General features: G+C 42.4%; 3 protein-coding genes across 5 annotated transcripts; 1 reads left to right on the top strand and 2 right to left on the bottom strand.

The window, feature by feature from the left end:
- The first annotated feature begins 23,443 nt into the window (after positions 1–23,443).
- megf6b (multiple EGF-like-domains 6b) lies at positions 23,444–50,371 on the top strand. The gene is made up of 35 exons (XM_062397144.1): positions 23,444–23,462; positions 24,334–24,456; positions 31,433–31,555; positions 33,599–33,724; positions 34,438–34,560; positions 34,999–35,121; positions 35,214–35,351; positions 36,009–36,131; positions 36,320–36,442; positions 37,610–37,780; positions 38,444–38,575; positions 38,681–38,809; positions 38,911–39,039; positions 39,184–39,318; positions 39,603–39,737; positions 39,834–39,959; positions 40,055–40,186; positions 40,442–40,570; positions 40,718–40,849; positions 41,511–41,639; positions 41,743–41,871; positions 42,173–42,301; positions 42,404–42,532; positions 44,291–44,419; positions 44,524–44,652; positions 45,537–45,665; positions 45,774–45,905; positions 46,008–46,136; positions 46,229–46,357; positions 46,711–46,839; positions 46,984–47,112; positions 47,383–47,511; positions 47,600–47,728; positions 48,536–48,664; positions 48,987–50,371. Exons 1-35 carry the CDS (start codon positions 23,444–23,446, stop codon positions 49,049–49,051), a joined length of 4,374 nt encoding a protein of 1,457 aa, XP_062253128.1. The 3' UTR covers positions 49,052–50,371.
- A 3,025-nt stretch (positions 50,372–53,396) lies between these two features.
- On the bottom strand, positions 53,397–122,251 carry kcnab2a (potassium voltage-gated channel subfamily A regulatory beta subunit 2a). 3 transcript variants are annotated; one of them, XM_062404753.1, is made up of 16 exons: positions 122,014–122,251; positions 98,710–98,877; positions 97,270–97,311; positions 66,496–66,539; positions 66,187–66,224; positions 65,810–65,889; positions 62,273–62,317; positions 61,695–61,739; positions 61,394–61,437; positions 61,107–61,193; positions 59,574–59,659; positions 59,029–59,149; positions 58,513–58,607; positions 57,438–57,558; positions 55,162–55,250; positions 53,397–54,243 (listed from the first exon to the last, which is right to left on the bottom strand). In XM_062404753.1, exons 2-16 carry the CDS (start codon positions 98,784–98,786, stop codon positions 54,154–54,156), a joined length of 1,104 nt encoding a protein of 367 aa, XP_062260737.1. In that variant the 5' UTR covers positions 98,787–98,877; positions 122,014–122,251; the 3' UTR covers positions 53,397–54,153. The 3 variants fall into 3 exon arrangements, with proteins under 3 accessions (XP_062260737.1, XP_062260745.1, XP_062260729.1); XM_062404761.1 differs by lacking the exon at positions 97,270–97,311; XM_062404745.1 differs by lacking the exons at positions 97,270–97,311; positions 98,710–98,877; positions 122,014–122,251 and adding an exon at positions 92,714–93,084.
- Positions 122,252–122,338: 87 nt separating this feature from the next.
- park7 (parkinson protein 7) lies at positions 122,339–127,372 on the bottom strand. Its single transcript, XM_062397094.1, has 6 exons — positions 127,328–127,372; positions 127,162–127,263; positions 126,302–126,361; positions 125,867–125,936; positions 123,930–124,016; positions 122,339–123,463 (listed from the first exon to the last, which is right to left on the bottom strand). Exons 1-6 carry the CDS (start codon positions 127,370–127,372, stop codon positions 123,303–123,305), a joined length of 525 nt encoding a protein of 174 aa, XP_062253078.1. The 3' UTR covers positions 122,339–123,302.
- Positions 127,373–144,179: the final 16,807 nt, after the last annotated feature.

Below are 144,179 nucleotides of genomic sequence, written 5' to 3'. Positions count from 1 at the left end.
CACTGCTAGCCAGTTAGCCAGTTCGCGTTTCTTTCCTTCCACTGTTTGTTTTTAGTTTGTTTTGTTTTGCTGCCTAACGTAAACAAAACATTAATACTGGACCTCATCCGTGAACATTATGTGCACCTGAGGCACGGAAATGTTGGTGAAGACAACAGCTCCCATGATCCCTAGCTGCTTATCGACATCATCAAACTAGGTACTTTGTTTTTTGATTTTATTGATGTGCGTTTAAATGGCGTCAAGGAAGATGATTTGGGACAACAGATTTTATATATCTGTCAACTGGTCAATTAGGGGATGATTTAGTTTACCCCATACAAATAATCTTTAGTGCCATGACATTGTTTTTCAGTTTGAAACAGTGGGTGGAATAAATGAGGCTGCAGAAAACTGTCCAAATGTTACTGCATATACAGAGAGTTTCCTGTTTAGTCTGAGTGATATGCATGCCATCATTCTGACTAATTCACATCCCCGGACATTATAGAGAAAAAGAGAAAGAATGTATCAGGTATAACTGTGTGATATCAGGGTATCTTTTATTTGTGAACCGACAAAATGGATATGGGTCTGGCCCAATAAGACATTTTTGCTGAGCATTATTGTGCCTCCTTTGTCAAACCGACCTGGTGTCTTGCTCAAATGGTTTTCTAAATCTTTCAAAGAAACCTGTCAGAGATCATCTGACTGAGCTGGCCCTGGTTTTCACTGGAACTCTTTGAAATTACACATTCCTCTGCGAAGCAAAACATGATTTGTTGCCTCAAAATACAGTGGTTGGCTCCGCGGGTACCAATTACGGCACCAAACGGAGCCCTCGCGCACGGCCATTGTGACTGTGAATTGTCCTAAATGTGGTCTCCCTCTGGGTCGCACTCTGGGGGTTAAACGGATCGACGGAGCCTTGACAAACAAGGCCGCCTCTCTCCTTGGATGTGGTTGTTTCTTTTTCAGTTTCTCGCCGCGAGCCGCTGACCCCTGCTCCCTGGCTATCTCTGCCTTTTTGGGGAAGCTGCTAAATCTTCTCAGAGAAGGTGTCTTTGTTATAGAGTTGAGGCATTCATAGCCACAGAGGAGTTGGGTTTTTGTGCCACAGTGCATGCCACATTATGGAATTATTTCAGGGAAGATTAGGCGGGGGTTCAGGGCGGGGGTGGCTAAAAAATGCCCTGGTCAGCTGCCAGAAAATCCAGTGTCTCACATCTCAGAAGGTCAAGGGTATAGTTTCCCCATGTTGTCTTTAAAGATGTTCCCCCAAAGTGACTCAAAGGGACACCTGACCCCTTAACTTTGTTACTTGTGATTGAGTTCATCTCCAGCTTTTCTCAGGAATGTCCCTCACAGCTGGAGGTTTTTATATCATTGCCCCGAAGAATTTGGATCCAGTCGAAGCTGTGCAATTAAACCCGAGCACTGTGTGTTGCTTTCCTATTTTTTCTCCTGCACCACGTCTCTCATCTGTTGCTTTCACCACATCAAATCTCCCTCACATGAGATAATCACAGACGTGGGGATAGTTGTGTTACAGTATGCTGAAGCACTGCAGTGTATTGCAGAAACACTGTCCAGAGGGACTGGAAGTCATCACGGGCAGATTAGCGGTGGTGAGAGGGTCTTCCTGCTGGAGTACGATTTCAGGGGGCAAAATGTAGGTTGTATTAGTTATCGTGCACAACATGGTTTTCTCATGTTTGCAGGGTGTTCCGTGTTGACATACTTGTTTTGGCTTGTGTTTTGTACAGTGCAGTGTATGTTTATATATTGGTACTGTTGAGCAGGCGCCAGTCTTACTGGAATTCCGCTGAGAGACATGGGGTAATAACTTGGCTCATTTGTCATTAGTCCTCCTCTTTTGTCTGGATATGTAATTCTTATGTTATTCCTCGTGGCTGCCATCTGTAAATACAGCCTGTATTTAAACACCCTGAAGCACTTCCAAAAGGTACAATACCTTTGCCTCTGTTTTTTTATAACACTTTTCCTTGGGAAATCAATAAAATTGTCTCTTTCTTTTAATCTGCAGATGTCATATAATATGACATTTTTTTTAATATTTAAAAATGAATGGAAAGAATATGATGTCTTTATTTGATTTTTTAATACTAATTTACTATGGAAATTCAGAATCCTGAGATTATCAACTCGGTTATAATTTTCAGTTTTTGTTTGACACAACGATGAATGATCTAGTTGTTTCAGCACTCGCTGTCATAGCCATTTGCATTCTTCCTATTCAATTCATATCAATAGATTGCACAACAAGGGAATTGGAGGATTTGCGGCAACTCTAAACTCAGTACAGAAAATAATACGTTTCTATAAAATAGCAACAATAAGAACAAAGATTATTTAAAGTTTAAATTAGTAGATTAAGCGGTTGAGGCCACTCTGATACATCACGACCGTATAAGGCAGTAAATGGCGTCCGAGCGTGTATCACCTGGTGTGACGATGGGCTGAAGAATGTGTATCTGGCTCTGAGACGCTCAGTGAAACTGGCTCTCAGACGATTTCTTCACAATCTTACGAGGAAAGGACGGGCATTTAAATTCCTCCTGTGATTATACCTGGTCTGTGCTCCTTCACTCCTGCGTCCATGTGTTGCCAGTCAGGAGGAGCAATGACTGACATCAATCCTCGAGTCCTGTCATCACCAAGCACTGTACGCTGCCCAGCAGAGTGCAAACAACAGGCCTGGCTTAAACAGCTGTTTGACTTCCCAGGGGTATTAGCCTCAGAACCCATGAGATACAGTGAGTGTCCGGCACACTTGTACTGTACGTGCACACCCAGCTTTAGGTGAAGAACTGTCATAATTAATGTGTAAGGTGAGCGTATGGAATGTGATGGTGCACCTCTGTTTTTGTGACCTGGATTCTTCGAATTTCACGTCGTAATGAGCAGGAGCAGTTTGAGTCACAGGGATTTATGGACGAACGGCCGTCGGCTCTGGTGGAAAAGGACGAGACACCCTCACTCTGTGTCTCTTTGATTTAGCCCCCTGATTTACACAAGCACTTCTGTATAATCACCGCTTGGGACAGTGATCAAGAGCTCACAATTCATTCTCAGTAAACATTCTCCTACTGGGCGGGAAAGAAAACACTTTTCCTTGAAAGTCACAAATACCAATTCTGCCAGTCGTGTTAAACACTGTGTTTCTGTGAAGATGAAGATTCATTTGGCTTAAAGCCTGATTCTCTGCTCAGAAGGAACCAACTGATGGATTCCTCTTACATTGGAGAGTGTGAATGAAGGAGAATCAAGGCTCCACTTTAGGGAACAGGCGATGATGAGGCTTTGATAGAAAGAGGTCACTGTTTGAAAATGCAGATGTTGACATCTCATGGTAACAGCCAGGTGTCTGCTTTGCTTTGCTCACCTGTGTTTCTGTCCTGTCTCTCTTCCCTCTCACCTGTCTGTCCACGTGGACGCGTGCAGCTGTGTGCAGCTATGGTGTGTGCTTCAACGGGGGCCATTGCCGGGCGGGTTCCACCCAGCTCTGTGACTGTCCTGCAGGGTTCAATGGACCCAGCTGCCAGTATGGTGAGTACCAACATCCCCACTTTGTTTGTTAGGCTGTTTGCAGACATGAAATCTGGTAAATGATCTGGTGTTTACCCTTTAACACATGAAGAACGCAGCAGGAGTTTGTCTAAATCAGACGTGTTCACACCAATGGGAACATTCAGGTGAGGAACATTTCCGGAGGATTCATGTGAGGGGTGGCGTCTGAGTAGAGGATGCAGGAGGCAGAACGTGTAACGTACAAACTCTGCTGCAGAAATCAATTTGTTTCTGTTTACATCACATCAACATCGGCCCTCATTGTCAAAATCTCGCAAATCTCGTTGTCTTTCCATGTTGACGTCTGCGTCAGCGACTTCTTCCAGTTCTGTATCTGCCGTGTGTTAGAGACGCCATCAACAAGTCAACTTGCTCACTCTGACATTTTCCTGACATCTTACTTGGCTTGTGGCAGGAACATTTCTGGAAAATGTCTGGACCAACTGACTCAGACATTTGAGTTCTTAGATACAGCCCCTCTCACGAGTTCAGTGCATGTTTAAAAGCAGACGTTTGTTTTCGTTAAATCGGCCACAGTCAAGCTATTTTTGGGTTTTGAGTGTAGAAATAAAATGTTAAATTATTTTGTATGTGTTACAAGCATTCAACACATTTCATTTTCTCATCCCTTGTCAGGTGTGTGGTAGGAATTTTAGAAATATAGCTTCAGTAAAAACAGGAACCCTTAAAAAGTCCTGATTGATACTGATCGCATTTTACCATTTGAGTCATAAAAAACGTTTGGCTCTTAGCTGGAGCCTGTTTTTCTGATCCGTTTCACTCAGCTCTCCAGGCCTCCTCGCTGAGCTCCGTTTCAGAGATCGCCTTTCTCTTCGAGTGAATGAGAATCTCCTCACATAAGCATTTAGTTGTCTTTTTTTCTACCAGCAGTCCAACTATTTAATCAGCAACTCCATTGTTGAATTTGCTGTTGAAGTACAAAACAGTGGAGGATTCTGTTGTTTTTCTGATAGCACCACACGACAGGAAATTCCTCTGTGTGTAACCTATTTAGCAGAATCATCCATCTCCCTCCGGTTAGACCAGACAACACTGACTTCTGTTGCATAAGAGTAGAGACAACTGAAAATCCTGGTTCCTTTGTTTCACGATGGTCTGACCGGACCTTACACTCTCCGACCAGCATCTAATATCTCCCAGTTCACTCCTGCTTTTAGACATGCACTGAACTCCGGACAACCTTTTCAAGAACCATATCAATAATTTCTGAAGCGAAATGCGATTTATTTGATGGTTACAACTTCCTTAAAGTGATAATTTCCTTACGGGTTTGGACTATTGGTCCCAAAAAGATGATTGGTAAACTATCATCAAACTGCTTTTAGTTCAGAATCAGTTCGGACTGTCTGAGTGAGCCCATGTCAGAATAAAGCAGGAACATGTCAATGAAAAGGAAGAGCCATACATGTAGAAGATGTTGACAAAGATCTTGAGTTGAAAAGACAATGACATTTCCTACATTTTGACAATAATGGCCGTTTTGACAAAAACACATGATTTCCTCCGTGGAATTTATTCAACATGTCCTACCTCCTACATGCTCTACCCAGGTTTTGTCATGTCAGACTCCAACAGTCTCCTGCTTCGCTCTTCTGGACAAGTGTCCAGGCAAAATTTTCCTGAAATTTGACAGAGTTTGTTTGGCTTAGGACAAAACTCACCTCCATCAACAGACTGATTTCTGTGGAGTTCTGTTGCGTGACAGTGACTACCCCAAACATACAATACACTCACTTCCTGCTTGGATACTATAGGACTGATGATCGAGCCTTGGGAAATCGGGCACTTACAGTCCCTCCATATGATTAGCGCTCTCGCTAGGAGCTAAGCTGACCTAGCTTACTTCTGATTTCTTCATGCTTGAATAAAAGACTTAATCATAAGGACTGAGGATCCATGAACACACAGTGCGGTGCTGCCGAGCACAGCTTAAGGCCCCCCGGACGTGAACATGCTGGACCTGATGGGCCTAGTGGAGCTCTTTGAGAAGATTGGAACCATGTGTTGAACCTGATCAGTGCTACATTAAAGGAACACGTTTACCCAGAGTTATACCTGTAAACATAGATACAAGCAGTAGACTCAGCACAAATGCCCAGGATCGAGGTTATTGGGTTTGAATCCCGTGTTATATCGATGGATTGACACGTGTGGGTGCTTTCATTTATTGCATGTACTGTATGTTGTGTAGGATGCCAGCCCTCCTTGATCTCAGCACTAGCAGATCATCAGTCACTGCAGAACACTGGTGCATTTTTCCCTGACACATAATGATGTACAGTCGGGTAACAACTGTATCACTGGTTCAGTGCTGAAGATAGGGCTGGTGCACATGAGCGGGGGGGGGGGGGGGGGGGGGGGGGGGGTAATTCTCTTCATTCTTCACTCTTGACAGTGGGAGACAACGTTTATGTTCGTCTGCTGGATGCTGCTCCACCAAACTCATAAAAAGTGAATTGTTAATCTAACGTTCAACACTGACATGTTCAGGAAACCATAACTTCTCTGAGGAATGATATATTATTTAGAGCTCTTCTTGAATAGATATAAAATACACAATGCCATATATTTGCTGCATCAGTGTAATCGGAGTTTCCTCTATCTTCTGCTGTTGATGTGAGATTTATTGTGTAGGAGAGAGACATTAATGTGCAAGTCAGGGTTTTTGTGGAAAGAAACTCAACGGAACTACAATGGAACTTAGTATAGTGTATACCTGCCCAACAGTCCTCTTATGAAACCACTTTTAATTAAAATCTTGCTTTTAATCAAACAAACCAACCAACAAACGATGAGGGTTGAAAACCTCCTTGGTGGACGTAATGTATCAGAGAGGACAGAGAGTGGACATTATCAGGAATCCGCCAAAACATCGTCCCATCGGACAAATAATTAAGAAAAGGAAGTGAAAGAGAAATATCTTGTGTACGATTTTATTTATTGGTCTAATATCTGAACAAATCTTAAGATTCCTGTCTTATCAAATGAAAACATGTCTCTTCTCTGCTGTTTTGGCTTTCGAAAAACAAACAGTGCTGTTGAAACTCAAACAGTTTAGCTCCTGCTGTCGACACATTTCAGTGTGTTTTTTATTCGTGGTTCTTATTTTAAACTATGGAGCAGAACATAATTAAAGGAAATAAAAGTTTTGCTGTCCGTTACCAGTTGTTTCTCGAGTGGGAGAAGTACAGTAGGGATTCTGGCAAAACGTCACCCTCATGTATTGTGCATGAAACGTCAGCAACACTTGTAGTATTGAGAGCTTATCACACGACGGATGTGATTTGGCCTTTGGCCTTAATCAAGACCATTTTTCGAATTCCATCATCGCACACTGTCCTATATCAACTGCAGGAAACTAAAGCCAGACATCAACTTCAGACATGTCCAGACAACCGGGTCTGGACTTTCTCCGGTGTTAGCCTTTCACATGTGAAGGACAGCTGGAGACTGTGCGGGTCAGATGCCTGTTGAACAAATGAGTGTTCAAGTGATGTCCGAATAGAACGTGCATGAGGCAGGACATGACTCGGGGTACGATGAATTCTCCTGACAATATTCTGCCGTATTCTCACATGTGCTCGTGGAGAAAGTACGGAGCAACTGACTCAGGGATTTACATTCTCACGTCAAGCCCCTGCAGAAAGTTTCTAGACAATACCTGGAGTTCAGTGTTTGTCTGAAAGAAGCTCAAATCATCATTTTTACATTTTCACCACTTTCTCAGGAAATAATTCTTCTGATATCTTTGAGGGTCTAGATTTGGATTTAGATTAGGGAGTGTTGGGCCTTGGCGGAGGTTTTGTTTTATCTTTCGTCACGTTTGGGTACTTGTCGTTCTGCCAACATCTCTGATATTCACTCGACTATCTCTGCATCCCATCACAGTCTCCATCCCTTTCAGCTCTGCCTCTGGGTGACACTGTTTTATATCAGCGAAGACATCAGCTCTCCTCCTTCCCTGTCATTGCAATCCAGAAGCATTGTTCTGCATTGTGAATGATAGCTGTCGTGAATGGGCACCTAGGGGCCCCATGCTGGTGGAGATAGAGTTATGCAGCAGACCCCCACACCCCTGATCCTCCCCACCATTGTAGGCTATCAGTTCGTAAACAGTCTGGCAGTTATATTGCTCCGTGATTGGCACTGAATGGGCTGCAGGACGAAGGGGGTGGGGCCCCGAGTGACTCCGCCTGACCAGGGGCAACAACTTGGGATGATGGGATTGGGACACAGGCAGGAATAGTGCCGCAGCTGTCCCCTATTTTTTACCCTGCATGGGCCAAATACAGGTCACGTCAGAGTCAAGAGCCCTGAGGGTAATGGCAATAGCATGCGGGCTGAGTACAAAGTGGATCGTTGGTGAAAGAGCGATTCATAGAGTGATGGCTCTGATATATTGTTCCGACATAATGAAGAACACTCTGCGGCGGTCGGACACATAACATTTGCTTGTTGCGCTGTCACTTTTTGTGGGCCCTGGATAAATAACCTCTGTGGTTGTGCGGATGAGGCCACGGCTGCTCTCACATGCGGATGTTGTAATTCAGTTAAGGCTGCGGTCCACATGCTTCACACAGCTGTCAGTCACCGCTTGTTCTCTTGTCATGTCAACGAGGAAAAGCCGAAGCCAAAGGAGGAGATTGTGGTCGAGGACAGCCGCACTTCACTCCACGATTCCCTCATCGTTTAATCTCCACAGACCGTTCTCGGCAGCATTCCTCCGCATTCGCGTGTGACGATGTCCCCTCGATGTGCGTTTGATGTGGTTCCTTCATGTTTGTGTACAGCGATTGGTGTGTGTGTGTTTATGACGTACAAAGGGGCCAATTAGTGCCATGTTCGCAATACTTCTATGAGGCTGTCATCTGTTTTTCTTTTTAGTAGCGTTCTATCTCAGTGATGTACAAGACGGTAATTACTTTTTTGTGTCTTGACTCTGTGGTAAGACAACAGCTGGAGCCTGGAGGCTCCTCAGGTCAATTCAAACTCAATAAATCCCATTTGTCTGAGCAAATCAAACCATATCTGACATTACTATCAGACATTATGACAGATTCATTCATTTAAAGGTTCAGAAAATTGGACATGACTGATGGAAACTTGTGAGGAGAAGTCATAGCAGTTAGTTAAATAACTTTCTTGATGGGAACAGTTTTAACAGAGACGAGACACATGACTGATGGGATTTATTATTCGAGTTATTTTAAGGTCCTCGAAAAAAACTTCTTTCTGAGATTTTCAATGCAAAAGTGAAAAAACAAAGACAAAACAAGTTTCTCAGGATGAAAAAGAGGCGCCACACACATGTAGAAGATGCCCACAAAGACTTCAACTGGAAAGACTGGATAAGAACAATTATGAACACTGTGATTTTTGCAGCGGGACTCATACTTCACACACTTACCCAGACACCACAGCTCACCTGAATGGACATTATCCTGTTATTGTTAACACGTCTGACTCATTTAATCTCCTGCTGCATTCTTCATGTATAAAAGGCAAAGTCTGGACCCAACAAAAGCTCAGGAAAGATCAATTTCAGAACTTTAGTGTCTCTTCTGCTCTGGAGTCTCTTTTGTAAAAGCTCTCTGCCCTGTCTATGCCTGATGTATTCAGTATCCCGCCTGTCATCAGCAGACAAGTGGTATCCACTGGGATCAACAGCCTCCGAGGCTTTTAGACCTCTGGCGGGGCAGATGTCTTCATACCAGCTGACATCTGGGCTCAGCCTCAGACAGACAGACGGATGAACAGACACTCTTTGTTAACACAAAACTTTACTGCCTCAGCCCGAGAATCGTTAGATGTCTTAAAGCTGCCGCGTGTTTCCTGCTCTGAGATGAAGTCAATGTTATATCAAAAACACGAATGGATATTGTCATGAATTGGAGGGGTCAGTAATACCAAAATTAAAATACAGTTGTTCCCACAGGTTCAACAGGCTTATGTTTGTTGATAATATCAAGATCTCAATCTGTGACATATTTTACTGACAGAGCTGTTTCAGTATTTCCTTTCTGAACCACATAAGCTCATGTCTTGGCTGTGTTTGGAATCGTTGTGTTGCCAGGAGGACCAGCTTGTTCTCAGCATCACTCAAGACGCACCCTCTACTCTACTGATGGCTATCATTATCATTATTCCGTAATGTTTGCTTCAAAGAAAGCCTCCCAGTCTGTTGAACTTTAAGCCCCTTCTGTAAGTCATTGTCAAGGTTAGTAAATCATACGATCTGACAAGCTGCATTCATCCACCAAGATTTTTAATAAGTTGGAGGAAGCTTCTTCGTCTGATCTTACTTGTCCAGCAAAATAACTTAATTGAAACTCCCCTATTTCTAAGCAAATAGAACATGGTTTGAAAAGGGGAAAATACTAAGAACATAAATCCAAATCGTCTATTTTCTTGGCTGTGTCAAGGGTCGACCTTGGCCAGAGGCATTGGGTTTTCAGGTTGTCTATACGTCATATCGCAGGAACGCCATGAGCAGAATTTATCACGTGGACTGGATGATGAACCGATTAGATTTCGGTGGTCAAAGGTCAAGGTCACTGTGACCTTTCATTCTTCACATTCTTGTGGACATGATACATCACAAAACGCTTGGACAGAATTCCCCTACATTCCCTTAGTCTAAAGATGATCTCACGAGAATAAGTTGGTCAAAGGTCAAGGTTACTGTGACCATGACATAACTCAAGAATCCATGCGCTAATTCTGATCAAATAGATTGAATACCTGATTAAATTCCCCCCAAAGTCCTAATATCATGAAAGCAAGACAGGTCTTTTTCTGTGAAATTGTTTTTTTTTGTGACACATTTGCACCAACACAATTTTAAAGTCCCGACCACTGTGGTTTAGGGGCAGATATGGAAGCTATGGAGCCTTTTCCCAAGAAAGATTAACAGTCCAGAAGTTGAGGATGATATCTCCAGAGTTATATTCAAGCTTATAAACAGTTGACTGAAGCTCTGGATAATAAGGTCAGTCATGTCTTTGGAGCCTGTTGGAGCATGAAGTGAACCCTCCACAGTCTAGTGGTCGAGGGGCTGAGAAATGACACAGTGGGAACATGGTGATAAACCACAGTGAAAGAACTCCATCAGAGATCCTGTTTTATATCCACAGAAAATAAGAAGAAAATAACTTAATGACATAAACTGTATATTAAGCTTATAAATTAATGCAAATATCGAAGATTGACTTATCTACACCTATTTTAAACGGTAACGTGTTGCATTAGTAATAACACAGTAATAAATTACATCCTTTAAGTGCTATTTTACTTAAGTTTTTTGATATACCTAAAGTACTTTTTCATATACATGTGTAACTTTAATTTGGATATGTTTCCATCAGCTGCAGTTACCCCCACTACAAATCCATTTGTGTTTTCAAAGGAAGGAGAGGGAGACCGAACCGTTCAGGAAATTCTAGGCTGCATTTTGAGTTGGATGCTTGTTAGCACGGTTGCAAGGTCAGGACGGCAACCCTGGAGCTATTGTGAGAAGTGATTGTCTTGTTGAAGGACACTTGTTGAGCTCAACATGACCTTTGACATAGGGTCGTCTGGTTGTGCGACTAGATGTAAAAAAAAAAAGGTCTGAAGTACCTCCCTGAGATGTGACTAGAAAAATCATTATTTTGCAGTTTAAAAGGAGTTGAGACAGTTTATTTAATTTCATACGGGACTTCTCTCATGTGACTGATCCACGTCATATTCCTGGTTGCTTCCCTCACTGTGTTTCCTCTTCATTGTGTTGAAAGTTTCATGTGCTCTTCAGTTTATCTTGAGACAGAGATGAGTACAGTCCATGAGGTTGATTTCAGATGTTGCTCTCCTCTGCTCCTCCTCTAATAACTATCCTAGTCTGCAATTAAAGTTCAGCACTGGTCTTTCCTCACAGTAACAGCCCATCCGCCTGTTGTAACCTGCCTCTTTGTCTCCTGTGTTCTGTAACCGCTTCACGCTTGTTTCATTGTGATAAATCTCTTACATCTCTGCTCACAAACATGTTTCATTCATGCAGGGTTTACTCCTGGTTAGACTTGTAAACCACTGTATTAGGCTAAATGTGACCAACACGTTTGGATGCTTCTCACATCTCACAGATAGTTAACACATTAGTGACGTATGGGGGGGGAAAGTTTGTGTGTTTTTTAAAATTTAATTTCAATGGCTTGACATTTTCTTTCTAGCCCTTCAACTTGGAAGATTACCAATGATTACAGGAAGCTGCTATTAGTGTAATTCTGCTTAATTCATCTGATTTGTGATGTTTCTCCCTCTGGACTAAGATTGCACAGGGGCAGAAAGGTCAGAGGTCAACCAACATGTGGACCCAGTCAGTGGCTGGAACACCCACAGCTGGACTCGTTGGGTTATGAACAGCAGGGATGCAACACGACATCGCTGCTGCTCATCGTGGCCTGTACAGAGACTGACAGTGACAGGAGGGAGCAGCGGCGACACAGATGGTATCTCTCAGGTCCGCAAGGGTCACGTTGTTGAAAAGAACATCCCTTTACCAGATGGTGAAACCATTTCACACATGCCTCTCACACTGGCAAGAGGACACGTTGGACTGTCAGTTGATTAGTGAGGCTAAATACAGTATGTAGTGTGTCTGCTCCCTTCATGTCTGAGGAATGTAATTAGAGAGGTGCCTTCAGTGGACCGGCCTTGGAACCTCCCCATTGTAAAAAATAAAGCCTTCAACTCTCAGTCACATTTGAGGAACCTCGAAGCTGAGCTGGGCTGGGCACTTAGGACGTGAGGAAGCTCCTCAGAAATGAAAGACACGTGCATGCTTGTGGTCTTCATGGCTGGAAACAGGACGAGCTCTTTGCTCCAGCATTGATGTACAACATGACTCCCTTGTCATGATTCGTCAGTGTGGCTGATGCTTTTGTCAGTCCTTCTTTTACTAAGGATCAGTGAAAGAAGATGTGCTCTCAGGTGTGTTGTTATAAAGCCTGTCCTTCAGGAAGACAAGGAGGTGGAAGAGGTTCAAACAACAAGGAGAATGTGAGACTGTTTCACTCTGATCTTGTTTGGACCAGACCCTCGGACATTTCAGTTCAAGGTTCCTCAGACAATGCTCCAGAAAAAAACGGAACAATAGAGGTGGTCTCCTTCCAGATCAATTATTAACTATGGTTCAATTTGTTTGCAAAGTGAAATTTCTTGGGGGATTGATGGAGTTCGGACGAATTGCAGGAAATTGAAACAGCATTAAACAAGAAAGATGAAGAGGAGGATTGCTTGTAGTCTTAATCACCAGTGACAAAATATGTTTGAACGAAGAGCAATGAAATTAAGGAGGTGAACCGATTCATTCATTTTCTCCATTTTAAGTATAAAATATCCAAAAGTGAAACAGCAGCTCAGGTCAGACACACGCCCTTCTACAAACCGATCAATGTCAATTATAGGTGATGACGATAGGACTTATGTATGTCATACAAACCAAAACTAACTGGATTAAATGTAAACAATATCACAAAGACATGAATAGCTGCAATCAGTGCAAATCTACTTTGGCAGCTTTCGCTTAATCGTATAGATTCCAGGAAGATTTGTATTTTTCCTGTTTTCTCATGTTGTACATTAGACCTGGGAGGTGTCGGCGGGGGTTGAACGACTTTTAACATGCACTCATAATCCACCTCATTGCCTTCCTGCTCCATGTGAGGCATGGGAGACATGTAAAGCTGTGAGATCTTAAAGCTGAGTGATTGTAAAGCTGTGAGCTCTGCAGCTGCAGCAGTTTGTCACACACGATTGGCGAGTCCATCCTCCCCTGAGAGGTCAAAAGGTGTCGGACATCGGGACGAGAGGTTATATAATGATCACCACATTTGTTTTATCTGCTCTAAATCTGGTTGTTATACTTTTTAGGAGCATTTTTTCGAGGTTGGAGAGAAGAAGCTGTAAAAGTCAACTGGCTGATAATGTGATGGTAAATGTCTTAAAAGATCACAAGAAGTTTAAATCACTGCAGCTTTCCCCTTTCCCTGTGTGATGGGTTTAACAGACGGCTAGAAAGGCTGTGAACAGGTTGAAGTCTGCTTTTTTACTTTTATTTGAAGAGAATTACGACGTCTTAGGTGTTGACCTTTAAAAAACGCAAACTGAGCGTAAAGAAATTTGCGAAGAGCGCTGTGTCAGGAACAGGTGGTCAGGTGTTTTTTGACTTGCTTTTCATTGCTTTAGATTTTTAAAAACACTTTACAACACAATTCCTCCCATCGGCCGTAAATTGGAGTTTAAAAGGGTCCTTCAAGGAATCAAGTGTCAGGTTTTCTGGACATATGAGGGTTTAATGAGGTTCTTTGAGCGTTGTCAGCAGCCAGAGTAGGGTGACTTCCAGAGGCCATGGAGCTGTAAGACGCTGCAGGAGAACAAGAAGCTCCAAGCTAATGTGATCTCTGCTCTATTGTCCTAAAATCCTCGTTCATTCCTCCAACACTTCTTTTTCAAAATTTGTTTACATTTCTCTCGCTTTTTACTCCATGCTTTGCTCTTTGAAACTAAACAGTAGGGATCTCGTTAAAGACTGTAAATAACGATTGTTTGCCACATTCATTTATTTTTGATCATTTAGATCATCAGAATAATAGAATAAACATCAAAGCAACAAAAATCAAAGCAGTTAGAAATGCCCATCGTTTCTTTGAGCAGTAAAAACATGAAATAGTGTAACAATGAAAATGGAGAAAAGTTGCAAATTCTCACTTCAAATATTTGTGGATTTTTATCAACTTGTCTCTTGCTCTTGATTATATGATTTGTGAAAAATACAGTAATGTTGAGGGACAATCTAAATTCAAGGAAAATCGAAAAAAGTCATTGCCTGGTAACCTTCGAAGGATGAAGTCAGTCAGTCCTTCCTCTCCCTCTGTCGCCTCCTGGGAGCAGCTCTGTGTGTGTGTGAAGTCAGGAAAGGCATCTCTAATGAGAGGGAGTGCGTTGCAGTCGGAGCTGTGGTGTACATCCTCGCCCACCTACCTGCCAATGCATCCTGCACAGCACCCTAATCTCCTGTAATTGCGCTGAGACTGGGCTCCCACCCTGTCTCATTAGGCTCTTTACAGCATTCCTGATGAAAGGTCCCTCCTGGTCACACTGGGGGCGAGGGCATCAAGTTTGTGCAAATTGGCAGTGACAAGAGTTTGCAAAATACAATTAGAGGAATAATCAGTGTGGACTGATCTCTTGATTTGTCGCTGGGACCTTCCTTCTCCTTATCTCTGCTACCTTTCAGATCAGGGGAACTTTCACATCTCCCTCTAATTTGACCTAATCTGCCTTTGCTGCCTTTGTTCCTCCTTATCAGCTCCTTGTGTAATCCATGGAGCCAAACGCTTCACTTCTAATCTCTGTTTTTCCCTCCCTCTACGACATTATCTCCCCCGCGTATTATCTGTGGACTTTCTCTTCCAGTGCACAGCCGGAGTCTTACTGATGTCCTGTGAGGCGTGAAAAGCAGATGCTTATCGACACGTTAACGTTATGAGACGGGTTCAGTCGACTTTCTCGTGTCAAAGGTTGTTTTTCTGGAAATCCGACTGTAGTTCGAGTCTCACTGCTGTGGTTAATCCGGTGGTCATCTCACACTGCTGCGCTGGCTTTCTGCCTGTACACACATTGCTCTTGTATTTCAGTCAGAGATCCCAACGAATCTGAACAGCAACAAAGTTTCTGCTCAGAAAACCAATCTTAACCCAGCACATTATAAAAATATTTATACATGGATAATATCTATATATAATAAAAATAACATATTTGCCTCTTTATTGTGGAGAGTGGTAAAAACGTTTTATTTACTTTATTCAACATCATTTTATAGTTATATTATTAAAAAGTATATTAATGTGATCATACATAGTACAGCATTACATCAGCATATTAAAATAGTCGGGTTCTACCAAGGCTTATACTATCTCGCAATTTTAAGAAAATGAAACCAGAAGCTGAAGTCCCTTTAAACTAAAACAAACTCGGCAGCACAGGCCGCATTGTGTTCCTCAGCTACACATTGGTGCTAGCTTCTAGCTTTTTAACTTTGACCCGCCCCCTGATCAACACCAGAATTTAAATGGTTCTTCCCTGACCCATACCACATCCTTCCATCACGTTCCATGGAACATCGCACATTTAAACGTAGCCCCCTTGGTGGAGGTAAATATCAGGCTGGTGTCGCAGCCTGAGCGAGTGTATGCCCGTTGCCCTTGAAATTCACCGGGGGCAGTTTAGCGTTTGACTGCTGCACCTTTCAACTGTTTTTTGAACAACTGTTAAACCATGTAGTGTCACATTGGAGCATGTGAATCAGAGCCCCCCCCCCCCTCTGTAAACCACGAGTATGAGGATCTGTCAAGTCTCTGCCACCTTTTGGCCCCGTACGGAAATGGCTACCGGCAAGTTTCTGTCTGCTAAGGCCCTGCGCATACCACCGCGGCATATCTCACACGTGATTGAGAGGGAGACAGGCTAGAAACCACAACAAGTCATTTTTGGATTCCTGTTGGACTCCATGTGTTGTCCCAGGCATTCGGAGCTGCTGGGTCAAAGACAGGTCCAAACAGGTAGAGCAGAGATAGAGCACACGCTAAGGGTCAGAGGGCAGCCCCCGCGAGTTATGGAAGTCATAACATTTTATTCTGCAAACATGCATAGCTTCATACAGCTGGCCTCCTTTTTGGGGGCAAACAGCCTGTAATGAATACTGACAGTAAAAATGAGTGATGTCTTCCTAAACCTTCTGAAAGGACAAGACTTGTGTCTCCATCAGACGCAGATTTGCAGTTTGAGGTCGTTCCTGCCGGGCGCACGAGCTGCGTCTCCGGGGATGAAGGAGTTATGGTCGTCTTAGTGATTCTGTGGTGAGGAAAAAATGAAAGCATCCATGAATGAGAGGCAGCTGGCCCCTAAGAATGGGGTTTGCCACAGCATATCAACATACATGAGCAATGGCATGGTGCTCAGACAGTCACTCTGCACATGTATGTACACACACACACTCATCAAAACAGGGATTAGAGGTCTTTAGGGCTCAGAAGAGCAGAACGTTCACAAAACAAACTCACACAGTGGATTGTAGTGTCTTTGATGTCGCACACTCAACTCCCTTGTGGCCAAATATGCAGGAACAATATGAGTTAAGTGTCAGTTGTCAGGTTAATAAGCTGCGCAGCGACTACAGAGCAGCGTGATTGATATGTGTACCCCTCAGAGTCAGTGAGCTTTTCTCTCAGCACAACATTCTGCTGCTCGTCTGTGGCTTTTTGTCAGCACTCGCCTTGGGAAGACGAGTTGAACAACAACAAGATGCAACTGTATAAATAGGCAGATAAGCAGGAAACTGAGACTGTGTTTTCACATGAGAAATATAAAACAGAAGAAAGTAAATCACCACGGCTCAATTCAACTGTGTGACACACCTCTTTTCTACGGTTTTTCTCCCGCATTTTATCAATAATAATTGTAATGTTTTGGAACATTATCTTGAGTTTGTCTTCACGTATATGAAGAACGCAGCAGGAGAAAGTCTTGGTCAGAAACGTTCACGACAACTTGAAAATATCCAGAACATTCAGGTAGGGGGTGGGGGGGTGGCGTCTGGGCGGAGGATGAAGGAGGCAGAGCATGACGTTTAAATTGTACTTTTTATCAACACTGGCCCTCATCACCAAAAAGCTCTTGAATCATGTTTTCTCTCCATGATGATGTGTCTGCATCTTCTACATGAATGGCAGCTCTTTTTCATCCTGAGATATTTTCATTCTTCCAGTTTCCACAGTTTCCACTGTATTCTCACTTGGGCGCACTTGGACATTTCTCTCTGCCACTGGCAGGAAGAGTCTTCAGACAATTACTTTTGCATTCTCATGTACAGCCCCTCCAGAAAATTTCAGAAAAAATAACCAGAGTACAGTGCATGTCTGTAATCCGCTTAACAGTGAGGAATGCCTGCGCAATATATAAAATATAATTTTGAAACCAGCAATCCAAAACCCAGAAATAATCTCTTTGTCAAAACGAATTGGAAAATAAATAATCTCTTAAAAGTTGGAACCATCAAATGAATCACATTTAGGATCAGAAATTATTTAAATGTTTGTTTATTATCAAAAGTTGGTGCCTACTTTTCCTTCAGAGTGTTTTTTGTTAACTCTTCCAAAAGAGTTTCATTGGAGTGATAAGAGTGTGTTGGGTATTTCTGGCTCACCACTGATGTGCGGTTTCTGTGTAATTACAATATTTTAAAAAAGGGAAAAGGAAGCAGTGTTTTAATGCCTTTACTGTAACGCCCTGGAGGAGAAGATTGTTAATGACTTCATGGAAACATTGGAGGTTTGTAAATTGAGGTGCAGACGTCTGAAACCTCAGTGGGTACTCGTCCCAGAGGACGCAGTGTGGCTCGTCCTTTGTCATTAAAAGGTTGGTCTTTTTCTAAGCCTCTCTGGTTCCAGGAAGGAGCCACACCACGTCCGAATGATAGCACCACTTAACAACAACTCAGCTGCCACACTGGCCACAATAACAAGGCTCCAGGAAGTAACCCATGACCAAAACTGGCTCCATTAACGCACCAAGTGGGATGAAGGTGTGGGGGGGGGGGGGGGATTTCTGGACTCTTTATACAGTTTAATTAGCATTCTGATGTGAATCAAGCAAGTGAGGCTGTGTTACTATAAAGACCAATTTGACAAGTTAAGTGTGGTCTTTTTAACACTGTGAATTACGCTTTAATGGCAGCTGTGTTTTAGTTTCTTGATTAATGAGAGCACGTCAACTTCATAAACATACATGTGAACAGCTGGGCTGTTGTCAATGCAGCAGGGGGCACTGTTGAGCTTGAGCTGATAAATGATCATTTTATTTGTACAGGACCTTTCAAAACCGCCGCTACACAGTGCTTCACGAAGAGGACGAATAAAAACAAGTATACAAAGCATCAGAGACCACAAGCCAATCAATCAGTATATAGAACAAAGTCTGTTTCTGATGACACCTCAGAGAGCTTTACATTACAGTTATTACGTTTCATTCATACAGTCTATCTATTTGCAGCACGTTCTCTATCATACATCACTCATACATTACCAGCTCAGCCATCAGGGGCGATATGGGTTCACTATCTTGCCCAATGACACTGCGGCAGGCAGACTGGGTTGACTGGGCTTGCACTGCTGACATTCTGGTCAGTGTATGCCCCACACTCTCCTGAGACACAGCTGAAAAATAAGCACAAGTTAAAAAGTATAATACAATGAAATGTTAGGCCTTCACCTGCCTCCTTTGGTCCGAAGTTGGGAGCCTTATGAGAAACGGGAAAGAGAAGGAATGAAATGAAGTTTTAAAGATTTGTGTATCATTCTCGTCAGCCATGTTTGAAAATCCATACATTTGAGTAGCACACTTTTTATAAAAAAAGATTTCACTGATCTTGAATGAGTAATGACCTTGTCCTGACTTCACCTGGCACAAACCTGATGAGTCGTCCTGGTCTCTGCTCCTGTTTGCCTGCGGTCGAACCTGTAAGAGATCCGGCAGAGAGCAGCATTACTTGAGAAACTTGAGAACTGAAGCACTTTCACCGCATGAAGACACAGTGACCCAAACCTGCAGAGGTAACGCTGCGTAAAACACTTTAAATGTATCTTTGGGATTCGACTCGAGGAACTGAATATCCATCAAAACCCACGAGGAGTTAGAGAGCCCATAAAATAACATTTCTAAAAACCTTCATAAGCTCTTGAGAACATATTTCACTTCACGTTCTGGCAGAAAGTCTGGCAGCGCTGCCTGACACATAGAATAAAGCGAGCGTGTCCCCTACAATAAGCTGTTTCATGTTTTTTTTTTTAATGGAGGTCAAAGGTGATGATGAGCTTCCTCTGAAGGAGTTTGAAGTAAATTGTCAGTTCCAGTCCGTAGCTGGTGACTTTGTTAGTCAGACAAGATGTTGACTGTGTTTCAATAGTTCTCACATGTGGGGGACAGGTTCGAGAAATCCTCTCCTGAGTCATCATCTCAATGAAACCTCGGACTCGAGCGCTTCTCATGGCGCCTCCGGCCAATCCCCGTCTTTACAGCACCTGGTAAATGGAAGCAGCTGTGGGGACGGTAGGGAATGCGACCAGGAATGAGCAATGGCAAAGCACATTATTACACCAGCAGGCTCTTAGATCACGACACTAAAAGGAAACAGGTTAGCGCTATCTCCGCCGCCGACCCCCCTCCGACCTCCTCCTCCTGATTCCTCGCTGAATGCTGCAATTTTCCGGCCCATGACCCCCCTGAGATACAATCAGAGGTCTGGTGGTTTTCGTTGGCCCGGGTCTTAGCCCCTCGTAGTCTGCCGAAACATCAGCCCCGTCCTCCTCCTCCTCCTCCTCCTCCTCCTCCTCCTCCTCCTCCTCCTGCGGGAGCAGTGGCGGTCATCCTTATCGCAGGAAGTCACACAATACAGCAGAGGAATGTAAACCCAGAGCTTTGCAGCAGCTGAACTCGCAGAAACACCATCAAAACTTTCACTGGAGCTTTTTTAGTTTTCATTCTTCAACCTGATAACACTGCGTCCACTGCCGGGACATTGTTCCATTTTACAGACTTGTTTCTGTTTTGTAAATCTGTGAACGAGACGACATGACAGTGCAAAATAATCTGGCTCTTGCTCTTGATATCGAGGCTGAAAATTTGTTGACTCCCTGAACAATGTTTAGAAACTCCACCGTTCAGACAGTACAGGAGGCAAAGAAGTATTAGAAACTGGGAAAAAAAATTAAATGCGGGTCGGTTGATATGGATAATTATGATCTATTATTTCTTTTAAAGTTTAAAGACTAATTTTGGGTCATGAGTGAAGCTTGTGGTTTCAAATAAGCAGAAAATAACCAACACTTGATAAACAAGAAAACATTTAACAGATCTGAGGTAAGGTGTGTTTTAACCTCCTCACTGTGCTCACACAAGCATTGCATTGTATATATTGGACTTTTTTATGGCTAGAGATGAAAATTATATTGTAACAGTTATTGATATTGTTCTATTGCCCGGCCCTGATAGAAACACATCCAAGATTTCCCCCCAAAAAGAAACCAAAAGAAACCCGTACCCTAACTCTCTGTGATGTTTCGTTAGTTCGTGCTTGATGGCGTCTTCGTCCTCTTCATTCCCCCCCCCCGTTTGTTTTCATGAAAATATATTTTGAAAGCAGAGGTGCTATTGGCTTCAGGCAGTGTGGCCCACCCGTGCTTTAAAACTCTGCATGAAATCCTGAGTAAACGGCAATAAAACACAAAACCACTAACTGCTTCCTCCACAAAGGGATCCGGATGAATCGGCTTTTCTCTGGCAGTCAACAAAATCCACTTTATACTGTAAGTTTCTAGTGCTGAAACCGTTCAGTTAGTCACCAAACAGAAAGATAACGTACATATGATTGAAATACTGTTGATTTGAGTCATTTATGGAGCAAACATGACAGATATTTACTGCTGTCAGACTCCCAAATGTCAGAATCTGTGGTTTTTCTGTTTAACATCATTAAAAAGGAAATATCTTCCTGTTCGGGAGTGTTCAGCAAAAAACTGGTAAATTTAAGATGTCATCAGGAGCTCTGGGAAACATGGCTGCTTTTTCCTAATGTTTTATAAACAAAAAGACTGAAGGAGTTGCTCACCTCACTCTGTCTGAAAGCAATCAAATCCAGTTACCAGCACGTCTGGAGTTCACCAGTTTGAAGCAACCTGCGGCTGGCAGCTTCAGACTGATCAGACACGACAGTCGAATCAATCCTCTCAGCTCCTTCTTGGCTTTGAGGTGAATAAGTGGTTCACACACTGTCAAACTTATCCTTTAATCAATCCTTCAAAAGAAGAATGGACAGATGACATGAACTGATAATAGAAACAAGGTTTAGGATGCAGGGCTGTTGAGACAGTAGGAGTTCATTGAGGAATCATCTGATATCTGCACAGTGTTTATTCATCAGGAGGAAATTATGCTTTATTTACCACGAAGATTCTTCTGCCCAAATAGAGAATCTGAATGTCCGACACATGGTGATACGGTCCTGTGCGATTCTCCCTGCATGAGTTTGACCCTGGCCCTCGACCTTTGACTCTGACCTGGGGCATAAATTGGGCTGCAGACACACTACTTTGTTTCAGCCATCTGATCTCTTTCTGAAAAACAAGTGAAGCCCCTACCCCCACCCACCACCCACAGGCTCAGGTCAAGGAGAAGGAACCCTCTGTGATCTGATGTTGACGGATCGGGCCTGATCTCAAAAGACTCCATCTTTTAAGGAGACTCCGGTTCTTGTTTCTTGTCTCAGTTGGGTCTGATCCCTCCTCTGGAGGCTCAGCCTGCTGATGGACACCAGGATGGATGAGGCTGACGCATGGTAAACTGATCTCACCGTTGCCCCCTGCAGTCTGAAGAGGGTGTAACCTCCAACCTCCCCCCGAGGCTTCATCGTCCTCGGAGGTCATTGAGTTTAGCATCCACGGAGAATGAGTTTTATGGATGGGAATGTCTCTGTGTTTGCACTGGAGTGAAAAGCAGTTTAGCATAGAGATATGATGATAAGAATAAAGTCATCTTTCCATCTCCCAACCACAAATGATCAATAATCTGCTTCATCTCTTTTTTGGCAAAGTTTTGGAACTATTTTATTGATTTGATATATGGTCCTCATTGGAAAAGACAATATACTTTTAGGTACTGTTACGATACAGGCGTCATTCAAGGATCATTTCTTTTCACAGATGAGTTTCTTCTTCCCTCGGAACGTGATTCTTTAAACTGAGAAACTCTGCAATTCCAAGTCCATCAAATAAAAAAATATCAATCCAAAGTAGACATCAGATTCCACTGTCGTTTCATTTTCTCCACCTGACCCCTCGGCAGTTCAACATTCCTGCTCGATCATTGGGCAGAAAGAGTTGGAGAGTGATGAGCGTGACACTGACCCAGGTCAGACCCCTTCTCTGGCTGACACACAGGTGTGTGGCCTCAGGGGGGTGGGGGGGAGATAGACATCCTCTCCAAACACTCAACACAAACACACTCACGCTGCAGAGCCCACTACTGGATCCCTCTGGGTCTTTAACCCTGCCCTTGACTCCGGGACGCTCTCCCTTCACTGAGCATCACTCGTCTCCTTCAGTCTGGAGCTTTCTTGCGTTGCGGCTTTCAAATAAAAATCAGTGAGCGTCACAGGTTGGATCTTTAGCTGCAGTTCATTTAGTCACACTATTGGTGGGATAAATGTCAAAGTATAACTAGAACCAAACAGCCCCCTTAAGAAACTACATTTAAATTCACTTGATTCCACATTTGCATTTGGATCAGAAGTCATTAGTATTTGTCCCCTAAACATGTGTGACTTTTATCATCAAGATTCATGAATTACCTTCTGAGAAATGAACGAAAAGATTTGAAAAACACCCTATTTCATGATATAAAGGAAAGTGAAAAAAAAACTATACTTCATTTCAACATAAATTTCATTTTTTTGTAATCCTTCTAAAAATCAAACAACGTAGAATCAACGTAACCTCTCCCTTGTGGCGGTAATAACTTTTATTCTATGGTAGCTTTACTTCTTGTATCCAGGACTTAAATCTTGGCATTAGACACAGTGCAGTGTTTGTGGTGTGAACATTTCCAGATGTCGTAAACTGAGAGGGAAATCATTTAATTGGCTGGTTAAACGCTGGCATCGCAATACACCCAAATTTGCTGCGGGGGGAAGAAAACGTTGTATGAAGTGATTTTCTTTACATTGGTGCTCTTCCCCGTGTACAGTAACTTTCTTCTTTTTATGGACATGGAGAAGAAGCTAGTCGGTGCCAAGGGAATGCTCCCTCCTAAATTTCTCCATCAGTTTTCAGTCCAATATTCCTTCCACTGGCATCCCAAATGAAACAACCCCGGTGTCATCAAGTTTAAAAACTCCGCAGTGAGCGTAATCTCTCCTGACAATCTCCCACAGGAACCAGATCTCACGTTGACGGAGCCGATGTGCACCTGAAAACTCAACAACACATTGTTCCTTTCTTTCTCAATTTTAATTCCTTGAATTATGGTACAGACGCTGCACTGTCAGCATCTGTATCTGACCCGAGTCATTATGTGCAGTTTGTGGAACCGAGGGGAAAGATTTGATCTGGTTGGGCCGATGACAGATTTGGCAGCTTGTGTAGCCTGGTGGAAGTGAAGTGGAAAACACTGGGACCTGTTGTGGAAGCGTTTTCTCGGTCCTGCGTGACTGACAAACGCAGCGTTCATGTTGGAGGAGGTTTCAAGGCTGGAGGCAGCGAGGACAACACGTTACCGCTGCCTGCTTCCTTTCCACTTCAAATATATATTTTTATTCTGTTTGGATGTATTCTGTAATTTCCCCCCCCCCTCTCATCTTTACTGAAGTTGCGACTCAAGGAGACAGGTTTAAGGATGGAAACAGCACACACAGTTTCCTGAAGGGAATCTCATGAATTTCCAGGCACTCAAACATTTTCCCCACTTTCCAATGTCGGGCTTCAAAGATCCAGACTGACATGAAAAGGAAGATAAATTCTTTCTTCTTAAACGGTGCTGCTCAAAAACAAAGCCCGTTGCTGTTTTCCACCAAAACATCGAGCATTTTAAACACGTGTGACTTTTCCTTTTAGATCTGAACGACAGAGATACAAACGTCTCCTTGTTTCTGTCCCTCAGATGTGAACGAGTGTGAGGAGACCAATGGAGGCTGTGAGGCTCTGTGCTGTAACACCATAGGAAGCTTCTACTGCCGCTGTCCTTCTGGACAATTACTGAGCGAAGATGGTAAAACATGTAAAGGTGAGTAACTCCTCGTCACTTTAAAGGGACACTTCATTTACTTTGAATCTCTTTCATTTCAATCTAAATTAGTTTTTATATATCGTCTGAAGTTGCAACCTGCAGTTAAACTTTATTAGTTCAGGTGAGTTCATGTAAGTATTGCAAAATGCTTCAGAATTCCCAGGAAATTGGAGATTGGTGCTTGCTAGAAAGGAAAGGTGCATCAGGGGGATAAGCTGGCCAGTGGTTCGATCCCTGACTCCTCCGGGCTGCATCCCAAAGTTTCGTGGGAAAGATACTGAACCCCAAATTGCCCATGACAGCTGTGCTGACGGTGTATAAATGGTGTTTGATAGAAGAGCACACAGGCACTGTATGACTGTGTGTGAATGGGTCTCAGATCCTCAGGCTGTTCCAACGCCTCGGAGGAAAAATAATAAAAGTCCTGCTCTGTATAACAACCAAAAGACTCAGTGCCACTGCCAGCAAACCGGAGAGGATCATCCTGAAGCATAGAGTGGAAACATATCAGATGTGTCCGATATTCTTCAAGAATTTAAAAACTCTCAAACTGACAGGACAAACAACGTGAGGGCTTTCAGAGAAGTGTTAAGTGTTCTCTCCTTCTGGTGTAAGTTAGCACCCGGGGCTGCAGAGTTCTGATTCGATTGTAATGGACATGATGTGATTTTGGATGAGCCAGACTGGAGCGCATTACAATAGTCAAGCCTGCTGGATAAAACTGCATCAGTGCGTTAGTCTGTGCGTCAGTCAGAGAGAGGAACAGCTGCTCTGTGGCTGGATGTTTGAGACGATAACAAGCAGATTTGACATGAAAGAGCATATCAAGTTACTTTATGTGGAAATGTGGATTTTTAAAAACAATCCTTTTAAATACTTGTGAGGTTCCGAAATTAATCAAAGTACAAAACCAATGGAGATCACCTTTAAAATCAATAGCACCATACCAGATACATGTCCATTGGCTTTATGGGGTTATTAATGTTTCTGCTTTTCTTATGTTCATCAGCTGTGTCTCTCTTTCATTTGAATCATCCCATACACCTTGCTGATAATATGTTCTCAGAATCTTCCTTGAATGAAAGTCAAACTGGAATGACACTCAGCAGACTGCATTCCTCTGCAACACTTCCCTGAAATCAAGCCGCATCGAATGTCACGCATTCACAGACATCAGTCCTAAATATGTTTTTCATCAAGATGCATCAATTATTCCCTGAGAAAGCTGTGAAAGATACAAAATAGAGATTTGTGGATCCCTTTTTTCTGTCTAAAATGTATCTGGTTCTTTTTCGTCCACGTCTCATCTGCCCACCTGGTTTCGTGGAAGTCACTTCAGTAGTTTTTTACACAAACAGACAAACTAACAGACAAGGGCAAAGAAAAAGAGCAGAAATAATCCCATATTTATTTGCCCCTGTTTTACTTTGACAAGGATCCTTACAGGTTATTTTGTTTGACAGAAGCTGTGGCATTTAATTCACCTTTTAAGTCACAACTTACTCTGAAGGTTTGAGTCTTTACGTCCTTAACTTTCACTGGACCGATGAAACGCTCTTGGTCTTTTATTCTCTATTCATTTGCTCATGAACTCATACTTTTGACTTGGTGAACGTGGGTCCTGCACCCAGTGAACATCAGAACCAGCTCCTTTCAGCTCAAACGAACCACAGCACCACATCTCTTTAACTCGTTCTCTGAAGTCCATTAAATGCTCTCGGCTTCTTCTGTCCGTGTAACTGTAGAAGAAAGTGGAGCTACCAGTCTGTAAAGACACGGAGCATCTCCAAGCCGCAGCAAAACCCAAAACTGAGCTTCTGCCCGGCCTTTTCTCCCCTGAGGTTCCTCTCTGCTCCTTCGCAGCTCCATGTTTCTGATTACCGTCTCTCTCGTGAGCGGTTGGTTTAATCACAATAATGATTCCTCTGTGCTGCAGCCAAGCCCGGAGGAGGAGAGCGGCTGGAGTGCCCTGCAGTCTGTCTGCTGGAGGAACCAGCGAGAGATGGGATCCAGGTCATGGTTATTAGGAGGGCTGATGGGAACGTTGTCACAGCTGGCTTTCATAGCTGTCTCACCCTCTGCCACTGGTGCATATGGGAGGAAAACAGCAACCCGCAGCATTAGAGTCCTAATTGCCTGTAATTGGCGAGAGCTGTAGAAGGAGCTGGATGGATGCTGTGGATGTTGCGCTGCTTGTGTGGTACGGCGCCTGGAGAGGGTGATCGGCTTTCCTTCTCCACATTTTCGACCAGACGCCGGGACGGCCGCCGCACAAAAGGCCGTCTATTAGTGCGGATGAGAGGCATCATCCATTCAGTTAGCTGTGAAGAATAAATGATTGAGAAGAGCTGGACCGCACGCGACCACATTCATATTTGGGGGGGGGGGGGGATTCCTGTCTTTGGCAACATGTAATATTTTGTCAATGAAAGACATCTGCTGCGGGATGTTAATATAGCAACAGTGCTGGCATCTCCAGGGTATGAACAAATACATCTTTTGTTCAGTAGAAACAAATTCTGAGTTCCCCACTTTCCCTTGTGGTGAGTTTCCTACACTGAAGATCCTGCTCAAATTCCAGCGAAGCGTACTTTTGCTTGATGCTTTCAGATTCTTGCTTTGGTGTGAACGAGCGGCGTCGATACAAACGGCTCAGATCAGTGTGGAGGAGGCCAACGTGGAGTGGTGTCGAGCCGAGGGCAGTGTATAGCACTGTCAACATTTTAGCCGTCACGCCAAATTACCTTTTTCAGCTCAGACCAACACGACCGTGAAGGTGGGAGTGATGGTCTGCCAGCGCTCGCCACACGTCGTAGTGCTGAGAAACTTCTTCCAGAGCCAACGGGTACAACACGCTCTCGTTAAACCCCGAGAGAAAACCTGCAAACCTGCAAAGGTTGTTTTTGGTTTAAAAGACAAACATTCCCCCGTTGATCAGGATTTGTGCTTGAACTCTGAGTTATTCTACAGTCGTGGCTCTGAGCCTTTTGTCTGTCGGAGCTGCTTCCCTCCTCACCTGGCTGGCATCTGTGTCCTCGTTATTCTCACGTCTGCACAAATATGCATTCTTATGTGCGGTGTGAGCGGGAACCTGTCGGCGTGCCGTGTCACAGCGAGGATCTGGATCAGTTCCTGCCGGTCCTGGCTGAGCTTGCCTTTACCTCAGATGGTTGCGGCCTGATGTAATGACAGTACAGGCGTACGTTACAGAGGCTTGAATGGAGAGGAGCACTGAGGAGAAGTGGAGCCCGTATTCCCCTCCTGCTGCAGAGGTCTCTGCGGGCCATCGGTGTCGGGAGGAGGGAAGCGATCGTGACCATGAACATGCTTTGCACCGTGGAGGCTCCACAAAGAGCTGCTGCCATCCTGCTGCTGTGTCTGGATGTATGTGTTGGCAGCAGATGAGAGAGCGCAGAGCTTAGCTCCTGAACGGACGATTTCACTGCAAGGCTCATTCCTTTCTCAGATGTTTGGATTAAAAATGCTGTATTGGATTTCTGGCACTGATCAAATATGGCATTCCTTTGGTGGCAGGTTTAATTTCTCAATACATGTCGATATCAAAAGGAAAATGCAGACAGCCCATTACCTTCTTTGTTCTCCGACACCTGAAGGATGTGCAGTCACAAATGTGAGAGTTATGCAATGAATTATTCAGGGGAAGATATAAATCTCAGTTGACTGTTTGTGGAGCACTGGATGTACCTTTGGTGTGGGGGAGAGTTGAGACTCAGGGGTGAGCGGAGAGTGTGGAGACAAGGGGGGAGAGGGAAAAGAGGGGGAGGAGGATCTTTAATGTGCTGGACATTTAGCTTTGGATGGGAGGGTGAAACAGAGAGAGAGAGATGGAGGGAGGGAGAAAAATGTGAATAAGAACCAAGTCACCATGTAACACCGGAGCAGGAGTCTTTACTGGACCACTGGTTACTGCCTTAAACAGTTCACAGTTCACATCCTCGATGAAAATAGTTTTGCTGTAGATTTAAAAAAAGTTCCTTTGGAGGTTTTGTGAGACTTTATTCTCCGGCCATGGCTCTGTGGTCAGGGTGGTGGATTTTCCTCCTGGCTTCAGTGGGAGTGATGGCCTGTCTGACATCCGCTGCAAACTATCCACAGAGTTACTACAGGAGGATTTGCTATAGGCCACACTGCTACCATGGATACCAGGGCTACCACCTGGGCTACCCGGCGGCAGGTAAGAGACGGCTCCACAGCAGCTGGATGCAGATCGAGTTTGAAGCTGCTTTCAATCCCGGGCACATTTTTTATTTAGAAGTTTTTCTATGGCAGTAGTAGAGACTTCAGTAGTGAGAGTATTTGTTTGTGTTGCGGCTCAGCCAGACTGGTTTAATCAGTGTCCCCCGATAGTGAGTCTGCTGTACGCGCTGTCTGGCACTGCCCACATTAACTGCTCTCTGATCAGCGCAGGGGAGGATCGCTTTCATCAACAGAGATTAGAGCACATGAAAACACGAGCTATGAATCATGAGGGTGCGCTTTGTGATCCGAACGCAAACAGGGCCAGATACCAGATACTCTTTCCACAGATTATGTCAATATTATTATGACTGAATATTGCTTCTCATGTTTGGCACTTCTGCAGGGCTCTGGGATAAATGCACATGGCTCATTGTGTTTAACATTTATGACTGTCGTATTGCTCCTCACCCCCGTGTGATCCGCTGCTTTATTTAGATGTTGTTCTTGGAGATAAATCACTCGTGAATTGATCTCATGCTCACAATAAGAAGCCATCAAAACACAGAGATGACACCGAGCTGTAGGTGGCAGAGATTAAGTGTGACTCCTGCAGAAGCCAGCGGCTGCTGAGGCTTTGGCTCTGAGCTTGAGAAGGGATCGTGTTCTGGACGTGGAAACCGGGGCTGGAGAGGATTCACCGACTCAGCACTGCAGCAGACTCAGGAACAGCAGCTCCGCAAAAAGGCTGGAGACGTTTCATGAGAAACCAAAACCACGGAAGAGCGTGTGCAGCGTGGATGGAAAGAGAGGACGGCTCCTGCCAGCTTTCCTGGACGAAGCCATGCTGTAGTTTGGCAGCAGCGAGTCGAAGGAGAGGAAAGTTTAGAAGCTCGTGTTTGCCCCAAACAATGCAGGAGAGGATGTCGTGAGAGGATGTTGGGAGTCACTGGGTTCAGGCGAGGGATATTTCTATAACTCAACCGTCTTGGGCAGGTTTCACAGTTTCATAAATAGATTTTAATCCCCTACTGCTCATATACTGCATTTTTCTCCTTAACCTTATCCCATTCTTTTTGATTTGGAACAGTAGAATCAGTGTTTCACGTTCTAACCACTGAGATTTCTCGCTGCTTTTCTCCATTAGGTTTTTGGGTCGTGTAAAGCTCTGATTTATGGTTGCACTCCAGGTCAGATACTGCTGGTGTGTAGGTGTTTAACATGAGAACGTGAAGAGTGCAGTGAAGTGCTGACGTGTAGTGTGCATGAGGAGGCTCGGATACAGATGGTCCATCTGAGCACACACCTCTGCCAAGGCTATCTCTCCTATCCAAATACATGTTCCAGTTCAAAACAATGAGGTGAAGGCCACCTAATACACTTTACTATACACAATACTTACTCTCTACTCTCGCCCCTACTATACTGTATAAAATACACAAAATACACAATAGCTGTTTGATGCTATATTCATGTTTCAAATATCATATACGATCTTTAAACTTTCTAGCTTGCCCCCCCGCCCACACGTCTTTGTTTGTGTGGGAAGAAACTGAACTGTGTTCGGAGATATAAACTCAACTGTGTTTATCTGTTTATGTGCTTTGTTTTCACAGCACTGAGGGTCAGAGTCTGTTTATTTACTCTGTGGAGGAGGTTACCACTGTGTTTTGAGGAATTATTAATGGGGCTTGTTTGCACTGGACTGTTTAATGGTTACGAGGCAGCGCTCTAAGATGTGGTTTGAGGTATTTAAAGATATAATTACTATGATGTATATAACTTAACTAGATCATAAACCAGGTCCTTTTCACAGGAGTTGTCTGAATTCTTAAAATAGTTTGCAGCGCTAACAGCCGCCCGGAGTCAGGTCTGTACTGAACAACACATTTCTCAAGCAGACATTTGGCCTGGCGGTGACTGATGCTCTTTTATGATGTGTTGCTGTTTTACAGACCCTCAAACAGCAGCCAGAGCCCGTTCACACTCTTCAATGTATTATGTCACTCGTCTCAGTCAGCAACATTTCCCCCATAAAACTCCTCAGTTTCCCAAATGCTGACCCAGCCGGTGACTTGTCGCTGCTCGGAAGGGACGTGAGTCGGCTTTATGTGCTGCATCTTCTGATGATGATGATGATGGTGATGAGGAAGATGGTGCCTGTTAGCTTAAGTCCAAACACTCAGCCTATAGATCTCACAGGGGGCCCACTGTGAAACTCACAAACGATTTGTTATGTCTTTGACCCCTAAAATAAGATGTGTTTAGGAACACAGGCTGTTTAATTGGAAATCTGGTCGCACGGCGAGGCGGTCATGTTTCAGTCGCCACCACTTTCCCAGATGAACGACCCCCGTTCTTTTATTTGTTTATAATCTCGGTGCTCGGCGGAGAGGAATGTGTATGTTTTGCATCCTCTCATTCGAGTTTCCATATGTTTGCTGCACCCGGGGGACTTTGACGAGAAGCACAGGAATTTCAATTTGGATTTAAATGTTCAGTAGTTGTTACCACATGGGGGATTTGGTTGTTTGAGCTGCAATGCACTTGCAGAATACTTTCCCTTCTCATCCATCATCCACTTTCCTCTTGGAGGACGACTTCATCCTAAAGCCGGCGTTAAATTCCTCCGTCAGCTCGGCTTCGACTCTTTCTTGTGACCAAGTTTTTTCTCATAATGAGAGGATTTAGGCAAATTACACTAATTTCTCTCCCGTCCCCCCCCCCCCCCCCCCTTCTGCTTCTGTCTTTCTCTTTTCTCCCTCCGTCCCTACAGATATCGATGAATGCCAGGTCCACAATGGAGGCTGCCAGCACAGATGTGTTAACACCAGGGGCTCCTCCTACTGCGAGTGTCACCCGGGCTCTCGTCTGCATGTGGACGGCCGCACCTGCCTCGGTGAGGAGCCTTCTCTCTTTGTGGCGGCGATTTTATTTTACAAGCTGTGGAAAAGGAACATGAGTGTGTTCACCGGTATCCTGACTTCTTTTATCAGGACGATGTGACTAAACTGGAATCACAGCCCTGTATTTGTTAGGTGTGCTGCAAAGGTGCAAATACACACAAGCATATTAGTGCAGTTTCTTGAAAACATGAAAGTGATGCACAAAAGATCAGACAACCTGTTGTCAGGGAGGATTTCAGTTCTTCTCCTGCATGAAATCCAGTAAGCACCAGAGAATCAGGACGAGCTCACTTATTCAAAACCTGCAGCAACAACGAAACAGCCGCTCCGCTGAAAGGTTCTTAAAGTCTTTACTGTGAGTTTTATTAATGCATTGAAGTTGAACAAAATATGATTTATGATATGGGAACATAAGCATGTAAACTATATTCATCATGTTGCACTAGATGACCTGTTTAATTCTCACACAAAGGGCCATTGTGGGATTTCTTATATAATATGTTTGTGTAATATGGGAGTCAGCTCCTTGATTTCCTGGAGAAGGAATTTTTTTCTCAGTCTTCGACTAAGGATTGATTTCCATTACATAAAATTAAAATTTTTTGAACTTTTCATTTTTTTGTATTTTGATGAAGCAGGAGCAAAACATTTAATAATGGTGGTCCTGAACATTTTCTTTTTTGTACTGGTTGTACTCAAGTTCCTTTATAATTCTCTGCAGTGTTCACTCAGTACCTGTGCGTCATTAGTGCGTCAAATTTGTTAAGACTTTTCAAAAATAGCTGGAGTATAAACCAGGCACTGGGCTTCTGCAGCCAGGAATGTACACAGAGTGTCCTGTCTGACATTTAGAGTGGAAATGATTGTGTGTTTCTTGGCCTCATAAAGCAAAAGCTGTTTCATGGTATCACGGAGCAGATACTGGGGCTGGGACCCGACCGGCCCTGAGAGGCTCTTGTGTGACATCTGGTTAATGAAGAAATGACTGATTGTGTTAATAATCGCTGCACACATGTGGAGCGACTGAGGTTTATCTGTGTGTGGTTTTAAAATCTGTGCAGAGGTCAGCTGCAAAACATCTCCCCCGTTCAGTAACGAATCCGACTCTGAGATGGTGCTTTCCATACGACAAGTGTGTGAAAGTGCACTTTGCAGCGGATGGGCCGACAGCGTACACACTGGACAGAGGACAGTACGTACCGATCAGCTCCACTCATCTTCTCTGGCTCTTGATCCACTCAGATGAATCCCACACACTTAGCGTGCGTCTGCGTAATGTTTGAGCTGGAGGCCGCTCTGCGTGCTTGTGATGGATGGACCTTGACACTGGGCTGCTCAGCTTCTACCTGCAGAGTTGGCGTCAGGCCCCGTGCACCGAGGGCCTCATCTCTTTCCAGCAGGACGGGGGAACTCTGACTGGGAGATGATTGAACTGACTCTGTCCTTAACCTCATCAGTGGACGGGTCCTGTGAACCACAGAGCTTCTGGCTCTTTTATGCTGATGGATCTCAGTTATTCTATGAGGGATGTGTAGGAATGTCAGTACCGTGCTTACGATCTATCGGAAGGAGATTTTCAGTCAAATCAGAATTCGGAAAAAATTATATGAAACGGGTTAGGGTTAATATTCCAAAGCTGATTGGAATATTATATTTTTCTGCAAAGAGGTTGGATTTTCTTATTCTTCGTGACAGCCTCTGTTTCGGTCCCTCTGGGCTTAGCATGCCCGTTTGTCTCTTGTGAACTCAGCATCTCAGGAACCATGAAGGATGATTTCCAAGATGCACTGATTAGAATTTGGGACATTGTGATCTCAAAAAACATGTTTTTACCCGGAACATCTGCCTTTAGGGGATTTCTTCAAACTTTGACCAATTTGATTTGGTGATCAAAGGTCAAAGGTCATGCTGACCCCACATGAGTCTGGATAACAACTGTATGTAGATCAAACATGCACTGGTTGGCCGAGGCATCCATCCACAGGGCAGTAACTCTAGTTTTTCTAATGACTCTTAATGTTTTTTTCTCTTCTCAGCTGTCCATTCATGTGCCATCAGCAACGGGGGGTGTGAACAGTACTGTGTGCAGCAGTCCGCCGCTCACTTCCGCTGCCGATGCAAACCAAACTACATCTTGGCCGAGGACGGCAAGCACTGCAAACGTGAGTGTTTCCAAACTGTGGTGGGAAGCAGCACTGAATACACATGAAAGAACACGGCAGACGGGACCAAGGAGTAATAACCGGATGACGGCTGATTGAGGAAGCAGCGCCAATAAAGCTGAGCACTTTGAAGGTGTCATTCTGAAGATTTGATCGGAACATTAAAAACACAATCAGTCGCCAGTAGCAATTATCTGACAGGATGTCTGTGGCGGAGCAGGAGGAACTGTCACTCATGGGATGAGACATTAAATTAAATGAAACCACAGAATTCTTCTTCATTGTTTTTCCCCCAAACATGACGTCCTTGATTCTTTTAATCTGTCTGGTCTCGGAGGCTTTGTGGTTCAGCATGTTTTCTCTCCGAGGTGGGAAATTATACATATATGCGTTTTTGAATTACCGCCTCTGAGATGCTTTTACTTTGTAATTGTTGGCTTTGAGCGGCTTCCTCTCATTTCTGTAGCACTGAAGGTTTCCCATCCTCAACGCTGGGCAGGCTTACACAAGTCAAACACACACACACACACACTACACACACACACTCACACACACACACACACACACACACACACACACACACACTAAATCTTTCCACATGCTCTGCATTAAGCTGTAGAGAGTTTTTCTCCACGACTGTGTCAGAATCATTTCCCACTTGTCTGTGACACCGTGCAGGTTTCTCTGTTTGACCGGTTCTCCTTGTGTCACAGTGCAGAACCCGTGTGCCGATCAGAACGGAGGCTGCGCGCACGTCTGTCAAGTCGATGGTGGCAAAGCTCACTGTGACTGTAAGCCCGGTTACATCCTGGCTGAAGACAGGAAAACCTGTGAAGGTAATTTCCCCAGGAACAATAACAATGTGACTTCTTAATGGTAATTAATTGCACTTGGAGTGAAGAGTGATTATAAGGAAAATAAATAACGAGAAACATCAAAGGCTAGAGCCTTCAGCTCATTTAGTAGCTGCTTGAATAGTTTGTTTAGCTGCTGTTTCCAAAATCAGTCTCGAAAAACTAACAAGAGTTTGAAAGACTAATTTTTCTCAGACGTTTACAGCGCGCATGTTTTTTCTTTTAATAGTAAAAATAAAGTGGAATTTACAAGCCAGTCTTTCCACTGACACTTTCAACTCACGCTGGGTAAGAGTGTTGGAAGGCCAGTTGGATCTGATTAGTGAGAAGCACATGGTGATGAATGTAGATGAAACTGTGCTGAGCAGATGAATTTCTCCTCATAAGTCAGTGTTTTTTTTTTTTTTGCTTTCGCCACAGATATTGACGAGTGTGCGATTGAAGAAGCAAACTGTGCTCACGGCTGCCACAACACCCTGGGCTCCTTCGCGTGTGTCTGTCACACTGCCTATGAGCTGGGGTCCGATGGGAAACAGTGTTACAGTCAGTTTCTTTCTCTTATACAGTTCATAAATTGAGTTGGTAGAATACCTTATAAAGTTCTTTAATCTTCTCCGTGTGTGAACCCGTGACAGGAATTGAGATGGAGATCGTGAACAGCTGTGAGAACAACAACGGCGGCTGCTCGCACCACTGCCAGCATTCGACCAGCGGGCCTGCCTGCTCCTGCAACCAAGGTCACAGACTGGATGACGACCTTAAAACCTGCCTCGGTGAGAAACCAGGAAAGATGAATAAGTTATAAGAAGATGTTATTCTGATGCGTCACCCGAACACTTTACTGTCAAACGTCCCAGAAACACCACGGTGCTTTTCTTCTTTGCTATTTCCAAACATCCTCTCCATGTAAATCATCACCCAACATGACATGGAATGACTTATTAAAACTAAAATAGAAAAAAAGAAAAGTAAGGAGCCTATTGAGCCCCTAAAATGCCCCAAAAATATAAAAAAAAGATATAATCCGGAGGTACATGTGTTCATACAGTCACAGTTTCCCCCTCAACTCCTGAAGAGACCGTGACCAAGAACCTCCACAAATATTCAGTGTGTACGACTTAAATCAAATCTGTCTTTCCTGTATTACTTCGTCTCTAACCTTTGATACCAAATTGCTCTTCAAGTCAGGAGATGGAGGATTCAATTCTCTGTAGATTTTGGCTTAAGAACCAAGGCGCAAATATATTACTGGAGTCAAATTTGGTTGAAGAAATCACAAGTTTAAGTGCAGCCCTATTAACTCAAGTTATAGCGTTGACCTCAACAGGCTGTTCAATCTGTATCATTTACACTCTGGTAAAAGCTTCCTCTCAGTGAGCGGAGGAGCACATGACCTCAGTGGGATCCTCACGTTCCGTTGTGTTTGGCAGACGTGGACGAGTGTGGAGAGCAGAGCTCCTGCTGCGAGCAGGACTGCACCAACTACCCTGGAGGTTACGAGTGCTACTGCTCCGCGGGATACCGGCTCAACTCGGACGGATGTAGCTGTGATGGTACGTTCCAGCCTCCCTCACCCTTCCAGAAGAGGGACTGGTTATACTCTCACTGGGACGAGATCCAGTTCGTCTCACGAGAAGTCAATGTTGTCTTTGTTTCATTCAGCGTGGTGGACTTTATTTTCCTCAGCAAATGTCTTGAGTCTGAGTGTGTGTGTGTGTGTGTGTGTGTGTGTGTTGTTTAGACGTAGATGAGTGTCTGGCTGGCAATGCCGGCTGCGACCACACGTGCCAGAACAGCGCGGGTTCTTTCCAGTGCTTCTGCCGCCGGGGTTTCCGTCTGGACGACGACCGGCAATCCTGCATCCGTGAGTAGCAGCAATCAGGCTAAAGAGAGTGGGAACCGAACCAGACACCCGCCGAGGGGAAACCTGCAGAGCTGTGGCGGCTGCTCCTGGGAGTTTGAAAGTGACTTGCCTGGAGAACCATGAAGCTTTTATTTATTTGTATGGAGTAGAAGTTGTAGATCTGAAAAGACCACTCTGAGCTGCCGCACAGTTTGATGCCACAACTGGAAGAAATAAGACTTGTTCCCGATATTGTGATCATTCCAGCCAATCAGAGGAGCAGAAGTTTCTAGGTCATTTGAGGACAAGCACAGGTTTTACTAATAACATCAACAATGGCTCTTTTCTGTTCAAATGTCCCTGTGAGTCAGGGTGAGCAGCACCAGGACCTCGAAATGGAATTCAGTCACTCGTTTTATTATTTACAGTTGTTCTTTTGCATCAATTCAAAAACAACTCTACCACTAACAGCATGTGTCATTAGACTTGAATGTGGAGCACTGGAGAGTTGATGAGAAGCTGAACTTTCAAACAGAAGTCCTGTGCGTCATCATCAAAATCCCATCTGACTGAAAACCTACCCCTGGGCAGGAGCGTTCCCAGGGACCCCATGCAGAATGGGACCTAGGGGCCCTTACATCGAACCAAACAGACCCCCCACCCACCAAAATGAAACACATGATACCAAACCACATCGTTCCAAACTTAAAATGATTGCAAGTGCAAACCCGTTCACCTCTCCAGACACATCAGACACATCACACACACACATTCAGCAGGATTGATGAAGCTTTTGGCAGAAATCCAGAGTTACTGGAGCTCTGGGTAATTGACCACAAACTTATCGTTGCTCTGGACTCAGGATCTCAGGTGATCTTGAGCGCCCCCTTTCAGCTCGGGGAGCAATCGCTTGCTTTGCCCAACCTGTTGCAACGCCCCTGCCTGTGGGAGAGAGATAGTTTGAGTTGTTGCCACTTAAAAACCTAAGTAGCATTATATTGATAATATCCATGTAGGTCAAGCTTTTTTTTTTTACTTATTGTATTTATTTCCTACGTGTTTAATGTGTATGACTGAGTATTAAAAGGGGAACGAAACCTAAGATCCTAATATTAGATGTAAAAATCGGAATGTGCAGTGTATATATTGTTTTGTTATGTGTGTTATTCACGGTCTTCCCATCTGCAGCGCTCGAAGATGCAGTTGAGGCCCTGTCCAGCGGGGGTCCCATCGAGCTGCCACTCCTCCGCCCCCAGCTCACCTTGCTGCAGGACTACAACCAACCTCTGGAGCGCTACGACGACTACGAGGACGACGAGGGGGAGCTGAGGGCCGAGAGCAACCTGGCAGAGAAGTTTGGTGAGCCCCCCCCCCCCCCCACACCTCCTCCAACCATTAAGCGCTCATTATCATTAACAGGAACCTGTATCTGATTACCTGAGTGTGGCTCCCGGGAGGTGAGGCTGTCAGACAGACTCATTTAGGGCGGCCAGGGACCGAGCACACTGTGGGGGGTGATTAGTGCGCTGCACGCTCCCAGACGGTTGGTACGTTCTGTAACACCACAGTCTCTCTGGCAGGAATGCTGAGGATGATGTGACCCGGCAGCCGCTGCAGGTCTGACACAGGAAGCTTGTAAAGAGACTTCACCTAACCACACATGAATCTGAATGGACAGTGTTTTCATTCCTGTGGCTTCTTTGTCAGCTCCAAAAGAAAAGTTGTGTAGCGGTCGGATCAGGAGCGTTACCAGGGACCAATGGGGCACCTCCTTGAACCGACCCCCCCCCCCCCCCCCCCCCCCCCCCCAGGATGCATGCTAGGTGTTGCAGTGGTGAAGCAAACCTCTAAAAGTGCAAAGCTTGTGCTTCTGTCAAAAACATTTTACCAACAGGCTGAAACACATTCTGTCAAAATAACAAATGCATAAAATCTTGAGATTTGAGAAGCTCAGGATTTTTTTGATATTATATTGATTATAAACTTAGACTTAGATGTTTGTTTGTGTCATTTTGTTTTTAGTGTGTTTGGACGACACCTTCGGGAACGACTGCAGCTTGACGTGTGACGACTGCGCTAGCGGAGGAAAATGCAACGTGTGGAAAAATGGCTGCGACTGCCCCGATGGATGGACGGACATCGTCTGCAACCAGAGTGAGGACCACACAGACACACACAGACACACACAGACACATCACTTAGTTTGTAAAGTCAGAGCTTTAGGGTTGTGTTAAACCTTGTTACTTGTGGACCTCACAGCGTGCTCCGAGGGACATTTTGGTAAAAACTGCTCCTTCCACTGTAAGTGTAAAAACGGTGCCAGCTGTGATCCGGTCACCGGGAGCTGCCGCTGTCCACCAGGAGTCAGTGGAGACTTGTGTCAGGATGGTGAGTCAAAACAAAAAGAGAAGACGAAGAAATGTTTCCCTTCATTTTGTTAATGAAAACATTGACGTTTATTATGTTGTTGTTTTTTCCCCCGTGTGCAGGTTGTCCAAAGGGCTTCTACGGAAAGCAGTGCAACAAGAAGTGTAACTGTGCGAATAACGGACGCTGCCATCGAACCTACGGAGCCTGTCTGTGTGACCCAGGACTGTACGGACGCTTCTGCCACCTCCGTAAGTCACATGACCCGGACTCTCAAACCCTGTCAGGAAACCACACTGACGAGTGATGCAGTTTTCTATTCCACATGAATGTTATCAGTTTCCCTCTGTAGTGAAATCCTCTTCCTCTCCTTTGTCTCACTGTCTTTTCCTCAGCTTGTCCTAAGTGGACGTTCGGGGCCGGCTGCTCTGAGGAGTGTCTCTGTGTCCAGCAGAACACTCGGGAGTGTCACCGGCGCCATGGCACCTGCGTCTGTAAGTCTGGTTACCGGGGCAGCACCTGCAAGGAAGGTGAGTACAATGTCATAAAGCTCTCGCCGCCTAATGGCCATATTCCTACTGATAATAATAATGATAATTTATGGCAGGGTGGTTTGATTCCCAGCCTCTGTGGTCCATGTGACGAAGTGTCCTTGAGCAAAACTGATCTCCACATTTCCCTGATGACTTTGCCGTCGATGTGCGATTGATAGATGGTGTAGATGTTGTGTAGAGTGTTTTAAAGGTTGTTGAAACCTGAATGCTGTATGTACAGTTGTGTTGACATGGTGTGTAACCGCTCTGTCCTCCTGCAGAGTGCGAACCCGGAACGTTTGGATCCGGCTGCGAGAAGAAGTGCTCCTGTCCTCCTGGAGTGTCGTGTGACCATGTGACCGGAATGTGCCAACGAAAGTGTCCTCCTGGTCGCCAGGGGGAGAACTGTGATCAAGGTAGGCGTCCCTGCAGAGGTCGTGGTCTCCTCGTGCTGGGAGAACCCACACGTCTCCCGTTTTTAACATGACTCCCTGCTGTGTGTCTCGTGTCAGACTGTCCAGAGGGATGGTTCGGAGCGGGCTGCGTCCATCCCTGCAACTGCACCAGCGCCCCCTGTGACAAGGTGACGGGTCAGTGCAAGTGTCCGGCAGGGACGACAGGAAAACACTGCGAGAACTGTGAGTCCATCACACTTTCCTTCAGCCTGACGACAAAAAAAAAAGCGTCTCACAAATGTTCACATGACGATGAGAACATTCACTTTGAATCCCAGTGTGTCAGGAGGGATCCTGGGGACCAGGCTGCAGAGAGGCCTGCCCGGCTTGTGAGAACGGCGGCTCGTGTGACAAACACAACGGGTCGTGTAACTGTCCGGCTGGATTCATGGGACGACTCTGCCACGACGGTGAGGGTCTGCAGAGGGCATTGTGGGGTTTGATGTTTCCATGGCAGCAAATGGATTCACGTAAACAGTGAACTGGGAAGGACGTCAGCTCTGTGGAATATCCAAATCATGCAGTGGTGAAATCTTTCAGCAGCCTGAAAACCACCTCAGACATATTCTCATATATTTTCACCGCAAAGAACAAATATATGATTCAGGTTTCAACCAACCAGTGCATCCCAGTTCAGAAACTGTCCATTTGTCTCCCCTGTGCAGCGTGCCCAAGTGGACGTTTCGGTCAAGGCTGCCAGATGAGGTGTGTGTGTGAGAACAGCGCTCACTGCGACCCGGTGACTGGACGGTGCACCTGCGCTCCCGGCTGGACTGGACACAACTGCAGGAAAGGTACCGAGAGCAGAACACATCTGTCACAGTGGCAAACCAGAATCACAACATTTCCAAGACACTGGAGGAGAATTTAAGCGGGAAAATGGATTTATATTTGTGACTTGTGACGTGTTTGACCCCTGAAATCTGACGTGTGTGTGTTAGTTTGTGATGTGGGACACTGGGGAGCCGACTGCGCCCAAACCTGCGACTGCAGAAACGGAGACGGCAGCTGTGACGCTGTGACGGGCCAGTGCAACTGTGAGGCTGGATACACCGGGACACAGTGTCATCACAGTACGTTGGTGTCTTTGTTTTACGAGTGTTCAGTCTGTGAAGAGTTAAAGTCCCTGCCTGTGGAATTTGTATGATAACGTTATGAAAAATTCATTTGAAAGCTTGTGAAGTTATTGATTTCTCATACATTCATTCTGAAGTTTGTCATTCTGCCTTGTCATCCTTGATGCTACCACCAGGTGGCGTCAAAGTTAATGTTTCTAATTCTACAGAAAGATAAAAACCCACTTGTCTCTGATTAACTTCAGGTTCTGTGCATAGTTGATACATTTTTTTCATTCAGTAATTCTTAAGTTTGCAGTTGTTTTCATATCTAACTTTGTATTGACACGAAAAGTTTGATTTACTCTGTGTGTTTTTGCAGGGGAGGGAAACAGGGAAATCATAAACTACACACTGCATGGATTATTTATTTGTTCAAATTTAAATTTTTTGCCATTACTGGCTTTAAAATTGAGATTTGAATTTTATTTGCGTACTTTAAAAAAAGTATGAATACACCAATAAATCACCACACGGTCAGAGAGGAAATATTTCCACCTCAACTATGTCTGTGTTGTGTCATTTTATAATCAAATTTGACCATAAATGTTGAAACTACAAATTAAGAGTCTGGTCAGTCTCAAGTGTATGTGTGTGTGTGTGTGTGTTATTCCCTCAGAGTGTCCAGCAGGTATGTTTGGTCTGGGTTGTCGTCACCGGTGTCAGTGCGACAACAAGGCGTTGTGCGACCATGTGAGCGGAGCTTGTACCTGCCTGGTGGGATGGACGGGGAGCTTCTGCGAAAAACGTGAGAGACAATATTGATCACAAAGTCAAATTCTCCCAATGACTATTTCCTATTAGCAGGCCGTCTTTACATGTGTGTGTACGTGTGTGTGTGTGTGTGTCAGCGTGTCCTCAGGGTTTCTATGGCCTCGACTGTCAGGAGAAGTGTTTGTGTCTGAACGGTGGCAGCTGCGATCATGTCAGCGGAGTTTGTTCCTGTCCTGCCGGCTGGATCGGTCCCTTCTGCAACCTGAGTGAGTGTCCCCTCACCTCGGCATGTTGACAGGCACCAGCATCACTCTGCCACAATGAGAACGGTGGAATCATAAACTCCTATTGTTCATATCAGGATCTTTTTGAGTGCTGACTCCCACTGGAACAAGAACATGCTTAGTTTCGAGAGTTATTCGGGGAAAGCCAGTCACACATGAGAAAGCCCCGACTTGATGTTTCCCCATGCTGTGGCCTGTATCACTTACCAGATGCTGGAATTTCCACGTTTGATCTGCGGAGTTCATGAGGAGGTAACGATATTGTTTGTCCCTCTGCTGGCAGCTTGCCCCCCCGGCCTCTATGGGGAAGCGTGTAACCAAACCTGTCGCTGCGGCAATGGCGGCGGCTGCCACCCGGCCAGTGGGCAGTGTGTGTGCACGGCGGGCTGGACCGGACCCAGATGCACAGAGGGTGAGTTTACACAGCAGAGCAATGAGTGGCCATGAGTTAAATACGAGGTCAAGAGATGGTTTGACCTGTGTGTGTGTGTGTGTGTCTGTGTTTTCCTCCCAGAATGCCTAGCAGGGTTCTACGGAGCAGACTGCCGGCAGCGCTGCTTGTGTCAGAACGGAGCCTCGTGTAATAAGACCAGTGGAAAGTGCACGTGTGCCAGTGGGTGGACTGGTACAGCCTGTGAACTGGGTAAGACTCTGAAGGGCTGTGAGTAAGAGTCTCCGTTCGTGTTCCCACAAAACCACCTGCACGTGGGCCGCTTAAAGGAAAATCTTCATTTATTACAACTCAGGTTTTTTTTTATGGGTTTGACCGCAATTCATAACAAAACTGTTCTCAGATCTGAGAACACCAACATCGATCAGACATGTGAAAAACCGTTTAAACATTCTGATTCAGAAGTAAACCCAAATCAGTCATAATGGAATATTGAATAATGTCGGACAGCCAACCTACTCTTACTTGTGCTTTTGAAAACAAACAGTTTTATGACCTATTTCTTAATATCATAAAGTTGGACCCTGAATGTCTCTGTGTTGACGTTGGACTAGAAAAAGGACTTTACGGTTTTATCCGTGAAAAAGCTCTGATAGGTTGAACTGTTTCTGCAGATGTGTTTGTGTGTGTTGTGGGTAAATCTAAACTTAAAGCTCTGCAGGTCTGAACCTAAAACCAGGAAGTCGCTGTGTAACCTGATCGATCTTTAAACAGAAAACTTTCACCCTCACTTTCTCTTCCAAAATATGTTTTTATTTTAAAAGTTTCTTAACCATTTTAACATATTCCCAGATCTCAGCATTTCATTTCCTCTCTTTGGAGTTAAAAACGATAAAAATAAGACCCAACTGGCACAGAAACAACATTTCCCTTCAACCACTGCTTCTGTCTCCGCTCCACGTGCAGCAGCCTGTGCATGAGTTTCCTCAGTTTAGTCCAGATGAGATTTTAGCCTCTACTTTCTTATTTCTCTCAGACCAACCCTGGTCAGACCAGACACTGATGAATCAATTATAAGGTTGAAATAGAATATGGTGACCTGGTTGGTGGAGGGGCTCTGTTTCTGCCTATACTTGGTGGAATGATGCATTATGGGTCAGGAAAGAACCCATAACATTTCAAGTTCATATCAGTACTGATATGAATCTTTTGCTGACCTTACAATCCACAGCAACTGACCAGAATCACACTGTAATTAAACAGAACAGACATCATGAGGGAGCCGGGATCACGTCAAATTAGTGTTTTAGTGTTTAATCTAATTCAGGTTTAATCTTGACTTAGACTCTCACAAGCCCACATGCAGCCGGGATCAGTCTTATTGAAATCCACCCTGTTAGACCTCCAGCTCTCTTTTCATATTCCAAAGTCCTACAGACGTTGCTTAGTCTGGACAGAGAAGCAGAAGAATAACATCACCTGAGCCCTGAGGTAAATATTTAAAACTGAGGCCTGTGGTTGTTTCACTGAGCTCGGACAACTCATCAGCCTGACGCTCATTTGCTGCTTCAGCTCATTGCTTTTCTCCTGAAGTCTGGTGATGTGCTGGCACCGTTTGGCACCACAGACGAGTCCGGACTGTTAAGAGTCTCCATCACTGACCCGGCGGTGACATTCCAGCTCGTTCTCCCTCTGAGCTCCACATCACACACTATCCTCCCTCTGTGCCTGCCACAACCTTCCCCTGCCGAGCCGGGCCAGGTCCAGCCCCCTCCTCAGGAAACCACTAATCCTGCTGCTGGAATGTCTTCACCCTGTAAACCCTGTGGATACTCCACCTCCACCTGCCAGCTCCTCACTCACTCCAGGCATAACTCAAAAAAAAACATGGTCCTCAGCAGGAATGGGACAGAGCGCTGTGCCATGTGTTTTTACGCCATAATGTTTCTATGTGTGGTCTCACGTGTGTGTGTGTGTGTGTGTGTGTGTGTTTCTGCCTGTGCTACACAGAGTGTGTAGCGGGTCGGTTCGGGGCCGACTGCCAGCAGCAGTGTGAATGTGAGAACGACGGGCAGTGTGACAGGCAGACGGGCCGGTGCAGCTGCCGTGCCGGCTGGACCGGAGAGCTCTGTGAGAGAGGTGAGCCAGTGAGACTCAAACTAATGAACCTGCACAAACTGCTGCTCGGGTGGAAACTACTTTCTGTTAATCACGACCTCCAATCTGCACCTTCCCCCGCTCAGCATGTGAAGCAGGCCTGTTCGGTGCTGGCTGCGAGGAGAGGTGCCGGTGTGTGCACGGGGTCTCATGTCACCACGTCACCGGAGAGTGTCAGTGTCCACCGGGCTGGAGAGGAAAACTCTGTGACAAAGGTACAGACCCTGTGGAGCTCCTGCAGCCCCTGGTGGACGCAGTTACTTATATTAACAATGAACCTTCTAAGCAGGATTCCACAACTACTATAAAAAACTGATTACCATGACATTTTGTGGAGGGGTGGAGCCTGAACCCATCGGATTCTGGTGTCGGTTTGGCTCCGGGAGATCCAAAAACAAATCTGGATCTAGTGAATTTAAACGTGGAGGCGGTGGTCTGGTGGCAGAAACTTGGACTATGGGCAGAGAAGGTCTCTGGTTCGACTCTGGTTCGACTCCAGAGAGAGACAACAAAAGACGAACCTGGATTGATCTGTCCTAAAATCCAAGAGTCTCTCTACCCTGTCTAGTGCCCCTGAGCAAGGCACCTTACTCCCCCAACATCTATTGGGCCTTGATGGAGATAGTTACCTCCATCATGGAGGTTATTTTAGCGTTAGTTTGTTTGTTAGTTACCTGGAAAACACAAACTACTGAAACAATTTCCATGAAAGTTTGTGGAGAGTTGGATAATGACCCGAAGAAGAGCCTATTCAATTGTGAAGCAGATTCAGGAATTTTTTTCTCTTAATTTAACATTGTGAGATAGGACGTTCACCGTAGTTGACTCAAACACTCTCTAGTTCCTGATGAGATCCATTATGTCCCTTTGTCTCTTGCTTTCTCCATATTGTAATTCTACCACTGATATTTCTCTACACTGTTTAGGAAGGATAATCCTTTCTCTGTTGCACTTCTCTATCTCATCGGTTCTTTTCCTTTCTGATCAGTGAATCGGACACATTGTCTCATGCAGGATGAAATGTGAAATGTGGTTGATTCGATTCTTTTGACATTTTGCTCCAAACAGCTGATATTGTTTGTATTTGTGTTGTCTGCAGCGTGTTTGCCAGGTACGTTCGGGACCAGCTGTGTGCAGCAGTGCAGCTGTGCTCAGGGAACATCCTGCCACCACATCTCTGGAGAGTGTGGCTGTCCACCAGGATTCACCGGCAACGGCTGTGAGCTCAGTGAGTTCTGCACCACTCACTTCACTGCCCCCCCCCCCCCCCCCCCCTCTTACTGTCACTGACGCACTGAAGTCAGGACATCTCTAACTCTGTGTGCTCGTCCCTCAGCTTGTCTTCCAGGAACATTCGGTCAGAACTGTAACCACGTCTGTCAGTGCTCTCAGACAAACCAGCTCTGCCACCCGGTGTCCGGATCCTGTTACTGCGCCCCAGGTTTCCAAGGTCCCAAATGCGAGCAAGGTTTGTAACAACAACAACAACAACAACACCATTCAGACACAAACATTAAGCACAAACTAAGCCTTTTAAGTGACATTCAAACTTTGCATTATTTGTTTCCAGCCTGTGGAGAGGGCCGTTATGGTCCTAACTGCGAGAGGCAGTGCAAGTGTGTGAATGGAGGGAAGTGCGTTCCTTCCACTGGAGCCTGTGAATGTCCAGCAGGGTTCATAGGAGCACGCTGCAACATCAGTGAGTCCACCACAGCCTCACAAGGTGAATAATAAATGAGTTTTACAGTTGATGTGACGTGTCTCTGTGTGTGTGTGTCCTGGTGCTGACAGCGTGTTCAACCGGGCGTTATGGCATCGACTGTGCTCGGGTGGCCACGTGTGGCGAGGGGGCCAAGAATGACCCGGTCACTGGTCGGTGTGTGTGCCTCCCTGGACGGAGAGGAGAGGACTGTGGGCAGAGTGAGTTCTGAGCTGTGTTTGTAAGGGGCGGTTCCAGGAACTCTCTTTTTCACTTTCACTTTTAAACATTGAGAGATATGTCTCTGTTGGATATCTTCAGATTTAATAATTTATGGATCTTGATAAAAAAGAAACAGGCATATCTCGCTACTGATATATGATATTAACCTAAACGTATATTTAACTCATTAATAAAGGTTCAGTGTGTAAGATTTAGCTGAAAGGGATTTATTGGGAGAAATTGATTAGAAAATAATTCAGGTGAGTAGTAGAGTTCAGCTCTGCTCTGTGCTTTTGTCTGTTTAGATAAAGAAGGTTAACATTAAATTAAATTTGAGTGTGTCTGGCCTCAGGTTGCCCTCCAGGCTGGTTCGGGGCGGACTGTGCCCAACGTTGCAACTGCAGTAATGGAGGAGTGTGTGAGTCAGTAACTGGTAACTGTACCTGTGGTCTGGGCTGGACCGGCGCACACTGCGACAGAGGTGACGACAAACACAATTCATCCTATAGTTCCTCACAGCTGCTACGTTTACTTGTTGCATCTGCTGCAGCAGAATAAACCTAAACAAGTCTTGAGTCAGGACTTTACAGTATTTTCTTGTTCTTTTCACTCATCTGCCTCCCAGAATGTCCCGTGGGCCGATTTGGTGCCAACTGCCAGTTGAAATGCAAGTGTCAAAATAACGGCACGTGTGACAGAGTGACGGGGACGTGTCAGTGTGGTCCAGGCTTCTATGGACATCTGTGTGAACATGGTGAGAACTGAAATACATGAAGTTCAAGTCAAATCCAACAATGAATTGATCCCAGTAACAGTATCTGTGTAGTCCGACGTAGCTCATTGTGTGTCAAGTGCACCAGGTGACAAACACATTGACCTTTCCAGGGGCAGTCTTACACAGATTCTCTTAGAACTGAAAAGTGAGACTCTGGAGTTGATACTTCCTAACCTTGAATCCACTGAGAACATTTTGAACCCTTTGAGGATGACTTCAAATCTTATTCCACGCCCCTCTCGCCCTCAGCCTGTCCTCCTGGTCTCCACGGCCCTCTGTGCCGGCTGCAGTGCGACTGTGTGAACGCAGCCTCCTGTCACCCTGCGTCCGGCCTCTGTGTCTGTCCTCCAGGATATTACGGAGCCCGCTGCCACAGAGGTCAGTCACGGCACTGATGATTCACCCAGGACAGTAAAAGGTGGCCGTTCTACTTTGTCGTTTTCACTGAAACTCATTTGTCCCTCAGTGTGTGAACAGGGAACTTTCGGTCTGGGATGTGCTAAAGTGTGCGACTGTGAGGACGACTCTCCGTGTGACCCGGTGACGGGACGATGTCTCTGCTCCTCAGGGAGGACGGGACTCAGATGTGACATCGGTAATCATCGATTCCTTTGTTGTTGTAGTTTTAGAACAAACACGGTGAAGTGAAGATCACGTCACACAACTCTTCCCTCTATAAACTCTAAGACATTTGAGTTTTTTCATCAGAAGTTAAATGAGAAATAATTTTTGAAGCCTTTTTGTTATTCAAGCCCACTGGATTATATGTTAGTGAAGGATGATTGCTCACAAAAACATTGACTTTTAAATGGATCAATATTTAAAGAGGAAAGTTACTTATTGAATATATGGATATAATACAAATAACTTTAAATAAATTAGGTTGACAGTTCAGATTGTGTTGATACCTCGAGATCCAGACTGTCAGAGGGACCACTGTATTTGCTCAATTTATGTACTTTTTCAAAAAATGTACAAATCTTTTATTTTTATTTCATATTTAGTGTATATGATGACCTATAAGCAACTATGAAGGATTTATTTAATTACCGTAAAAGTAATATCACAGCAAATAGAAATATAGAAAACATAGAAATATTCAGTTCAAAGTAAATTAACTAATAGTTTAATGTAATAGTCTGTGTTACATTATACTGACTGTTAAACAACAGAAACATATCTCTGTGTTACTCCAGTATTTCTAGCTGTACCTAATAAACTGACAGCTGAGAGTCCCTGTCAGTCCCATTACTGATCTTGGGACAGTGTGTAACAACCTTAGACACTGTTTGAATAAAGCATTAATTCAATATGTAGAGGTTGGTGACCTGTTCTACATCTTCATAACACATCCACCTCTGTGTGGTATAGGTATAAAACGGATTCTGTGTTCTCTCGTCAGACTGCAGAGCAAATCACTACGGCCCGGACTGCTCTGAGATCTGCGAGTGTCAGAACGGAGCCCGATGCGACCGACGCAACGGCCGCTGCAGCTGCGTGCACAGCTGGATCGGCCTCTCCTGTCAGGAAGGTACAGCACCGAGAGAACACACGTCTGAAGAGTCGTCTCCCTTCACTGTGACATCCACAGGGGACGTCAGGTGACAGGCTCTGCTGACTCCCGCAGTCAGAGCAGAGGAGACAGTTTTTTCGCTGACTCTGTGAAATGAGAGTAAATAACCGGTATTAGTGCTGACAGCATCTGGTCAGCGTGCTCGCTGTGCCGAGGCTGCACTTTCTCTGTGGTGTCGTCTTTTTTTTTTTTTTTTACACATGGAATATGAAAGTTGTGCATTTGTAGAAGCAGACTCAGCTCAGTGTGTGTGTGTGTGTGTGTGTGTGTGTGTGTGCAGGTGGACCTCCACGTGTCACCTATGGGAGCAGCAGCAGAGGAGACTCACAACACAACAACTCATAGCATCTACCTGAAAGACTCCACCTGAAACTGAGACAGTGATGTTCTTCTTACTGACGTGACTCGGGGGAGTGGACGGGAGTCGAGGCAGCTGGAGGATCTTCATGGAAATAGACTCTCTGATGAGAACTGCAGCTCCATGTTTGGACCTGAGCTGGGCGATACTTCATTTTTTTTGTATTTTGGAACCAAAGTGACCTTTGAACTGATCGACTCTGCGGCGTGAGCCTGACCTGTCACCGGAGCTTTGTGAGCTTCTTGAGCTCAAAGTGGAATGACACCAGTAAATTAAAACAGCTTCAGTCTTCAGGAGGAGAACTACTTCCCAACTGGAAATACCACAGTTTCAGTCCACATCCTTTTTTCAGATTGTTATTAGGTCAACACGATCTAATCAATTAATCTTTGTGTCCAGGTGATGACTGGTCAGAATTTGAAGAAAGCAGTCAGACCTGGAGAATCATGTTCAAGAGGCCAAAACGGGTTTTGTGAGGTCCCCGAGACTTTGACCATCAAATCCTTCTCAGTTCATTAGTGAGTCAAAGTGAACATTTACACCAAATTTGAAAAAAGTCCCTGAAGGAGTTCCTCAGATGTGTAACAAGGCAAATATAGTGTTCTATGAGATCACAGCGACCTTGACCTTTGATCACCAAAATCCCATCAGTTCTTTTTAAGTCAAACCAAATGTTTGTACAAAATTTTAACAAACGATCTTTAGGCATTCTTGAGATATGTTAACAAGAATGAAACAGACGACCAGAAAGAACCACACCTCCAGCGACTGGCTGTCCCGGGTGCGGAGGCATTAAAACGTCAGCAGTTTGTTTTTACTGCACTTTTATATACAAGTACCCACTGAAGGTATTTTATGGACAAAAGTTTCAACAAAATATCACAATAATCTCTTAATTTTGTAAGAAAATGGAAAATATTGTTGGATGTGATGCAGCCATGTTATAAAACTTGCCAGTTCAATGAAGTTGTTTTTCAGTTTATACCAAATGAAGTTCTAGCCTCAGTCTAATGGTGCTAATGTGCTTTACCTACACATGTTTAATAGAATAACACTCAAGCACAATCTTGGATTTTTTATGGAAATCACTTAATTTACACAGCTAGCTTTCGATGTCTAAATATTTTCTTTTGAATTGATTTTTGTGTATAAGTTGCTTCATATTTATATTTAACAGTTGAATATACGTTAAACTTAAAATGCTTTTTTTGTTTCCCACTGGATGAATGAGATTCTGCAGCTCTGCCAAACACAGGGAGCAACCCACGATCAGGTTTATTCTTTTTAACGCACAGATGCCAAATAAAGACAGACACACAACGGATTGTTTCTCATTCTTATTTTATCATTATTTCATTTTCATTGAAGATCGAAGCTGTACATCCTGTCTAAATTTCAGATTCAAGCACAGTGCAGATAGCAACGCCTGCAAAACAAAATAAAAAAGAAAAGAGAAAAGGCAAAGGTGATCACAACCAGAACTATATATATATACAAAGGTCAAACTATGTACAGGAGATACCAGGCGCTCACCACGTCGTCTTCAGAGCATTTCTCACAATGCATACACAACACAAAGAAATTGCTTCTTTTTGTCAGTCCTAAAATCGATACAATACAGATATAGGAAAAATGCAGCATGATGAAAACAAAAATAAAAACTGTTCTTTAAGTTTATCTCTACTGCATTAAAGGCAAAAACATAAAAAATATATTCTCTGTGTAACCTTTGACCTTCTGTAAAATAAGCTCTATCCAGCTGTGGCTTCATTTCTGAACTAGTCTTTGATAATGTTGAACTAGGGCCACTTAAAGCATGACGTCCTCTACCTTCACTCCAGTGTCTTCAACAGTTATCTCCGTGTCGTGCATCGACCTGCAAACAGCAGCCGGGTCTTAGCTGGGCAGGTCAGCCTGAAATAACACTGATGGTCAAACTAAATGCACAGCGATATTATTCAAAGGAGAAGTTCCACAGTTTGGGAAGTTTGCTTATTGGTCTTTTAATTCAGACTCAAGGGAGAAGATTGATAACGTTGTTTTCTGCCTGATCGATATGAACCAACACTTAGCTACCAGATAAGAAAGAATAAAGCTTGCTGTTCTGTTCAAAGGAAACTAAATGAATTAAAAAGTTACATCTTTGTTTTAATCTGTACAGAATTTGTTCTCCTTGCAGCTATGATGGGGAAATGGCCAGAACTGAAATAATTACCTGTTCATTTGTTTGTTTGGAAGCAAGAGTACACATTCACATTGTGTTTTTTATTACGAGATTCTTCAGCATTTTTTTTTTTTTAAAGTTTTTCCAGGAAATAATTCATTGATTCTTATCAAATACATCAGGTATAATAAGGGAAAACATTTCTATGAATGTGTGAAATTTAGTGCAGTTTGATTGAAGTGCCCTACTTTGGGCAAAGAATACATCATATTATTTCATAATTATCAAAGAATTATTGTAAAAATAATTTCTCACATGACACACTAGGTGCTTGTAACACAAACAGTTTGGTTCGGTTTGGACAGAACCATTTCTTTAGCCTTATCATCAGCATCATGCTGTATCTTCATGTGTATTAGGCAGACAAGATCGTAGTTTCAATCTTCTTATTACATGTCATTTTTTTTTTGACATGTAATAAGAAGATTGAAACTATATTAATCAAATAAGCATTTGATTAATATAGTTTCAATCTTTCACTTTCAATAAGCATAGTTCATTTAATATGGAACGTTGCCCTAAAGTCTCCATCTTCCCCTCGTCTCCCTGCAGATGATAATATTAAGACACAGGAATTTCACAGACTAATGAACTAAATGTTCTTTTTTTTTTTTGTTCCTCTTTAGAGAAAACAGCATCGGCTCACACCAGTTGAACAGACTCCGACATACGAGACACGTCAAACCTATACAGGGATTAACTTATACAACAGGCTGTAGGAAGGGATTCGTGGAGTTGAACCCCCCCCCCCTCTACACCCACACACACACTCTCACACACACACACGATCAACAGTAGAGACATGAAGTCACTTTGCTCTTGTTAAAAACCAGAGGCTGTAAATCATCACCCACACTTTGATCCTTCCCTCCACTTAAACTGAGAAACATCTTCCTCTCACTCATATCATTCGCGCTAACGACAGTTTTCTTCGTCTGTATTTTCCAGCTAAGGATCAATAGTTTCAGCTGTGAGTAAAGATTGGTTATCTACACTTGTTAGTGAGGGGCGGAGCTTCACCTGGCTGGTCCCGCAGGTTGTTGTAGACGAGGTGAAGAGAGTCCATGCTTTGAGGAAGTTTCACATGCTATCCACCTGTGCTTTAATCACAGTAAGAGAGCACCCGGAGAAGAAAGAATGATACAGGGGGGCATCCAATTCTGCAGTTATACGTCTAACACGTCTCAAGTCGTACGTCCCTTGAAACATACCTTACTATCCTAAAGCCTTGAGCGGTACTATGCATTCTGTATATGAAGGACCTGTTTAACTAGTATAACAGCATGGTCAAGTAAAGATATACATGGAGTTAAGTCCATACGATAGATAGATAACGAACTGGACAGCACATGCGTCAAGATGAGTTCTATAATCTTTCAGGAAGTGAGAGTGAAACACTCAAAGAGAAATGAAGAAGATCTTTGGCTGAGGCCACGCTAACATGTCCCTGGTCCTGCCCAGTGTCCACAAAGGAAGGAAAGACAGACGAGTAAATACAACCTCCCGGAACATGTGCACAGACACGGCATCAACAAACCATCTGCCCTGTTCTCGGAGCTGCTGTCACTCGCTGATCAACTGGAGACACGACCGTGCCCTGGAAAACTAACGCCACTTCTAAAGGTCAGCGTTGCCCTAAATACTGGGGACATGGGACCAGTTGGTCAAGCTGCCCGTCTACACCGAAGCCCACAGCACAGTCTGATGCAACTGTAAAAAAAAGGCAAAAATATTTGAGCAGAATTTGACCAAGGAAATGTTTCCATGAGATGTGGAGCCGGCACTGATCAGACCACTTCCTGTACAGCAAAAGCTCGGCCTGGACAAAGCAGAGCAGAGGTTGGGTAACACAGTGAAGCAGGGCACTACATTTGATTCATGATGACTGCAGCTCCTACTGTTCGGGGTGAATAAATAGCTAATCTTTTCAGTGGCAGTCGCCATCACACAGCAGCCTCGCTCCTGACTCCTTATCATAAACAGCTCACTGGTCAGGACGGAGGAGGAGCCTCTCGGTCAGAGTGCAGTTGTTAACCCCTCGTCCTCCAATTGGCCCCTGTCGGACGCAGGGCTTCACCACGGCTCCTCGACAGCGGGAGTGTCAGAGCATCAGGCTGGACAAATGCACTGCCAGTGAAAACACAGAGGGGGGATGAGGAGAGGGAACTATCAGGAGGTGATGCAAAATCTTATAGTGCAATGGTGGTGTGATAAAACTACTGTAACACCCATCCTCTCTCCTCCTTTAACTCCCCTCCAGCACCTATACTGACAATACTAAAGTGCTGATTGTTAAAGCCCACAGACAGGCTCCAATACTGATCATGTCGACAACAACAACACAAACACACAGCTCTTCTTTCAGAGAAACCTTGATGGACACGGTTTGTCAATAGAATGTCCCAGGAACAAATTGTACATGTGCAACAGAGGAGTTCTTGTATATCCATACAGTATGAACTTCATCTTCCTTTAAGTTGCAATCATCTTTGGAAAAAACAAACAAACAAAAAATGATTCTGGCTGCCAAGCAAGCGTGTGCTTATTTTTTTTGAAAAGTAATTTTTCTCTATGGTTTTAAAATACGTTCTGCTGAATTGAATGTATAACTGATTTAGGTATGAGCGCATATCCCTCATCCACTTGTCTTTCTTTGTCCTTTCATTTCCTGTGGAGGTGACTGTATTTTTTCCCCTTTTTTCTTATCTTATCCTTCTAAGTGAGGTGCCCTGCGTGGCCTTGGTGTGGCCAGACTCATGCGCCAGGGTCTCACTTAGTAAAAGCTCAAGCAAACAGAGGATCAGGCAAAGGTGGGGCGCTGCTGCAGCCCGGGTGCAGCCCTGCCGGGCGGGGCTGTGCTTCCTGTTAGGAGCGGTAGTCCTTTTTACTGAACGGCTTGTTCCCCAGGATGCTGTCCACCTCATGTGTGATGGAGGATGACAACTTTGGAAGAACCTGCGTCGGGAGAGAGAGAGAAACACGATCATCTTCTGCTCTAACAGGTTTCATGTAAAGATATTAAGTGAAACAAAATGTCAACTGATCGTGTAAATTAATGTCCTATGTGAGAATTATGACATTTTCTTTAGAGTTTAAAGAGAAAAATAGATTATTTTTCTATGATGAAATTAAAAGTAGATTATTCCCAAATTAAAAATATTAAAGGTCCTTTATTTTAAAATGTTCTCTTTCGTACATATATGAAACAAATACTGCAGAGGTGAAAGGAAATATTATGTGGACTTTCTTTTCAGATGAAGGACTGTTTCTATTTCAGGGTCTGTGATGAAAAATTCTCAGTAAAAGGAAAAAGTACAGAGCCCTGGGGAAATGTGAGCATAGCATTTCAAAACGAAATATCAAATGTGCTGAGGGAGAGAGAGAAAGAGACATATAGTGTGCACACATTACTAATGCGCACACACACACTACTAATGCGCGCACACACACACACACACACACAGAGAGAGGACTGTAGGGCAGTTCTTTACTTCAGGCCAGACATAATGTATGAGCAGAGGAGGTAAACCCCCACCAGTCTGAAAACCCTATTAAGACAGTGCATCTTATCAGAAGAGGAAGTATTGGCCTTCAGCTTGCCTCCACCCTCCTGGCAACTGATACTCCCCTGACCTTATTAGCTCGGTACAGTAAAGCATCCAAGTGTGCAGCGGCAAACCGCCCCAGAGGCTCAGCTGCACCCAGGAGAGGAGGAGGCTGCTGCTCTGGGCTGAAGGCACAAATACGGACCTGATGAAACAGGTCAGGTCACATTTTCCCTAATAAAGCCGCTGATTTGCTCGGCAGAAGCACACACACTTACGCACACAAATCACCCACAGACACACACACACACTCATTTCATAGCCTCACCTGTATCGCTCCTATGTTCTCCATCAGCTGGTCGGTGTTGGACGCTCCTAGCAGGACTGAGCTCACCCCCTCGTTCCGTAGGCACCACGCTGCAGGAAACCAGTAAACAGCAATGACAGCCCCACCATGGCTACAGACACACTATCACAACACCCCGGCTCAAACACACCACACAACACAACATCTGCACACATCACAAACTCAAGGCAGATTAATTTGTCCTACAAAGTCCGGATATATCATGAAAGGCTACTGCAACACCTCTGTACAATATTATCTCTTGCCACAAACCTGAATACTAAAATCCTCCCAGTGTAGAAGACACATTCACGTGTTGACTTCAGTAAAAATACCACATGATAAATACTCATCAAGTAAAGCTACAAGGAAAATGTAGTTAAAATATCATTAGTAAAAGGACTCATTGTTAAGTAGAAAGTGTATTGACTAAGGCTGTAACTAACAATTATCAATATTGAGTGATCAAATATAATTTAGATAATTTGTTATGTCTATAAAATTTCACAATTTCAGCTCAGATCTCCAAAGGCCAAGGAGTCATTTTGAAATTATTTGCTTTGTCCAACAATAGAAATAATCAACAGGCAGCATTTTATCATAGTTGTTCTTAATTTCATCAATATATAGCGTTTATCTGTTAAATGTTTGTATGAAAAGCAACAAGCTGTGAAATGAAAAGTATAATCTTTCCCTTGCAAATGTAGAAATGCAAAAAAAAAAGGAAAACTTGAAGCATCTTTAAAACCAAGACGGTTTGAGTTGGATCTTATCTTCCAAATCTGAATTTTGTCTTTATTTTTGTGATTTCTTTAACGAAATACAAAACGCCCCCAAACCCTATTTCTGTTTGGTATTCTATTATAATTTTAAAACGTATTATGCAACAACTGGATTATGTCGGGATTGAAGAGACTACAGATTAAACAGATTATGGTATAAAGGGACAGAATTTTAATGCTGTAAAAACAGTGAGATTACGACTCAAATCCACCAGCAGAATGAAAACAGTGTGTTTTGTCAGATAGACAGAGGAGAAGAGCTTCCCTCAGGACAGAGAGATACTCACATCACATTCACAGACTGATTCCTCAATGTACCACTTATCCAGCAGCAGTAGGAGGATTCGGTCGTTGTTTTATACTTTTCAAAACCTCCAACAAGAAGGTTATGCTTTTTACCTTTGTCTGAACTGATTTGAACTAAACATGGTGGAGGGATGGGACATGGGCAACGAATGAAGCCATTACATTTGGTGCAGATTTGCTTAAAGCATCAGATCCAGGAATTTGTTTTTATCATTCCCTATTGTCAATTTCTTATGGATGTTGAAGTTATATAGATATGTCTGTACAGTTTATTGCAGATGACCTTTTTTCCTTTTATTTTTCCATTTTAAGAGGAAGACAGATGTGAGAGATTGTTTGGCCTTGGCGGAGGATGGTTCAATGGTGTAGTGCCAAGCTATAGTGGGGAGGACTTCATGGCAGACATAAATCTTTTGCGTTGCCTTCAGCAGCGCCAGAAGGATTTATGGTAATTGGGAGAGATGAGGGTGTCCACTAACGGGCCGTGAAACTTAATCTATGACACTGCATTACTGCGAGGGGAGAGAATCTGCAGTGATCTGCGCTGATACGAAGCGAAGTCACAGATTTACTCGCCGCCTCCTTCAAGTCTGACGCTTTAATAGCTCTCACAGGAGTGTGCGTCTTGAGGGGTTTGCATATCCCCCCCCCCCCCCCCCCCGCCCGCCGGACTGGCAGGGAATCAATATGGGTCACTCACTGGATTTATGTCCAGGACTGCTCTTTTTATGCTGACACCAGAAATTGTTAAATGGACGTTAACGCCGGGGGCAACCACGGACCTGCATATCCAAACACATAATGTAAACATATTTACATTACCTACATTGATGTTTAGATGTCTTAATGTGTTCTCAGGACTGTGCTTGAGGACACTGTATCCTATTAATGTTGTTGCATTTCTTATTGGTTTCTAAGAAGCAATGAGTCCCTTTTACATGCACCATTTTCCCTTTTATTGTCTTAATCAAAATTAGTTGTTTCCTTTCCCCTTTTTGCATAATTCAATTATAATAAAAAACTACACAAACACACACACACACACAGGACAACACAACACACCCACAGTCAAACCAGGCAGCAGCGAGCTGTGCTGACCCCGGTCCGTCCGAGGCAGAGGGACGGACAGACAGACAGAAAGAGAGAGAGCAGCAGAGTGTATCTGCGTACCGATGGCGAGTTGGGGCAGAGTGCAGCCCAGCCGCTCCGCGATTGCCTGCAGCTCTTTCAACTTCGCCTGCTGACGCCGGCCCTCCTCGCTCAGGATCTTGTCCTTCAACCACTGGTAGCCCTGTTTGAAAACACAGCACACCTGCTCAAAAACACAGCCCTGCTCACACGGCCGCACCGCAGCTCCTGTGTCACCAGGGCCTGTTTTTAAACACGTGACTCTGTCTCCTGCTGCCTACGCCTACATACCTCCAGCTACGCTCACTGAAACTATAATTATTCAGTTCGTTATAGTTACAGAGTTACAAACACAAGAACAATTCTGTATTTACAGATATCATTATATCATAATGTCAGAGCAGCATGGGATCAAGGGTCAGAAATTAGACTGTACCACAATGCTATTCAGAACACAGCATAACCATTGAGAGCCAAAACACCACAAACATCCACAGGAAACAGCTCATTCCACACAAGTCGTCAAAGATACGGCACAACACCAAACACAGAAGAGCTAGTTTCAGGAAACAGGAGAGGTCTCATCCACAGTCAGTGACAAACAAGCCACACAAACAGAACATGCTCCACCACCACAGGAACACATCACTGCAGTTAGTCAGGTGTTAGCTCCTGTGTCTCGTAGAGTTGAGTTACTTCTGTGCTCTTAGTCGAGGAGTGAATGACATCATGAATAGTGCTTGTCTTCAACATGAATATTTGGTTAACATGGATGTTTTGTTTTCTGTCTTATGGTTCATCTGCCAATTGAATTAAGTTTCAGTGTAGCGCTGGCAGTGTCAAAATAGACAAACATTCCTCAGTGTTGTGTGCATGTTTTGTGTGTGTGCTCATGTGCGTTAAGCTGAAACCCGCTGGCAAACAGCGCTGCTTGTGAAGAGGTACACAGTGCATGACAACACACAGATACATGGTGTACACAGAGTTACAGAACCTGAAAGACACAAACACACGGTAAACAAACAAACAACAAGCAAAGCAGTGGGGGAAACCACAACAGTGACACAAGCACAGAGGATCAAAGTGGGATAAAAACCCAACAAAAAAAATGACTTACCTTCAGGGAGGCCCGAGAGTAGGGAGGCACCCTGCCGTCGTATTTCCCTGAGATGATCCCACAGGCCAGTGGGGACCATGTCATGGCCCCCACACCTGAGAGAACAAACATGTCCTCATCAAAATCACTATAAAACATCCATTTACTTTCTCAAAGGAGAAAAAAGATATTAGAAAGGCTACATTTCTACTGTGTGTGTCTAACTCAACTTTGTCTCATTCCTCCTCTCTAACTGTTTTTTTATTTGGGCCTGTTTTGTTAACCTGGTAGATAGACTAGAGCAGTCGCCTGAAGACAATCTGCAACGTCACAAAGGACTCGTCAATATTGGACAATTTATGCAAGACTTGATCCAAGATAAAGTCTCTAACAGATCATGGGTTGTAGTTGTAGATGGCCACTGAGAAATCACAGTGGATATAAAGTTAAATGGGAACTCATACTGTAATGAAAAGAGGTCAGAGTACTGTCTAATCGATGACCTTGACTAATAGCTAGAAATCCATGCCAGCTCACCTATTTTATGAAAGAGTTCAGGTAGCTGCACCTCCACCTTCTCTCTCTGAAACATGTGGTACTCAGCCTGCTCACAAATGGGAGGAATCTGGTTGAACTGTCGCGCCACAGAGTATGCTTCCTACAGGAAAACATGCAAGAAACAAGGACAGGCCACATTCAGGACAGTCGTTTATATATTGGACAGTGCCCAAAACCCCAGTGTACATAGTTCAGCATTAAACACAAACATGTAAGAATTATTATTCGATTTATGTGATAGAAAAAGTGATATTTTCTAAAATGTTATCTTGTGTATACACAAACTTTAACACGCAATATTTGGTGTGGCTGCATTGTTTGTGCTTTATCAGCACTACGGTGAGCAAGTAAAAGGTGTGTTTACATTGTGTGTGTGTGTGTGTGTGTGTGTGTGTGAACGTTGTCACAGTCTCATGTTTACATCGCCGCTGGAGCCAATAAATACTGCAGAGCCCCTGGACACAAAAGCCAGATGTTGTGGGTGTTTGTAAGTTTTTTTTGTCCAGTGTGTAAAAGGGACTCACCATTATTTCCATTGGACTCCAGCGGGATGTTCCCCAGTACATGGCCATGCCCTGATTTATCACATGGGTCATTGCTCGAACTGTTTCTGTAAATAACAATAAACAAAATGTTAAAAAACAAATTTACTGCTGATATCACCCTGTTATGTTTATAGAAGCGTATTATTATAAGTTAAAAATTATTTGTATATCTCAGATAGAACAAACAATGAGAGCCTGTTCTCTATTCCCATAAAAGATCTTGTGATCATTTGTAATCTAAATGGACCGGGCCAATGAGCAGAGAGGTCAAGAAGCTGATTATGTGAATCGACACGAGTGACAATCAATTCACAACAGGGTGCACATGAACGACATCATTGTGAAAATCTACAAAAAAAATCCAATTTTCTTTATCTAACACATGCAAAAATAAAAAAGAGGCCACTAAAATAAACTGATTACAGACTTAGGTTCACAAATTGGACTGCAGCTTGTGTATTTAAAGTACTTTTTGATTTAAGTACTCATCCATGGCAGGTCAAGGATCAGTTTTTTCATTAACGTGAGTGAAGATTAATCTCATGTTTGCTTCTGTCAACACTTCACTACATTTTATTCAAATCAGATAGGAATCTCATTTTACATTTTATAGCGGGCTATGAAATTTCACATTAGTGCAATGCAATGTCCGCTTCTTTTGTAACAATGGGTTATCTCGTCAGATAATGATCAGGGTATCCCAGGTAAGATCAGGAGCACAGTAGTGCAATAAAATGGGTGTATCAGCGTCTCCATCTGATTATTTTATATTATAATTTCTCTTAATTCTCCATCCACACAACTCCCCCTTGTTGGTGTGCAGTTTCTGAACACTCAGACTAGACTAACCTTTCTATCTAGCGGGTGCTTGGCTTTAGAGGTTTTCTCTGTAAACAGCACTTCACCTCATTTTCACCCTGTACACTGCCCTTAAGGGATTGTCCGCATCAAATTTACCGGATAGTTTTACCACTGTGTATTTGAAAACATAGACTCAGGGCTGTCCATGGGAACAATATTTAAAAAGCCAACTGGCCAAAAGACTCTCTCGACATTGAGACGAAACAACACCTGCTACTTGTGACTAACAAGACACTGAAATATATTGTGCAACAGCCAGAGTCGATAAGGCATCAAACTGAAGGCAGGAAGACGACCTGTGACCTTACTCTAACCCAGGGAGGAACTCCGACACTGGAACAGATGGATACCGTGTGACCAGTTGAGCCCACACACAGTGAGCACGCTGCCATTTAAAGGTCTCCAGCCTCAGTATCTATCCTAATTCAAACTGTGGAGGTGGAAGCGCTAGGGCAACACACACACAGCGTTTAAATATAGATATTTTAGTTAGACGTTGCAGTAGTCATAGAGACAGAAAAGAGGTGCGTTTATTATGTGCCATATGACAAAACAGAAGGAAGACATGGTTGAGAGTGTGTGAGAGGAAAGGAAAAGACAGGTGGTAACTCAAAAGTGATGAATGATAGTAGAGGAAGAGGAATCAGTTACCTTCCATGGGTGTATTAGGGTCCGGTCTATTTGCAAACACCACGTCCACATAGTCTAACTGCAGTCTTTCTAGAGAGGCTTTTAAACCTGGAAATGAGCACCAATGTTAGTAAACAGCAGTTGAATGAAACTACATTATAGACAGTCAAAAACTTTGTGTGTAGGGTCCTCAAAGAATTGATTTTCACAGGGATATTGTACAAAAACATTTTCGTCTCCACTCAAATGAGCATTTTTTGTATGCAGCATCAACATTTAATCCAGTAATTTGCAGTATGGATTTTTACCTTCTATAATGTGTTTTCGGGATAAACCTCTTTCAGTCTCAGCTCTTGAAAAAACAAAGACAATAGATCTTGGTTTGTTAACAGTTATTTGAAATACTAAACTGCCCGCCTCTCCAGAATAATACATATCGCGTATCCTTCGTCAAATATGATCTAATAAATGTTTCAGGCTTATTGAACGTACCTGACAACAGATAAGTTTGGATGACACACGATGTCATTACCAAGAACATCAAACAGGTCGAGACAAATGATTACAGCGGGAGCATTTATCGTTTGGAAGCCGCCAGATTAAACTTACTTTCCACCCCAGAAGATCTTTGTCGTTATCACCAGAGTTGAACGTCTAAAAAGGCAAAATGAAAGCAAATCTGTGACATCAACAGCTGAACATGGACAGTTGGAGCAAAACGGCAGAACATGTGTTTTGGACTGTACACAAACCATATGTTTGAATGTATTACCAGGATGAAGAGCTCGGATACTGAGTAACCATGCGATTCTACGTTATTCGCTCCGTGTCACACTCAACCACGTTCCACATAAGTGTGATTATGCCAGAATTTGGCCAGCACCAATGAATGAGTCTTGCAGGCGTATAAGCTGACATAGCTATACAAATGCCAATTCAAGACAGATAAAGTATATGACAAGGCACAAGAGGGTGAACCATTATCCAGAGCTTTGTAAGAGGGACACAGGAGTGAGTGTGGATATGGAATATTGGCCCTCATTAATCTTGTATCTCCCTATCTTACCTTTCCAGCACACAACACCCTGACTCATAATATGTGCAAGGAAGGAGATGATACAAGATTAGGGAGGCTGGCTGGGACGGATATTAGAAAACACCAAACTCAATTAAAGTGTGCCTCATACCTCCATCCTTTTTTCTTTATGATGTTTCCAAGCACCACCTCTGCCCTGCGAAGTAGACGGGGAGAAGGCATTATTAAATAAAGATGGTCTTGAAAGGATGAAAGAGAGACAGCACACTATCACGGGGATGATTTCAAGCCCCAAGTCTAAAAAGAAAAACTGGATATAAAACGATATATGATATATGAGGAAGCGTTCAATGGAAAGCACACCTGTTTAGGACTGGAGAGTGTGAACTGGCTGCCAGATCACAGTCGGCAGGGCCCGGGTCCAGCTGTTCTGTGGAGCCACCACTAAATCACTCATTAACAGCCGCAGGGGTGCTAATGAGTGATATTACTTCCAACATGTGGCTCATTAAGACCGAACAGGAACCTGTCACGAGGTTGTCTCTGAAGTCCTCTCAGCCTGACAAGTAATGAGACACCTGCCTGTAGCATAGCTCCCAACAAAATGGACTTGGGCAATACTGAAAACTAAAACACAGCAACTACTAAGATCTGTTGAGGTTATATGTTGGTACATTGATGACTAATACTTGCTTTTTTATAATAATATTAATAGTAATGATCTCACTATTTTCCACATCATTACTTGTGCTATGTTCAATAACGTTTTTTTTCTGACACACACACAACTTTCTTGGACACCTATGACAAACGCAAAATTACTTTGGTGTGAAAACACCTTAAATCTTCCCCCATTGCCCATTGTCCATTGACCCCAAGGTTGATTCATATACAAGATTTGTTTTACCTACTATTGTAAAACCAGGGTCTAATTTACATTTTACATGGCCATTCTGACCTATTGTTATGCTGATTATTATAGTAGTGGATTAGAATTAAACTACAATCCAGGTAATCCAGAGGTCTTTCTTTTTTCTCTGTACTCCTGTGTGTGTGCCAGTTTTAGTCTGCTGATCCAACAAGCAGGATGAGTCGAGTACTTGCTGCACTACAACTGTACAATCTGTTTCAAGCTCTGCCAGCTGGACACACACACACCTTTTTTAAACAACCAGCAATAAGCCCTCTCCTGAGAGCAATAATGCCAGTGTTTGAGTGCATAATAAGGTGTGTATGTGTGTATTACTGGAAAATACCCACACAATGGAAATGTGAGTCATTTGAGAACCCAAACATAAGGTACAGTGTGCCTCGAGCAGGTTAACTGTCTTCATTCATAATTAGGTCTTTATTCCAGTGTGGACTAACAGCACAAGCAATGACATAATGCTGCATTCATGGCTTTATAATATTCTATTACTTTCAGATTTGTGTGTAATTATGTTACCAATTTGCCACTGGGCTCACTCAGTGTCATGCAATTATTATGCATCTAGAGCAAAACGTTTAAGCCCGAAAGAAAACGAAGATGAAATTTCTATTCTTCCAATTACTCGCATACTTTTAAGTGCTTTGAAGCAATGTGTGTCTCCTGATAGCAGTGGCTACACAGGATAAGCAGAACATTTGTATTACTGCATTTACACACATTTATTTATATATCAGAAAAACAGTAGCCTACAAAATGGGATGGATACGCTAGTTAAGCATCACAATTGATAATTTAATATTTATTTGTTGACTGTTTGTTTTGCTGCTGTGTTTTGTATAGAACGACCTACATTGTTCGTAGAATTTTTTGTTACTGAACAACTGCAGAGTCGAGGATCTGCTTTCTCTTTACCCTGACACTCACATGTCAAGTGTACATGAATGGTCACGATATTCCTTTTGATGCATGTTAATATGGATAGGGACCATTACTTACCGAGGGCCAAAACCTTTGAATGGATGACTGTTTTTTCTTTGTTTTAAACGCCGTGTTAAGACAAAAAACATATTACTATGGATGTAGCCTGTTCCTGCAGCCTCCAACACCAACATACATTCTCTGAGTCTGACTGAAATCACAGAAAGCTAAACCCAAGGACTTCAAATGAAAGCTTTCCCCACTCTGACGTGCAAAGTGTGTGATGTGTTCTACTCCTAGATGTGTGTGTGTGTGTGTGTGTGTGTGTGTGTGTGTGTGTGTGTGTGTGTGTGTGTGACTGTGTGTGTGTGTGTGCGCGCGCAACCTAAGCTCCTCAGCACTGATATGTGCTGGAAACTGTTGGGATTAACACCTGTGCAACACATACCGAGCTGTGTTACACGCTGTCACAAGCATTTGCACGTGTCAAACAGATATGTGCTTTCTGTCAAGTGGTGCTTTGGATTAAGTAATATGTATTGGTAATATTTCTGTCAACTCTGTGCCGGTTTTTTCTGGACTCACCATTTGACAACAAGGCAAACTGATTGTTGAATTCTCCCCAGACCAGTGGAGCAAGGACTGATGACATTGAAGGATTGAATGAGAAATGAGGAATACCACTGACACCTATTGAATCCTTTTCTTTTTTCATTTTCACCGGAGCAGTCTGACGCATCTCCTAAACATAGTGTCAGAACTAAAATATTCTTTGGGAGGATTAAAAATAAAAGGGACTTGCTGCTGTTAATCAGAGATAGTGTTCGCAAAGGATAATCCCTTAGATTATTTCAAAGCACCCAAGTTTCTACAAAGCCAGATTAATCCACGCTGGAATTTAAACCGTCACTACAGTCAGCAATAGGGCAACACAGGGCTGCTATCTCAGGGTAAAAATATCACCCCAAGCTGTCCAGTAAATTTAGATCAAGACCATGAATATCTGAACCCTCGTGCATGTTACTGCAACAATGAAAAGGACAAGGACCCCATAAAAAAAGACTTTCAGGTCTATGCTCAAGGAGAGAGAGTGTCGTGTCCATTAATAGTCAACTGTAAATACTTTACATGAACAATTAAATCTGCTGACAAAGATGAGTTATATTTCCATCTGAATCTAAAGCAAAGATCAAAGTTATGGCAGAAAACATGAGAGATACACGGCATTTATAATTGCTTCATGTGTTAATTTGAAGATGTTTCCAGTTTTCTGATTATACCACACGGATCGAGTGGTTTGTCCTGCAGAATTTTTGTGGATATTTCCGTCACATATTTCATCTGTTTCATGACTAACGCGTACAGTGTTTCCATTACGTATTGCTGCAGATGGTATTTTACCAAAAAAACAAGATAGTGATGCTTGTTAGTTTTAATGACTTTGTTACTGTTATCACACAAGGCTGATAACCTTTCAAGTAAAAGTTTGGAGCATAACTGTATTCATCTCCATTGGTGGCAGACGTTTTCAAGCATCTCACCATTTTTTTTGTTTAGATTGGGGGTCAGATTGGTGCTTGAGGTTCTTTGGGAGAATCAAGATCTTGATTTTAAAATGCTTAATCATGCAGACTAACTGAAGCCATCTGCATCGCTTTATATCAGCAAAAATAAAAGAATATCTCCATGAGCTTTGGCTGAGTACCTGAAAGTTGCACCCTGGCACGGCAACTACTTCATAACCTCTTCCTGTGACTTAATCAATCACGCTTCAGCAGTTTCATAATATCTGGTGTAACCGCTCAATGATACATGACCCGTGGCAGAGGATCTACTCACTTTCCAGCAGCGTAGACCTCCGCAGTGTCAAACAGATTGATGCCATTCTCATACGCCATAGTCATCAGCTGCTCTGCCATCTGTGAAAAGAGCAGGGGAGAAGGAAGAGCGGAGGGAAAACAATAGGGTGAGAGATCCCTCATTTGAGGTGTTGGCACTTTTTCTATTATTAAAATGTCCCTTCACAAGACTACAGAATGATTTTGGGGGTTTACTTTGGTATAAAATGTTTATTCACTGGCTGTCAAACTAGCAGTGTGTAGTTACTAAACGTTATATATAGTGTCTTGAGCAATCCAGGATATGCCAAGTCATATGGATGGCTCTCATTCCCAACCCCTGACTGATGGAGGATGACAAAATCCATCTGCTCTCACCTCATCCGTTATCTGTCCGCCAAACGTCACCCATGTTCCTAAAGAAGATGACAAAAGAGTGGGTGTCAGTGTAAGTACACAAGCACACATGCAAACAGATGAGCCAATACATATTGCTACCATAGTGTATGTACTGTTTTATAACTTCTGCAGAGTTCTAGAACTTGCTTCTTTATTTTTTCTCTTATTTAATCTTTCTTAGAAGATTAAGGACCATGTCGTGGTCTGTTCATCTCATCAATCTGCTATACAAAGTTGTTTGTGTTTAGAAAACTTTTCAGTGTTTCCAAGAATCGAAGAGACGCATACCTAATCCAAGGCAGGACACCCGCAGGCCCGACTTCCCAAGGTTTCTGCAAAACAGAGAGAATTATTTACAATAATGCAGGACTGAGGTGGCAGTGATTTGTGATAATTACACCCTGGTGGTGGCTAAGACCATTAGAGAAGGACTTAAAGCCTTTTTTCTAACCTTGATTGACCGATAAATCAAATCAAATACCATATCACACTTTTGTAATGGGGGAAAAGCCTGTTCTGAAGGTTCTTACTGAAGTGGAATATTAAAGCCAGGGACAACATGAAAAACAGGTCTTTGTGCGGATCTGAAGCCTGCACCTACTCCAGCACTGACACACGTCGAGTGGATGTGTAGAGGAAGAGAGTAACAGGAGCTGACAATGAGAATGTATGTGTGGGAATATGCGGTTTATGTATGTATGTTTGTGAGAAATGTCAGGGAAGAGGAGAAGAGAAGGAGTGGGACTTAAACCAGCCCGCCATGACATCCACTGAAATTTCACCCAACACACCAGGATCCCTCAGCCGCCATCTGACTAAAATCCCCTAGAGCAACGTAGAAGCACGACGACTCACAACAACTAAAGCTGGCAGCTCTGAGCCAGGGAGACAGGCAGCTCTGCTGACGATCACAGATTTGGTTAGGTGCTTTTATACAAGCTTTATAAGTGTCCTGAGATGCCTTTGGTACCTGGCTAAGAAGCAAACATCATCAAAGATGAATCTTTTCCTGAAAGAGATACACTGGCAGCGTTAACGATGAAAAAATGTGTCCAGCAGGGATGATGTAACATGGGCAGGAGTCAAAGTAAGCGTGTGGGAGGACAACTATAATATTTTTATAAAACTGCCTGTATAGAAATATAGTTGAAATGAAAAGGAGCAGAGAAGACTGTGTGTGTGTTTGTGTGTGTGTATGTGTGTGTGTTAGAGAGTGTTGAAGCCATGTTGAATGCTGCAGTGACTAACAAAACACTTCTTTCAATGTGGTCTGAACACCAAGTCCAAAACCACTGACTAAACTGTTTAAAATAAATATGTAAATCTCAGCAGTATCGTACAGCCTCCAAGCAAAGCAGGCTAAGTGGTCTACATTTGTGTTGTTATATAAACAAAAAAAAGCTTTTCAAATGCTTTCAATTTTCACTTTTTGACAAAACTACTTTCATTTTTAAAAGAGTTAATCCACTTAAATGTTCACTACACCATCAAACATCAATAGCTCCAGTCTTATTCCAATGAACCCCTCTAGAGGCTTTAAGAGAAACGGTGTGACTAAGAAACAAAGAAATTACATCCGCTTCATGTATTTTCCAAGTAAAGCAACTTATTTTCTACTAAGGGCCTCATTAAAAAGATCTGATATGGTCAGTGAGGTCTGTAATCGTGTTATGGTTTGAATCCAAGAGGCTATGACGACATCTATAGGAGCCCGGTGACTTATAAGCGAACACAGCCACTTGTGAGGGAGAGAATGAAAATGATAAGAGAATCTAAAGGGACCACGTGCCCTTACGTTGCACTGCGGTGACAAGGTTAACACAAGTCCCCTCTGGCAAATCACTGGAGCTGATCTACAATTAACTGGCTCTTAATTGCATGAGTAAAATACCCCCTCTGGGAGCTGCTGCTCTGCATCACTTACAGAGATAACAAAAAAAACAAAAGCAGCTTACTGAGTGAAACTGTTTGGTGGAGCATGTTTGTGAGAGTATTTTTAATGATGGACTGAGCCAGTTGTCATCAGCGAGAGCAAAATAACTTCACTAATAACTCTGCTTGACTGCATCATCCTTTAAATAGGCAGAGAACACAGTGGGTTTTGGTTTGTAAAACTGCTTCTGTACTTTAGGCACAGAGCATTTTAAGCCTTGCACTATTCCAGATTTAAACTCCTAATGTGATTAGATGAATCCACGTTGCTTAATATGTTAATACACTGTGTATGTTGTGTGTCACTGAAATGCATAGTAAACAAGTCTAATTAGATAAACTCAGAGCAACTGTCAAAACATGCTTCTAGAGTTGCGTCTTTTTCATCAGCATGTGTTCGGGGTTATCACAAAGTGAAGCTTACAGTGCAAACGTTGCATGAGCATGTTTCAGCCATGAACACTGCAAAGTGCGGTGCCAGTGTGGTTAAGCACTTATCCAATCCTAAAAATAATTTACAGGGATATCAGAATACGCAGCTCTGCCCTCGCTATTGTTCTCATTGCATGGGTGTCTCTTTGTCAGCACATTGTTGTGTTCAATATTTTACTAGACTGGCCTTGAATATTGCATTGTGTGTTACTGCGATGACCTCTCTGCCAGGCCTAGTAAGTTTGCCGGGCTCAGGTTCCCGCTGAGCCTCAGCAGACAGGAGCCGCAACTGTGAAGTCATCTATATCACACCCTTCTGAATAATAAAGGAGACAGGTACAGTACTGGATCAGCAAACTCACTACAGCTGCAGGGACACAGCCACTGAACAGAACACTTAATAACCGCAGCACATGGTCAGTAGTCTTATTTAGTTTGAAGAACTAGATAACCTTTCACTGAGGTCGCTGTTAACATCACCCTTCTAATCCAATCAGCACAAAGCCCATAGGGACGAGCCAAGGGCTTTCATTTTGGCATGTTGGTTTATTTAATTAAGGGCTGGCTTGGAGATCTATTTGGGGCTTGTTTACACACAGATTGCATTACACTTTAACTTGACACAATGAATTCTGCATGTCTAAGTCTATCATTCAGCTCTGCTGCTGGCTTTGGCAGCTGTTGAAGGAAGAACAACTCTGGAAAATGCGGGAGCTTCAGGACCTTCCACAAAGGTCGACATAACAAAAGGAATACCCGATGACACCTAGAGAGACTAATTTATTATAGATCAATGGATTATTGATTATTGGATTTTTGTCTCTTGAGGAAAAAACATGAAATACAAGAGATGTAATAAGGGGCCTCAACACAAAGACAGAAAGTGTGTATGTTTAAAAATAACTACCGGTAGTACTCCTGTTATTCCTACTACTAGCTGAGCCATCCTCACACATCGAGTTAAGCATATTTACTGCAAGCACTGCTAACTGTATGAATCACCTTGTTAAAATGGCGTTCAAATTTGACTTGCATAATACACCCAAACGTTGGGCAGTAAATAATAATATACAGAAATAAGAAATACAATCTACTATTTGAGGAGGAAGGACGGAAAGAAAGGTAATGTAGCTAGCAATGATTAATATTTGAAAAGTCTTTCATACCCGGCACCACTCCACAACAATCCACAAGAGTGTAAGTGTAAAAGTGTTTTGACAGATGTCATCACAATCCCAATAAGCAATTAAGTAAGTTAGTGTAAACGTAGCTGTAGCCAGATACATGCAATCTACCAAGGTCATTAAATCAGTAGTTTCCTGTGAATAACAGCCTCCCCTGTTGGGTCAATCAATTATCTCAATACAAACACTGGTGTGACCCCCTCAGATCAATCAATACAATTTTGACCACAACACAGTTGCATGCCTCCGCCAACCTTTCAAGTTGCACATCACATCAGTCCAGATTCATATAGTACAAGTAGTGAAGACTCAGAAAGAAGTGCATGAATGTTTTAGTTACAGCAATAAAGACATTTTGTGAGTTTGACCAGCAGACTCTAATCATGCTTGAGTGAACATCTGTGCCAAATTTGAAGAAATTCTCTAAAGGCGTTGCTGATATAGTGCGTTTACGAGAATGAGACGTAACGAGACAGATGTAAGGAAAACTCACATTATGCCTGCAGCTACAGTGAAGCCTGATGGATACACATCTCCCTACAGTTTTCTGGTAATGTCATATATACTATAATTTCTACTAAAAGACACATTTCTATTTTGACCAAGTGATTTGGAACAAATTGGGGTCAATCCAAATAATAATCTGGTTTCTAGTAGGTATTCATAATGTTATTATTTTCTTTTTGTATATCGTCGTGCAGATTATCAGACTAGTTCCTTTTTTAATTTATTTTTCTATTGTTCAAGAAATAGACATGAGGGACAAAAATCCCATTAGTCCATGAAATAAGAAATAGTAATCCAACGATATTCATTAAGGATCAACATTAATTATTATGTTATTCTTAGACAAGGACATTTTACATTTTTGTTCATCTGAGCTCTAATCTGACATAACATTATTTAGTAAATCATCTGTAAATCAGAGCTGCTAAAATCCTGTATGCTAAACAAGTTAGCTTTATAGCCACAAAATGATATTTGGGAAAGCTTGAATACAAACTTGGTTATGATGATTTCGAACATACTGCATTTATCCACCTCTATGACCATGAAAGGGCTAAAGTGGTGGATGATAAATATCCAGCTTGATTATCCTTAGATCGTGAAGCTAGGTCTTTAATTTAAATGTATGATGACATAAGATATAAAACACATCAGCACCTCACACCAATACAGTTTTTGAGCAGGTCCTGATATTGATGGATTTTAATTCATTATTATACCTTATGTCATCTAATCTATTTCACCTATTAGCTGTGTCTGTTGTGTCTTGGTTTGTATCCAAGATCACACAAACACACATTTTTTAAACTATGGCTGAAAGAATTCAGAGGGGTTAGACTTTGTTGCCCTAATATTTCAAAACCCCAAAATATTAACGCACTACAGTTAAGCTCTAGCTGCGTCGAGGAGGAGCAGGACTGAGTCGGAGAGATGGTTTAAAGTCGGAGTGAAGTCGGCGAACAGCACATGCTGATGAATGAGCAAACAAGGTCACAGAGCTGTAAAGAGAAACGTGTTGAGAGGTATGTTCGCTGAGCTGGACTATTATTACTACCTCAGCCGTGGATTTAACTTGGGAAAAACACACAGGCGGAATTCCACTGGCTCGTGGTAGCTGCAGGTGGTTTCCACCTCCATTCAGGTTTATGTAACATCCATTCCACATAAAGGAAAGGAAGGGTGGAGGGAGGGAGGGAGGGAGCGACCGAGGAGATATATTGGATTAAAATTTTCCTGACTAGGCAATAACAAAGGAGAAACCACTCTGCCCAGAAAAGTTCCTTATACAAATTAAAGCAGACAAAGGAACAGTTCAACCCTGAAATAAAATGTCATTATTATCTGCTCTTTTGTATTTAAAACTTAACAGTCAAACAGCAATATTGTTTCTTTGATCCTATTACCTCCCATTTATGCCAAGTGTCCACCTGATTGGCTGACACATGAATGGTTGTGCTCTTCGCTGTACACATCCTCCAGAGTCTCACCACCATCCTCTATTCACTTGCTGCCAGCTGGATGACCCTTTTCAATAACTCAAGGCAAAAAAAGTCAATTCTCTACTCATATAAAGCCAATGATGGATAGTGCGGGGGCGAGATGTGACTGGATGTGAATTTTAAAAGAAGGGTTATTATTCAGGTGTGGTTTTAAGAGGTAATTCTTTTATTTTTATATATATACGCTAATGTGCTTTCTTGTAGAGAGTCAGAGGAGAAGATCGATGAAGGGTATGAAGGTAGAGCCAGGAAACAATTTGTTTAGCTCAGCACAATGACTGAATGCAGAAGAAGAAACAGCTATTCTGGGTTTGTCCAAACTGATGGGAAATAAAACGACCAGTAGCTATAAAGCTCACTAATGAATATATTATATCCTGCTTAGTCCCTGAGACTCTCCCAGTTCTTATGCTTAATTCTGCCAAACAGCTGCAAGACATGAAAATGTATGTACATTCATACATTTTCACAAAAACATAAAAACACTTTGGCTTTGATGCTAAAATAGCAATAATGTGTAATTGTGTGTTATTTTTACTTTTGGGAAATGCCATGATGTGTGTCAGCCACATTTCTTTCTCATTGTTGTTATCTTACATTGACCGCTTACAACATCAGAGCCGAAGCGTGTTCTGCAAAAATAAATTGTCGTCAACTGCTAAATAATACCACACAATTACTTTCAACCTACATATTTCATGTTTCCCATAATTATTGCACTTGTATTTTTTTGTTTGTTTTAATTTTGCCTCCTGCATCAATATCCATTCACCCTTTAAGCCTTTAAATGAACACATGCTCACTAATAAAATGTAAGCTTGTTTTTTGCAGCATCACATGTGAAAGCAGTTCAAGACTACAACGTCGTATTTAATTTCATTTGTGTATGTAAACAACTTTATACATAGAGCAGCCAGAAACAAAGAGCTTTGTTGCCAATGGCTCTATGAGACAGTTTGTTCATGGCAGTTCTTCTTCTCTCTTATAAACAGATTGCCAGCGCAGAGGGTTTTCTTGAGGCTAAATTAGTTTTGCTTCTAACTCTGGCATTTTCACAGGCTCTTGTCTCGGAATAAATCTGCCATCGCCCACAGGGATGGGAAATCTGCTATATGCTGAAAAGGAGTGAGGGGGACATTAACAATATAAATGTGGAAGATTATATAGGAACCCATAGTCAAAGGACACTGACAAAACTTTATATAGTAACATGAATGATCAGTAGATGAATCTGTACATCGGCACACGGTTGCAAACAAGATCACTTATAGACAATTAATTAATCAATGAATATATCAAATATCAATCAGTCAGTTATTAAGAAAAGTGTCCCAACAACTATGGATTCAGCTTCTTAAATATTAAGTTTTCCTGGTTTTCTTAGTCTTCTATGACTGAAAAGTAAATAACTTTGGCATTTTGAATGTTGGTCAGACTAAATACAAATATTTATAGATGACCACTTGGGCTTTGAAAAATTGCAATGGACATTTTCAGGCTTTTATATCGGTATTTATATATAATCAACACATGGATCAGTGATTTAAACAAAATATTGTTTGACGCAGCCGTTATTACAAGTAAGCGAATGCAGGTTATTAGCATAATGGATCTAAACTGTACTTACAAGTCTGTAAGAGAACATCTTGCTGTCAAAACCAGAGCAGAGACTGCATTGGGCACTGTATCAATTTAGAGAAAAAAACTGGTCCATCTGCCTTATTAAAAAAAATGTTGAGGTTAAAGATTCATAGTACACATGACTAAGCATGATGCTCTTGGGTATATGGGATTTTTGCCTGCTGGCCCATGCTGTAACACTTTATTAAGCTAAAGAGACACTTTTATTTGAACTAAAGTGTTCTACATCACTGATTTTACTTAGCCTTCAGTTCAAATGCTACAAATTTCATTATTAAAATAAATCTAAATTTCATTTTTTAAATGAATCAGTCTCCTAAAAATATGCGGAATAGCTCATCTACAGTGGTGGTTTTCAATAACCTCTATTGAGCATTTGTGCATCTTTAAGACAACCAATTGACCTAATTAGTATTTTAGCAATGCTACAAAGCCCAATTATAGTGTGTAACCCTGAAGGATATAATGTAATGCAGTACAATACATAATAGTGTGAATTGATAAACTGATCGAGGACAACACAGATACTGAGTGAATCAAGGACTTAAGAAAAATAACATGCAGAGAGAAATGAGTTGTTGTTCCACCACACACACACACACACACACACACACACACACACACACACACACACACACACACACACACACACACACACACACACACACACACACACACACACACACACACACACACACACACACACACACACACACACACGCACACGCACACACGCACACACACGCACACACACACACACGCTCTAATTAAACTCTATCAGTGAGGCAAAGAAAGAACAGCTGTCTTCATGTTCTCCTTCAACATATCACAAGTGTGTCTCTCGCATTCAGACACACTTAAAGACACATAGGCAAAATACTCCCACCAACCCCCCCATCTCAGTTGTTCTCTTATACACCAACACAGGAAGGAAAATAAGTGCATAAAGTGAAACACAAGCCTACATCAATAAATGAACCATCCCACCGTTTGGCAATTTCTCCCCACACGCCCAGAGCAAACAGATGGTGAATGTTCTGTGCACATTAAAGAGGGTACCTAAGTGGCTACTGTGACCTGAAATCTGTGCTGTGGATGAGTTTTAGCATTTACATTAGAGAGGCCAAAGTGTACCGCTGCTGTACGTGTTTTCTGTTCAACAGCCACAGTCTATTTATGATTCATATTTCAAGGGGGAGTAGAGGCAGTGGAAAGCTGGCTTCCGTGGTGAAGAGAGCCCTCAGAACGCAACGTCCCAGCGTGCACCCACACTGACGATGCCCCAAATCTCACACCCACAGCTTTTGTCACCAAACACTGAGCGATGCATGGTTTTTGCATGTGTGTAACAAAATACTGGAAAAATGGATACCTAGATTAATCTTTCAGAAAAATACCCTTACTAGGAAAAAACTACTCCATAGAGATGCACCGAGTCAGTTTTCATTCTGCAACCACAGCTAATAGGCAAATGTGAAATGTGTATACTGGTAATTAATCTGGAACAGTTTGTAACTTTTTGTTTGTAAATCTTTGACACTCTCTTTATATGTCTCTTTGCTATTTTTACCGCCCATCAAATGAGGTTTTGTTTTTCTTTGATTGTTTGTCTGTCCGTTTTTTAGTTAGCAGGATTACACAAAATCTACGAAACAGATTATGACCAAACCATGTGGAAGGATGTGGTATGGGTCAGGGAATAAAGCATACAACTTTTTTGTGGATCCAGGTCAGGAGGCAGATCCTGGAGTGTTTTTTCTCTTTCTTAACATTGCGAGAGAGACAAGGCGATTTTTAAAACTCGTTGAATTCATTGAGAATAATTCATGAATCTTGATTAAAAAAAACAAAGTCAGGCAGGTTAAGGGGACTGATGATTAGGAATGTGTGTAATTTGAAGCTTGTAAACCTAGAAAATCGATATGTGGCCTTCTATTTTCCATCTGTTATATCAACTAATTTCAAGGCGAACTAACAGAGACAACTAGTTTCTGTAGTTTCTCAGTTATTGATAATGATACATCACAACTCCACAAAACACTGTGTTGATATTTAAATGCCATCCGCTTTCATAACAATGCCAGTAGTTATTTACAGGGGCTATGAATCACTGTCAATTTTATAACCAACAGTGGACCTCCAGAGATGTGAGGAATCCTATCGGTAGAGCTGCACAAGCGGAGGAGTCGAGTCAGCTCTGATTTACATGGCCACCGCAGGAAATGATACTGAGTGCAACGCAGCACAAGTGTTTTTTCGCAAAGTGTGTTGCAAAAACAATACCATGATTTGACAAAAAAAGCTCAAATACGCTAGAATTTGCTCTGCACGAAGCACAAAAATGGCAGATCCAACTGAAAGGTGATATGTTATCAATCTGGTAGTACTTTGCAGAAGTTTACTTTCTATGACTAAGCAAAGTAAAAGTGAATCATACTCTAGAGACACTTCCTGAGTTAGACCAATGGAGAGAAGTGCTGATACCGGCTTGTGAAGCAGGGCTCATACGGGACCGACTCCCCACCTGCAATGTCTCACCAGTCTCTCAGATATTCCCCCATTCCCTGAGAGAGACTACTTTACATAATCATAAGCCATTTTGTGTGCATAATTAATTCAGTCCTGACTGAAGGCATTTAATCAATCCTTGAAGGTGGCGCAGGCTCTCATAGCAGAGTTTGATGATTTTAAACAGTGCAGCCATGCAGACCCGGTGGCATATTACAGAACGGCTCCGTATCTGGTGAGGCGGCTCAGTAAAGCTGCAGCAATCCCTCGGCACCTTGAAAGGCCATTCACATTGATGGTTTCCCTGGCCTTGTGGATAAAGTCACTTTCAACCTGAGATGCTTCCTCGCCTGTAGATGTGAGCCGACGGCCTTGATTGAATCTCAAGGCTGCGACTCAAGGATACAGAAAGGGATGTATGCAAATCAGGCTGATCTGAATTGCAGAGTACTATCCAGTAGTGTGGATAACCATGGGAAGTTAGGAAGTAGGGTGGATGAGGCAGCTTTAACTGTACTCTGCTGGAGCACAGTTATAAAACCACAAACATCTTCAGCTTTCAAAAGTGCAAAGTGAAAAATTCTAACTGAATTTAACAGATAGAGAAAGGAAAAAAACAATGCGCTCATAGATTAAAGGAGAAATACATTTCCATTGAAGGGGTTGGTAGTCTCAACTCCAAGAGGCACGTTTGAAACACACTGACATGACAGATCATTCCACACTACTGTACTTCCTCTTGGGCATAGAGCCTGCACCAACATTAACCTCAGCCCTCTCCATTCCTTTCTTCCCGTCTTTCTTTCACTCTCTCCTTCCTTCCTTCCTTCCTTTTCATTTCTATCCCTAAAAACACCATGTTTCACCCCCAGCACACTTATCCCTGAGCCTCATGCTGCATTAGCTCCAGTTTACATAAGATACAGGCTCGGGTTCACAAACCCAGAGCCCGATATATATCTAAGACTACACAGCAGAATACAAACAGCCACTGGCCCTCGAGCAGAGAATGATTTTACTCTTTCAATATCATTAGCCTCAATAATGACAGTGTGCCAACATGGCAGGCCTGCCGGTAGCAAATCAGATGCAAAGGATTGCGAAGATTCATTCAGACATCAACAGCTCTGAGGATGGGTAATGCGTTTCCTCAAATCAAGTGTTAGTTTCTCAGCCGGCAATTAACAATCAACAAAAACCCAGATTTATTCTGCTTTGAGGACACATCACTTCGCACATTATCATCTTCAGCTTTGAGGTTTAAAAAGATTAAATTCAAAATGAACAGTTATCTCTCTACCAATACCATCCCGATGAGACATTTGGCCTGATTATAATGTTTGGTATGCACGATAAACTGCACTATAAAGAAAACAAATTACATGATTTTAATTAAGGCTCCGCTTTTGATTCCACTGAAGAAACAAACATATTTGATCCACTCCGAAAAGCACGTTTAATTGTATTTATCCACTGTCACAATGAATAGCGGTAACCTGAAGCAAGATGACAGTGCACCTATGAAACATTGTGACTCAAACTTGGAAGAATGTTACATTATCAATTGATAATATAACATTAAGATAGTTACTGTGAGTAATTTGTATGTATTGTAAAATTTGCAGCTGTGCTAGTATGTACGATAGGGATGCTGTTTTTTATTATTAACCTCGACAGGCTGATTCAAGTTTGTAATGCAAAGCAGATGCATTGCATGAGTGGCCAGCTTGCTGCACATTATCATTCCTACCTTACATTGCTGCAAGATAATTCAAACTCATTTCCTCACTGATAATGACGATAGATTTGTCATCTTGCACTACTGGTTAATTTGCTTTTCAATTACTCCTCTATGTGCCGCTGCTCCATCTGCTTTTAAAGATATTCCACTAAGTAATCGTTTCTCTGCCTCCTTATCAGCTCTCGTGTAAAAGCCTGAATAATTAAAGGAACTCGCCACATAAACAAAAGACCTTTGAATTTTGCTACAAATGCTTTTCTGCATGCAAACCACCACTTAAAGGTTAATGTGGTATGGCAGAAAAAAACATGGTCACGAGTATTCAGGTCGTTTCTACCCTCAAACAGGTTAGACAATTTCCCTTAAATTAAATACAAACTATTTAATCCACACAGGCAGTAGGAAAGCAACAGAGTTGTAAATATACAATTTAGTTAAAATTAGTAATCGAGTGAAGGGGTTGAGATAAATATTCAGCATCATGTCAGCATTGTGTATAAAAACTATATTTATGTCAACGTTTGTTCCCTCTCCAGTTAGAGAGGATTTTTAATATGACATCATTACTCTGATAGTGGCATATGGAGCTTTGACTCAATGACTGGAAATTAAGTTGATCTGAATATTTCTGCTCTGTTTAAAAGAATAATTGCAGTGATAATAATCTATATAAACACACACTATAAGAAATTATTATTTAGGACTAGTAGTAAGTTTTTTATTTTTTATCAGAACAGTATTCGTGCACTTGGAAGAATAATCTGATAAAAATACAAATTTCCCCTTCAAAGCTGAACGAATGCAGTTGCTGTGCTGTGTTTGTGAGGCTTGTTTACTGTATGTCGCTCCTGCAGAGAACAGATTAGACATCAATTACCTCTTACCAAATACAAATTATATGCAATATCTCATCTTAAAGTCAAGGATGAGATGAAATAACAAACTGGAAATCTTTTTTAGATCCCACCATAAATACAAGTTTGGGGAGGTTAAATATTTAGTCCTTGTCATGATGAAGCATTTCATTTAACTGTGGATCTTAAACAGGTGGTGTCTGGCATATTGAGAGAAAGCACAATCAAAAACAAACACATTCTACCAAGAGGCAAAGCACTTGATTAATCATCATTTAAAATATAGCTAGCAAAACCCTATGTAATTTCATTGATAAATGTAATAGTCTGAAAGTTTTGGGGTCACATTTATCAGTTAACCTTTTTAGTGCCCTACCGATACTTCATGCCAGTCCTCATGCTTTGCTCGCTGGAGGTAGGCACACTCTGAACAGAGAGTTGTCCGAGGCTGCGAGCCACCATCGCCACAGCTCTGAACTTGCTGCGGGTGCCTGTGTTGGGGCTGTTAGCGTTCTGTCGGTTTAGCCGGTCCTCCGTGGTGCGGCTCACCCCCCCACGATGGTCCGTGCACACTAGTGACACCTGCATCTTGGATTTTGTCCGTCACACTCGCAGTCTGTAGGATGTTAATCCGACCTCAAAAACTGTGTCTGATGAAGTTGCGATAAAGTCATGGACCAAATCACAATGGTCAGTAAGAAAAAAAAAGGACTGCAGAGAAGTGGGAGGGCAGAACAGAATGTATTCAAATGCCGAAGGAGCGCTGATCAGGTGGAAACTAAATCCTCTCAAAGGAAGTCCAAATCCAAGCAACAAATTACAGAATCTCTGCCTCTGCTGGTTTGAGAAACAAACTAGGAATCACTGCAGTCAAAATACATAAAAACGCAAATCCAGCTCAGTTCAGGGATTCAAAATTTCTACAAATCACAGCTCAAAAAAAGCCCCAACAAGTTTTTCCTTGATTCCTCCAGGGGTCCTCCTCTCGCTTTTTCTCTATAAAAAAAGCGAGAGATCATCAGGAGCTGACGAGCAGATATAGAGTCTTGCAATTTCCGTTAAAAGCGGAGCTCAGTTCAAGAGATAACACCTCTTGCTCCTGAGCTTCAAGAGTGGAAAAGCATAGATCCACGCAAAGAAATGGAGAGGATAAAACATGACAGACAGTTCCGGGAGGTTTTCATCTCTCCCACGGAGCCCACCTTGACAGCTGCTCTGGATCCTCAAAAATCTCCTGGAAACTACAGACTGTTAGCAAAAGGGCAACCCCATATTCACGTCCCCAGCTCTGGCCGTTGCCTGGATTAAACTTACATCTGCATGCCTTGTGCTCAGCGTAAAGCAGCACAGTGCACACAGGCAAGAGATGGGAGGAGAGAGAGAGAGAGAGAGAGAAAAAGAGAGGGAGGGAATGTGGTGGGAGGGATATGAAGAGAAGCTGCGAGGAGGAATATTCACAGAGCCAGGGAGCAAGGCATTGAAATCTGTTGTGTTTACAGCAGCACCCTCAAGAAAAGGATAGTGCATTTTTTGTGTTCCTTTTTGTATGTCTGTTAGCCTGCAGTGTGGTCTAATATAGTTTATCGTGTCAGGAAAAAGAAAAGGAAGCTGCATGTTCAGTGGCCAGGAGCTAACTACAGCCTATGGCCCCCTGAAAAGGCGACTCTCACGTGGGTCTCTCCAACTGCCCATGAAATATTCATTATGTAACTTTATCTGTGACAATACATGTCAAAGGCAGGGATGTCACGGACATATCTGAGATGCTGTGTTTTCGCCCATAGGCCCTTCTTCTCGAAATACATTTTTCAAAGTTGTTGAAAGAAATTATTTAATGTTGCATATTCTGAAACCGAGCAAAGTGTGTTCAGTCCAAAAATAAATGATAAAAGGTAGGAGGATAGCCCAATTTCAGCTTATCATCAGTTATTGCTTATTAAAAAAAAATCTATATAAATAATATATCAGTTTTTAGGTGAAACGGAAGACTGTAGGTAAGAGTAAAAATATAATGATTGGAAGACTAAAGTAAACACCACAGTAATTGGACTCAACGCAACTATGGCTACAGATTGAGGGGATATTAGATGAGACACCCGCTACCAGTAATGTAATACTGGAGCTTATTGGAGTGGATCAGCTCGTGTGCCATGGAGATAATTAAAAGAGATGCCATCAGGAGCAGACATGTATAGTAAAGTGTAGTCAAAGAAGCGACCTCCATCAGAGAAATCCAGCAAACAGGCTGTTGCTAACTGACAGCCCTATTCTTGGAGCTGTGACCTTTTGGTCTCCTGGACTTAAATAGAACCCTGAGGGGAAAGAGTGGTTTAATTCAACTGAAATCTGATTTAAATTTCACATTGTGTGCAGAGAGCCGCCAAGCTGAGCTCAAGAGGGCTCCGTCTCTTAACAAAGACAGAGTGTGGATGCCCTAACCAACCGTAGACTGCGTGTTTGTTTGCATCAATCTCAATAGCAGTGGCAGAAAAAACATTTATGATCGATGGGCTTGTGTCACCTTCGCAGAGTTATGTCCTGAACTCGTGGTCAGGTGGTGTGGAACAGATTTGGGACTGATGCCATTCCCTCTACCATCTGCTTCACTTGACCAGAGTCTCTACACAACAGGGCACGGTCCATATTCGCCTCCACTGCTGTGGAAATGTGATTCCACAATCCACTTCCCTCCGCTCCATGGGCCCCAGAAGTCATGACATGGGCAAGGTACTGAGAAGTGGGAGAGGCCAGGGACAGGAGCTGAGGCGGCACATATACAGTGTCAGTCTTCTGCTCCACGCCAAGTCCACATAACAAAACTGACAAACTGATAAAAACTGGAAAAAGGAAACTTTGCAGCAAAATACTAGACAAAAACATACCTTAGAATATTTATGTTCTGGCATTATTCAAAGCATATATATAATATCATTGGGGCTTTTACTGACTGCCACAGCTTTTTATGGCCAGTGAAAATATCTGATGGCTGATAACTTGTCAAAAAACTCCTTTGTCGACCTGTGATTTATCTGCTTCTAAAAATCCACAAATTTATTGACTGGTGCGAAATGCAAGGTGCAGTAATCAATACCAGCATCATCTGATGAAATTGTGATTCATCTCAAAGGAATCAATAAAACATTTTTTTTATACATATCCCTCCATTTTTGCCCCTTGCCACCAGATGCATACCCCACCATAGTCAGGTTTAATCTCTCTGCAAAATCTATACTCATTTTAACAGTCCTGTGAAAATGTCTGAAATAAAAAATTACACAACAAATGTATTGACGCTGTTTAATTAACAAATATACTAGGAGCTATCAACAGCCACCAAACAAATATGCTGAATCCAGTATGATTTGCACAACAGGCACATCTGCCAACTGTCTTCAGATTGACAGCATGCATTTCATCCCTTTTGACTGTATCTGGAAAACCAAAGAGGGACAAAACACCAGATAAAAAGAAGACACGATCGTTAAAGATGACAGACATTGATGACATGTGGTTCTCATTGGAAAATAATAAATAAAACAGGACGTTACTGTGATCGTGCCTTACAGACATTAACAGTCTGCAGCCTCTGTTGTCAACAGAAAAGATGATTAGTGGAACCTGTTACATCTCTTTTGTTAGAACCCAGTAACTCGTGTCCATGCACCCATCAATATGTAACACTCCTGCAGTACAGACGTCACCTTGCTGAAGGGGAATTGTTCCATGTGCGTGTCCCTCATGCTTCATTAACTACCACTGTCTAAATGTTATTAATGAAGTTTTAACAGGCATGACACATCAAACTGCAGTGCAGGGGTCACACTGCCCCCTGGCCTGCAAGTCAATGCAGTCATAGTCAGTCCGAACAAATGTTTCAGCAGTTGTAAGAATAAGAGGAAATTCAGCTGCAGAAATCACATGTTTTTATTACAGAAAAATAAATTACTGACTCCGCCATAATGTACATTTTTGCGTCGACAAAAATACTACTTATCCAAGTGTTTGGACAAAACTGCAAAAAACAGTGCAAGAGTTAAAAGCAACAGTTTATTAGCTCCTCTGTAAAATTCAGGAAATAGTTCATAGCCACTGACTCAGACGATTGTGTATCACCTGTTCCCTAGAAAACATAAAAATGTCCATACTGGATAGTGCATGTCTGAAAGCAGCTTTATCAGAGATTTATTAACCTCAGTACTATTATCAAGCTAATGCCAGCCTGAACTTTAAGCAGCTTTGTGATAATTCATCAGACTCTGGTTGAGCTAATTTGGAATGAACTTCTACTCATTGTAAGTCACAAGATAAAACAGTTATTATTAAGGTTGCTGAACAAAAAATAAGACACTGTGATCTTTACTTAATGGCTTAGCGTTTCACTGTTAAATTGCTAATTAGTGGTATTGTGTTTAAAAGGTGGAATATGCGCAAGCCAAAGATCCATCCTCTATGATAAAAAAGTAATTTTTGTATCAATGCAAGAAATAACGGAACAATACCCGAGAACCAAATCCTATCAGTTGCCATGTTGGCGTAGGATTCAGTAGCTGGTGGTTATATAGCAGTTCTGAACAAATAAAGAAGAGAAATCCATCTCCTCCCACAACGCAATGTCCTCCCTTGTGTTGTGTTGTGCCCTTCCTTTCCTTGCTTTGATTAAGAGCCTGAATTGTGGTTATCCCCCAAAAAATCTACTGAGCTGCTAAAATCCCCCTTTGACAATCAATCACTGTGAGCGAATGTAGAGCACTGATAGGGCCCTGCATTTCATTCAATGTGCGGGGGAGGAAAGGCAGAGGAAGGCTGTAGATTGTACAGCCAAATGTGTGTTTCACTGATCAGGGCCGTGTTACATGGTCCCAGGGAGTAAAATTCACCATAACTAAACAACAGCAGCAGAGGAGAATGCAGACAGAGAAGGACAACAAAGAATCAAGACAACCATACAAAAAAGTAGCCCAACATCTAAAAACTGTTAACACAAGCAAGCTGTGGAAAGTACCCCCCCCCACACACACACACAAATACATATATATTAAACTTATTGGTTTTGTTCTGTTCATCCTTTCAGCCTTGATCGGGACAAGTATTAGGCAATCAATGAAGCCATACCATAATGAAGCCTCCAGAGTCCTAGTTGCACAGGAGTTTTAGCTCAGACAACTGACCTCGCTAAGCTACAGCCCACGTACTGCTGCGAGGGAGCCCAGTGGCAGAGGGGAGGGCAGCGACTCTGATCAACTGAGCGGTAGGAACTGGTCTGATCACAGAGGTACTGCAGGATACTGTGATGAGCGGTGATCCTTCACCACGACGGCAGCATTAGCTCTAAAAATAGGCACAGGCTTTCTGAATCAATGCTGCACAGTGAGCCTGGACAAAGCACAAAGAAATGCCTTCAGATGCGAAAAAAGGACTCCCAAATCGGACATTCATCATCACAGTGAGCATTTTATGACGTCTTTCACTAATTTGTTCTCAGGGGCAGTCTGGGTTCCTCCACCAAGCTGGGACTGGCACATGAACTGGCATCCAGACATGCTTCAGGGTGCTACGCCTGATCACTCTCCCAAGCGAGAGAAGCAAGCCCAGGCTTTCTGCAGCCCTCTGCAGGGACTGCTGCACAGATCCTCTGAAATGATTCCTTTGAAATCTGCAATTTAACATGGGGAGTACATCTTAAAGCATAGCCCTTCAAGTTGGGTAAACAGAATAACCTTAACTCATGAATATCCTTTTACAGATAGTTCCACTACTTATATTAACTCTAACTCTGTGTTCTTCTGCACGTCTGTGTCTGTTTACTTAAGAAAACGTATCCAGGGGCTTCAGGATCGGACAAGGTCATTTGTTGCTGGAGGTGACTGTTAGTGCAGCAAACACCCACACGGACCGAATGGCCACAGTTGAATTGTGTGTTGGTGTTGGCCAGCTGTTCAAAGGAGGTTAAAGTTCCACTTACTGAGGGTTTAATTGAACAGCATTGGTGAGGATTTGAGTAACCGAGTGAAAGGGATAGCATCCCTGAGATGAGGGCTGGGGAGGAAGTGGAGTGTGTGTCTGTGGGTGGGTGGGTGAACAGGCTTAAGAGAGTTAATGGAAAGCGATGTGAGGTCAGACAGAGTGACAGTGTTGATCGACAGATGTGGTAATGCTTTTGCAGCCGCTTTCTGCATCTTGAGGCTGTGTCTAAACATTTCGAATGGCCGACTGTTTCATCACGGTAACGAGGCTGCAATTAACTGAAACAAAAAACATCCCTGAATATTGTTGTTTATTTGTTATCCTAGCATTATGACTGATTGTAAGAACTCTATTTACTGCTTAACTGAATGACCCTGCATGAAGGATGAAACCGGAGTTAAGATTAACCACTGTAAAATTCCAAATGGTTAGAGAGTTTATTACACATGTTTAATCGAATTGAAAAGTCAATTTTCTACAGCCAGGACATCAGGAATTACGATCAGATGCCATCAATTGAAAACGTCCTCCGCTGCTAAAGTAAATCCTTTACTAGACACTGTACCGTGATAATTGGGTTGATACTGTCCAGCATCATCCAATGTCAGCAAATTTCTAAGATGTAGGCGCAGCAGGCGCAGCAGGCGGAGCAAGCGCAGCATTTGTTCTGTGTTTTAAACATGGCGGAATTAGCAGCAGGCAGATGGGGGCTGCAACAGCAGGAGAACTGTTAGTAATCTCTGGCCTTTGCTACCAATGCTAACGTCCACTGTTGCCACATTGCATGTGTTTAACAAACACAGATATTTTGTTGTGACCCTGATACTGGGGGTCGACATCTGCACTTAACGAAAGTTATCGAACTTTGATACGTCATGAAAAAATGTATTTTATTGATAATATATATTATGTCAATGTAAAACTTGAAGTTACTATGGCCAGTCACTTCTGAAATTTACAGTACATTTTAACAATACCGTTTTACTACTGATAATCATTTTAATTTCGGTGACTGTGATCGTGATTACAAAATGTTCATACCGTTTCATCTCTAAGCTCAAGTGAGGCATGTAAATGCACACATTCAGTAGCAAATAAGGGCGAAGTATTATCCTGGTAATTCTGGGAATTCCGGAGGAAGCAGAAGAGTGAAGAGAGACACAGGTCACATCTGTGAGCAGCGTGTGCTCTGATTCTTAATTCTCCAGTGACCATGACAGAGTCCCCACAGACAGCAGGGCTCAGGAGGAGTTGTCATTTCAGCTGTCCCTGCTGACACATCTAACAGAGCAGGAGAGCTGAGACATTCAAAACATAGAGGACAGGGAACCCCTGTTCTTATGTAATATGAAGTCATAATGATGCATGTTGGGCTCTATAATAAATCTGTAATGAAATAAAAAAAGGTGACTATACACAGCATGTCTCTGATGCTTAGGGAGATAAATATTTATGTAAAAATACTGTACATTATAAATATGAAATGAGGTTAATGGACAGTGTGAGTTTAAGTCAATATGTTGACCAGCAGTAATCTAACAGCCATGAAGGGATTTCCGCCTCACAGCTTGTAGAACAAGGTGTGCTTAAACCAAACAGGGCCGTGTTACATGGTCCCAGGGAGGACACTCACTAATCTGAAGAAATGCGGGGTGAGTGGAGAGAGCTGAATAATCTGTCCTGTTCAACGGAGGATCCTACCGCCTGCCTGTGTGCATTTGTCATACCTCAGGGAATGTTAACACAGAGAAGCGCAATGCAGAAATGTTTTCTACAGCATGCATTCCAGGGGAAAATATACGGCTGCTTGCACTTGGCACCTTGGCATCCGGTGTCTAAGACTGTTTCGAGAAACTTGAGATCAAATTCGAGTAATGAGACGTTTTCGAGAACCCTTACATTTTAAAGAAATGATGAAACAAGTGATTTAAAAACCTAAAAATTTGTTTTTAGCTAAAGCTTTTATTGGCCCTTTCACAGAATCATTACATAAAGGGGTAAAACCAGGCTTATGAATCAGATCCTATATATGTTCCTATATTTGTCAGCTGTCGAATACGCGTCGAATCTAAAAGATCACACCAGTTCCAACCTTTTCCTGTTGGTCCTGTCTGAGGTCAGTCTAGACCAGGACCTGATATCTTATCATAACAAAGGACCAGTCCAAGAAGATATAGCAAACACAATTCTGTTAAAAAAATAAATACCAGCCGAAACAGAAGGGAACATTTAAATGAAATGCATTAGACGAAGTTAAATTGGAGTGTTGATACAGCTTGAGTGGATCGTCTGTATTCTCAGTGATAAAACTGATAACAGTATATGAAAAATAAAAGGATAAGATGGATCAAGAAAGCAAAAACATGCAATCAGCTCATAATATGATGTCACAATGAGAAATTTGCAACATCTGATGAAAAAAAGTATATTGCATAATTTTGAGGAAGAATAAAATGACTTTAATCTCTAGTCCTGCAGAACAACAATACCTGCATCAATCCAAGTCAGGCTTTTGGAGTATTTCTGAATGATCAGTCAAGTGTGAAGCAAAATTTCCCTCTGCATTAATTTTGCAAGAGTGGCCACGAACCCACAGAAATGCACTAAAAGCTTTCATGTACTCTCCATGAAACAGTTCAGGATAACTTGAATAGGACACTTTAGCTGTGTCCGACCACAGGAGCAGAGAAATCCACAAATGTGTGTCAAGCACTCCATGTTATGCAAGATGTATATGTAATGTACATCCAACATACTGTTTTTGCCTAAAGTGCTCCTGTAATTCATTGTGAAAGAAAAATATATCAGGGGAACGTTTCTGCCCCGTTTACCACTGATGCAGCACATTCTTATCGTTAATGAGGAGTTCATGGGAGAGAGGAAGCAATAGATACGGCCCTGGGTGCAATTTTAAACAAACAACCCCTCACCCTATTTAGAGATGGAACGTGACAGTTCAGGAAATACGTGCTGAATGTTGTTAAGTAACAGCTCCAATGGGATGTGAAGCGACAAACGCACAATTTTGTAAGCCTGAGAGTCTAAAAGGCTGAGGACAGTGGAGAGGGCCTCCTACCTCCTGTCACTACTGGGTATTCAAACCCAGTACAGAGCAATCCCCCCACGGCACGCGCACGCGCACACACACACTGCAGAAATGCATTAAATGGATGTAAAGCGTGATCAGTCATGTTTGATTGAAAATGACATGTTCAGTGCTTTCAGCATCATGAAGGGAAACAGGTGTAAAGGGACTTTTACTTTTTAATGTTTTAGGTTAACAACAGGGCCAGTGTCATACATGGGTCAATAATTCTGAAACGAGAAAAAGAAATCAATAATAAACAGTATGTGATTATGACCAATATCCTGGTCATGATCACCATTTCAACTATAATGTAACAAATGGTAAATTGATTATACACATTAGGAGCTGCACTTCACATACCTTCTATTCTGCAAAATAAAAAGTAACTACATGAGTGACAAGCATATACGCCCCCTGGCCGCGCATCTTGACAGAAATCTGACATCAAAGTGAGAACGATGGTTTAATACATCAATAAACAAAACCTTACAAATGAGAAATTTACCACATTGTAAATCAATGTCACCAAAAAGACATGACACAAAAGTTCACACAAAATAATGAACTAAGCCACAAATTGTGTTCACAGGGATCATCTAAATGATCTGGCATCTTAAATGGAAATACAACAGAAGCAGAAGTGCGTCATCCTGGGCATTCCCACCCCTTGATTCCACACATTTCTGACAGGAGCATTTTGACAAGCTGTCAGACTAGGCCAGCCAGAGATGGCTCAAAGAGGAACAGGAGAGGTCAGCACAGGAAACTGAGCCTATATTACGCCAAATACCTACAGATTTTCTTTCACTCTGCTGAGAGAGATAAGGAATGGCCATTTCTGTAGCTCTCATCAATGTAGTAAGATTAGGAGGCTGGGATAAAACAGCGGATGAACAGGTTAGGCTGCAGCCCGTTCAACTGTATCCAGCTGCAGCTGTGGATACGAGTCTGTTGCTAAATATAGCACTTGAGTAGGGGATTGCCTGAAGAAAAACGTCACAGTTGCCCAGGCTGCAGTACTGCTGAGATTTAGAAAAAATGAATTATATATATTTTAACAGTTTAGAGTGACTCAGTACAGATGTATGTCCTCACCAAGAGCTTAGTGTGTGTACATAAGTGAGAAATGAGAGACATTGGCATAATGTGTGTGTGCAAGAAAGAGACACGTGAGAACAGAAAGAATACATGTCTGAAAGAGGCTTTGAATCAGCAGCAATGAGCCTGTGAGAACAAATAAACATTTCCCCACACTGCCACCTTGTGACAGGCCTATGTAAACAGATTTAGTCATATCTTGCACATGTTTCAACACCAGGCTATGCTTAATAAAAACTGATAAAGATTAAAAGCAGATGGACAGCAAGGTCAACAATGTCAGTCTAAGAATGATGCTCAGTTAAGGCATGAATATGGTGAGTTAAGTGGAGGAATTCTGAATAGGAAATTCTTTGACTCTACTTAGCTGCTTAAGTGGAACACTTGCATCATCTAGTGGAGATCAGTGGGGTTGAGTTGAGGAACAATTTTTAAGCTCGTTAGATCTTTCCTTTCTCCTATGTCCATGTTTCCTTACAGCTAAAAGAAAACAAATTCAATGGCTGATAAAAAAGAGCAGTCTGCAATCATGCCTATAATCAATTGTGATCAAAATGTCATCTGATTATTTCATTGATTAATTTTTTTATTCATCAAATACCAAATGTGAAAATGCGCAAGAAATTAGTACATAGTGCTCAAATGTCAGAATATATTAAAGGGATAGTTCATCCAAAATTGTTAATTCACTCTATCTCCTCACCCCTAGGCTGAAGTGTTTGAGTACACAAACATTTCTGGAGTCTCAGGGAGACTAATTCGAGCTGAATCCACTACAATCAATCGATGTTAATGGTGAGTCCTTCTTCAGACGTAATAAAACGACAGAAAACCACAACATGCCTCCACACAGCTCGTGTGGTGTCAGCTAAGTGTCCACAAGCCAGGACATTCATATACGACTCGAAACTGCATCATTAACATCGTGTTTTAAGCCTTTATGTCTCTCTCTGATATCTTCAGACAAGCTGCTTTCAGGGACCGTCAGCAAAGCTATCCTCCGCTAGCTTAGCCACCTCTGTTGGACTTTTAGGCTTTAAAACACAGTGGAAATTACCTAGTTTCCAGTCGAATATTAATGTCGGGGATTTCCGCACACTTGGATGACACCACAGGAGCGGTATGGAGGCATGTCATGTTTATGTCATTTTATTACATCTGAAGATAGGTCACTAATCAGCTACACTGTTTATTTCAAAAGTGTTTCGTTGAGGAGATAATGAGGGAATTTTCATTTCTCAGTTGACAATTCCCTGATCACTAATCTTTCCATAAGATTTCCTTAAGTTTTGGTTTTACAGCAAACAAACGTCAAGTAGTTGATTCTTAGCTGCTCTTATTAAATCCACTTGTCAGATGTTTCCCACAACCCCCCCAAAAATAACATTAGGTAACGTGTGTTTAAAAACTATGTAGGGTGTGTGATAGGATGTTGACTGTGGCTGTATCAAATAATTTATATATATATATTTGTATGCCCCCTACTGGCCAAACCTTTGCCAATGCATCCAAGAAGCACGTTTGACTCGTGATATCAAAGATATTCTTAAGATAAATATATTCATCACATATAAGGTCAATTTTTGTCATAAAAAAAAATGTGTGTACACCGGCATATTAAAGTTTTTATGGGTTTTAAAAGGTTGGGAAAACATCAGGGAACAGAGAAACACACCTTTCCATGTACTGTATGAAAGCCTAAGTGGAGGTCATTACCATGCCCATTATAGGTAAGTCACTTAAGAAATCTATATTCCCCTCAACCATTCTCTGTATTGTGTAGCTTGAACATGAGACGTAAGGCTTCCTGTCTCGCCCTTCTGAACTCAAGCTGGCTCCTTCTCCCGCTGCCGGCCTTGTTCAGTCGGGCGATATGGACACTAGGGAAAGTTCTCCGGTCTCCAAGCGACCTGCTGAATTGTAGTATTTCGTTTCAAGGACAACATAATAAAATAGTCATCCTTGACCTTTAGTGGCTCAAAATGTATAACTTTATCAAAGACAGCGACAGTACTAAGATAAAGGGAACCTATTAGTGTTACTGATCAGTGTTTGAGCTGTATTTCAAAATCCAATCTGGTATAACACATAGTATATTGAAAGGTCTGTGTTGATACGTTTTATAAAAGACATGTCTGCAGGTTTCTGTGCAGAGCAGTGAACAAACAGAAACAGTGAGACTTCAATAAAACCTCTGTGGCCAACTTTTTTGTAAAAGATGCTGAGATACATTACAGAAGAAATGCTGCCCTGCCACCCTGAGCCCACATAAAATAATGATGAGTTTGAGTCAGAGGTTACATGTACTTGCTGACCCAATTGCTGCACTAATTACAGAATTGGGGGCGATCACGATACAAGAAACAGTGGATCCTGGCAGGATTTCCTGTGCCAGTTGGACTAATGCTCCTGTGGTAAACCAATACCAATGGTTAAATAAAACACCCAAGTTGGTAAACAACAAGAGAAATCACACTTCGATTTCTCAATAGCTCCATTAGATCGAACAGAAGGAATAAAATGATTCGAACCACAGACACCGTGTAACCTGTACTTAGAGTTACAGGCTCTCCTCTCTGAGGTTTGTAAGTAAAGAACCACACATGCACTTTTAAACTCAAAATTAAACTCCCTTCTTACATGCATGCTCATAAAGCTGCACCCAAACCAGTCACGGGTTACTGAATTAGCTTTACACACCACAGAGAAAACTACGGACAAGGTAACATGCCATGATATACAACACTGTCTGCTGATGATAGTAAAACTCAGGTCACTGCAGACATGGTAACAGCAGCCGACCGTAACAGGGTTCTAGTCACTGGTCTCAATCAAAAACAACAGCAGCCATGCCTGTGTGTGTGTGTGGAAAAAAAAAGCTATCCATGTCCACGACATTAACAACATTGGCTTAACAGGCCTCGTTAGACAGAACAACAGCCGCTCAACCTGCTGTACGGGCTCAATAGCAACATTACATAAAATATGTCTTGAGCGCTACCAAAAAACAAGAATTAAAAAAAAGAATCACTTGTTCTGCCTCCATAGTGACTTTATTATTTCAGATATTACCCTTAATAATCGTATAAATCAAATGCAATTAAATGTTTAGATTTTTTTTAATGAAGCTTTGTGTAATACAAATATTACCTTGATTATACCTGATAACATTTGTTCAAAAGGTGTTTCTATGAAAGCCTTGTATCTCCACAAATAGTTCATGAGCTTAGAGAAAGCCTAATTAACAAATTATTTATCAGATAACACAATGAGATTTAAAATTCTATATTTAGCTTTATTGAAAAAACTAAAAACTTAAAAACGTCACCATTTTTCCTCAATAAAAAAAGGCATTTAGTCTTGGCTATCAAATCAAGTACAACCTTAAAGTAAACCACAAAATTACTCTGACCAAGCAATTATTTTAAACAACATGACAGTTACAAAATCTATTCTAATAATACTATATGCATATTGTTGGCATCTCCCAATGCTGTTAATCACATGATTTAGTTATTTGTTTGTCTTTAAGATGCAGAATTCTCTGCAGAGTAAACCGGAGAGAAGCGCCTAAGAAGGACGACTGTATACATGATCAAGGGGAAAGGGAAAAAAGTCTGAGTGAGATTTTAAGGGGCCAGGTAACTCCTTACGGAGCACTCTGTCCTTTCCATGTAGTTGTGCAAATATGTCACGACCTAGATGATTAAAATAAAACTTGAGCCCCATTGCCTTTGCTTAAGTGCAGTCTGACCAGAGGACAAGATTGTTAATGATATTAACAAAAAGGAAGATACAAATTTTCCAAACTGCTCTACTGTGTCTACTGGCAGTATCTGTCAAAATAAAATCAACAGCAGTCACACAGTACCAACTTTTTAAGTCAACCATAAAGACAGTAAAAAAACCTTACTATACGATCGCATGCATCCATTCAGTTGAACCTTAAGTGTCTGACCACCTCTAATCACAAAGCTAACTGACTCACCTGCTGATTTTCAGCTCCCACCACTCACCAGAACTATCTGAGTCCCTGTCAAGCTTTGCCCTTCTCTTACCTGTACTTCATGCCTGTCTGATAGGACACACACTCCTCCAGCGCCAGGCCATTCATCTTCAGGAAGTCTTCCATGTTCTTAATCTGAGCAGCAACTCTCTGTTCCCGGAGTCTCTGCAGCTCAGCCGGGTCGGTGGGCCTGGCCGGTGGCTGATTCAGCCCCTGGTCTGAGTGGTAGCGGTTAATGCCGCTCCGGATGCTCTCGCTGTATGTCATAGAAAGCATCTTGCCGCTGCCAGTGCTGCTGCTCTTACGAACACCGCTGCTTGGCGCTGGTGGTTTGGGGATCTGCAGGTTTTCAGGAGGACAGTAACTGGACTTGCGCCTGCCAGGAGGCCCCTGGGGGCCACCAGCGAGCCCACCCGCAAACATGCCCCCCCGCCCTTTTCTCCTCCTCGGGATGCTGAGACAAACCCGTGCAGTGAAGAATAAAGTAGGGACACGAGCGGCGCAAGGACCTGACAGGGTACAGCCACCTCCCTAAATAGCACCTGCTCCCATAAAAAAACAGCTCTCCTGCTCAGGGCAGCGCATGGCCATGCATCCTGTAACCAGAGTCGCACAACACAGCCCGGCACCACCCTCCCTTGACAGGTACACAATGACAGGGTAACACTGATAGGGAGCATCCAGGTAACTTGCTGGTGATTAAGGAGCAGGACCAAAGAGGGCACATGCTATCTGCAAAGAGGAGGCATTCACACATGCACCAAGCATCAGGAGGGGGACTCGTCCCTCGAGTAACTCTTAAGACATGAGTAGACTGAACAGAAGTTCTAAGGAGTAAACTTTCTGAAAGAATTGCACACTTGACATAAATCTAGTGTATCTGACAAAAAAGGCACCAACCATTCTCAAAACAACCGAATAAACCAATTGCTATGTTTTTGAAGGGTCATTTTTATCTAATGAGAAAACCTGTTTCTTTCGTAAGAGTTTTTGTTTCAATGATGATGTCTTTTCTTGAATAAACACATTATTGTTTAATTGAGTGGATTCCTCTGTAATTCATCTTTCAAACAGTGTTGTTCTCAATACGATCAATGGAGGGCAGCACTGTGTCAGTTCCAATATCACTTCAAAAAAGTAACACAAAGGCACTGGTGATCACTGACCACAAAGCATTTTTCTTGGTAAAGACACCTCACAGTATGGAGACTGGGTTTTTATATTAAAACATTATAAATATATTATACTATGGAAAGATGTTCTTTGAATACACATGCATTCTATCTTACTCTAATAAAAATATAGAATATACAAATATATTCTTTATATCTTAAAAATGGTAAATAAATGTTTGAATCTTAATTGGGATAAATATGTAAAATCACGGATTAAGACAAAATTGCAGTATAATCCCTTTCTTTGAAGCATGAATAGATATATGACTATGATTGTAAAATTAAGATTTTATAAAAAAAAGCATCCATCAAATATAAAAAATATGACATGATGGTCTCTGGCCTGACAAAAATCTGAAATTACTCTAAGTGACATTTAACCTTGCATTTCAGTAAAGTACATTAAATCTGGATTCCTAAAAAGCATTAGTCTTTGTTTGGGTCACTGTCCATCCATCACAACTGAGAATACGACAAAGGAATTTACGGTTTTAAATATCCTGGAAGGTCTAAAGGTTCGCTGTCTCTTGGAAAACGACTCACGGGGTAACGCTGACATCAATCCTTCCCTTAAACCCAGATTTCAAAATGGTAATAAAACAGCATTAAATCTAAAATATATTGTATTAATTAATGTATAGCGACTGTAAATTAAAAAAGATATGTTAATGTGGAATTTAAATAAATTAATCCAAACCGATCATGCCTTCATCGACTCTCTAAAGTTAAGCGTTACACCGAACAGTTTGTTTCCTCACATAGAGACAGAAGATGTAAATAAAGCAGACCTCAAGCTAGGCAGCATGCACGCACACACACATACTATCAATGCTCCGACAACCGCTCACACAACACACACACAAACAAACATACTCCTGATTAGTGAAAACCTTTCCTGAAACTCACCCGATTTCTTTGGGGTCGGCTCATGAGCCAGGCCGTGGGGTTCCAGTCTTCTCTTATAAACACACACTGCAGACAGTGATGAAGCGGGTCCACCCAAACTGGGAGTGTCTTACTAGGAAACGTCTAAACCTATTAGTGAATGAGAGAGTGCATCCCTTCCCTCCCCTCACCACTTGGACCATACTCTATGTCCACAACCAACACCTCTCTGCCTCCTCTGCTCCCCGAGAGATCTCATGGTAGAAATCCATTTATGTCATTTAGCAGCCTGTCTTGTTTCTGCCGACCGCAGCAAATAATATCAGCCTTGAATTATTCACCAAAGCTTTTGCGCTAAAAGCCTCTGATTGTTGTTCCACAGGAAAGAATACTAAGAGCTGGACTATAATGAAGGTCTGAGTGTTGTGTGCATACGAAACACACAAAGACACACAGTGTAAAGCAAACATACACGATACAGACACACACACACACAGAGAAAGACAAACCACCAAGCATGTTCAAGAACTCTCTAACCAAGGCACTATGAAAACCACACTGGTTAAGCCTGCAGGCCTGCAGCCTCTTGGCAGCAGTGTTCAGGTCAATGTCAAGAATCAGTGGTTCACATTACAAAGCATCTGAACACAGAACTGTGCAGCACCTGAATAAGACACTGAAGATATATTTATATATATATGACACTATATTGATGTTATTTGGAACACAGAGGAAAGCTTCCTATGTACTTACAGGAGAATCCATATTTTTCATCATCGTCCATAATAACAAAGAAGACCCTAATGGACACTAACTTACTTTGTTATTCAAATATATGTTATAACAGCACAATTATGTGTCACTAAATGTATATATTAATCAGCCAACCACTAAATCTGGCATTTTGACAAAGTTGCCATCAATGCCAGCGACAGCAGATATCTGCAGAGTGCAGACAAATAAAGTACTGTTTTTAGCAAGTTCTATTTTAAAGGTTTCCATTTTTGATTCGCGAGAGCATCTTATGATATTAAAATACAGCACAGATATGTGCAAACCTTCAGAGACAATGCACATTTTCTATTGTGAAATAATTAATATCTAAACTGGTATACGTCAGTTCTGTAACTCAAGTTGTGACTTTCAGTTGTAGAATTTGAACTTTGAATAGAGTGATAAGAATGAGCCATTGACTGCATGACTTTCTTGTACATGATCTATTTTTCCCTGACGTATAAAGAGGAGACTGCAGTGGTCAAGCCAACGACCCTCCCTGTCAGGAAAGCACTCAGTCCCCTAAAAATTGTAAAAAGGTTGAACAATAGTCAGAGCCGGAAATACTTCACTAAAAGCATCTTTAGTTCAGGAGCATAAAGGCCAGTGTGAACTGGATGTGGACCACAGTCACTGTTACAAAACAGTAAAGATCTATGAGTCATTCTGGAGAATAATGCAACACAAAACAAAGTGAAAAAAGATGTAAACAATATGCCCTATAATGATCATTGTGGAGGGAAAGCAGAGGGAGGACCTGGATTCATTCATAGTGTGATAAAACTTTGGGAGTTTATTTGCAACCTGGTGAGGGTCTGACAGCCATTATGTTTGCAGCACTAAAGTTTGTGTGTGTTTCGATATGTGACGATAACCCAGCATCAGTCAGTGAGGCTGTCAGAGTGATAGACATACACAGATAAGGGGCTTAATCGATCCTGCTGTACGTAGGCCAGGGGAGCCGCTTGTGGGACGGTTTGTGCTTTAAATGGACAGAAATGTGCAAGACGCCAAGATAAAAATCCAATGGTGAGCTCATTACAAGCAGATCCACACAGTCAGGGCTTTTTAGAACTAGATCAGCAAAATAAGGCTGGATATGAGACCATAAAACCTGATCCTACTCTAAAGCAGCGGAACGACTGCCCACCTGAAAGCACCCTACGGCAGGAGTGAGTACCAGCTCCCACAGGAGAACATGATCACAACCCTGACCATGATCACAATCATCTCCCAGGCCTTACGGACCAGACACATCATGTTGAACTAACAAGAGGTAAAAAAAAATGATGCACTTGAATTACTGAATTATGAATGACCAACTGCTTAATCATGAAAAAAAGTGCCTCGATATCAGTTCAGTAAAGAAGCACTGTGGTGGATGTCTCAAATGTCACTGCTGAAAAAAGTGAAATATAGGGGAAAATTTAAAACAAAACTCAGACAGTTACTGTTGATTCACAGGTTTTGTGAGCAGCCTTGGAACTAAATCCATCTTCTCCCCTATCAGGTTTAAGATGGATAGTGCATTGGCAGCTAAATAGCAGATGATAAGTGTTATCTATGCTGCAGAGGTTTACTAATGGATGTAAGGTTTTATATGACGGAACAGAGCGTCTCTATGGCAAGGTTATAACAGTCAAATAAAAACTAGAACAAAATGTTATGAGTGTATCATATACAAATGAAAAGAGTAAACACCTCACACTCATACACAAAAATAATCACCCTGCACTTTGACAACAAACTGGCAGATATAGAAACAGACAAGTACCTGTAGAATTGCAGCTGTCGTTTGGGGCTCCCATAACGAGCGCTGAAGATGTCAGGGGGGAGGAGGAAAAAAGGAAAGATTCAGTTAATAAAGGCAGTAAAGGGAAAAAGTTAGCAGTGGTGGGAATGAAGATGCAGACGGACAGAATATGGAAGAGCAAAGTAGGAGGAGAGATGTGAAATTGGTATAAGGAATTGGTGTATGGCCATATAACAGGCTGTGATAGAATGCCTCAATGCAGCAGACCTCCCAGTAAAGGGAAAATGAAAGGTTTACAACTCATAATGTCAACACCTGCTTTACAAACTGCTTTAATAAAAGTGACACAAAACCTACAGCTGACCGCCATGGTGCCCAATCTGGACAACCTGGAGGTAATGTGTAACACAGCCATGAAGATGCTTGAGGATTGGAACAGATGCTTTCTAATGATACAAGCGGATGAATCCCTGGTGCCACCTGCTGGTGAATTATGAAAGTGCAAGTTAAAATGTACTAATTAGCAATGGCTGCCCAATCTGTTGTTCCTCTGCTGTGTGAACGCAAGACAGACTTTACAAGGAAGGTACACAGGGTATGTTTGGTGTTACTTAATGTGTTAGCACTGTATAATACACTCAGGCCACACCAAAGAGATCTGAGTCTTCATTGGAGTTACAGGAAGTTAGGATACAATTAAGGCAGGTAATGATTAAAATTCCAGGAAATAAACACGAGTAACAAGTGTCATCAATTTCTTCTGCATGAGCTGATATGTGTGTGTGTGTGTGTGTGTATGTGTGTGTGTGTGTGTGTGTGTGTGTGTGTGTGTGTGTGTGTGTATTTTAATTCAACCCGGTTAAAACTGCAGTTTCTTTTCTTGGAAATTACTTTGTCTTTGCCACTAGAAAACATCAGTTGCGCTGTACATCCACTGGCAAGTACTTTTTTTAGTATAGCCAAGAGGAAATGATCTCTGATGCCTTTAGATTTGAGATATTCAAAGGAAGTGTTTATTGTGTATTCCTAGATTTTTTAAGTTTCATGTCATTCATTCTCTGTAAATCAGTACTATGAAAATCTATTTTTATATTTATTCTGGCTGGCCGAACAAAACCAAATTAAACATTTCAAATGTAATTGCTGCATGGATTTATTGAGGTAATAATGGACGTAAACATTACAAAGGGTGCACACAAGAGTTTCTGCTCCATGTTTAAAGTCTGTGTTCAGCAAATAACAAACCACGTATTGACTTCTTCTCGCGACAAAACAGGCTACAGGGCAGAAGCAACCAGCTTCACAAAGACTGCTGCAAATAATTAATAGTCGATACTTTGGATTACATGTTGAGGAAAAAAGTTTCTTAAACCTTAATAACTGGCATATGTGTATGCATGTACAAGGAGATTTACTGAATTGTTTCATGTGCACGCATATATCACGTGTCCATCGACTCACCTGTAGATCATGCCCGGTGAGCCAGTCGGTCGGAGGGAGAGGCGAGCAGGAGAGTCTGTGGTAGATTCAGGATACATGGAGGCAGGAGGGAGGGGCAGTGGCCAGCCTGCCAGGAACGGTGTTCTTTGAATGGGACTGCAGGGTAATGCCTCTCACTGAGCAGAGCCTCTGGAAATAACAGAGAGAGACAGACCCACATGTATGTCAGATAGTGATGGGGTTTTTATATCTGCAACAATATAACCTGCACATAACCTTGGCCACTCAGTTGCAGCTGGTCAACTCAAACACTGGGTTAGTCATGCCATCTGAAAACATTGAATTTGTTGCTATAATGCTGAGTATCTGTCTGGCACTTAGATCTGGCAAGTACGCTCAGTGATTTAACCAAGGATTTCTAATTAGTAACAGATCAGTATTACGTCGACTGGACAAGACACACAAGAGCGCACCTCCCCATGAAAATATAAAGCATATTTGATGATCAGCACGTCCCAGACAAGGTCAGGAGTCTGAGAGGTTAATTAAACAACAGCGCGCCAACGCTCCCACAACGGGGGGGGGGGGGGGCGAGAGACCTAGCCTGTTGGTCAGGAGCCACTTGGTAATAATGCGGATGGCAAGATCATTGAGTTTATCACCTCCGCCGACTGGTTTGATTTTCATCTGCTATTTGATAGTTAGCAGGATGACAGAAAAACTACTGAAGCAATTTCCAATAACTTTTGTGGAGGGGTGGTGCACGACACAAGAAATACATTTTGATCAGTGAGTGTGTTAGGCCTTGGTGAATATGGACTCCACTGAGTCCCATCCTAGTTTGACATAATTTCTCCTTTTTCATGGGGCTGCTGCATTCCTCTACCACTAGATGGGGTGATGTTCTCATTCTGCGGACATGAGCTGAATGAACAAACCATTGCACCAACAAAACCTCTATAGTTTAAAGCTGCGAGATTTTAACATCTTTAGAGGGCTTTGAATACCAGTCGGATTGATCTGAACAACAAGCAATTCAGAAGGAATGATAACCACAACACAGAACAGCCCCACTGTCAAATGTGGATAAAATCCAGGCAGAGACAACGAGCACCACAAATGCATATTAGGATCTTTATCCTCCTTCATCATCCCGGTGGCTACTGTACACTGTGTGTACAAGACTGCAAACCATGGCCAATGCACTGCTTAAAGCGATTCTATGAATAATTCAAAGTGTCTGCCCAAGAAGCAGGCCACTGCTGTAAAGAGGGCAACCGCTAGTTAGCTAAGCATCAATGAGGGTTGGGTGGGTGGTTAAGGATACACAGATCAGATGCCTTTCTGACAAGTAAAATACCCCATCCAGGCATTTCAAGTCAGAACCAATATCTGTGAGGGGGACTAGCCGCACTGCTGATGTTCTAGGCCACTTTACTGAAGTGGATCAAATAAAATGAGATCAGCGGCGAGCGTGGCACCTCTGTCGCCCTTGCAAAGCTGAGAGTTGAGCAGTCCGTGCTACCCTATTTAACCAGCAGCTGCACTCACGTGAGTCACTGCTCATGGCAGACGTCGTAGTGATAATGTGAAGGTGACTTTGTCCCTCCATCAATTTCCCAGACAGCCGGTTAGTAGTCCCCTGTATCCAAGGACTCATTTAACACTCGCTGCCTTTTCATTTCACTAAGGCTGTGATGGGTCACAGCTCATCCCTGCTCATCAGGTGAAGATGGTGGCATGACCCTGATGGGGAAGACATGGCAGTAGATCTACTACACAGCAGAGGAAAGTTCTCCTGGATCATTTCTTACTGGTGGGGATTTAAAAAAAAAAAGATGGATTTCCTAGTGGTCCAAAGGAGAGGCGGTGGTCTAGTGGCAGAAACTTGGACTATGGGCAGAGAAGGTCTCTAGTTCGTCTCTGGTTCGACTCCACGGAGAGACAACAAAAGACGACCCTGGATTGATCTGTCCAAAAATCCAAGAGTCTCCCTACCCTGTCTTGTGCCCCTGAGCAAGGCACCTTACTCCCCCAACATCTGCTCCCCGAGCGCCGTACATGGTCGCTCACTGCTCTGTGTGTCCTGCACCAGATGTAATATAAGCAGAAGTTAAATTTCCCTACCTGCATGAGTGTGCCTTTGCATGTCTGTGCATGTGTTTGGGACTAGTAAATGCATCTTGATCTTAAATCTTAAAGTAACTGTCTTAAAGAAAAGGCTTCTCACGATAGATTGCTCTTCAAATTTAGGTTATTTTAACTTTTCTAAACATGCCATACATGGACAGCCAGGGAAACTGATAATATGAATAGCATTCCGGTCAAAACATCCTGATTAATCAACTTCGCACAATAAGTCACAGAAATAATAGGTAAAAATGTGCAAGAAGAATCACAAAATAATGTAAAACATTATATCAAATACAAGATGGGTACACACTAACAGTAACCAAAAATAATTGTTCACATTATGTACTTGTAAAAGATTTTACTATTCTCTTTTTAAGAGCAGCGGAGAAGAAGTGATTTGATGAAGCTTTATCCAGAGCTATCTAAATGTCAGCAATCTACCAATATTTCACAGTGGATAGTCCCACAAGTACAATGACAACACATTTGTTTTATGCACTGTTATCATATCAGTGCACGGTATCAGCCAATGTGCATAGTCTTTGGAATCCCTATTGGGAAAGGACATATGTATTAGAACATCTCCAAATATTATATATTGTATACAAAATCAACCAAAGACTTATTTAATTACAACTGGCAGTTGTCAGAGAAAAGACTGGATGGACTGGGAAAGATGTGTCTCCACAGCCTCTAATAGCTTACCTCATACATTCAGTCTCTTTTAGGCAAAAGTGAAAAAATGAGTCACAAAAGACAGTTCTTCATGCTCGCTATCCACAAATCCACCTACACCCAGCCTGAGTGAATTCCCTCTTGATACAGGGCTTACGTGAGCAAGGCAGGCAGGCAGGCAGGCAGTCAGTCAGTTCTGGCCTGGAAAGCACAGCACGGTGTTGTGTAGTATGTTGGCAGCTGCAGAAAACACACACGGATCCAAGCAGATGGCTGCGGAAGAGGGAGACAGGCTAACAGACGAGAACTGCCGGGGATATCCTACATGGGAGTTCAGTCAGGCAGAGAAAGAAAGAGAAAAGCTAACCGTGATCTCCATCCGGCTACAAAGAGGATTCAGACGGAATCTCCTCTTCTTCTTCTACTTCTACTTCTTCTTCAGTAACATTCATCAGAGGACGCAGCTCAAAAGCATGTGAAGATGTGATTCTATGTCAGTCTATCTTCTCTACACTCTCATCATCGGCCCGACAGTTTAGGCTTTTATAAATGGCCTCCCTCTCCGTTAAGCTGTGGAGGGCCCTTGATTACAGAGGCAGTTGCAGGTCACTGGCTGCCAGCAGAGAAAAATAACTAAGGGCAATTTACATAAATAGCTTATTTATAAAGCAAAGTTCTGATATAAATCCTCCTCCCCTATTTGAAAGAAGTTAAAAGCGCAACTAACAGCTCTGCTGTCAAAAATCATTAAATTCTAGGGCAGCTGCAGCTGTTTTACATAGAGGTTTACCACATGTTATAATCAAACTTTAAGCCATGGCCATCATCAGCTGCTGTCAGTGAGCCTACATAGATTAGAGTCCAAGGTCGAATAAGGTCTAATGCAAGGCATTATACACTTAAGTACCAATACGATTAAATTATAGCTTTTTACTTTATTGTATCAAGCTCTTGTATTTAATGGATTTGCTGTCTGTGCAAGCAAATGCAATGACATTGACTGAATATAGAGATGGATGACTCGTCTCCATTTCCTCCCACTATCCAGAAATGAAGACAAAATATTCAGGAGACAAACACAGCCATCTTGGTCATTTGGAGTCAAAGTATGCACAGCAGTGATGGGGGATGGAGCTGCAAGAGCGAGGTCCTGCCAAAACACGTGCTTGACCAATTGCTTCTAGTCCGTCACAGCTGCAAATCATGATGTTGCAGCCCTTTTTTATAGCACCAAATATCTAATTCCAACTTAACTGCAAAATAAACACTTGAAACATACATCAGTGTAATTATGTTCCTAACAGGACAGAAACCGTCTATGAGGACATTCTATTTGACGCGTACTTAAACTTTGAACTTTTTTCATGTCCTATCTATATGACCAACACAGCAGCCAGGTAGTGGTAGCGTTTATGTAGTGATCAATATTCTTTGGATTCACTTTTGGGGAGCCATCATGTCTTGTCCATCTTCATATACAGACAATTTTAATGACACATCACCCCAACAAAGTGTTGTCGGGTGTAGCTTGTTCTTATTTTTGGTATGTTTCGAAGAACCTGAGATCTTATAGAGCTATTGCTATTGCTAATGCTACAGTAACAGATTTCACTACTTTTCAAACTGTGAAATAATTCTACATGTTCCTCAAGAAAGGAGGCAGAAAGATGAACAATCATTTTCCCTTTGTGAGTAAAGGATTAAGTCCATTAAAAACTACCTGGTTAGTATACGCTATTAGATGAATGGCCCCATGCAGGTTGCCTGTATCACCGACATCATGAAGATGAATCAGCACTATGTGTCCTAGCGCAACATTATGTGCTATGTGCTATACCTTATGTAAATTGTGCTGATTTATAGTCAGTCCCTTACATTAGAATATGGTGCTACAGAAGTTGTGAGGGAAATATCATCCACTACAAACACAAGTCAAGACAAAAGGAGTGGAATCTTTCAAGCGAGTTGGCAAGTACAGTATAGACTGAACTGCGAACATGGGCCTGTGAAGCTAAAATAAAGCCTTTGTGAGCACTGCAGGGAACACACTGCAGTGAACCACACGGCAGTAAAATATGACAGAGACACAAGTGTGATGTTACTGTCTTGTTCCGGCTTCACACTTCTGCACTTAGCTTGTGGTATTTAAACGGCAAGTGTCCATCAAGACCGGGCGAGGACTGAGAAGGTGTATGTAGGATCCTGGTGTTAGACTGTTTATATTATATTATATTATATTACCATATACTATAACCAGTTGACTTAGGTTTTTGCTTTCAGACCACACCCCAAGTCCACTTTAAAACATCCTTATGCAATATGTCCTGAGCTGAGTCCTTACCTTTCCTGGCTGGTTCAACTTACTGCTTAAATCACAACTGCAAGCAACTGCAGAAATGTAAGATTAGCAAAACATGGCAATATACCAAAACGTAGGGAGAATCAATTTTTCTATGCAAGTACTTGACCTAACGAATACAGTAAACATCTTTCAACATTTGTTTAATTAACCGAAGGACATTTTTGTCCATAGCTTTGTTGCTAGGCGATGGCTGCAGCTTATATTCACAGTACTTATACAGTACATCAGATACTAAACAAAACCCTTCCTCTTAACTTCAGCAGCTTTAATATTTATTTTCACAATTAATTAAAAGTTTTTCTAAGCATCATTCTAATGTCTCCAAATCCAATCCATTGATATCTTGAGTATTTTATTTTCCTGCCACACAGAATACATTATTCTCCCTAAGGATGCTACAATGCTACTCTGACAGATGTGGTTTCTCACTGACAGGAAAAACATTGAGAGCCCGGTCCAGAGTTCATAATGAAATCTGGCGCAAATGCAGCAAGTGGCTGGCGGCTCTGAAACAGTGGCTGAGTGGCCCCGGGAGAGGCAGCCGACAGCTACATGCAACTAACACATGCCTTCAGAGGAGCAGGTGAGAAAAAACACTGTTCGGGGGGTGGGAGGTGCATTGCCCATTCTATATTATCTGGCAGGAAAGAAAGCATAAGAGAAAACCGCAGCAAACATCGAGGGGAGAAAGCTGAGTAGGCACTACAGAGCAGGCTGGTCTAGGGAGGCCCTGTGGGGCAAAACATCACCTCTGCTATGTCTCTCTCAGACCTGCAGTGTCGTCTTCTCAAGCTACTTTCATATGGCTTTCACTTAATAAAGTAAAACTTGAATACTTTATACTTGATAACATGGTAAAAAGGTGGCATTCATTTTGTTTTTAATTTCACAGTTTCACACACAAATCTGCATTTCCATAACTCGGACAAAATGCAAAAATACTTTTTGCACAATTTTCACTAGTTCTGTGTTATAACATGGGGACAGACAGTCAGTCGAAAAAACATCTTAATAAAAACAAAAACCTACTGACCATGTGTTAAATAAAGAGTTGATGTAGGAAACCAAAGAGGAAACCTGTGACCTTTAAGTAATTGGATGGTCTCTGTCCATCACTACACTGCCATTTTACTGTTACAAGATGTGCTTTCTTATTCCGCTGTGTGTCATCCTAACCACTGCAAGGTCACTTAAGAACTGAAACATGTAAGAGGGGCTGGCATTGTCTTGCACAATGTGCTTTCACACATCTCACTTAAAGTCGAACCACAGTGTTGGTTGATTAGCGCACAATAAGAAAAGCACCCCCCATCTTCACTTTCATGCAGGCTAGCTTCTATTCATCACGGTCTTTGCATGTTTCAAGGTAATTCAGTTTCAATTAATTGGTTATGGGTGTCCCAGTGCCTGTGGGTTCAAGAAGCTGACTTTGTGATCACAACATCCTAAGGCTGGATAGCCTTCTCCCTCTCTCATTATCTTTTTTTTCCGTGTCTACCAATAATGTGATCTATGTGTTTTCTATTAAAGAACAAAAAATCCATCAATCCATTATCTATACAGCTTACCCTTGGCTGGAGCCAATGCTATCTGGCATAGGGCCAGAGGCAGGGCACGCTTACCTACATTACAACATTTGGTCAATTTAGAGTCTGCCATTATCCTAATCCCAATCTGCTTGTCTTCAGACTGTGGGTATATGATTACAGTCATTGCAAGACAAGAGATTCAGGCAACAGCTTGACATGTATCCCATTATAGTGTTAACTCAAACATGTTATCGATGCAATAAAAATCAATAACATGGTAAGCCTGATTAATCTTTTAAACCATATTCCTTAATGAAATGAGAATATTTTATGAGGTTGGAATTCAAATATTCATCCAAACATTTAGATGACATTTAAGAAATGTCAAACCTTCAATAGAGTGCCTCTCTCTCCAATCCAAACAAGAATCATCAGTATAAAGCAAGAATACAGACACACACAAACCAGAAAAGTACACATCAAATTCATGTTTTTTTAAATTAGAATAAATCATAAAAATAGAATAAGCCATACTTAAAACAAGCAGATAATCTTCTTACCGTCTACCCTGAGAGCCGCCTAGGATTTTATGGTCACTACAGTTCGTCTATCTGCATAGTTTATTTAGGGTGCAGGTGCTGAGTATAGACTTATTCTGTAATTCAGTGGCAGTGATGACATATTAATCCCCTCATATACATACCCTGTAAACAGAATGCTGAGTGGTGTCTGAGATGAGATACTACACTCAATTTCCGGCCAAGTAACAAATACAATTTCAAGCATCCCAAGATATCAAAAAGCATGACCTTACTACCTGGTAGTTATAATTGTTACAGATGGACAGACAGACACACTGATCCTTATATCACCTCAGATTATATGTTGGGGAGACATCATCAATTCAATCTAAATTCATCTGAATCTGCAAATGCAGTTCAAAATGAGCACTATAATTTTCCTGGAGTAGTCATTGAGACTAAACAGCCTATTTATTCACCTCTTAATGGCTGAGGAACAGCTCTGCTCTCGAAAAATAAAATCATTACAGATGCATGGAAGGACGTACATACCGATCACTATAACCCCCTGCATCCAGGGTAATAAAAAAATTGGCCATTTAAAGTATTTGTGTTTGACATGTGACAACATATTAAAAAGCCAAAAATATAAAGAGCTCCAACCTGAGTTAATGAATTCATTCCCCTCAAAAGAACTGTCGCTGTCCACTGTGCTGCAGCCTCCCGTACATAAACTGTCACCGGATTAAAGTGAAGAATTGTGACAATCTGCCAAATTACACATGCAGTATAAACACCCACTCACCCACATTCTTCCCTCACACAGACCATGCTACTTTGCCCACTCAGAGTGGTAGTGTTGACAAGGATGACCAACACACTCTGTCACATTAAGCACATACTGCACATGTTAATAAAAGCACGCACATTCATTGTTGGGGAAAATCAGAGATATTTACAAACAGGAAGCTGTTTGTGCAAACCACTTGAAGATGTTAGAAATATAGTTAGTCAGTGAAAGCTCTTTCAGACTGCCTCTCCTTAATAACTAAATGTAAAGGATCCTTGTCGACAAAACTTTGCTTGCGTATCCCAGAGCCTCAGTCGAGGCCGTTTCCAAATTCCAAAAGATTACTTGTAATGAGAAAACCAGATTTATTGCTCCTATGTTAAGGGATGGGGATTAGTTTTGGGGGCATTTCCAAATGGCACGCAAACAAAGGATTGATGCCACGTCTATTTGGCAGAAAGATAAGACCATTCAGGTTCAGCTGGGGTCCAAACTGAGCCTTTAAAATAGCTGGAGATTTGTGAAGCACAGACAATCTGCCTGTCTGACATAGTATGTGTGATTCACACAGACTTTAAATGCCAGCTGAGGGAGGTTGTAGCCTTTACTGTGGTTTTCAGCTGAGAGATGGTGAAGGGACTGCAGCATTACGTCCTCCTTTAGCCATCATTGTAGTCCAGACATTATGAAGACCCTCCTGTATATAAAGCATGGAGGTCACAGGCTTCCATCCTTATGATCACATATATGTGTGCAGAACTGACTTACTCACGGATGACTTGGCAGGGTCTCTTTTCACACACACAAATACCACCTCAGGACACTAGTGCAGCTGCTCTCTTGGAACAAAAACTGCTCTTTGTCGTGGCTCCAGAGTTGAAACATCATTCACTTATCTCTTGACATCAGAGTGTATTGCAACTAATTGCTTGATAAAGTTACTATATAATTGAAGAGGCCTAATGCAAATGCTAAACTGCTGGATTTTGAACTGCTGGTTCCTGCCTTGTTTTTGCTGCGTGCTGTGAAAGCCTAGAACTGCATAATCTGTGAATGAACACAAGAGCAGCAGTGCAGCCAGCATATAGTAAAATATACAGAGCCCTTAATCAAAAGTAGGACAAACTAAATGGCTACATGTAAGGGTCCACACAAAGACTGTACGGGAGTGTATGGATGCATCTAAGCGCGCTTAACATAAAAGCTATTCGAGTTTCTGTGGGACGAGAGAAGAGAGATTGACACCGATTGTCAATCTCCCCGTCTCTCTTTCTGTTCAAACACAAACACACTCACATCAGACGACCCACACAGACCCTTGCTGCATGCGTGGTCGAGCATGAGAATAGTACCAGGTTTCCTGAGGCATAAAGGGTTAACGTCATGCTGTTTATTCATGACCACGTATATGCTGTTGGCCTGCCCATAGTCTGTGTCAAAGAAAATCACAGTAGAAGCTTTTGTTTACTGACGGATTCCTGCTTCCCTCAGGCAACAGCAGCTACTCTCCGAGAAGAGAGGGCCTATATGTGTGTAAAAGCAGCGGCACTTGTTTTGATCCTGTGTGTCAGCGCAATGTGTCCAGGTGTTACGTGAGTCAACGAGCCATCTGTACTGTTATATTAACCTTCGTAAACTGTGAGGCGAACAGCAAGCAATGTGTAGGACTGCGAGGTTTGGATATACTGGGAGCCGCAGCACTTTGCCATTGACTGTGTGTTGGCTTGAGTTGACTTGTTACTTTTATTATTTCTTCTCAGGAATCCATGAGTTTACAGCCTATTGCTACCAAATATTTTTTGTCCTAATGTTTGTTGGTTATTTTCCCCTTCATTTCAGATCATATTCCTGCTCTAACCTTTTGGGCGGTTGAAAGTTTGGGTTTATGTGGTGATATTTACACTAGTAGTAAAACCGAAAGGATTATAGTGGTTATCTTGCCTCAAAACACCAGCAGAGCTGATGGGATACGAAGAAAGTAGTGCCGGATAAAGCCGGTGGAAGATCACACTAGCAAGTGATTGGGTTTATAATGGGGGGAGGACAGGTGCTGAAACATTAAAGCATTAAGGTAAGGACCCAAATTAAAGTATGAACCTGAAAATGAGCATATGACCCCTTTCATATCAATATTGTGTCTGTTTCTGTCTCCCATCAACAGACTCTCTGCCTCCTAGAGTGCTGTCCTTCTGTCTTTCCACCTGTTTTACTGTAAGTAGACCATCCCTGTAAAATATCACTCTGCCTTCTCAGTCACTTCAGAATAATGTACCTTATATTATACAATTTTTGTTACTCTTTACTCCTCTTCACTTAAGCTTTTCCCTGGCTTGTGATCTTGAAATATTAAGTGTATTCTACCATTTTGGTCTCTTCTATCTTATGCAAGTAAGTTAATCACAGTGCAAATGCAGATGTTATAATGACAAGGCACATATTCCAATTTACACAAACAGCATTGTTAGAACAAATGTTGCATGTCATTGATGAATGGAACAAGCCTCTGATAGTTTGCACAACGCTATAAATTACTATGACTTTATAATTTATTGATAAATAATGGTTCTCTTGCCTTTTTAAACACAAACAAATGTTAGCTCTAGGTGCTGTGGTGAACCCTGTTTGACATGAAATCTGCTGTTGAGTTGTTTACTAATTACAGAACAAAACAGCACCAAAATGAGTGAATCCTCAATTCGTCTTAGTTGAATTCACATTGCAAACATATGTTACGGCCAGGTTGGAATTTCACTCAAACACAATCTGATCAGAAACTAGAAATATTTGAGCGACACAGTTTTTAGATCACAAGCACCTCGTCTTCAAACGAGGTCAGCCAGTGATCTAAAAACTATAAACCACAGGGGTGTCACCGGGGCTCAGAAGCCAAACCTATATTTGTCATCATCGACAAAACCACAGTATTTCACGTCAGCTTTGGATATAAAGTAGATAACGATGAAGTCACTCGCAAGAAGCTCAGCCCCTTTCACACATTTGTTATTTACTGCCGTTTCAGTTTATGAAACCTTTGTCAACAGTAGATAAGAGCAACATTTTGTCACAGTATGATTGTGTGAAGTGACATTAAATAAAAACATAACAAATCACACAGCACAACCTGTTATCTGCAGAAAAATGAAATCCTCTGCCCTCACTGCACCAATAACACACATAAGGACTGACAAACCTGAGATGTGATTTCATATTTGTGTTCAACATTTGTTTCTATAAATACTGCAACTTTGCTAATGTGTGCTTAATCTTATTACTTGAGATTTGTGCCCACTCATTTTATCCTTGTCATGTGTGAGAATTAACAGCCTTGTTTCCTCTCAACCTCAATAATTGACTCTTTTGGGGCAATCAAACGTAGCCAGTAGTTGGACCAGCCCTATGGATAGCTGTAGGACCAGGAGAGGAACAGTCATAGCCTGAGCCAGGGCGAGGGATGTATGAACAGGCAGCGCCACCATCCAAAGCATCTGTTTTTTAACACTTTCCCTAATGTCCCCAAAGACTGAGAAGCAGAGAACAACCACACAACGCTAATTTGTGCATCACACTGAACTAAGCCAAAGTGAGCTAGCCTAAGGTGCATCGTGTTAGCATGAAACAAACAGCTAACACACAATATGGGTGCAAGGCAGTGATTAATATGCTAAGCACTAAGCATGCAATGCAGCGTTAGGGTTTTACTAATTTAGGAGACAAAAAAAATCTGTTCTCAGGCTTCCTACAGAGGCTTTCTAATCAGTCTCACATATTTCCACCAAATACAGACATGACCCTGCTAAATAAGCCATCACAAAGACCACGGTTTCTCATAAGTCACATACAAAGCCTAGGCTCAAGCACTATCCACATGCAATATTGTTGCTGCCTTTCATATGGGCTGTCCACAAAGTAATGCAGTGTATTATGATTATCCTGGTTTGAGCTTTGTCCTACATTCACAAATAACATCTGACAGAAACACAATACTTAAACATGGCTATCGTCGCATCATGAATCATGTAGATCACACTGAATCTGAGTAGGATCAGCTATATGTCAACACGGACCCCTTTGATCTAAAAGTAGCTGAAAATGCTTGCTGCGCTATTTTGGCCTTGGATGTTTGTGGTTCGTTCTTAGAAGAAGGCAACATTCAGACAATAGGTCATTCCTCCTCACTTACATGTGACAGATTTCCTTAAGGAGCTTAAAAATCTCACAACTGTCTTTAGCAAAGGCAGGTCACCTCCAACACCCTTTATGAAATCAAGCATTCAGAGGAAATGAACAGGGGCCATGTTTTACAGCCAATGAGTTTAGGCTTTCGTCAAGTGAATACAATGATCAAGAAGCAGAAAATCATTTTTCCAGCTGGGAAACAACAAAATGATACCAGTGACTGATCTGATTGAATTACTATACCTGGGCCTCATCAGGGTTCAAACCAGTCAGGTGACAAATTTTCCTCTGTCGTCTGTTTATCCATGTAATGGGACCATTTGGGGTATTTGTGTGCTGAAACTAAAAAACACTCATCAAACTAAATACTTATTCTTATCACACTTAACGCTGTACATTGCTCTTTTAATTAACCAACCAGCACATTATCAAGCTTTTTGAGGGAATATTTCCCTATTACAGGGATTTATGAAGTTCAAAAGACGCACAATATACACAACAACTGATACAGAGCAAGGGCATGATAGGACAAAATAATACAAAGTGGTGGATTTAATTCAGTGGGGCAGTGCACTGCTGCTTACTTTTGTTGCGTTGGTCTAGAATGTTAACATGCATTTGCAAAATGTTCCACTGAGACCAGTCTTTAATAAGAACAGAGAACACTGCTCTCATGTCTACTGTCAAACTGTGACTAATCCGTTTTTTTTTTTACAGAGAAATCAACAACCACTGTTTGCAACTTGACCAGCACTGCACTGGTTCTCTAAACAGGACTGGACCAGATACGACACCTTACTTTTAAAACAAAACAGAATAAATGCCTTTACTATATCGGTTCAGACTAATAATATGCTGTAAAAAGAGTTTAAAGGAATTTAATAGAAGGAAAGAAGTGTATTTGAATATAATAAATATAGGAATTATTGAGTTATGGCCATGAAGGTATGACCATCAAATTTGTATCATAGTCCAAGTGAAGCTTGGTGTCAATTTGAAGAAATCCCCTCACAGGATGTCTGAGATATATCGTGGTCACGATGGTAGGAGGGATGGACAGACAGATGGAGGGACAACCCTGAAAAACCCAATGCTTCCAGCAACAGCTGTTGCCAGTAGAGAGGCATAACAACAACAAGCTTGTGGGTTGACATGTTTATTCCCTCACGCAGGTTTTCATTTTTTTTTTCACAGCACCTTAACTGAATAAAATAAAAATCTATGCTGAGAGTTTTCTTGCCACATTTTGCTGTCATTTATGGTAGCACATGATTCTTTGTCCTGTCCTCGCCTGTTTGACCTATGAGGGGGCTCAGCTTAACCTTCAACACTGCGAAAGTGGTATTTATATCTGCTGACAGTTTTTTTACTCTCTTAAAATGTAGCAAATTCTTCTGTTATTGCTTCTGTCTGAGCCAAATCAGACCTTTAAAACAACACCAGGGCATTCAATGGTTGAACTGGTGCCCCATATGGAGGCTTTAGTCATAGTAGTTGCAGATGACCTCAAGAAAGTTACTAGTGAAACATTTAAACCACAATTGTTACCAAATATATAAACACATTCTCACCACCATCAGCAGGGATTTATTCTGGATTCCTTTTTTCATATTAATTTGTCATGACATAACCTCTCTTTCACACACCCTCTCAATCAGGTTGTTTTTCACAGTGCCGTTTTCGGCTGCTCTGCATCGCATGGTATAAAACTGTAATATATAACTCATATCCAGCTATTTAGCCTGAAAAAAACTATAAGGGAGTGGATTGACCAGATTATTTATTTTTGAAGTGAACTCGACATCACCTTTCTCAAACCAAGACCCATCAATTTGTGAGACTAGCACAGACAAATCACCACAGACGAAAATGGCTAAATCAGTGGCAGAAATGTGTATGTACATGCAACCAGGAAAATGATTGAATATGTGAAGTTATAAGCAAGTGGCACCAAAACTAGTCTTTTAAATGTCCATATCATGAAACCTTAACACAGTTCAGCCTTTAAGACAGATATAAGCAAGAAACTTCCATCTTCTCTTTTCATGAACAGAAATAGATTTAGAAAAATTGGGAGCCAAGGAGGAGGGAAGCACACCTGCTAAACATATGTGTGATACATTCACAGATCTGGGTGATGCTCCCTTGGTAGCTCAAAAACAGGGCTAATGAAGGTAGACAGGCCACTGAATCTCAACTGCAGAATGATAACTGAGCTCTGTTTAGGAAACACCCCAAATAAAGAGTTCAGCAGACCAAGCTGTAAAAACTGGGCTGAGACAGGACCTACATTGGTGACACATTTAGTTACTTCAGTATATCAGTTGTAAACTGTCTGCATAATGATCTGCACATGACCGCCTGACCTGAAAATATTGGAAAGTTTTCCAATAATAAGCTTTTCAAATCTTGGATTTTAAATGAAAAAATAAGTAATTCACAGTGTCTTTTGTTATTTAGAAGCTCATTCTTTTAATTGTGTGTGCAAGAACAGCTTATCATGCTGTAATGTTCAAAATATGCATTACTCGTCTAATACTATATGCTGCAGCAACTCTTTTTTTCCTCTATCCGAAATGCTCCATTTTAGCTCTTGGACCGCCCCCAAAAAGCGTAGTTAGTCACCTGACCCACTTGTATGCGATTGGTCAACCACATGGATCGAGTGTCGCAAATGTCACGCCTCTTACCTAGAGGCTTCCTGATCAGCTGTACATCATGGGATGGGTACTGAAATGCAGTATTCAATGGATCCTACAATATTGTTTCACAAGGGGGAGGAGCGGTAAATACAAGTTTTCTGTCATTTGTTTTCTGTTCATCTATCATTCCAAGGTTGCCAAGTTATATGTGCTAGCAGCCTGGAGCCCACTCTCAGAGTAAATTAAATTAAATTAAACAAACATGGGTTAATGATGGCTAACATTAGCAGTGCTAGCTCAAGCAGCCTTCTTTCCTTGCAGGCTAACATTAAAATGCCTTTAGTTGAGTGCTTGTATGCCATTTTAATCTAAAACAACCTACATACAACTTATTTTCATTTCAAAATCCAAACTGCACTTGTTTTACAAGATTGGAAACTGCCCCACTTTCTACTTTGCTTGTTTACAACATGTGGACAATAGCAGAGAGTGAAGCCAGAGCGGCAGCCCTGGGCAGTGGCTGTGTATCATCTGTTAACTGATATTGTACATTAATAAAATGATAGTAGTTAGTAAGTTATCACGATTATAAGTATGTAGCTTGACTAAGCCAGTGTGGCACCATTTATTATTTGACTGACTGCTCTATGTTTATTATTTCTGATGGATCCCATTGGATCCATCAGAAATAACAACTGGGCCAGAAAGGTACAATATCACAATACAATGGACAGGATGCAGACAGTAGCGATGTTATCCCCTATGTTCATTTAATAAAGTTAAAAAAGTAAGTGAACGTAGGGGAAAGTGAAGTGAAGGTGAGCTGTCCCCTCGGGATCAGGGCAGACACACATTATGAATCCGGTATCCTTCAATTGTTTCGTATTACCTTGCCGCATGTCCTCCCTCCTCAATCCCAGTCTATCCTGGGCTCACTTTACACATCAACAATAAACACCATCACTATCAGAAGTTATCTAAACAGTACTTGAAGTTTACTTTGTCTTGTTTGATTCACTCGAGAATTTACAACACAGGGAATTTAAACACTACAAAAGTCAAAAATTGGGGCAGATGCTGTTCACACAGGAGACAGGACATGACGCGACAATCAGGACATCAGGGTTAAAGTGACTGGAACGATACAGATTAGGGCTGCTCGATTATGGAAAACATCATAATCGCGATTATTTTGGACAATATCAAAATCACGATTATTCATAAAAAACTGAATAGTACTAGTTTCACCTATGCAGGAGTATTGTTCAGATTTTGACAGGACAAGTATCTCCTTTTCTTTTCAGTATAACAAGTATAAAGACTGACATCTAATCAAAGCAGATTATTCAGCCTTTACTGTTGTCACTGGATGTCACTAGATGTTTCTTTGATGGGATTTTGTTTGAAGCATTGTTGTATTGTTTGCTGGGGCTTGTCACTGCCGTTGCATTAAGTGTAAGATAAAAAAAAAAACATTGAGATAAAAAACATATTACTGTTCTTGCACTATCACACTTAAGTCTAACTCATCATAAGCCTGTCTGTTGACAAGACAAAGTATTGGTTTGTCTAAACAGCAGCAGCAAGCTCACTGTTAGACTAGACAAGGACAAATTTATTGCAGACATTTCAGAAAAATCTGAGCTTCTCTGCAATACACAAGTAGCAGCCCAGTGAAAGGACACACCAGCACTCGAATCTGCCTTTATCTGCTCTTTACAGAGCATTCAACAGCTTACTGCACCAAACTGAACCCCTGCAACCTGCCTCTCTTGTGCTTTCCTCTTGGACCAGAGCCCACATGCACACACACACTCACACAGGCATGCAGAGATACTGGCCCCACAACAATCAGCCGCAGCATGAACACCCACACAAAAAAACATTTAAATGACACAGTAACACATTCGGTCAGGCACACATGACTGTCACAACCTCTCAGAAACACACATCTCAAGATTGGCAGTTAAAGCATCGCTGCAGGGAGTTGCTGACAGTGGTACCTGCAACAGATGGAACTACTGCAGCCGCTGCCGCAGCAGCAGGGCAGGTAAGGTGAAAAAGAATCAAACCTCCTTCATGTGGGAATGCGGCTGTGTGTGCAAGTGTATTTTCGCACAAGGTCTGGACCCATGTCTTTCACTATGGTTATTTTGAGATTCTTTATAAATCCTACAGCATATCCAAGTATCTGGCAAGCATTCAAAAGAACAGGGCATGCATTAAACATGACAGCTATTCAGACAGAGGAGAGTAAAAGAGGGAGAGCAAGATACATGCCAGTATAATAAGGTATGCAAAGACTGTATTCAATGCAGCAGCTGCAGCTGCAGCCCTATCAACCGCAGTGACAGCTCTGAGACCGTCAGGGAGATCTGGAGAGGATATGCAACCTCGCTAGCATAAGTGTGAGAATGGTAAATGCGGCGGCATACAGATAGTACATTTGCTCCCTTGTAGGAACACACAAGCATGATCATCCCAACTCTCATTGAGTGAAGTGAGAATAGAGTGGTGAGAGGAGAGGGAGAGAGGGGGAGAGATGTAGCCTCAGACCAAGCGATGATGCTCTTGAAAACACCCACCTCAGTCTGCTGCTGATTCCTGACGCAGTGAGCACAACCAGGGAGTAAATGCAGAGTGCAGTAGCTCTGATAAAGGAGCAGCAGCAACCACAATCCAAGAGATTGAGCAAGAAAACACAGAGAGAAGAGAGGATTCGGGAAGATGATATGAGATCATGTGTGACCCAGACTATGTGCCCGAGTAAGATGAGCATGTATGTTGGACATGAGAAAGACAAAAACACGGACCGAGAACTAAAAAGTGACAAAAGACAAACAGAACAGGAATGGGAACACAAGGGAAAGAAAGAAAGACAGACACAGAGAGAAGAGAGGGAATAAATGTGTGAGCTAGGAGAGTCACTGAGCAGAGCAGATGGATTAAAGGAAATGCCCCTCCCTCTTCCCTCTACAGACACACACGTTAACACACACACACCTCCCTTTGCACTGTCAGCATGTACGAAAGCATGCATTCAGAGAGAGCTGTAAATGGTCAAAAAGGAAAAAGGGCGGGCCTGAGAAGAGCAAGCAAAGAACATTTGTCTTAATTTAAAAACCAATGACATGACAGTCCTTCCTTGTATTGAGAGATCTGTGGTTTCCACTGAGAGAGGCTCAAAGTTACTGGCAGCATAGTGTTACCACACGTAGGGAGCTCTATGCAAACACTAAAGAAAAACAACCACATACCCAAAGTCCTATGAGTAACTTGGATACGCAAAGTATGGAGTCTAACTTGCAAAAGATTTCCTGTATGTACTGTAGGACCAAGTGAGACACAAACCCTACAAAAACTTCAGGATCCAAATCTATTATATTATATTTTTTCACACATAAAGATCACAGCCAATCAAAACTTATCTGACTTAACACCCAGATAACAATAACCGTGAGTGGTGTATTATGCAGTCCTGAAGATGTGAGGGTCTGATTGTTTGATAACATTTTCAGCTAATTTAAAATGAATGGAGAAAAAAAATTGTCTGTATTCTCTATCTTGTTTCTGATTTCTTAGTACTTCCACTTCAAATAAATCGTCTTAGATTTGAACTACCTGTGTCGTTATTTCTCGCTTTTAGGGTGATGCCCAGATCAGTTTCCTCTAAATGTCTCTCAATGGATTTTCCTTACCCCCTGTGTGTGAGTGTGTTTGTGTGTGTGTGTGTGTTGCCGAGAGCTGAAGCTTCACTGTTGCGCACCAATGTACCTCGCCTTTCTATCTGAGCTCAGTCACAGCATCTCCAACTTCTGGTTCCAGCCAGGCTGTAGCTTCACAGCTCACTCCTCCAATCATGACACTAAGCTCTGCACTGTGTGCGACAGACAGGCCAATGGGGCCCTATCAAGAGATTGTCACCAACATCCAAACAATAACTACAACCTCCTAAGATCTAATAATTAAGGGCACATAGAAGAACGTGGAAAAAACATGACCATGAACTCTGGTACAAGATCCATTGTCCAAAGACACCCACAATCATACTCGCAAATAGGCCCCTTCCAAAAGGACCCACCTTGAGAGTCCACATTCATATTGAATAGTGTCAGGGTTCATTATGTGCTGTGTAATGTAGTGATCATCTAGTCTGAATGTGGAAGGGAGTATTTGCCCTTCTCAATAACCACTGGGCACTGTGGGCAGATTCAATCAGTCCATTAATATTGTGTAATGGTTGAGGCCCCAAAGACAATGTACAGAAACAGCCATTCTTCCTTTCTACTCGACAATAGCAATGCAAAGTCCTTGGGTGTATACACAAATTAAAATCAGCTTAAAACAACGAGCAGGATAGAAAGTTTGGTAGATTAAAGCATTTTTAATGGACTGCTGTCAACGATATAGTGTGATCCTTCACAGGTACTGCCTTGACTGTAAGCCACTGTAAACCAGCTGAATGACAACCACACTGACTGCAAGAATCAAAGTGCCTCAGCAAGAAGACAAAACCCTCTTGAATAAAACTGTCCTTATCTGACTCTATTTGACTGAGTAGGTGGACAAAGGGTGATGCAGACTGAAAAACGCTTATGAAACTGTATTTGATTCTTATTTAAATCTATGATTCCATAATAATTCAACAGTGGCAGTCTTTAAAACCTAAAGGCCAGTAGTAAATTATTACAGGCAAGTGGTGAGGCAGGCTGTGTTTTATTAATCCAACAAGGCTTTACACAAGAATAAGGAGTACCCAGCAAGTGGGAAAAGATAGCCTGGGGTTGCAGGGTTTTTGTGGCTGTATAATATACGAAGTATATTGTGTAATGATCAATACAAGTCAACGCATTTCTTTACTGACGGAGAGAGATGCCATTATAGCCATGGCACACAGTGCATTATCGAGACAACAACAAGACCAATATAGCTATCATTACATTACATTACATGTCATTTAGCAGACGCTTTTATCCAAAGCGACTTACATTTTTAGAACACTCATCATTTTATGAGGGGCCATCTAGGGGTTCAGTATCTTGCCAAGGACACTAAGGCATGCAGATGGGATAGAGTGGGATTCGAACCGGCAACCTTCTTGTTGCAGAGCACCCGCTCTATCCCCTAGGCCACGCTCTCCCCAATGTGACAAATAAGTTAGGAGGTGGTTGTGCAACCAGTTTTCTGTTTGTTACAAAGTAGGTATGCTAACAATCCTAGCTTGTTTGCGAATTAGTTTATAGTCCAAAATCCACCATATTTGTTTTGTTAATTTGTTAGCACACTCCAGGAAAATTGGGAAAAGTTCCATCAACACACTGGAGATGGACATTCCAATAGAAATAAATGTTAGATTTGATGACTCAACAGAGCTATTTGGAGATAAGGCATTAGGCTTCCTGAGCACTTTAGCCCACATGTGTAAAAACAGGCCTATTCCTGACTGATGATACCTTATAAGTATCATTAGACCGTTTATTTTAATCTACACGTAAATCAGGGGAAGGGAAAATTCCTCCAAGCTGGCGCATACTACACTAATGACGGCCCATACCGACTCTAGATATCAAACAAAACTTATTTCCTGAAGTTGCTGTGAGCTGTAAATGTACCATCTCTATGAAGAAAGCAGAAGATGACACTTGGTCATGGAGCCTGACTAATCAGCTCAGCAGATACCGGTACCAGTCACAGACACCTTACCAAGTGGACAGGACGTGTCAGTAGTGGAATATTTTTCCTTAGAACGTGAAAGTAAGGAGCACTCACTCTGCAGATACTTCTGGGCACCGTTATGTACCCAGAAGTATTTTAACACTGACTGACAAGAAAACTGACTTGAAGAACCTTGAGGGGTCTTATGATTAAAATTCAACTTTCAGAACGTTACCTTAATCAGCACATGTCCATGTATTTGTTAATCTTTACTTGCATAGAGGAGACTAAAAAATCCAATCTTTTCAGGACAACAAACAAGCTGAATAGGTTAATACTCCTGTTTTGATTTAAGATCCTAATTTGTACCTGTTTGACCTTTAGTTCTGCCAACTGTAATTTACGTCAGCAGAATACAATGCAGAAAGCAGACAGTATTTTACGTCTATCAGTCAAATCTAGACAATACAATTACCCAGCTCCAGTATGTGACTATTCTTACCAATACATCAAAAAAACATAAATCTTGTGTGTATTTGTTCTCACATAGCCCTGGAGCCTTGTTGTGTTTTTGGCAAATACGAATTACAAGAGCTGTAGAAGACAACCTAATAAAGTGTGATAAGTTTAACTGTGGGCCGAGAGGTTTAGCATTTCCCATTAACCTTGCATTCAAAAAATTTCAATATTAAATTGTCTATCGATGCAATTACCTTCTCATCTTATCGTCCTCTAGAAAATAAACAACCACTTGTTCTTTAAAGCTAACATTGTGTTATACTAAAGTAACTATTGATACAAGTGACTATATAGGGAAAGTGAGTCTAATTTACTTTTATGTAAAACATAATTTACTGGAAAGTTAAGAATAGAAATCACTGACCTACAGCAATAATTTAAATTCCACATTAGGTTAAGTGGCTAAGATCGAAAAATCTATTCACTCATTGCCGATGACACTCATTGCTGATGACACTTGCAAGTCATTGGGATGACAAAATCCCAATGACTTGCAAACTGTTGTTTATCTGCTGAAGTAACTTGGGCACAACAATTCAGCGTTCATCGTCTGCAGGCCAACATGTGTATACGGGATCTAATCAGGAGATGCAAAGTGCAGCACTCTAATTGCATCATTAGCTAAACCAATGACTCAGTCACAGTGACTTCAGTCTTACCCTCCCCCCACCACTCCCTCTTCTGCCCCATCCAGAAATAGGGAGTCAAGCCTCAAGCTCTTTACTGTACAGCTGCTCAAGCAGAATAATTCTAACATGTTATGTGCAACAGCGCAAAATGTTAACGTTCCAGAAATACCCGACTGAAAAACCTAGCATTAATGAGACTGCTATAAAACTGTCATCGAGACACAGATTTCCAACACTGCCGTTTGTCTGCGAGTGGAAAACAATTTATGCTTCATTTTGGAACATGGACATAAAGCATATTAGCTCAGGCACACAATGCAGTGATGTTGCTTCAAGGTGACAGGCACGGCCCCATCTAAAGTGTTCAAGGCTATCATAGGACAAACAACAAGCATGAACCATTATAGTGCAACCTGAAGTAAAAGTCATACACAAGTGCATTCTGATGATGGTGATTATTTCGATTTTGACTTGATATGATTTTAAGCATTGAACATAACTCTCCTGAGGCACTGTAATGGCAGCCTCGGTCTTTTTTTGGCCCACTTTAGTGTTGTTGAAGAATGGTGGGTGGAAAAGAAAAAACACTTAAGTTGCCCTCCTACAGATTTTGAGTGACCCCCCTTGACTTGCTGTGCTTCTGCATGCTTTGCAAAGAGTGACTAAGAGGCAGCTTCCTGACAAATGCAAATGCAATATGCCTATATGCCAGAAGAAGAAAAAAAAAAGTGAACGTGTAAAGTGAAAGTAGTGATGATATCACCCCTGGTTCTTCCTGTTTTAAGTGAGCAAGCTACAAAAAAGGATGAGCAGAAATCTTGACAGGCCTCGTGTTGAGGAAATTTCTCCGGTGAAGACAACTCGTGTTGTACAGGGCTGCCCCGGGCAGACAGGCTCCGTTCAGGTACATTTAATATGTATTATTATTATACATTTATTATTAATAAAAAGTCTTTATGGGGATAAGTCACACTAATGACAACTATGATCGGCATCAACGTGACCTTAATCTCACTATTATGACATTCCCTGGGATCATGTTTATCGCTTATCATGCTAAAATACATTTTTATTATGTTATGATGATTTCACTTCATGTGTTTGACAGGGCTTGTTTTCTGCCGGGGGAATGAACCTGGCCTCTGCCGCACTGTGTTAGCTACAGTCAGTGAATGCAGCACAATGTGCCGCTGAGGATGGAGAGCCTACGGGACATCACATCTCCGTGTCGGCTCACATCTGCACCCTGATCCCTCAGTGATGGAGCAGCGGATTTCCACCGCCGGACGCATACGGTGCAGGAGCGTCTGAGTCGGGCTAACGTTCACAACTCTGCCCGGTCTATTTGAGCCGCTGGTGTCGGTCCGCTACAGCCCGTGGATGGCAGCGAACTTCGGGCTCCCCGCTCCGCACAGTTAACACACTGACCGCGGCTCTAACAAAGACACAGCAGCGACCCTCGGACGCCTCTCTCTCCCGGGTGTGGATGACACTTGTCCCGGCTGTTGTTATGAATACAGCGCGTCAATTTCGATAACCGTCTGGAGCTAGTTACCGTGATTAACGCCGCGATAACAGCCTCGCTAGCAACACACAGCAGACATGACAGTATCCTGAAGACGTCAACCCTTTTCTCAATGAATATCACCGCCATTAAACGCGTGAAATCGCCCACACAGCACTTCATCTCTTACCTTTTAGTCGGATTCCGTCTCTTGTGTGACTGAAGAGCGTCTGTTGCTCTGACACCACCACGCGCTGCATCACAGCCCCGCCCCTCCCCGGCCAAGCGCCAGCCGCGATTGGCCGACGAGAACGGAGCCTCAGCCGGGCCGAGGCCTCGCATTGGCCAGCGTCGCCTGCCAATCTGTTTGGATTCCGCTTCCCGCGTCTCAAGCAGCAGCAGCAGCAGCATCAACACGTTGAGTGATGCAGCCTTTTCTCAGCCACTGCAGGGGTATGGAGACCAGTGACCTCCAGTGTTATTACACAGTAGAGTGAAACAGACGGACTCAAGTAAAAGGTTTTAATCAAATATACTTTATTGTCCCCATGGGGCTATTTCTTGGGCCCAACAGTCCCTTAAATTCAATCAAGCAGCACCAGATCTCACACCCATGGATATCAGCCCCTCAAGACACCTCATTTTTTTCCCATCAAGATCGCTGAATCCCTTTACACTACTTATAACATTTGTGTTGATTTACAAAAAGGTTTTATTTCTTATGTAGTTTTTTACTTGCTCGTGCAACTGCACTTTACTTTTCAATACAAACCAATACAATGAAAGGTGTATATAATAAACATACTCTTTTGTGTGTGCGGATCAATAAAGTTTTTTATCTTATCTGAAGGTACATGGCAAGTGAAGTAATAAAGCAGTCAGTATAATGACAGAAGCGTCAGTGGAGAAACTACATAGAACAAAATACATTTCAGATTTTGAAAGCATTTCCATTCATTGTTATTGCTGCCAAAGAGCTTTTGTTTTCACCCCTTATTGTTTGTAAGCAGGATTACACAAAACAACTTAATGGAAAGATGTGGAGTGGGTCAGGATAGAACCCTTTCGAATTTTGGTGTGGATCTGGATCAGGGATCAAATTACGATTTGATTTTATTCACTTTCTTTCGAATAAATAAGGTTTATTTTTCATATTTTCACTTAATTCCCAGGGAATGATTCATGGATCTTGCTTAAAAAAAAAAAATTGACACATTTGGGTCTTTAAAGCGATTTGGCAGCAGCATGTGCACTATTGACTGCCATTCTAGCCTAACCTGTGTTGTATGCATTTCATTGATGACTAAGAAAGAAAATAATCTGTCAGAACAGAAACCTTTATTCTCGGGGCAGAGTGATTTGTGACTAGTGACTTTGAGTCATTGCAGCATGCGACACAGGAACTGCTGTCTCAGTAGTTGCACACTTGTGCAGGAGGAAGCGCTACTTGCAGGATGTGAAATGAACACACAGCTACGTTCAGTCCTTCAAAATAAGTGGAGCCTTGACTTGAGCTGCCACCTCAGCCCCCAGAAGCTCCTCTACAATTGTCAGTGCGCACTCAAAGCTGGTTCCTGGCCCGCGGCTGGTGATGTAGTGGCCATCCTTCTGCACACGAGCCTCCGAATATTTATAGTGGTCTAAAAAAAGAAGAATGCAAAGAGCAACATCATCAGGATAATCACAACATGAGAGATTAAAGCCACAAGCGGAAACCAAAATAATGCCGTATCATAGATAATCTATCACTATTCCAGATGACCCAGTTCTAGTTTATTCTGTAAAATTCCTGCATCCTCTCTCAACTCTGAGTGGTGCCTCTCCCTTACTACATAGGGACATGATTATTCCATAGGCAAGAAAAAGCCTGCACAGCACCATCTGCTGCCCTTTACCTTTTATTACCATTTCGTAGGTTCTTCTGAGGTATAGAAGGACACATTAAAGCAACTAGCTATAAATTCTTGATTGTGTCACTTTGATTTGATTGTGTCTGATATTTTAGCTTATTTTCTGAATAATGTGGGGAAGTGAAAATGTGTCGTCCAGCTTTTTATACACTCTTTCATTTAAAATGTTACTCATTGTACTGAGATGTTTCTTTACCTCCAGCCATCATTTTCTCCTTCATGGCAGGATGCGTGGTGACTGTGCTGCCGTAGCCAATGCCATGTGCCAGAAGAGCAGTGGGACCTGTAGAAGGGCAAAGCTTGTTCAGGTTCATTTAACAGCCTCCTCTGATAAAATTGACACTTTAGAACATGTTCCTTTGCTTATGTCAGTCCAGTTTTCCATCTCAGTGCCGTTTTAAAATGGTTGTAGGAGTCAAGGGTAAACTAGTGTGTCCTCAAAACCCTCCCTTCAAGCTACACACTAAATATAAAATAATATTCAGCCAGAGACGATCTAAATACAGAAACCACAGAAGGGATTGTAGTTGGCAACATAAATGAATGACTTAAGTGCAAAATATTTGATGACAACGCAATGTCCTAAAGGTGTCCTCAACTGTGCCATTGTTTCTAAGAATACACACATGCAGTCTACAATTTCAGCCTCTCCCTGAAGCCTCTGCACCACATTGAAAAGAGAGGGGGGGGAGAGAGAGAGAGGCTGAAGACATTACTGCTGCATTAACTTTGATAGCGTCCTAGCACTGCAGTGAGCTCGTACAGAAACTGTTAATAAATAGAAAGTTATTGATTATGCTACTTGGCCGCCTTCCCGTGCAGTCTAAAGATTACACTTTCCCCTGGCAGAACAGCACACAGCCAGTTAAAGCCAAGCTACTCCTGTTACAAACCGTCCCCACCCCAAAGGACGCCACTTAGAGAGATAGAGAGAGACAGGGAGGGAGAGAGACTTTCTGAGAACCAGAGACAGACAGCGAGGCTGACGGGGAGCGACGGGCGATGACCATCTTTCAATCGTCTGATAGAAAAACCATGCATCTGTTTTTATGGACACAAACCTTTCATGCATCCACAAATATCACTTCAAAAAGAGAAGCATACAATGGTTTATCAGGTTATTTTCCTTACACTCATTATTAAACTGCCTTCCGATCAAGTCATTTTTAAACAGACCTTTTCCACATGTCAGGAAAATTAGGTTTTCAATAATAATAAGGCTTGCAATCGGCACTCATGCTAGCAGGTTCATTAAACTATATATTCCTGAGAGGATTTCAGTCATTTTCTAGGACACCCTTCAATCCACTTTGCTGCATAGGTTCCCTGTCCTATTCAAAATGTCCTTCCCTTGTCCTTTCCTCGGCATAGAGAGGACGTCAAATGAAATGTCCGTGCTTATGGGGGTCACTCGGTGTAAGATATTAATCAAACCCAAGCCCTTTTATTTCAAACGGCCAAAGATGGAGAGGGTCATAAATGACCACTGGTTAACAGAGCATGTTTTCTATTAACCTTGAACATGTATCACAACCTGGTAAAGGTTAGTGGTAAACATGTTTAAGGGCTCATCCTTTTACCAGTTAAGTGCCAGGAAATCCCCCTTATTCAGAGCCATGTTCATAGAAACCCTTTTCCCCTGTCGAGATCTTAACTCCAGCTGTAAGCAAATCCAATTTTATATCACAACTGATTGTGACTCACGTAAACATTACATCCTACTACCCGTTTACACTCGATCCAGGGCATGTGTCCTGTTGTTAACTACTGTATGCTGCCGATGTTAAAAACTGCTGTGAAAACTACATCATGTAATATAGATGTATATATGTCTATATAATTATGGTCAGAATACACCACGTTTACTTAATTTTGTCATGCTTATTGCTATTATTAATATTAAAATACTGTTTAAATGACGTGTATTATTTAGACTATTGTCTTAATTGAGTGTAAATGTAGTTAAATCTAGGTAGCAAGGACCTGAGTTAACAGCAATGTGTCTGGAGCGATTCAAATCTACTTCATCGTGCACCACACGGCGGTCAACCTTGATGTTAACCCATGAAAGGCATCTCTATAAGAAGCTGGCCCTGTGTAATCCTGTTTTTAGTTTGTTTTCACAAACCGTACCTGCACAGATGGCTGCGATCAGACCTTTCCTGCCATCCTGTTCCTGCAGCACCTCCTTCACAGCAGGAGACTGCAAGAGAGCGTGGACACCAGACACACTGTGACTGGTTTGGGATTGCACAGTGTGTATGCTGACTGAGTTATACTCATGAAAACCAACTGACAATGTTTTGAACATATCGAAAAATAACCCATCACAGTTTCAAAACAGCCCAATATTTATTACAATATTACAGCTAAACTAGATGTGGCCATAGCTAATCGATCAGATGAGTTTGATTAAAAGTTTCACTTTGGAATAAACATTAAATAAGCTTAAATTTTTGAGAAATTTTGGGACAATTTTAGAACAATGGGCCGTGTTTATGTGGCTGGAACCAGGCCAGATGAAAATATGAAGAGACTTGTTCCAACCAAACGCAGTTTGCTTCTCACCTCTGCCAGATTCTTTGCCCCTGGCATTCCTCCTGGCAGAAACACCACATCATAAGGGCCCTGAGAAACAGATGAGGTTAAACATTGAATAACAATAGCCGCGATCTGTTGAAGTCATGGTGAATCAAACTTAACATACAATAAAAAACTCAATACTGACTTCGAAATATTAAGCCAACATGTAATGAAAGTGATGAAACATTGCATTGTGTGCAGATTATATATTTTGTTGATTTTTGCAGTGAAGAATAACTGCAATGCCTGCTGCAAATAAACATCCATAGTGAGCTATTCTTTAAAATGATATGTCCTGTTTTATCTCATGAATTAAAAAAAAATAACAGTAATTGTGGCATGTGCACAAGTACTACTCCTCCAGTAAATCATCTCAAACTCTGGGATATTTTTGGATTGTCATGCACACACATAAAATCTATCATCAACGCCCACAGGTTTTCAAAAATGTTCAGATCAAGGGAATGTGAAGGCTTTTTCCAAAAGCTTCAGACTGTGTTTCTTGAAGTAGTTTCTTTGGGATTTTGGGGGTTTCTTCTCTTTTCTTGGTCGTGGTCCTTTCAGTTTCTCTTGACTGATCATGAATTTGATGATACTTCAGGTCATATCTTTATCAGTGTAATATATCCTGAACTCCTGACTGCCACACAACCCCAAAGCAAAATAGTCCCTCTTGTATATAAGTGGTACAGATCGTTGATAGATGGGTTGAGGGATGGAATTGGAGATATAGGCCCGTCATTAATGTCTATTTGCAGCAGTGGTTGTTTTATTTCAACATATTAAATAAAATTTGCCCTGGTTTCCATGAATGTGTGCATACAGCTGTAGATACTGTGTATAACCTGTTTTCTGGCCTCCTCCAGGCTGGCGTCAGGTAAGATCACCACGTTTCTGCTGCACTGAATTGGATCTTTACCAGTCAGTCCCGCAACTGTGACTGAAATCTACAGGGTTACACACACAAACAGACACACAATATCAGTACCATACACAGGATACTAGACTTGCCTGTGTCTCTTGAAGACACCTCTCATCAAGATGATCTGAGAACATCTTCCAGAGACACCATCATGCCATGTTGCCTTTATACACATGTTCCAACTCCTGCACACACGCACATACACACTAACGTTCGAATAAGAGATGGCTTCCTGTAGTGCTGACTGTACTCTTATTTTGAAAGGTATCAAATGGCGGAGGGCTGGAAGGACTTTGGACTTTGACATTTAACTTGGTCTCATTTGAGAGGTTGAGAGACAGTTGGTTTAACACTCAGCCCATTAAACTCCAGTTCAACCTTGGACTGGTCAGTGAGTAACTACTAGCTAGTCGGGCACTTAGCTGGCTGATTCATGTTAGCATTAGCTTGTGTTTAATACAGGTTACATGGTAATAATCAGTGAGACATTACAGAGGATGGGTTGCCACGTTAGCTCCTCTATCCCCCTTTTCAAAGAGAACGCGCCGTCCTACCTACAACAGAAGAGTGTCAACACTGAACTAATCAATGGTTAACTTATGAACTAAAGAGAGAGTTAGAGCAAACACAGATAAATTACTCTTTAATTCTATGTCCTCTGCAGAGAGAAATATATATCACTCACAGTCCCCTTTTGAAACCTTATTCAAATTTACCAGATCCAGATTTTTGTGTGGATTGGCACCAAACTGACGAGTCGTCGCAATATTTATACTTGTAGTTATTTTAGCAGATTCCTGCTTATAATCAAACAAACAAAGAAGCAAGTGCAGATGAAAACACAGCTCATGGTAAGAATTCTGACCTGTGTGGTTTGATACAAAATTTGCTTTGTATTTATCAAATTGATAATTTTCCTTACATGTATATACAATGATGACCTTTGACCCCCTTTGATTTATTTGCATGCCAGTCCTCCATTGCTTCTTTCAAACTGTGTATTTGCACATTACATGTTGGTTTAAGATTGCAGTATATTTACCTGGTAGTATCAGTGCAGAAAGTAGTTTTCAGTCTAATAAGTACACTGATTCTGCTGCTATTAAACACACACTTATAAGGTCTGATGAATAACATTTTTGTGTAGTTTATTTCTGCAAGTATTAATGATACTTCAACTGTGAACATCCATGAATGTATTGTGCGAATAATGGTCCCTAATACCCGGCAGTACAGGTTTTATTCCAGCAGGTGGTAGCCTTACTTCAAGATTCAAAAAGGAAAGTTACTCCTACGTCAGTGTTCAGTTCAGCACAGTCTTAAATCCACAGACAATAACTGATCTGTGTTATTTTCCCTGTAAATCCATGAGCCCTGTTAGTTTATCACACTCTAATTGTCAGACTGATTCAGGGTTAACTCAAAACTCAAAAACAACACCATGCAAGAGGTCACCACAACACAGGCCCTGTTTCTGCAGGTTCACCGAGTTCTCCAGAATCTGTCTGAGAACTTCCACCGCAAACTCTCCAGAAAGTTAGTGAATCAAATCCCAGGCTTAATGTCTGGGGCTTTAGTGCTGCACGCACCTATCCTAGTTAATGTGCCTCTGTACATTCTGCTGCTGAGATTCCACTTTCATATTTGTGCGTCGAGCTCGAGCTCAGCGAAATGGCAGATTAGACAAAAGCGTAGGGGGTGCTGGCAGCAGGTTGTTTGTTGCGTGCCTGCGAGTGAATCCAAGAGCCAGTGGTGATTACCAACATATGCAGCTGGGGATCAACTGAACCAGACCCGCGGTGGCACTCATTTCCATACATTAATTCACTTATATACGTGTGCTAATTCCTTCCAGTGGGCCTATGTGATCATCAAGTGCACGATCACACTGAGCAGATCTGTCAAAGTGACTCGTGACACAGGAGTGAGGAAGGACAATTAATGTCTGAGACGCAGAGAACAAACACATGAAGGATCAAATCTGACTGTTTGCTTCATCTTCTCATCTACTTCTGAAAAAATATTTATACAACACAATGATTTAAAGTTACTTCCTGGAAAATAATAAAACATTAAAGTAGAAGGGTGGTGATTTCAGGTTTTTTAATTATAGAAAAATCCTATAAACTATCAATAGATTGAACCTAGAAAGCAGAACTGCCTGGTTTGACAAACCCGGACCTTGATTCCCCTTTTTTATGCCATAGACCTCCACTATTAAAAACATGATATGAGCCTCACTGTTGTTCATGTTTCTTTATGACAAACAAGTGCAGTATATTTTGCCCCACACACACTAAGCTGCCACCATATTGCTTCTAATGTAAACATTAATCCACGACTGAAAATAGTCCAAATAGGAAATTACTTGATATTTTTTTAATGAACCTATCAATTCTTTGTGACCAATGTTATCTGGAATCAGTTGGATTCAATGAATCTGTGGCTGAGAGACGCACACAGGATAGGGAGGTTGGAAAATATTGAGGAACTTATGAACAGATTTGCTTGTGGACTTTTTATGGGGTTTGTTGACAATAAAAAATACATCTAGAAAAATACAAAAACTATATTCTTATCTATAAAAATCAAAAAACTTGCATTATCCATAAGTGTAAAATGGCGACGAATGATACTACATGTGTGTGTAAGTGTAAGTTGTCCTTGATGTGGGTGCTCATCGTGTGGATTTCTTTTTACATTATTACTTCTGGTGCTCCATGTTCCTCCATGACCAGGCCTCGCTCTGCTTTATCTGCCCGTTCACAGAGGTCTGCTCAAAAACCTGAAGGCTTTCTGAAACCAAACCTTCTGGGGGGGCGACTAGAATACAGAAACATTTTTTTAAGACGGGGACAGAGGGGGGGGGGGGGGGGGTGGGAATGAAAATCCTCAAACTGAAATGAGGGAATTCCACAAATTACTGTTTGTCACAAGGTAATCCTGTTACTATTGCAAAGAATATGAAATGGTGTAAACATGGAAATAAACTGCCAGTGTGGATGTAGCTTACAAGCAGTGGCTCTGTTTAGTTGAGATACACAGCTGCAGACCCTGTTTCAGATCCCCGGGAAGGAAGAGTGCCACAACATTCAAAAGTGGTTACACAAAATTTGCTTCCACAGGCAGAGATTACATTTTTCAGATGATATTCTCTCTATATATTCTTTGCATTTCTACATTCCAACTCATTTTGTTCCTCATTTTGCTCAGTGGTGACTCTACCCTGTGATCTAATGGCAGCATTCAGGGCTTGTGTTGCAGCAGTCAAAAAACTGACGAATATTTAGAAGCGTTTTATCTTTTCCGTCTGTGCACAGGTTTTTTTATCCAGTGTCTGTTCCACACACTGTGCAGTGGAATGAGTGACAAGCATATAATCTTGATTGCATCTTGATGTTATTACCTTATGATGCCAAGTGCTCAGGCGACAGCTGGGGGGGACAGTGATGAGAGGGGAGAAAAGGTGACATTGGATTCTATGCACCTGTGTCGGGGGGGTCGTGCGGTGCAGTGCAGACACAAGATGGCGCCAGCTGAGTGAGTTCAACTTTGTGCAGGAGGGTTCAATTGCAAGGCCAATGGTGTTGGAACATTTCTTACTAACATCTCTGCAAATCATAAAAAAGAAAATAATACCAATAGTTGACTTCGGAAGGCGACAGCAGAGGCAATCGGCTGTCTTTGTCAAATCATCAGAAGTTTTCGATGTATCGTTTTCTATGAGTGGAGCAGATAAACCGAACAAGGATATGTTTGCATGTTACGTCCCAGCATTCATTAAACCTTCTGTGTTAAATTCTTTATCCAAAATGAGATTCCTGCAAATCCAATGCATGACAAATGGTTTCAACCACAGAGGCAGTATTACAAATTAAGGCAGCACATTAATGTGTTGTTTAGATTATTGAGTGTGTGTAGCAACATGAACCAGAATTGCCTCACAGTCATTTCTGGTTTGCAATAATCTGCCAATCCTCAAATTATGCCCCGGCCCGTTTTCTTTCAGGGGGAGGTGCAGGAGTGACTCCTCTGTCTCCTCATTCTGCCTCTCTGTCTCAGTGAGTATCAGTGTGTTTATTAGATGCCTTAATGCTGAACAGTGTGGCCTATCTTCAAACAGGAATGCTGGTGATACTGGCCCTGCAGCGGTGCCCCCCCCCCCCCCCCCCCCCCACCCCAGCCCCAGCCTACTCCTCTACACAGAGGGCAATAAAGACACAAGGAGGATTAGTGTTGTGTGCCTAACAAAGTGGTTGCCAGAGAGTGAGAGGGCCATGCCCATGGGCTCAACCGCAGCCCTGCTCTGCTCAGCTCCGCTCGGCTCTGTCGAGGTCCCCCCCCACCCCACTGCTCGGTCTTCCCTAAGGTCCGCTCTCTCTCAGGGAGCTCTGTGGATGTGTGATAGACTCTGAGTGGGTGAATTCATGTTGACGCTAAAGAGGCAGAGGACGCAGACAGATAATCCACGGCTTAAGCAGTGCTGTGGTAACTTTTCCCCTTTAAACAAGGGAACATATGTGCAAACAGTTCAATTTAATTCAATCACAGTGTTGCGCTGTCAGGAAAAGACTTTCGTCAAAGTGAAGCCAGACAAAATTTCCAGCTAGTAGCAGGCGCTTGAAATTTTGCCGCCATTAAAGCTGCGATGGTGTAGGTTCACCAACACAGAAACTCGATGGTCCACAACAGGGATGGCGCCTTGTCTTTCTTTGTTGAGTTCTCCCACTCAGCGTCCGGTGGAAAACCGCGGTGTGATTCCGAGCACAGGCCGACCGAAAGGCTGCACACTGTGTTTGTGGATATCTCTCTCACTATAACCAAATAGAGCACCATATAATTGTACAAGTCTGATAAACGGAGTGGCTGTGGTCTTGTAAAATGTTGTCAGGTTAGATAGGAGTGTTACATCTAAGATTAGTGTGGAGGAACGTGTCTGTGGGTGCAGGCCTGCGAGGACAGAAGCCTCCGGTTTGATGGAGAGCCGTGTACAGGACAGGACAGGTGAACCAAACAGCTGCTACCACCGTTTTTCCTTAAAAACCCCAGCGTGACCGATCAGGCCATGGCTCTCGCACATAAAGGTCCGCTTTTCACACGGTAGCTGTCTCAGGCCACGTTAGACACATCCTTTAGATGCTGTTTTTTCTTTGCGTCGGGGGGTAATGAAATTTACGCCTGCGACCCCAGAATATGCAGCCATATGGTGGCTATTAATGCTCCCTGTTCCTGCGCCGCAGCCCTCTGCCCAACACCCAGGTCTCTTCCCGCCTGTCTGTTCTGGGTCCTCTTCTCTCCTCAAGCTGTTTGCCTTTTACCTCTGTCACGCCAACCAGGATTCACACAGCAGCATGAACCGCTGTGTCTGGAAGAAAGGCCAAGTTCTGTTAATACTTGGCTAAGTTTACATGTTCATTCACACTTGATTACGGGGGAAGCCCTGAGTTCTGAATGGTTTCAGTATGGCAGAGAGGAAGCAATGCTGTTCCCCCCAGAGACACAATGGGGATGTTGTAAATTTAAGCTTTTGTTCTGGAACTCATATTACCGGTACGAGAGATAAGAGTAGAAAAACAGACTTATAAAAATAATAGTTTTATGAACTTGTCAACGTGTGATTAGAGCAGTTTGATTCTTACTTTGTGCATTTCAGCATAATTCACGGTGCGATAAATGTGGCAAAAAAAGTCTGATTCCGTTCGGGTTTTTCCTGCTCAGGCCTCGGAAGTGATGGCGGCTCCATGTGCTTCAATCTTTGAACAACGTACCAAAGCCACACAGAAAACCGATGGCAAAACATCCATTTTCCATTCCTTGGTAATGGAAACGGATGCTCAATAGTCTCGCCATGCAAAGTACTATGGCGGTAAAAAGGCATGCAGGTGTAGTCTATATTTACCTGCATAAGCCTTTATAGATTAACGCAGTTTACCAGCACATACTCAGCTTTTGGTTCACCATCCCAACTCGGAAATTAACCGGATTCCGCTCACTTAATCCCTCACTTTTTATACAAATGCACACTGCATTATCTGACTTAATGTCTGAGACGTCTCCAAACAATTTTCCCTTAAAACATCTTCAAACTGGTATGAAAACATTCCCACAAAAATTATGCTTCCTCCATTGTAGTCGGAGGAGGTATTTGCAGCTGGGAGTGTAATTTTTCCGGGTTTTTCGGAGGAGACAAACTAGCTGTAAATAAATCCTATGCAATCTCAATTATGTCTGTTCCCCTCACAATATTCCCACACTTTTGATTTCCACTTTAAAAGCAGAGTGATATGTTTCTATGATTGGAAATGTTCAATGCACTTCTGGAGGAGGGTGCGCTGTCCTGTGCAGATAAGGTTGCCAATGCGAGATCTGTCTTTTCTGAAATAGAAGCCTGACAAACAGCACTGTCTCTCCCAGACACAGTGGGAGAGGAGTGTGCTCGGATGGAAGCCTTTGAGACCGGCCTTTTTAATATCGGCACCGCTGTAACATCAGTAAGGTGACATTTCGGCAGCACCATCAAGATCCAACGGTGGCCATGCTGCTTCGACAATCAATTATCCATGCATAACATCCCGCCAGTGTGTGAGACATGAATCAGCCCTGGACCAGGCTTCTCCTCTGCCTTGATTCACGAGAAAAGAGAGACCTTTCATTCGACCCCTGAGAAAGGGAGAGACGCTCTGTGTGCTGATAAGGGAGTGAAGAGAGGGAAAGTTGTGGAGGAAAAAAAAAAAAAAAAAACTGGCAAATCAGGGCTGATATTTATTTGCATTATCTTGAAAGGAGCTCAAATTGGTTTCCTTCCAGTGACTGTGAATTGTGATCCAGAAAGCACAATGGCCATCTCCGAGCAGAAGCCAACATTACGAGCGAAGAGGCAGAATGCATTCTTTGTGTGCGCCCGGTGGACGACGGGGGAAGAATGCATTTCATCTGTTGCCCAAGGAGAGGGAAATACATTTCACAGTGAATACTGCTCATATCAATTCTTAAGACCAGTGGAGTTGTTGTATGATTGTTATCAGCATATAGAGGCTGTATGTAATTTACCTTACACGAATAACAGACATCTCCTTCAGCAGACGGTATGGTTCTTCTTAGGTTCTTCCTTGCTCAGGATAGGTTGTTGAAAATAGAGAGATTGGAGTGCATTCGAGGGAGGAAATAAATTCTCTCCGCGCCTGTAAAACCACTGGCACTGTTGTACTTTATCATCACCTATATTAAAGGGTTTTACTTCTGTCTGTGTCTTTGGCTGGAATCGTTCTCTCTTGCAACAAGCTTCTGCAGCACATAATCAGATCATATCGAGTTTTAAGTTTAACCACACAAACGAAATGCACGGCCGCGGTGTTAAGTATAGGATTTCGGGCGCTGAAACCTCACAGTAAGCAAAGTCAGAGGACCCAGTTTCTGGAAGTGGCTGTCTATACTCCCTGAACCCAGAAGCTTCCTTCCTTCCTTCCGTCCTCCAGCATTTGACAAACAGCACCAGTCCCCCCCCCCCCCCCCGCTCGCCTTCATTTCCATCTGTATGCTATCACTTGGCTGTCAGCGGCCGGATTGGCCTGTAGTTTGGGGATGAAAGAGAGGGAGATCCTGTTGAGTGAATAATCTTGCCAGTTTACAGAGGAGAGTGGATGTCAACTTGACAGACTGTGAGTCGCACACAGATTTGGGATTCATGGGCAATCCCATAGTCCCTTTAAGTCCGGACGTGTGAATGTGAAATCAATAGTACATCCATACAACAGTTTGTTTGCTGGACCCTGGGACGTTTTGTCATGAAAATAAGAGTCATGGATCGTCACCTTACGGATTGAGGACACAGAGGAGGGGGCTATAAACATGGGATTGCAGCATGAAAACCCCCATCTCTCTCTTTCTCTCTTTCTAAAAACTGAGAATAAAAACACACACTATTCAAATGTATGTATTTTTCATCACAATGTAGTTTTACAAACACGAAACCAGTCGGAACGGGTGAAGTGCAGTTCTCGTGCTGATATGAAATCTCTCTTGTGTATAATTTCTCATTATATTTCCCATGAATGGGTTTGTTTTCTAATTACCATATTCATCTTGAGGTTCCATTTGAAACCTCTCTACACACAAAACCACCAACCTCAGACACTGTGTCACCGTGATGTGTACCACGGGAAACACTCAATAGACTTCAGTGGCACCTTTACAGACACATGCATGTCGCTGCTGCGTACATATATAACATAGCTGTCTGGGTTGGCACCGCCATCGTGCCCTGCTGTTTGTTTGATATGCAAAGGAGCGCTGTGGAGCAGCTCCACGGTCTCGACTAAAGTACTTTACTCCTCACATAACCCAAAGTGGCAGCAGCAGCATCAGGATGAGCTCCAAGAGCGAGGTGGCTCCCTCTCAGTAATTTATAATGCACTTAACTCGTCTACCCTGTTGATTGTCTGCATTACCAAGAATCAGACACGAGGCAAAACAAATAAAAAAATGCCACTTTTTATTCAGGTTTAAATCGTCGAGAGCACGAGTCTTTCATTACACTCCCGCTCATTCACATCGGGGCCTGTGTGGAACAGAGACTGGGATTACGGTCGCAAAGGAAAACCATTTCAAACTGCTTCCATAAACACCATCAAAGAACAGTGACTTAAACAAATGGGAACGAGTGGGGAGAATAAACATAAAATGTGTCAGCTGCAGAGTGGATACGTTCAATAAAGTTTGGGCAAAAGCCAAACCTCATTATTGAAAAAGACAGCCCTTTTCGATTTCCATAGCAGACACCTCAGGGACCCTCCACCACACCCATCATGCCACTGTGACAAGCCCCAGCCTTCCCAGAATGCCGTGCTGCTGCTCCAAACGTAGGGCCCCAGCCTGCAGTCTATATGGCTGCCCATGGCTCGGGGTGGAGACCATTATTAAATGTGCTCTGCGGAGGGCCTGCAGGTAGCTCCCAGGATCAGACACAAGGAGAGCAAGAGGAGGCTGTTTGGCTTAAGTGTTTTTTATTAGGATAGATGGAGGCCTAAGCTCCGTAACAGAGCTTCAGCCCTTTCTCCCAGACAGGGACCCACTTTCCCTCCTCGCTCCACACAGGGCCCGTATCAAAACAGCGGCCCCCTCGCAGACATGCCGCGCAAAATGGCATGTTCTCTTTTTTCACTTGGCTCAGCTTTCTCCCTGTCAAAATACAAACGCTCTATGATGGAATTCTGCAATTTCCTTCATCATCTGCAACAAGCCCATTTCGCGACTGTTAAACCCCATAATTATTCTCACTGAAAAACAAAGCAGCACGGGGCGGATTGACAGGGCGACCACGTGAGTCCATGCATCAGTGTGCAATTAATGACATGCTTATGAGAGAAACTCTGCTGTGGCCTACATATCGTGTTGTCTGAACCTTGAACCCAGAGCTAGAAACGCTGAACTCGACTGCAGCCGAACTTGAGTTTTTTGGCTCCACCCCTGCTCCATATTTTTCACACACTGCTGCAGTCCATATTAGAGCCAGCTGGCCCGATGACATAACTTTCTCCTCCATGTTGTAACGATATGGTGACATGAACATGTGTAAGCCTGCTTTTACACTGCCCATCACTGAACATCTGCTCCTGAACAAGGACAGTGAGTCGAGAGGAGCCGAATCGCACTCGATGCCTTAACTTGCCTTAGCTTGTTAAAATCTGTCTGAGGGAAGAACTTAATGTGAACTTTACAGCAACTTCAGGACCACACATGTGGTCACGCCACGGAAGTTTCATACATGTATCAACCATGTTTGCATTGTGAGACGCCGATTTTCTCCCTCTGCCTATAAAATGCAATCAACAGTGAGAGGAAATATTTTTTAAAGAGGACTTTACCTTGTCTTGACCCCCGCTGTCGTCATCAGAGGAATGCTGTGAACCCCAGAAAAAGAAAAAAATACTTTCCCATCTGGTTTGCCATCGCTCCAACTGCTGTTATACGTGTGGGAACTACAATGGTCGTCACTGGGCACAGAGGAGGAAGAGAAGAAAGAGGGAACAGAATGGATTCGGTTGAAAGATCCAGCTGTTAGACCATGTGAACCCTGGGAAAGTCTGATATTGTTTTTAATATATGGGTGAGCCCATCAGCCTGACTCATAAAGCCTGCTAAAAAATGTAGGGAACAGGTGGAAGGGGAAGTTTGGCAAAGGGGTGAAAAAGGCCGAATGCCAGGTCTGTTCTCTCTGCCAACATTGTGTGTGTTGCTTTGAACCCGCTTTTAAAAACCTCATGCAATGCAATAAATCTATTTTATTAAGTTAATTTCTCCATGTTTTTTTAAAGTCTATTATTTTCCCAGATTATTTCTCCTCCTTGTGTTTTGCCTTGTGCTCTTTGGGCTGCAATGCAGCAGTGTGTGTCAGTATAAGCAGGCAAATTTGAAAAGAGAAGAAAACAATAAAAAAATAAAAACTAGCTCCAAAGCTGTAATGTGGTGCAATGCGGCTGAGGACTGTACAGCAGTGTGTATATTGACTTCTCTGTTTTCTGTAATGTTTCATTGAATAAAACAAACACACAGCCCCTCAATCCAGTTTTATCCATAACCTCTGAAATGAGACTTTATGTTTCATACAAACTGCATCTCGGTTACATCAATAATCCTGCAAATGAAATCGATTTCCCCTCCCGCTCTTCCAATTCTGATCACAGCTGGGTTCCCCATATGGAGTATTAATGGGGTGGAGCACCCTGAGCCTGATCTAAAGCTGGAGAATTCTGGGCACACCACAACATCAAATCCCACTGTAATTACCTTCATGCAAACACAGGGGCCCTCTCCAACACAATGTGGGCTGAAGAAATGGGATTTGTGTGCATTGTTTTTCTTTGATGCCGGAATTGATCTTGAAAATTGTTTGGTGCAATTTACTGAGATGCTTATGAAAATTGAAGAGCGGTGACTGTGCCCCATACAAATGTCGTTTGTGACAAACACAATATGCAAGCATCACCGACGCTCATCCACCTTTTTTTCTTTGACTTTCTGGTGCCACAATAGCTAATCATTATGTTTTCCATAAATTCAAATTATAGAGATCATAGATCTTGACCATCTTTTTTTTTTTTTTTTTTTCTTAACATGAAATTCTCCAAATCAAAGATGAAACCAATTTCCCCGCTGCAGATGGCTAAGCAGCTGGTTCTCCTCAATTAGCTTACACATGTATTTGAGCCCGGTTTTGGCACAGCAAATAAAATGCCATTTTGTCACTAGATTATGCCATCTGACATAAGGCTATTGTCTTAATTCCCTCCGGCTGTGGTGTAGCAAAATCACTACACACACAGAGGGCCAGGCTATATCCTGTCTTACAGACGTCCCTATCCCATCATGCACACCCTGGCCTTCTCTCTCCAGCAGGTGGGGGTGGTCATGCACCACGCAACACGGTTATGGGTTTAAGTCTGAAATCTACATACTGAAATGACTTCAGCTCTGGCACACAATGCCAAACTTGCTGGAAGTCTGATGAGTTTATTTCATCAAATCCAGAAATGCTGCAGAGAGAGAGAGCTAGAGAGAGAGAGAGAGAGAGAGAGAGAGAGAGAGAGAGAGAGAGAGAGAGAGACGGACGGATGGAGAGAGATGGACAGAGTGAGAGGAGAGAGTCCATTTCTACACACAAAAGGCTGTGTCCATCAACCTCTGAGCGTGTACATGTGCATGTGTGGGTGTGAGTGTGTGTGTGGGTGTGTGTGTGTGTGTGTGTGTGTGTGTGTGTATCCCCTCTGCATACATCGATGTGTGGAGGGGAGTTTGATGTGAATCCTCTCTGCCCTCTGAGTAGCACAGTGACTGCTGTCCATCTGCTCCAGGGTCTCAGGTGTGTGTTATCTCTTCCTGTGCCCCTGGGAACTTTCAACAGATATGCCAGTCAGCCTGAGATGAACTGCTCTTGTAAATTACTCACTAAACATCCCTGCCCTGGATTCTGCATTTGGGGGAAAATCAATTATTTGACCCCCCCTTACATTTCACAGTCCATTTTCAGCATGCTGGGGCCAATTACACCCAGCAGAAAGACTACTCTTTATGTCATTCCCACGATGACCTCCATCTTGCAGCTCCACACGGAGCACTGTTAATGCACCCACTACAAGCACTTGTGCCACGAAGGAGCGTGCTAATGCACTGGTTACCCACACTTTAGCCACACTAAGCGCACAAATACAGCAGCTGAGAGGCAGTGCCACAGCCGAGCACAGCCAGCCGCAGTGTCTCTCAACTGGGAGGTGATCATCCCGTGTCCAGTGCACGGAGCGAACGCCACTGACGGTTTGACAGCCCTAATGAAAGCTGATTACCAGGAGGCATCTATTAATTTGTCCTTAATCATGACAAAGAGAGTCTGTGGCTAACAGCTGTGAAATGGCAGCCGCCGCGCGGAAATGAGGCTCAGGGAAAGGCCGGGGACGAGGGGTTAGGCCCTGTGCTGTCATTAACCGCCTGCCATTGTGTGTGCTCGCTCAGAGCTTAGCTACAGGTAACTCAATAAGATAACACTGAGCACGCTCTGCCCTGGTCTTTGTGAAAAGCTACTGCTGTGAATCCTGGGCGGCTGAGCACAGAATAGGGGGATATTGGTTTGCATGCTCTGAGCAGGAGTTCTTATGATCCAGGTGAGAAGCTGACAGTAACAGGTTTAAGCTCTGTTCCCTCATCTGCTGCAGGGGTGTGGAGGGGAAAGTCAATCACGCACTGAACAGGTTGCTGAATAAGGGACTGAGCCGGCCTTTCAGGGAGACACAGTGCAACAGATGCACACTCAATCAACCCGTCATTTAAGATTATTTCAACACGAGGGTGTAAATGACAAGTTTGATTTGTGTTTAAAATATACCCGAAAATAAAAAGCGAGGGGCACAACAGACTGAAATCATCATATTTGAATATATGCAGTTAAAATCCTAAATGTAAATGCTGCGGTGGACTGGTTAAGTAATGTTCAGAGACTGGGCCCCCTTAAATAATGATCTGCTGGAGTAAAGTGGTTTACAGGACCCCAGGGAGCGTCGGGAGGGAGGGGAGATAATTATAGGGGCTGTCACAAGGTTGGTGATAAAATGACACCACTAAGTATTTAAACCACACACTGATCAATCAGGGGACTAATGATCTTTGAATTTCTGGTGTCGTTGTAAATACAATAACACCGTAACACATGCTTTGGAGTGTAAAACACCACAATCGCATACAAATACGCACACATATAAGCCACCACTTACAGAACATATTTAAATATTTGTTTGCAGGTATGAAATACTCTTGCCTGAATAAAAAAATTATTCAGCAAATAGTCGCTTTCCACCATTTATTATAAAACGGTCACTTCGCCTGTTGTCGTAATTGGACGGTTTATGTCAAGATGGACGACACATGTCCAGTTCCTCCCACTATCCAGAAATGAAGCCGAAATATTCAAGATTCAAACGCTACCATCTTTCCGCAAGGACGTCATTTGGAGCAGTATTCTGTTGAGTAGTTAACGTGGTGCCCAGGTCGCAAGGTCCCACCCATACACTGCTCGACTAATCGTGAGACAGTCGCAGCTGTCAATCACGACATTTAACCCTGGAAAAATGAGCACTCACATCACTGTGATAAGAACCAACATAAATTACAGAACGCATCATAAATTACATAATATAACATGTTTCGGTCTGGTCCATGCTCAAGCCACTAACATGGAGGAGGCGGGGTTCAGCAGCGTGCCACCAGGGGGGGATCTACATCATCACATCCTCTGGTCCACATTCACCGGCAGCTGCCTGTAAGGTCGTCTTAAAACACAGTCTGATCACGCTCAGCGGGCCCTTTCATGAAAATGTCAAATCAGGATGGACTTTCCTTCTGCTGTGAGGTTATTTGACAAGTGGACACTGGACCATGCATCACTAATGTTAAATAATCTGAACAATCCATTTAATTAGCGTGGGACAACACAGACAGGTTTACGCGGTGATGTTAAATCTGTTCTGCTCAGGAATACGTTTGGTCTCACATTGTTCCTGTTCTTTATCACCATTGCCTTTTTTTTCTGCCTCATCACATCACGAATGACAAGGTGGAGGAAGCCAAGGTGTTCCCTGGATATAAATCAGAAAAATGTAAGAGATAAACACCACGTTGAAATATGTGGAATGATGATAGTACAATTTGCACAAGCTTCTCATTTTCATAATGAATGGCAGTGACCGGTGTCTACTGTTACTACCAAGTGTTAATTAATCCATTCATTGGTTAAACAACTGTGTGTGAAATGATCAGTTTTCATGTCCTGAAACTAAACGCATAACACCTTATTTTAAATGATTGTGATATATTAATTATTATGATATAAACAGACACAAATCACACAATAAATGAGAACGTGCGTCTCTCTCTGAAATTCTTATTGCATTTAAATTTATTATGATTAACCCGAAAAAAATTCCATTAGTGTACTTGTGTGTTTTCTTTCTGCTCTGAAACACTGTGATATTCTGATCGGTGACGGACTGCATGGCTCGGAAGCAACGTGACAAACAAGGCAGAACATTTCGTTTGGCCTCGTGTGAATTAATCAGTGGAAATGGGCAGACATGTTGAGCAAACAGTCATTTAAGACTCTGCTGAGACACTGATGGAAGCTGTGATTCAATTAGATACCGAGCTCTTAAAGATGCAACAAGTCTTTTCTCAGGACAACCGGAAACAGCTGGTTTCAACAGAAACCCCCAAAACTGACAGACACACACATCCACAGAGGACCAGCTAAATCATTCGGCGATGAGATATTGATATCAACATGAATATATATGTATATAGTGAATGTTGGTTATATTTCACTTCTACATATAACACAATATTATATGTTAAATATTTTTGGAGAGGCTGAACACATCATGATATTCACACGTGTAAAATAAAGCCTCAATCGTGGAAACATAGAATTTTATTTTTCTTTTATATTAAACTTTATTGTACATTAGAGCATTTCACATGTTCCTAAAAAAACAGACTGTTGCTCTGTGTTGCATCAGAAACTGTCTCACACGTGTTTATACCCAGCAACATCAAAATCTCTGAAACATCAGTCATGTGAATTGGGGCTCAACACTTGGCCGGCTGGCATAATACTTTATTTACAAGTTACAGAAATTATATTGGCATGTATTTCAGAATTAGACTTTTATCCTCTCAATATAATCTTCAAAACATGTCCCATATTGAAACCACTTTGAAACCAGCACTCGGTGTCTGTTCTCCCTCAGTGACCGAGCAGCGTCTCATTCAGCTTTAATGTCAGTTATTATACTGAGAGTGAAAATAGATCTTTCTGCTTTTGGAAGGAAGCTTATTTTCTGACTGAAGTTTAATCTCGTTGGGCAATATATACAAAGCAAACATATGTTTCAGATCTAGCACAATCATAGCAAGGTATAAAATGCAATTATAGCAGCAACAAGAATTACAGCATCATGTTTTAGTGTCTGCATGGTAATAGAGTGGTTGGTGGTTAGTTCCAAACACCGGGAGAGGGGTCCTGGTTTCTCTGCGTTGGCCCCGGTGATACGCAGGCGATCTGACTCTGGTTCATTGTCAGCTTGGATTGGCTTAAGCCCCCCCCTGCGACCCTTGGTATAGGTGGTATAGTTTTTTAACATTTTACAGAACCTGATTTAAGATAAGACTTGTAAGATTTAAGATTCAAAATTTTAGAGAGCATTATTTTAAAAATAAATTGTAGTTGAGTCTTTGCAGGAGCTTTAGGAGCTGTTCTTGCTACTGCGTAAAACTAATTAATACTTAGCTATACTACTAAACTTCTTCATATTGGCCTTTTCCGATCAAATATACTCTGTGCCTGCATCTTGTTTTTTAACTAAACAACAGCAAAAAAAAAATCCTCATTTTATCCTTTATAAATCAGTGGCAGCAAGACAGTGCGCAAATAGTTACAGTAGATTTTCACTGTTTATCTTTTATAAAAGGTCAGTTAACCTTTTACTTGTGCTTTATTTGCGTTTTTTCATTATCATCAGCCTATTACGGACTTTGAATTTGCCTGCAGTAGATGATGAAATGCCACACTGTGAGGCTTCTTTATTTCTGTTTGTCATCTGGTGGGTGTTGTTGGTTTAGGGGTCGGGGCGGCGGGGAGTTAAGAGACGCCGCAGGCCTCACGCTGAGCTCCCCGGTGCTGCCCCCTCTCATCTACGAGAAGACCCTCTCCTCCCCTGCTAAGTTCGCAAAGTCCAATTTTCAGCTAATACGGAGGTCGCAGCAGCAGGCGCACAGGGCGTAGTAGGACATAATGGCTATGGGATTGTAAATATTGGTTTTAGGGATACACAATTGGAGGGCAAGCGGAGAGAAATTTCCATAGAGTATGTGCTGGCACCATTGGAGGCCCCGGTGCAGCAGAATAGATTTTCCATTCTAGTGTGTCACATTAGATTTTCGGAGGTGCTCAGTGGCAGGTACATGTCATTAGTAACACTTTAGCACAGTAATGAACCTTTTTATTTATCCGGTGCTTCTCTCATGAATGAATAAGGAGCCGCTCCCCGACTGTGCCCAGCCGTGAGGAGCAGACGGGGGAGGAAGAGGGGGAGAGAGAGAGAGAGAAAGAGGGAGCGAGAGGTAGGTAGGGGTGGGGGGGTGGGGGGGCTGGAGCAATATGAAGGCAAAAGGGGAACGTGGAGCCCTGGGGACTGCTGAGGAGGGTTAAATGATCATTATAGTGACACCCGCATGCACACACATATGTGTTAGTGAGCGAAAGAGCAAACACACACACGCACATGCACGCAACACACACACACTCAGGCACATGCACTCCCCCACCACCTCCGCTCCCTGGGGTCCTGATCTGACACTCTATTTACACACACATTTACACAGTCTACTCCCTCCTTTATAAAG

This window comes from Platichthys flesus, chromosome 2, assembly GCF_949316205.1.
Source record: "Platichthys flesus chromosome 2, fPlaFle2.1, whole genome shotgun sequence".
Classification (NCBI taxonomy): Eukaryota; Metazoa; Chordata; class Actinopteri; order Pleuronectiformes; family Pleuronectidae; genus Platichthys; species Platichthys flesus.
The sequence above is the reverse complement of the archived record's forward strand: the minus strand, read 5'-3'. Positions and strand labels throughout refer to the sequence as shown.

What these genes read in the sequence shown, in the direction of transcription:
- megf6b (XM_062397144.1), top strand. An exon ending in CGGTCCCTTCTGCAACCTGA is followed by an intron (nt 41,872 to 42,172) that starts GTGAGTGTCCCC and finishes CTCTGCTGGCAG; the next exon opens with CTTGCCCCCCCGGCCTCTAT. An exon ending in CGGCAACGGCTGTGAGCTCA is followed by an intron (nt 45,666 to 45,773) that starts GTGAGTTCTGCA and finishes CTCGTCCCTCAG; the next exon opens with CTTGTCTTCCAGGAACATTC.
- kcnab2a (XM_062404745.1), bottom strand. Translation starts at nt 93,084, where the DNA reads ATGTTTGCGGGTGGGCTCGCTGGTGGCCCCCAGGGGCCTCCTGGCAGG. An exon ending in CAGACAGGCATGAAGTACAG is followed by an intron (nt 66,540 to 92,713) that starts GTAAGAGAAGGG and finishes TCTGTTTTGCAG; the next exon opens with AAACCTTGGGAAGTCGGGCC. An exon ending in GAGGTCTACGCTGCTGGAAA is followed by an intron (nt 62,318 to 65,809) that starts GTGAGTAGATCC and finishes TCTACTTCGCAG; the next exon opens with GGCAGAGGTGGTGCTTGGAA.
- park7 (XM_062397094.1), bottom strand. Translation starts at nt 127,372, where the DNA reads ATGTTCTCAGATCATCTTGATGAGAGGTGTCTTCAAGAGACACAG. An exon ending in GGTGTCTTCAAGAGACACAG is followed by an intron (nt 127,264 to 127,327) that starts GCAAGTCTAGTA and finishes GTAACCCTGTAG; the next exon opens with ATTTCAGTCACAGTTGCGGG. An exon ending in GATCGCAGCCATCTGTGCAG is followed by an intron (nt 124,017 to 125,866) that starts GTACGGTTTGTG and finishes GCCCTTCTACAG; the next exon opens with GTCCCACTGCTCTTCTGGCA.